This window comes from Aythya marila (genome assembly GCF_965140915.1).
Source record: "Aythya marila genome assembly, chromosome: 12".
Lineage (NCBI taxonomy): Eukaryota > Metazoa > Chordata > Aves > Anseriformes > Anatidae > Aythya > Aythya marila.
In genome coordinates this window covers 9,818,206-9,952,456 of record NC_139053.1, presented here as the reverse complement: position 1 = coordinate 9,952,456, position 134,251 = coordinate 9,818,206, and the positions used below count along the sequence as shown (strand labels likewise).

Below are 134,251 nucleotides of genomic sequence, written 5' to 3'. Positions count from 1 at the left end.
CTAGTGATGGAGTGCCCTGGAGCACAGCCTAAAGTTACCTTAATTCTAGTGTCAGTTCCATGAAAGTAGTGACAGTTCCAAGTTGATGGGTCCTCTTGGGTTTGTGATATGGTCAATTTTTCCTGGCCAAAAGGCAAGGCCTTTTGTCTTTCAAATATCTACTGTAGTTGATATAAAAAGCAGCTGAGTAGCTGGTTTTCTTTTAATTCTTTCTTCAATCAGTTATGGTCATATAATTCTTGAGATCTACAAGAGCTATACTGGTTTCTAATCTGCCTTGCAAACAAAGATTTTCTGGGAACTTTGCTGTGACATGCTTGTGAGGAACTTTTCTGTGAAGTGTCCTGATGGAACAGGTGGTTGCTCATTAAGACCAATTCTGTTGTGTCTACAGGGTTCCTTTCTGGAGATTTCTCATCACAGGAGCAGATCAGAACAGAGAACTGAAGATGTGGTGCACTGTGTCTTGGACGTGTCTGCAGACTGTCTGGTAGGTGTTTATATGCTCACTCCCCTGGAGGGTTGGATTTTCTTTGAGAAATTGTAACAAAGCTCTCAACTTCCAGCTATCCTTACTTTGCAGAGGTGACCTTAATCTCCAGTGGAGTCTACTCCAGCCTGAGTTAGAACCTCATCCTTTGCTGATCTTAGATGTTTGTTGGAAGCTATCAGGGCTGTGGTAGACTGTCAGGTTGGACTTCTGTAAGGCAGGGGAGGCTCATCCTTTTACGCACTCTCATTCATGTTACCAAGACCTATAATCTTCACTTTGGTCTGTAAAGCGTACATATAGCTATAGCACTAGGAGAGGAATTCCAAATTGCACTCACTGAGTGATTTCTTCTGTAAAAATACTAGATACCAATCTAGGATCTCTTCCTACTATTACTCTTTCTGATTTAAATATTGAGAAGCCACTATGTCAACAGAGCTTAAGCAGTTCTATGAGGCTTATTTGCTGAGCTATATAGGTCCAGAAGTTCAAATTATATCGTAGTCCATCCTTTCACTCAGCTTGCACTGTTCTTTGATTTTACTTTTTTGCTGGTAGATTGTGGCATCTATGATCACATGTACATGTAGAGCCCCTTCTGAATTGGCATCTTAAAATGAGAAGAACGTGGCGTACAGCTGAGTGCTGCTTTTTCTGTTCCACACTGCAGAAGTCCAAAGCCTATTTTGGTTTGGTGGATTTTTGTTCTTAAATCTGTAGCGTTGGCTCGTACCCTCCTATGACTGTGGCATATGTTAGGTAATGACAAACTGTCACTTTTCATATAAACGTTCAGAATCCATAACTTGATTCTATTCTGTGATCTCCTTTGCTGGTCTTGTGATGTCAGCACTGATTTCTGGCAATTTTCCTTTTGTTTTAGTGGGTGGTGATTGTGCTGTAAATTCATTAAGGTGCATTTTAACTAATTCAAAGGAATTGTTGTGGTTGTGCTAATATAACTTACTTTCTGTACCTCCTCCCATCTTGTTTGTGGATCTAGCTTTTCTCCTGACATCTTCAGCTCCATGAGTGTTCTTCCCAGCCTGAAAGTCTGCCTGGACCTCTCCGCTGAGTATCTGATACTGAGTGATGTGCAGAGAAAAGTAGGTGGCTCATTTTTTGCTGGCTGTGTGGGTATCAGTGACAGAAAAAGAAACATTTTTTGTGACTGGTTCTGCTGCCTATATCTAGGCTTTGCATGTTAATAACTAAAAATGCACAGAGGTTGGCCTCGGCTATTTCAGTATAAAATGACAGATGGTGACAATTCAGCTGATTAATCCTGAGGAGCCTTAAGGATTATTTCTCACTCCAAAGTAAACTTATTTGAAGGAACCTATGTCTGGCACAGCAGGACTGAGTTCCTGATCAACACTAACTCACATAGCAGTGTGGTCCCCTGGGATGTCCTCTTTCAGATTGAAATGTCTCAGACCTTATTCCTTGTGTTTTTCCTGTGCTTTCAAATCTTTTTCAGGTCCTAATGCTGTGCTCTGAAAGCCCTGTGATTTACCATTTCTGATTGTTCCAGGTCTTGTATGTGATGGAGCTGATGCAGAACCAAGAGGAAGGCAAAGCTTACTTCAGCTCCATCTCAGAGTTCCTCCTCACCCACCCAGTCCTGAGCTTTGGCATCCAGGCAGTGAGCCGCTGCCGGTTAAGGCACACTGAAGTGCTCCCAGCAGAAGAGGAAAATGACAACTTGAGTGTCGGTAGGTGACAAAGAGAATTTGTCTGCTGTCTGATCAGGTTGTCTTTCTTGACTGATTCTGGCTTTCTCGTGAGAGGCTTGTTGGTTCTTCTGGGCAACCTGATCTAGTGGACAGCATGATCTTTAAGGTCCCTTCCAACCCAAGCCATTCTGTGATTCTTTTACTCTCTAGGAAATGCATCTGAGCAGCTAGAGCACTTCAGAATAGCACGGTGGGGTGGGTTACAAGGGACCAAGTCCGTGGAGAGTTGTCCCATGCAAGCATTCCTTGATTGCTGCATCTCTTTGCTGTTACCTTGTTCCTGACCACCTACCTTTTTGTTATTAAAATGTTGTTATTAAAATTTTTAAAGATGCTTTGAAAAACATCAGCATATTAGCATGTTAGAAAGGTTCCTGGACTATCAGAACAGCCCTGTGATATGCCTGTTCTACATAATTAAGAGTTAATTCATGGTGTTGATACTAGAAGCATACTGCTCTGAAACACAGAAAGAAAAATGACTGATATGTTTAGCAAGTCAGGAGCAGAAGTGGATGAAGCTTCATGTCCCTGATTGGTGTTTAGATGATTAGGGTAATTTGCATAGGAATGCTTAATTTAGTCTCTTTTGGGGGAGTTTTCCTTTCTAATTGGACTCTTTCTTTCGTAGCAGTGAGAGTGATACAGATCGTGGCTGAATGTTTTCAGTGCTATCTAATGGGAGGTTTTTGCAAGGCTACAGTTATTCAAGCCAGGAAGGATGGGTCATGCTCTAGTGTGAACTTCTGTATGATATAAGCTAGTGTGTCTGTTAAAATATAGCCAACCAATCATGTCAACAGGTAGTTTCAGACCTCAGCTTCCCCCACTCTGCCTTGTGAAGTATACTCTTGCCTTCCATGGGGCTTATTTGATTTTATTAGAGGGAATTTGATTGCTCTCACTTTGGAAAGTAAAAAGAGTGCAGGATACACTTAACAGGGTGAATTTACCTCTGAAGTGGGGAAGTGATGAAGCTGTGTTGTGCTGGTTCTCTGCTGTGTCCTCTGCTCTGATGGCTTTTATAGTAGTTTGTTGTTTCTGTCCAACTTCATGTTTTACTTTTTGTCTTATTTTCAGAAGGTGCTCAGGGAGCAGGGGCTGTTGAGTCAGCGGCAGGCGTGCTGATAAAACTCTTCTGTGTGCACACTAAGTGAGTATGCCTGGCAGCTACCATGGGCAGTGGTCCTTATCCTACACTGACCTGCAGGAGCTAAGCTGCTGTTAGCTTACCAATTTCTTTTGCTCATAAGAAAAGCTGCTTGGACCCCTAGGAACTTCTAGTGTATTCCATATGTCCTTACCAAGAAGGGGCCCAGCATGATGCCGTGGCAAACTAGTATTTTTGTTGCCATGAGTACACAGTGATTTGAGAGTTCTGCTGGTGTGTAAGTCCTGGGAAGCACCTCTCACGTGCTCTGAGTGCCAGAACTGGGTGATAGAGCTGAATGGGGATCAGCTTCTGCTTCTTTCATCACAGGTTGAAAACACTAATGCATATTCCAAGGGAGTCAGTTCCCTTAAGAGTTTTCTAACCTTTAGACTTCTCTCGGTGATTTCTAAACTAATCAGAGGTGCTTCCTTTGTTTTCTTATTTTTCAGGGCCCTACAGGATGTGCAGATTAGATTCCAGCCTCTCCATAGTCCTGATATGGGTACATCTGTGCCTTCCCATGGCTCTCATGAAGAATTTGGTGAGTGTTTTTGTTTGGTCAATCTTCAGTATTGCTGAGTTTTTAAAAGTTGTGATTTCTTGGCAGAAGGGTGGGGAGGCAGGAGAAGTGGGTTGGTAGGCTTATGGCAGCTCTGGGTGTCTCTCCATAATAGAGTGTCATGGTATAAAAGGTTCTCAGGATGGACCACTTGGTTAGAGCCCAGGGAGAGTACGGAGCATAGGGATACGTTAGGGTAGGAGTGCTAACACTTTGTGTACACTTGGGTTCACCTACCTAGGTGGTCTGGTTCCAGAAACACAACGTTTGTCTCTTGTCAGGCAAAAGAAATCACAGTGACGCTGGAGCTTTGGGGTAGGAGACAGGGCTGTGTGTGGCGTGCTCTGGTGAATGGTTCATTCACCATTCTGGGATGTGGCCGTTAAAACTGGCACTGTGTTCAGAGGAGAAAGGAGGGTTGGACCTCTCATTATCGAAGACCAATAACATCCACTCTTTAGCATACAAAGAGTAAGCAGAACAGAGGTTTGCCTTAACAAAGCCGTAGCTTTGATTAGTATGTTGCAAGGTTGTTCCTCGTTCCTTTAGAATCTGGAATCTGGTATGGCTGGCAGTGACAGAAGTTCATACCTTGTGGAATTAAAACTTTACCTTTTGGGGAAGTTCCTGTAAATTGATTTCTGTTTCTCTCTTGGAAGCCTTTCCAGACCACATAGCCGATCTAGGCACAGAAGGGCTGGGATCTGAAAAAGGATCTGTTCATGGCTCTCAACCAGACTTGCGACGTATTGCTGACCTGCCTGTACCAGCAGACTTCCTTGCTCTCTCAAATGATGCCAAACCAAAGTTGATGACTCCAGATGCATTCATGACACCGAGTGCATCTCTTCAACAGGTAACCAGAGGAGAGTGCTGATGGTGGTGGTGCAAGGGATAAGTGTGGATTTTGGTGCTTTTGGGAACTTTCTCTGGGCAGGTGGGCTAGAGGTAGGCAGATAGGCTAAACTGACTCACTGCTCTGCTTTTAATCCAACTGCATAAGGACATGTTGGCATGTCTAAATTGCTTAGTTGGTCTATACTTGTGTCGCCAGTGCTGTATTGAGGTGCAGAACTGCTGGTGTAGCTGTGTTGTGTAGAAATGTGTGTGCTAGATAACTATCTGTGCTGGGAGACTGCTCTTACTGGTTTACACACATTGTTTGGGGTTGGGAGATAGCTACAATGGCAGAAAACCCTGTCAGCCTGTGCTATGCCTGCACATCCTGTCTGACAGGATCCCCTGAGAATGCACATCTAAAATGATCAGGTAGGTAAATGTTTTGCATGAGATCTGCAACTTGGTAGTCTGGTAGCTCAGTGAGTTTTTTGAACCTGACACAGCAGACACATGATTGTCATCACAGTTTGTGTGTGTACTGGAGGAGCTTTTGTGAAGATGGGCAGCATGTAGAAACGTGCAGAAATTGAGTTTTGTCTTTTTTGTCTTTTCTGCCTTTGCCAAAGACTTGTCAAAGAGTTCTTCTGGAGACAGTGATCTCAGGTTGAGTACTGTTGCTGTGTTATTCTGTTACATTTTACCCCTGTATATTTTCTTGTAGATCACCGTATCTCCAGGCAGCAGCGTCAGTTCCCTGACTGCAGTCACAGCCATGAGTAGCACTTCTGTCACTGATGCCTCTATGTCCAGGTAAATAGAGCATGTATTAAATAATACAATTCCAATACTATTCTTCAGTGTGGGGCAGAACTGTGGTGCATCCTGTAGGAGAGGAGATTGTTACCGGAGTTAGAAACTGGTCCAAGTCCTGAAGTCCCTGTATGGACAACTGTTTGCATCTCTGATGCAGCGTGGAGCATGCCTGTTGTTTTTCCAGGGTGCCAACAACAGTGTTTCATTTGTGCCTCACAGGGGTTCTCTTATTGCATCTCAGTGTTGTTGCTTTACATGCTTCTCCCAAAGGGCTGTCATTGTTTACAGGTAAGAGAACACTGCAGCCACTGAGGAGCAGGGAGATAATTGAGACTGTTAGGAAAATTTTACTAGCATTGAGGTGGCTTGGGCTGCATAACAGTGAAAAACTTCACTTCTCGGGGCTGGAAAATGGACAAGGATGTAGTGCACTGTTTCTCCCTGAACTCTGTACAGCATGAATTGAAGATGTAACAGGTCCCTTCTATCATAAACCCCTCAAAATCAATTGTATGGTGGCTGGGAGATGCATTTGCTACTTGGTAGGCAATATCTGACCATGGTGGAAAGGAGAAGGGCTTGGAGAACACTTGTGAATTTGGAGTTGGGTTCTTCCATTGACCTGTGGATCCAGTCTCTTCCCCTTGAGCATTTGATACGGACCTGTATGGTTAAGTTGGCCTGCTTGATTTGCTTGTGTCTATTTTCTGCAGGCCATCAGAAGACTTGACTGTGAGCCCCAAGATGCAGCTGGACACCAGCCTCACGCTGAGCAGCAGTAGCAGCAGTCTCCAGACCAGTCCTAGGAGCCATTCAGTTCTTATCCCGGGCCTCCCTGACAAGCTAACACCAAAGGCACCTGTTCCAGTAAGGCTCCAAATACTGATCCTTCTTTCTCCGTGGGCCTGTACAAGCTGAAATTAGACTTACTTGGATATTAACAGGGCCAACATCTGCCATTTGGAAAACACAGCTGCTGACACAGACCTGCAGACAGGTTTACCAGTATTAATGGCACTTGACCTCAGTGTCAGCATGTCTCTGAAAACTAGAAACAGTTCTAGCTTGTGCTGTCGCTATCACCATGGTTAGAAATGGTCAGCCTTTGTGTTCAGAGACAGTGCTACCTGGAAAGGCTTCTTCCTCCTTGTTGGTCTTACAGGTGTGAAGTAATCTTTTCATATTCCTAAATTTTTCTTTCCAAGTGTGATGTAAAACAAATTAAGACAAACTTAAAATTGAAATATGTTTTCAGTCCTGGAGACATTCACTGTGTGAGAAAAATCTCAAATTTTCTTCAGATGGAATCTCCTGTGAAGCTATTTTATTCACAAATTGCAATGGCAGGTGTCCTGCCAATTAGGAGCGCGTTATAGCAAACAAATCATAACCTTTTAGTCCCTATTACCTGCCACCTGATCACCTCCCCTGTTTCCTCATTGACAGAGTACTACAGGTTCACAAGCCACTCAACGCTCCTCTATACCATATATGTACAATTTTACTTTTTTTTTAACCTTTTAATTTCTCCCTTTTCCTTTTTCTTCCTTTCTTATGTCTTGAGAACTTGTGATCTTTGTTTTACTGTTCTCACCCTGCTCATCCTGTTTTTCCTCGAGCTTCCACCTTATTTTGGAGCAGTGAGGCCTTCTACTGTCCACTTACCTGCTTAGCATTTCTCCTTATTATGACTGTACAACTACCTTGGAATACAGAAAATTAGTTCTCTACTGCAAAAAACACAACTTAGTTTCTCACAAGTGTTAAAACTAATTTCTTCCAGAGAGTAGGTTCTGGAGCAGGGCAGGGAGGTAGAGCTGGTCTTGCATTTCTGTTTGAAAGTGTGTTCGAACTAGCGTTGACATTAAACATGTTGTTAGTCCAGCTGAGAAGCAGTTAAATTCCTGGCTCTATTTCTGTATTCACCTCCATGCAAGTCAAGGAGAATGATGGTTGGAGAAAGGTTATGTGCTGAAGGGTCAGTGAATATTTCTGTGCCTTTAGCTGATAGACGTGGAAGAAATGAGACTGCAGGGCAAAAGCAGCACATTACAAGTATTGGAGTCCTTCTCCGTGTGCTGACCAAAGGGGGGGCACAGGGGTCATGTGAAGAAAAGATACAGCTGGCTTTTTCCAGAGCTGGTTGACAGTGGCTGGTTTAAGAAACTGGTGAGTCTTGGGGTGTCTCCACATTACCCTGAAGGTTTTTGTTTAATTTTTTTTAATTCAGGTCACACCAGGAAATTCTTCTCTAGCACTGGAACTGCAGGAAGTGGAGCCCTTGGTGGTGCCCCAGGCTTCTCCCACCCGTGAGCGTTCGCCAGATGTCATTTCCTCTGCTTCCACAGCCATGTCCCAAGATATCCCAGAGATTGCTTCCGAGACCTTGCAACGCAGCTTCGCAGCTGCTCCATCTGGGCTCCCTGCGGAGGTGCTGGAGCCCAACCATCATGCAGACAGTATGGCATCTGCTGCCTCAGCCTTACATTTGCTGTCTCCGAGGAACCGGCACAATTCTGAGCATAGCCACCACTCCTTGGACATGCCTCCAGTGGAGGTAGACAGACTGAATGCTCCGTCGTTACTGGAGACTGCTTTAACTCAGGAAAATGCATGTTCTGACAGCGTTGTGGGTCAGCCATGGCCAGCAGCTCCTGACATAACCAGAGAAACTAGGAACAGCATGGCAGACAGGTAATCACTTGGGTGTCTTACTTAGGGCAATTTCTTCACACTTCACAAGTTGCTGCCTTGGTGAAAAGCTCTTTACACTGTGATTAAACTAGAACAGTTTTCATCCCTCCTTTTCCTTAAAGGATCAGATGAGTCAGCCTTCCTGTGTATATGCTGCTCCTGAATTTCCTAGGTCAGCTCTAACAGTTTGTGCTCTCTTACACACCTTTCAGAATGAAGGATCTCTTAAGGTGAAGTCTGCTTTACTGGCCTTCGTGTTCACCTCAGAAGAGACTTGAGCAGGGCTTTTTTTTTGTATCTTACCTCTAGAAATAAAACTGGTTCAAGCTAAATTCACCTCAGGGTGATCTCCCTGCATGTCCTTATTGAAAGGAATCAAATAGCACATAATTGACAGGTGGATTTATAGGTTAATTGTATTCCTCCTCTATGATTGGCTTTGTGCAGCCAGCGTTATAAATAAAGTACTTATAAAAGTGAGGAAATGAATTACAATGCCTGTGTGGAACAGGCACGTAGAATGGGGCAAAATCACCTCTGCTCGCTGGAAGCAAACCATTATGCTGGGAGCACTGCTAGAATTCACTGCAAAATTAGTGTCCCCATCTTCTAGTTGGACTGGAATAGCAAGATGCATCTAGCACCTCCAGAGTCTCTCTAGGCTAAGACTGTGTGTGCCATGAGAGCCTTGTCACCAAGAGAAAGCCCTCACAGCTGAGGATGCTGTTTTAGGAAACAGTCTCGATTCTGGTGGCTGTGCGGAAGTCACTGAGGCTCTCTCTCCATGCAGTGTTTTTGCTTTTGCTCATAATTTGAAGTTCAGAAAGTAATTCTGTGGGAGTTTACAACTCTGCTTAGTCCCACTTTGTCTTGAATTGTCTTGAATTTGTCTTTGTATTCTTCAGGGTTTCTCATATAAGAATATCAGATTGGTATCTTTGGTTCTGAGATATTCCACTTGTGCATGAATTTGATTTTTTTTGACATTGTAGCTCAGTTAAACCACCAGCATATGTTAAGTAACAAGCGCTCACTTCTATATAAAGATCCTGCATGATCAATTCAAATAGGCCTGCTTTGTGGCTTAAGAGTGTGTGCAGTTTATGTTCAAAGCAGTGGATTATCTACCTCTCTTGCATGGGTATTTGTTGGGACATTATGTTAATAGTTAGTGCCCGAAGCATAGCTGGGCTGCTTTGTCCTCTTACAGCCTCCTGAAAGACATGTGGAGAAATTCAGTACCTTTAAACAACACTTGCTGCTCTCAGGATCTGTGCAGATAGGTTTGCTTTGGTTTTATTGTTGTTGGGTTTGGGTTTTTACTTCTTCTATCAGGATTTCCCATGAGAAGTGGGGTGAGCAAACAACCAAGCTGAAAGAGACTTTAATGATGGGACTTCCTTTTTTTTTTTTTTTTTTTTTTTTTTTTTTATTCTTTAGCCCAAGGGATGAAGTTGAAGAAAAGCACAAGAGCTCTTCCTATCATCGACACAGCTACCACCTGCTGCAGCATGACAGCCAGGATGCTAGTGCAGAACAAAGGTACAAGAGTGCTCAGCCCCCTCTCTCGCCCTGCATGGACTCAGTTCAGGCTGCATTCGTGCTTCTGTCCCCAGCAGGCCTTCACGTGTGGGGTGAATGTCTTTGCTTTGTCTCCTGACTTACTGTGTGTATGCAGTCCAGCTTCTGTAATGTTCTGGTGACTTCAATTGATCACAATTGGCCTCCAGACACTGTCCAATTTACTGTCTGTAGGGGAGGGTTTGGCTGTGCTTCCCCTAAAAGCATGGTCGAATTTTGTTTAATTACTAGTGTAACCTTACTAAGGGAGCAGTTTGTAAATCCTGTGCCTTAGATAAGGTAGCAAAGTTATCGTAGGAGTCAGTTTCTTCTTTCTGACATCTTTTCTCCCTCATGAGCCACCCTAAAGCTCCGTGGGCAAGTCCTCTGTGCCTGGTGAGCTCAGACCTGTTTGACATCTGAGGGTTCATTCATAATCTATGCTTTAATTCAGAGTCTGTATTGGATGGCTGGTCAGCAGCTGAAAGACTCCAAGGTACTGAGGTTCATGCAATTCCTGGGCTCGTTCTGATTCTCCTCGGTTCCTGCAATACTTGCTGCCTTAACCGCGCTCTCTCTGTAAAACTCCAAGGTTATGCTGTGCTTGGGTTCCCTGCTGGGCCAGTGGATGCATCCTAGGGTTTACGTGCTAGTGTGTGTATGCAGCAAGAACAGACACCCCTTGCCATACTGCCCGAACCACAGCGGTCTGTAATGCAGAGACCCTGCAGGTCCTGTCACGCAGCACTCATGCTCAGCCTTGGCAGACCCAGATGGAAATGGAGCAGCCCCTGCTGAGCTCTGTAGAGGTCTCTGTGTTAAAGATCGAGGTGGGAGGCATCCTCAGCTGGGTGACTCTGGACGTGTGTGGATGCAGAGCAGAGTGCGAGCTCCTCTCCTTCTAGTGAAGGCTGATGGTGTCCAGTACTGCAAGTGACGTCCTCTCCCCTGCTGTTCCTTCATAGTGACCATGATGATGAAGTTGCAAGTTTGGCTTCTACGTCAGGTGGATTTGGTGCAAAAGCGTCCACGCAGAGGCTGCCTGTGAAGGACTGGAAAGCCAAGGCATCCCCTCGGGCTTCCCCAAAGCTAAAGCGGAAGGGCAAGAAAGATGACGGGTACGCTGGGCTTGCCAGGATCCGAGGGGCTGTGGGACCAGCTGTGCAGGACGTGACAGAGCTAATAGCAGCAGGGCTAGGGTCTGAGGCTGGGCTCTGGCCGAGTGTTCCCAGCCCTCATCCTGTTTTGCAAACAGGAGCGACCCCACAGAAAGTGTTGCAAGCTACTCAGACATGGGCTGTGTGTTACTTCGAGGTGTGGGAGGAGGTTGTGCCCTGCCTTCCCAACTGGGACCCAAAATCCAAAGTGTAGCCTGGGCTTCAGAAGAATTTGTGGGGAGGTAAATTACACATTGGGTGGGGGACACGGGATCCATTTGCCAGTTTCATTGAAGGCTTCATTGGAACTATGATGCTGAGTGTAGCTTAATAAGACCTCGATTTCTGGTTGGCTTTTGAACACTGGCACAGTGCCTGTGTTCAGCCATACCTATCCTTTGTTACCTGCTTGCTGCTTTTGTGTGTTTCTAAACGTGCCCGTATGAATGTCTTGCAAGGGGAAATTGATGAGTGGAAAGAGCTGCCCATGGCAAATTAGGCCAACCTGTCTGCATTAACGTGAGGAAAGTAGCACAGCTTCCCTGAGGAGCTTTTTCCTCTTCTTGTGTTCCCATGGCTCCATGATTTGGATCTCTAGCTGTGCACGTTACAAAGAAGATGGCTTGTGGTGTTAAATTTCTGGCTGTGGTCCTTTACTGTGACACCCAGAAGTTCTTAGCCTCAGAAATGCCTTTCATTTTTCCAGCCTTAGTCCTTTTAAAGTTGCTGAATGGATGCTGTCTGGGAAATACAAATGTGTACTTTCCTTCTAGTAGCGTTTGTTCATAATTTGTGCCTTTGGAATTGTACAACGTTAGTGGATTCGTTCAATGTTTTTCTTTGTTGTGCTGTATATACTGGAATGTATCACTGCTTTCTCCACCTTCAGAGCTGGAATCTTTCTAGATGATTTGAAACTCATTAATTCTGTATTTAACAAGTGGGTACTAGTGGGTTTTCTTCCTTTGCTAAATATCAGGAGACCTTCAAAGGCTCTTTGGCAAAGCCTTCCCTGGCTTTGAATTTGGACAAGACTGAGAAATCAGTGTGTATTGTTCTTTGAACAGTTCTCATTAAGCCTTGGCTCAAATCTGTTGTGTGCTGAAAGCAGCCGTGTGAAGGGACCAGTCTGTAAGGATGTTAAGGGCCTGGAAATAGTGGAAATGTTGGAGTCACAGTGCTGTGGGGACTGGGACTTCCTTACCTTCCTGTTGCTCTCATATTATACTAGGCAAAACAGAAGCATGAGCTGGGTATAAAACCTAAAGCAACCTGTGAAGTGGGGGATCTGTTTTGGCAGAAGGCATAATCAGAGCAGTTAATTGACATAATTGAATTACCGCTTTTCTCTTTGACTCCAGGGATGTGAACCAGTCACCAAGATCATCTAACAACCAGGTGAGTCAGAGTGCTCCTGCCATCCCTTCCAAGGGCCTGTGCTTCAATTCTGTTCGCTGTCATGCTGAAGGCCTGTGCCATGGGCCCCCTGCACTTCGGCTTGGCATTGTTCTGGTCTGTGACTTGTGCAGCAGAGAAGGAGCTGCTTAATGTTGTCCATGCTTCCTTTTCACTTCTGCGTGTTGATTTGCATTTCAGTGTTCTCACAAGCCCTGTTCCATCCAAAATTTTACCAGTCCTTTCCTCCTCCCTGTTGAGACAACTTGCATGCATTGGCAGCAGGATAGTGTTCCCAGCAAACTGAGGATCACAGTGGGACTGGCTTGTTGGAGTTACTTTTCCCTGTTGGTAGCACTTTTGTGTCTGTTAGAAAATGCGCCCAGCACAGATGTGTTCACTTTTTAAACTGCCCTTATATGTGTGTGTTTTCTATAGACTTTTTGAGCAGCTGAAGAGACAATTATAGATGTGTGCTTCTCTGGTTGCTTGATTATTCACAAATAAGTGAGAGAGCTGAAAGAGTGCTCTAGGAAAACTCCTTCTTATTCTACTTATTGCACAGCTCTTTCATAAGCATTTGAGGTCCTTATTCAGAGACCTAAGCCCACTCTCTCCATACCTGGCCGAAAGTGAATAGGGTGTGCCTTCTGATTTCCTTTTAAGTGCCAAAACTTTGAAGGGAGTCTTGATTCTAAACAGTTCAGGATATTTAAAGCAAACATTTGTGAATTCCACGTGGACACTTCACATACCTTGCTTTATCAATTTATTTATTGAGATTAAATTCTTAGAAATAGGCATTTAAGCTGGCCCAATTTCTGCTTTGTGTGTAGTGCTTCAGGCTCCAGCACAGGGCTCAACTCAGTACCTACCAGAATGCTTGACCTCTGATCATGTTAGAAACGAGTGCTTGTCCTCTCCACATACAGGTGACACCGGAGTTCCAGGATGAGCTGATGTGTATATTGAGGAGCCAACAGCGGGAGCTCTCTGAGCTGCGTCAGAACCAGATGGAGCTGCTGCAGAGACTCACCGATCACCTTGATGCCATTCAGAGCTCCCTCATGGGCCATGTGGAGAGGGTGATTGACTCTCAGCAGGAGCAGGAGCGTATCCTTGTTTGCAAATGGTGCATGGGAATTAGGGAGTGGAAGGCTGCAAGGCAGACAAGAAACATGAGGGAAGCTGAGGAAGTTCAACAGTCTTCTTCGTAGCAGGGGCCATAGATGTCATAAAAGGCCTGGATGCCATATAACTATTTCAGTTCCTCTCACTCCCTTTTCAAGGGAGAGAAATTCAGAAGTAGAATGGAGAAGAACTGCTACTTCCTCTACGCCCCTAACCTATGATGGCCACAAGTGCTGCAATGCTGGTCTAGTTTTACATACAAGTCAGTGGGACTATTGCCATATGCAAGTGCCCATCCTTCTAGGATGGAAGTGTTGAGGATAGGGAGATCTGCTGTTTGTGATCCTTAACGTGCTTGCTCGTTAGAGAGAAGACTGGACCGAGCACTGACGGAAGGACAGCAGCGCAATGGGCAGCTCCAGGAGCATCTGTCTCAGCAGCTCTCTCAGTCCCTTTCCACTGCTGTGTGTAACCGTCTGGAGAGGACCGTTCGTGAGGAGATGAAGAAGACAGTACCCCAGTGTGAGTTTTGCTGCCTGGGCTCTAAAGGTGGATCTGTGATCCCACCCAGAAGGGGTGGAGGGCATGTTGTATGCTCCATGAAGTAGGAGTTAGGTTACAGGAAGACTAGACATTGCTCTGTGAGCTGCTGTGGGCCCCACTGTAGTCTGAGAAGAGTTGTGGGGTAGAAGGATATGAGGCTCCCAGAGGGGGGAATACCTTTCCAAAATGCATGGTCTGATCTTCCATTATAATTCACAAAGCTTTCGGAATCTACTCTGTGGAGGAAGGCAAAAGAGGCTAATAGGTTTGTAAATGTTGTGATTTAACGGAAGCAAACTTCAGCTTGTCTTTGCCTTTCCTTGACACATCATCATTTTTGTCAATATTTGTAGTTTGTAGAAATGCGGGTTGGAAAGTCTTCTGCAGTCTTTAGTATCCTCTGTTCTGCTTGAAGTAGGATTACCCACTGCCCTAAATCAGGTCCGCTGCGACTTTGGATGAGTCCTGAAAGCCTTCAGGGTTGGAGATTTCACAGCTGCTCTGGTGACTTGAGCCACACCACCTTCCTGGCAAAATGTTTCTCCTACTGTACAGCCTTAGCTTCCCAAGTCAGAGCTTGTGACTGTTGCCAGTACCTGGGTCATCTGGCACCTCCAGGAATAGATTGACTTCATTTTCTTTTTCAGGTTTTGAAGAGTGACACTAGGCTTAAAGCTGTGACTTTGACATGTTTTTGTTCTGACTAGGCATTTCCAAGAGCATAGACCCTGTTGCTAGCCAGCTGAGCAACACTATTGCCACCAAGCTCACGGCTGTTGAAGGGACACTGAAGGAGAGCATCACCAAGCTAGTGAAATCAAAGGTAAGGAGAACCAGACCGTAGGTATTCCCAGGGACACTGAGTTGTGAGCTGCCTGGGTAGTGACTCCTCATACCTCTTCCACTCACCTATATCTCCAGGTGGGTCTGAGGTCAGTTTAGCTGCCCGTGTTCATAGCTCTCTTCTGGTCTCATCAAGAGAGCAAGCTCTTTGTGTGCTCCCCTGCCTGCTTTGCCTCGTTAGACCTTTCTTTTGTTTACTGAGTTGTTCATCTTCTATTAAAGCAGAGGCTCTCACAGAAGCAGATTGTTATAGGGCCACCTCAGTTAGCCAAGTGGTCCAAGTTTGACTTGCTCTTTTGCTCTTTACACTTTACACCATTTCTACATTATTTAGGGAGCAGCAGCTTGTTAGCTATGTTGGTGGGCGATGGTGGGAGGGGAGGAAGGAGGGGAAGAGAAAAAGAGCCATACCTGACTGCACCAACCCTCCCTTGCTCTCAAGCTGAACTACAGGGAAATGGTGATGTCCCTGGGTGGTCCAGTAGATGCTCTGCCTGCCATACTCGTGGTGGAGCTTAGAGGAAGGAGTTCAGCTGCCCAGGGAATTCACACTTCTACTGACAGTGGACTGCTCTTGTCTGGTGTGGGTGTGTTGCAGGAACATACAATGTTTGTTCGCATCTTTATTCTGCAGCAGGCTGTTGTTAATTTCCTGCAACCTCTTCTGTGTGTGCTTGTAAGAACCTTACAGATAGCATTGTGAGGGCAACGGCTGATACCCTGCAGGGGACAATCCAGTCGGCCTACAGGGAAGCGTTCCAGAGCGTGGTGTTGCCAGCCTTTGAGAAGAGCTGCCAGTCCATGTTCCAGCAGATCAATGATACCTTCAAGCAGGGCACCCAGGAATGTGAGTAGTCCTTGTTTCTAAGTTTTCTCTACACAGCATGTTCATGTTAGAGACTGACAAGTTGACTTACGGCTTTTAGAGTTTCAGCGGTAACTGTTTAACCTCTTAGTCCATCTGTGTGGTCTGAAAGCATTTCCCTTCCACTCTTGGGAAATGGAAACATAATTGAGGAGATTTTTATAGGTGGTGCTACAAGAACAGAGATTTACATCTGGTCTTTGTAACCCATGTAGCAAAACACTTGGTCTCATTGTGTGAATCTGTGACTTCATCTCTTGAGTAGTAAAGCCCAGCTGTAGAATTACTCCCACCCTAAAACCCAACTACAGAATTACCCCATCCTGCCATAAGGAAGATGATGTGTGTAGAAGGCAACACTCCTATGTAATCTCAGATGGGTAGTAGACATCTAGAGAAGGATACAAGGATGACCAGAGGCTAAATAGTGGCTGAACGATGTAGTCATGGTCAGCCTGGAAAAAAGGAAACTAAACATTTCAGTAAGGAAAGGTGTGCGCTGATGCACTGGAGAACATTTTTCTTGTGTTTAAGTTTGGAATCCAGTTCACTGGACTTCTGGGAGGCCAGACAGGTATTGTTCTGCAGGGCTCTTCTCTGAGTGCCAGCATAAGCAACTTCTGTTGTCCCTAAATCTGTAGAGTATCTCCAGCTATTGTTTATTTTGCACCCTTTGTTTTCCTTACAAGTCTCCCACAAGTACATAGAGCTTTTTTTGCCCTCTTCATCAGTCCGATTTACAAAATAGTTAAAAATACGGCTTTTTGATCTCTACAAACATCAATTTTTGTCAGAAATGTTTCTCTTCTTTCTCTTATTAACTTAATTGGCATTGAACTCCATCAGTATTGTAGATTACAACTCATATTGTGTATGAAATACCTGCATCCCCACCTTTATCTTGCTATGAATAAACAGTGCCTGTAAAGGTCTATTGCAAGAGGATTCTCAGCTTTATTGCTGTGTCATGAAATCCTGTGTGATGCAGAGGATGGAAGCAGGGTTTCTATCTTAGCATAGCACAGCCCAAAACAAGGCTTGGGCACTTTCCCTTCTCCCACACTTGTACACTGGCTCAGTTACTGGTTCTGCTGGAGAATGTGTGGAGCCTGGCAGAAGGATCTTGGCCCTGACCATCTCTACAGTGCTGATGGGCAAAACGTCTTCCTCTTTGGTTGTTGCAGACATCCAGCAGCTTGAGACTCACATGAAGAACAAGAAGGCGCGAGAACAGGAGGCCCGGGACCCGTTGCTGAATCAGCTTCGACAGCTCATCAGCACCTTCCAGAGCACCACCGAGCAGCTGGCTTCCACTGTCACAGCCAGCATACACGCTGAGGTGCAGCATCAGCTGCATATTATCGTGGGCAAGTAAGTTGGCAGCTGGGCTTGTTGAAAGGGATGTTGCTGAGAGGCACGGGTGCATAACGAAACCTCTTCCTGCTTCATTGTGGAAACAAGCCCTTTGACACCGGTGCTGTAGGGCTGCTTGTTAGATCTGTGCCCAGTAGGACAAAGCACGTGGGCTGGTGTAACTGTTTCCCTGTAAGCACTAAACAAAGACAACAGAATATTTCAAACAACCAGCTGTACCTCTGCTGCGTGTGGGAGCTTGGGGCCTCCTTTTCACAGTGTCCCATGTACATGTTGGAGGACAGAAAGACCTATGGCAGCCCAAAAGCACACTCGCCTCAGACTAGCCTTTCTGTTCTAAAATGTTTTTTGGGTCTTTTGAAGGCTTCTCCTCCTTACTCTGTTTCTTGAGGCATACCAAAAGTTTTGCAGGCTACTCTGTCCTCCCAGCTGTTCTGCAGCAATTCCTCTTGGCTACCCTGGTTTCAAGATGTGATCTTGGCAGTGCGTGCCTTCAGCATTTGCAAACCATGAAGCTGGTGGCAGGTTGGCAGCATTAAGACTGGCTTGGCTGGTGGTCACCTGCAGGGCAGAATGCCCCCATCTATTTTAAGCTATCGGAGCATATGTCTGAGTACACAGGGGTCGTCAGGGGAGAGCAAATGGGAGCAAATGTGCCAGGAAGGATACCAGACTGAATTACAGTCTTGCTGCATGTGCTGTGCTTGCTCCCAGGGAAGCCCTGCTAGTCTGCCTGCAGTAGTGCAGGTCTGATGCTTTTGTACCCTTTGTAAGAGGAATCCCACTCCTGGGGGAGCACTGCATGTAAGAGATTGATGTAGAAAGCTGAGCCCTTTCACAGATGTACCTAGAGCTTAGTCACCTTGCTTGTAGGCCAGATATACAGTATTTTAGATCTTTGATACAACGGAAATTAATTCCCTGGGACGTTGCTTTTCCACACAGAATCCCAGCATCTTCAGTATGCACCCTGGGATGTTGTGTTGTTGCCACAGTGCTTCCTTGTGCAGTACGTTTCTGATGCCTGTGCCTCAGAACAATTTGTATCAACCCTTTGGGAGCAAGCAAGCAAGCCTGTGCTTTCTCACTGCCACAAGCTTTGCACAACATAGTCCCTCAGCTCTTCATTTTCAGATAAACTTCTGTTTTCTTTTAGCCTGCAGGAGTCTATTTTGGCCCAAGTGCAGAGAGTCATTAAAGGAGAAGTGAGCCTGGCTATGAAGGAGCAGCAAGCAGCAGTGACCTCAAGCATTGTCCAGGCAATGCGCTCAGCAGCAGGGACTCCGATCCCCTCTACTCACTTGGACTTCCAGTCTCAGCAAACTCACATCCTGCAGCTTCTCCAGCAGGGGCACCTCAACCAAGCCTTCCAGCAGGTACTACTTCCTTGTAGTGAGCAGCACTGCTTGTTGGGAGGGCAAAGTGAGGGGAAAAATGGCTTCTTGAGGTGGAGACACAACTCCACAAAACTCAGAGCTGGCTGAAAGGACCTGTGGCTGCAGACTGCTGAAGGGGTGCAGTTGCAGTCGCACAGGCCAGGCCAGAGCTGTGCCTGCACCATGATTTGATGGCAATTAAGTTCCTTCCTTACCCTGTCAGGCCAGCATCAGTGCTGCAGTAAGCCAGATGACTGCCATCAGCACTGGCACGTAGTGCACCCCTGAAGAGCAACAGCTTCGTAAGCCTCTCCGGGCAGATCTGCCAGCTGGGGCCTGACCTTGTCTTTGCCTTTGACTGTCTAGGCAGATCCATTTGAGCTGCTGCAGACACCTCCACTGCGAATAGCAGCAATGCTGTTTTGGTGAGCTGCAAATGTGGCCCTGTTCCCTGCTGCTAACTGACCTGCTCCCCTGTGTCTGGTTGTGGACCAGCAGTCCTCTCTGTTCAGCTTAGAACAGACACAGGGGTCCTCTGAGTGTAGACGAAACCTAAACAGGGTCCTGTTGGCACACACTGTGGGGTTTGCAGAGAGCTCTGCTCCCACAGGAGGCTGGCAGTCATTGAGCTGCCCCAAGGCAGATGGCTGTCCCATGTGCTATCCTGCGTTTTTCACTTGCCTCTTGTTTCCTCTGCATCTCAAGCTGTATCTTCCTTGCAGGCTCTAACAGCAGCTGATCTCAATCTGGTCCTGTATGTTTGTGAGACAGTGGATACTCAGCAAGTATTTGGACAGCACCCATGCCCGCTGTCCCAGCCTGTGCTGCTCTCTCTCATTCAGCAGCTCTCCTCGGATTTGGGTACTCGTACGGAACTGAAGCTGAAGTGAGTACGATCAGGGCACTGGGTTTGAACCTATGCAGGTGTATTCCTGGCTCTGGCTTTAAACTCACTGTGTGTAAGTGGAAGGTGGTGCTTCCACAAAGGCTGGAACTTCTGTGGCCTGTTACAAGCAAGTGAACAACCCATAATGACTTGGAAAAAGATACAGGCATTGCAACAGAAAGCTTTGCTGCTCAGAGGTAGTCATAGAAGGGGTACTTAGCTGTAGGTGCTGTTAGCTCCAAGTATTGGAGTCTGTAAATATTGTTTGCTCTCTGTGTAGTGATCACCTTTAACCAAGGAAACATTCCCATGTGGGTAAAAGGGGAGGGGAAGCGCTGTGCTCCCTAGATAGCTCGATATCCAGAGCCACTTTGCTCTGCCTGCAGTTCTTAACCCAGCACTGGACTTTGTGTAGGCAGCTTCTCATCGTGACTGCTGGAGAGGTTCAGTGGGAGGTGGCAGCAGGAGCTACTGGAAGTAATGTCTGTTAGATGTACTAAGCAAAGCTTGTGTGACAAAGTAGTGACTGTGCTGATACTTGCCACGAACATTTTTAGATTGTGAGTCAAAACCCTATTAGCTGCCCTGAAAAATGAATTTGTTAAGGTACCTGCAGGTTTTGACCATGGCTTGCATGGAAATTACCTTAAATTGAGTTCTTATCTGAAGTGAACACTAAGCATAGAGGCTCAAGCCAGAAAAGATGAAAAAGAGCTTTAAATTACAGAAGAGCTCATAAGCAGAGTTACAGTTGCTGCTAAGTTCAGGCAGATCTGCTGGTGAATACCTTTTGCGGTGACCACACTGGCTTACTCTCAGGCTGTGATGTGAAAGTTGTGATGTGAAAGTTTTGATGTCCTGTCTGAACTTTTGAATGGCTTGTTGGTAAAATTCGTGATTTTTTTTTTTCTCCCACATGTTGTGGGATAGACAAAGTTATATTAGAAGAAGACCTTAAATATATCCCTGTGTGGAATAAGCCTCAGTGCTGAGGGTTTTTACTGTATAACAAATGACTAAGTCTGCTTATGCTAAAAAGCTTAATCAAAAAAAATGTATACTGAGCTCTGACCAGGTATGGCCTGTGGCCAAGTGCCACCTACAGCACTGCAGTGAGACGTAGCTTGCTGTTACGCCTGCTTGGTTGAGGCAGCCAGGTTGTGTAGTATGTACTGCAGCCTTGAAATACTGGCTGCTTGTGCACGTTGAAGAATGGATAGCTGGGCTCTGCCAAAAGTCAGAACTGTTTTATTTTTTGATGGCTGAACTTACGGCACCGAGTATTGTTCTGTGGGGGGAGCACAATTGTGCGTCTGCAGTGCTAAAGTGAATGGAATTGGACTGGGATCTCGTGTTGAGTTTGGTTCTAACCCTGGTCTCTCTCCTTCAGTTACCTGGAGGAAGCGGTGATGCACCTGGACCACAGCGACCCCATCACCCGAGACCACATGGGGTCAGTCATGAACCAGGTGCGGCAGAAGCTCTTACAGTTCCTGCAGGTGGAACCCCACAACACGCTGAGCAAGCCTGCCCGCCGCCTCATGATCATGCTTCAGGGCCTGGTCACTCCTGGCATGACCTAGGAGAACCTGGCTGTCTCGTGGGCTGCTCTGGGGAAGCCCACCCAGCAGATCCAGTAGTTACTAACCACGTACGGCTTGTGTTAAGAGCTCTTGCCAGGAAATCTATCAACATGTGTGTGATGTCTCTAAGGCGAACGCCATCTGTGTATAGTCCCAGATAGTCACTGAACGCTCACTTGGCTTATTTTCCTAAATAGCCTCTTTTTGAGACATTTAAGTCTCTTCTTCACCTGCCCATCCATCCCTGAGGCCTGGCTGGCCTTCCAAGTTGCATCCAGCAGAAGCCAATGGATTTCTTACCCCTTCGGTTTGGAGTCTGCTGCTGTCAGCAGAGAAGGGAGGTGTGTGCTGAGCCCGGAGTGATGGGCTCCCTGTTGGCAAGAAACCAATATTTGTGTCTTAGTCAAGGACTCAAAACCCTCCTGGGGAGGATGTGTGGAGGGGTAGCAGCTGAGCAGGAACAGGAACGAATTGGTGGTGGGGGGATAACAGCAGGCTGCGAGCCCAGGGCCATTGGTTCTGCTGTGTGGGAGCATGTCCACGATTCGGCTGTTAGTTGGGATTTACACCAGGATTTTTCTTTTTACCTAAGTTTCGATTTTTTTTTTTTTTTTTTTTTGGAAATAACATTACGAACGATTCAATAAACAACTTTTTGAGAAGAAAAAGCACAAAACGACCCTCTCCTTCTCCTCCTGGGCTGTGCCTGGCTCTTAAAAAAAAAAAAAAAAAAAAGCTCGGGGCGGGCCGGGGGGGCGGGCTCGGGGCGGGCCGGGGGCGGTCGCGGCGGGGCCGGGGCTCTCGGGGCTGCGGAGCGCGGCGCACACGGGGCGGCGGCGGCGGCTCCGCACCATGGGCTGCTGGCGGCTGCTGCCCGTCGTGTGCCCGCTGCTCCTGCAGCTCCTGCACCTCGGTGAGTGCCCCGGCACGGCGAGGGGGGCGAGGGGATGCGGGACGAGACGGGGCGGTTGGGCTGGGCACGGCTCCCGGGGGCTCTCCAGGTGCCGGCATCTCCGAGCCGGTTCCCCCCGCGGAGCCCAGGCTCCGTTCCCCGAGGGGGTCCCTGCCCCGAAGCAGAGGGGGGCCGCGGGTTGCCGGGCCCGGGGTGGGTTTTGTAGGGTTTTTGTGAAACGATTCAGGTCCTCCCCAGGAGCAGGGCGGCTGTGTCGGTGCTCGGCAGCAACCCCGGACTTTGACCCCGGGCTCCCCGCGGGTGCCGCTCGCCTCCCCCGGCGCTGGATGCGCTTTGTCCGGGGGGGTTTCTCCTGCCCGCACCTCTCGCCTTGCCCATCCTCGTGGGCACGGACTCGCTTGGACTCGAGCTTGCTGAAAGCAGATTTACGGATCCCACTCGCCCTGCTGATGCCGGTGATGCCTGCGACCTGCGTGGCCGATACCGACCTGTGACTTGTCCCAGCGGCGTGGCCGTGGTGTTCTCAGCACAGAGCTGCTCGGTGGGACAGGCTGATGGTGTAGGCTTGCCCTCTCTGCTCTCGGCCGCAGCGGCGTGGGTCAGGGCTGGATTCCAGGCACAGGATGCTGGCAGTGTGTCACAGCTTCCTGGAGACTTCCTCGGAGAATGGGCGATTTTCAGCTGCCTCCTTTCCCGGGAGGAGCTGTCTGCCTTTGACAGGACCAACCTCACCACTTCAGCCACCCTCAGCTCTCAGAGCTCCCGGCAGCACTGCGCACGGCATTTCCAACAACCTTGCGACTCTGGTGACGTGGCCAAGCATTCCTGTGTCCTCATCCATCCCAAGCAGCCTTCTTGGGGATCCCCACGGTGCCACCGGCCTCTTTGGAGCCTCTGTTTGTCTGTCCCAGCACAGCTCTCCCGTATCAGCCTGGCTGGGAGCAGGAGCGAGCTGGTCCCAGCCAAAGGGGGTGGGATGGAGATGGAGCAGCCCCTCCCTGCGAGCTGTGACCCCAGCTCCGTGTCCGTCCCGATGGGACATCCCGACTTGGGGCTGAACCTGCAAACGCTCCTGGGGACACGGAGCGGGGACATGGGTTGAGCCGCGTGGGTTGGGGCAGTGACTGGGGTCTGCCCTGGCCCCAAAACCTCCGTGCCCCTCTCAGCCCCTGCTTCGTGGGGTCCCTGCAGTGGGAAGGAGAAGAGGAGGTGTTGGACACCCCCAGCTCTGTGGTAGCAGGTCTGGGACACCTGGGGCTCGTCCTTTGTGGGGCACAGCAGGGAACAGCAGCTTCCCGGGGTGAAGCCTGCACTTGTGCCTCTTCCATCTTTTCCTTCTCTTTTCCTTCTCTTCTTGCTGTTAGAGCAGGGGCCTCAGCTTGCTCAGCCAGTTGAGCCTTTGCTTTTGTTTTCTGTGTTGTACTCACAAATTAATCTTTGCTGTTGGGGGATAAAAGGGCTGGACAGATGGCTCTGGAGAGATCCTGGGAGGCCCGATGCGAAGAGAGCTGTTGTGTGGCTTTTCTGCTGCGGCTAATGGCAGCATTGCTTGTGGGATCCGCAAGGGATCCGTGTGCCACGGACCAGGAGCGAGGGTTCAGCAGGGTGTTTTAATTGCGAGGGCTCCAGAGGAACTCGCTCCTGCTCCCTGTGTGGGTGTGAACCCCACTCCATGGGGCCTCTCAACGACAGCTGCATTTTCCCTTTTAAACCTGACGTTTTAATTACTTCATTGCCTCTTTGCTTGCACCAGCAGCGGGCTGAGAAGGATGAACTTTTTGCCATCCTCTTCTTTCTCCTTGGTCCTGCAGCTCTGAGTACCGCAAGGAAGCTTCTTTTGTGGAGGGCCAGGCCAGGAGGTCCTGTTGCAGCCTCCAGCCTCCTCAGCCCCTTTTCCTCTGCGGGATTTGTGGTTTTAATGCACCCGAACCATTTGCCCCTGCAGCATCCCAGGCTGTGGGACCCCAGGCCATCCCCACACTGCCCTGGAGCGCCCCCGGACAGAGCTGCCGCCCCTGTCCTGCCCCCACGGTCACGGGGAGATGACGCTGGTGGGATGCAGGAGGGGACCGGCCCCTCGCCGTATTTCGGAGCCCACTGCCACTGCTGCCTGCTGGGTGTGGGGGGGGGCTCAGCTCCGTCTCTCCTGTCCCCCTGCAGCCGCCACCCAGGAGCCCGTCAGCATGGCGGGGAAGTGTGACACCATCTACAAGGGCTTCGCCGGCTGCCTCATCAGCCTGGGGGACAGCATGGCCCAGAGCGTCCGGCAGCAGCAGCAGCAGGAGGAGGAGGGCACCCAGGAGGCGCAGGAGCTGGACACCATCTGCAAGTGAGTGGCCCTAACCCCGTCCCCATCCCCGTCCCCGTCCCTTGGCCTGGTATGCACGGGAGCTGCTGGGGGGTCGCTGGCTCCGGTCCCCTCCCCACGCCTGTCCCTGTCCCCCAGGTCCTGGGACGATTTCCACGCCTGCGCCAGCGGGGTGCTGTCGAGCTGCCCCGAGGAGGCGGCCGCCATCTGGGAGTCTCTGCGCCAGGAGTCCCGCAAGATCCAGTTCCAGGGGAACCTGCAGGAGCTCTGCAGCGCCCGGGGGCGCCTGGCCAGCGCCCGGGGCTCGCCGCCCGCCGAGACCAACCAGGCCACGCTGCGGGGCTCGGCCACCCTGTGCCGCCCCGGCCTCCTGCCCCTGCTGGCCCCGGTGCTGCTGCTGGCCCGGCTCTAGCCCTGCACCCGCTGCCGGGGAACCTGGCGATGCCCTGCAGCCCCCACCAGGCCTCGCTCGCAGGGCAAGGCCCTCTCTCTCTCTCTCTCCCGGAGCCCTTCAGATGGATTTATATTTATATTTATATTAAAAGATGCTTTTACATTTCTCCCGTCTTTCTGCTGTGCCCTTCCAGAGCCCCGTTGGTCTCAGGGTGGCTTTGTGCTGTCCCCTTGGCTGTGCTGGGACCCCACGAGACCCCGATGGCCTCAGCACAGGGCACACCCAGGTGGCACGAGGGATTCCCACTGCCCTGCTGTCCCCCGGAGGGACGTTAAGGGCTTTGCTGGGATTTTGGCTTCCCAGCGGAACCAGGCTGTCGTGTAATTCATCTGGCTTCTTGCTTGCGGGAGCCCGAATGCTCGGCCAAGCTTTGGGCTGGGGTGCCACCAAGGTGCCCCTGTGCCCCAGCCCACACCAGCAGCATCATGCAGTTTGCTGCAGATATTCCCATTTTCCATCTTTTATTCTAGTCCTGCTATGTTTGGTCCTATTAATCATCATGATCGATGACTAATGATCATGAAGGAAATGGGGGATTGTAGGGAAAAGAGTTTTTTTTTTTTTTAATTTATTTTTATTTATTTATTTTTTTAATAAGCTTATAAAGGTGAAAAACCTGGGAGCTGACCCCCTATCCAGGTCCCAGGTGGGACTTGCTGAAATCAGGCCAAGGTGATGCGCTGCCGTGCAACTTGGCCGTGTCAGCCCTGGCCGCACGGCTTGCTCTGTGCTGTTGTTCCCATCCCTGCTGCTGTTACGCTGCAAAATTCGGTTTCTCTTCTAGAAAACCCAAGGTGGCAAAGCAGCTCCCAGCCTGGTGAGGCAACCTCCCTGCTCCCAAGGGAATGTGCAGCTCCCCCCACCTGAAGGGACGCTGAAATCCCAAAGGGGCCTGCCCCTGCAGCACAGACAACTGCCCGCAGCGCCAGCCTCTGGGTCTGGCCGTAGCAGTGGCACGTGAGAAACCATCCTTTGGCCACCAGGGTCCTCTGGCTGGCATGAGTGCCACGGCCTAATGCAAAACATCCTAGCCTCTGTGTTTTTTTTTTTCTTTTTCGCCACATTTTGTAGCACTGTGTTTTGTCTATGGGACTGCAAAGGCTCCCGCAATCAGCCTTGGTGTTGTCCTGGAAGCTTTTGCACCCTGGCCTGTATCTGAACATCTCCCTGAGGCGTTCAGCTCTTGCTGTCCTTACCGAGCCAGGGAAAACGCTGTCCCGATTCACTGCAGAAGCTGGAAAACCTCTTCCTGCTGGGCCTGCTGTCTTGGCAGAGGTTTGTTGCAGCAGTGGTAGACCCAGCCTTGGTCATCGCTGGCAGCTGTCAGTGGAGCATCTGCTGGGTTTAAAGCTTTTTTGGGGATAGAGCCGGTGTTTCCAGTTAACACGGGCCTGGCATAACCTGCTATTTAATTCATTAGCCAGCCTGGAGCTGGCTGAGGGGGCGCAAAGCGCCGCACGGCGAGGATGCTGAGCCTGGGGGCAGAATGCTGCCCCAGCCCTCCTCGCACGGCAGCTGCCGCTCCTCGTGTTTAACGCTGGCGCCGGGGGGATAATCTGCCTATTCTTCCATTTCCAATTTCTGACAATCCTGTGTTTAAGGCTGAATTAGTGCCGGATCGCTGCAGGATGGCTAAGAGGATAAACGCTGGCCGGGAGGGTGCCCGCTGCCCCAGCAGCACCTCCGAAGGGGTGGCTGGAGGTGGCCAGGGGCCGGAGGGCCAGCGGGTGATGCTCGCCCGCGCTGCTGCTGCTGTGGTGCCCCTGCCATGCAGCAAGACGCCCAGCCCCGGCCACACCAGGAGCTGGTGGGTGGGTGCCTGGGAGCCCTTCTGCACATGGAAACTCATCCCGTACCTCAGACTGTGTCACTGCCTGTGTCTCGCACCTTAAATATGTCACCACATGTGTTCCCTGCACCAGGCCATGAACCAGACGCGGTCCATACCCTTGAATATGTGTCCTGCTCCCTGGGATGTGTCATGACCACGTGTGCCTCGCACACCAAAATGTCGCCACGCATCCTGCAGGCTCTGAGGCATGAGTGTGGAGGACTTCATCCTGCCCTGGGAGCAACACAAACGTCCCAGCAGAGCCACATTTACCAACTCTTTTGCCTTTCTCTGCTCTCTAGCTTTGGAGGAGGGTCGTGGCACAAGGCAGTGTCTGTCCCCAGGTTGGGTTCAGGGGGTTGTGGCAAAGGCAGACATCAGTCCTGTTGCAGGGAGGGACACAGCCTCCTTCCTGCCCCTTTCCTGCACCCAGCAGCTGGCTCACTGCACGCTGGCCTGCCTCTTGCTGTCCTTAAAGCAACTGCACAAGCTGAGACCGCGCTGGTAAGGTTTATTCCAGGCTGGTTCTGGGGAAAGCTCTGCTTAGGCATTAAAAAAAAATACATTAATTTTTTTCCCTGAAAGGATTTTCTCCCTAAAATGCAGCCAGAGGAGTAACTGACTCCTCCAGCAGAGCTCACGTGGTGTGGCTGGCTGGTCCCCAGCACCATGTCCCCATCCACTCCGTCCTGCCAGTTATTTTTTCCTTTAAATCCCAAAGCCAGCTCAAAGGTTTCCCCACAGGTGGGTGCTCACAGCGGCGCCACAGCCACTGCTGCTCACCGGTGGGGCTGGACGGGCGCCTTTGAGCACCCAGCACGTCGCGAAAACCCATCGCTTGGGTTATGAAACTCCAGCGACCTACTTTACACTCCCCGCTTTTGTTCTTAATTCCCAGATATGGCTGCTCTCCAGATTTTGCCCATCAAGGCAAATTAATTGGAGTAGATCCTAATTTGCTCTCTGCTATTCTTTGGGCAGAAGATTAAATGCTCGGCAGACATTATCTCCCTCTCTCTTTTCTAAGAGACAAACCTGAATTATTAAAAAAAAAAAAAGGGGATAAGGGAAGGCAGAGTTAGGTTGAGTTGATGCACAAATTCACTTTTTGTAATCGCAGAAGGGACTGGAGAGGCTCCCACATCCCTGGGCAGCTGGAACCAGATGGTGACACTATTCTGGGCAGCCGTGTGACCACGACAGTGCACGTGGCACGGTGACACGAGGGCCAATGTCCTGGCCATGCTGCTCACTGCCTCCACCACACTGTGGTTTGATCTTCCTTTCCTTCACCCAAGGAAATTCCTGCTGGTGAAGGTGAGGGCTGCAAGGAGACGGTGTGACACCTTCTCCCATGCTTTGACGCTTCCCAAGTGCTCTCCATACTCCAGCCGGGCTCAGGGCTGACGGAGAGCAGAGGACACTGTGTCACAGGGCTGGCCTCTGTCCGAGGCCGTGTGGGGATTTCTGCCCAGCCAAATGTCGAACTTTCCATAGGAACACAAAACGGCAACCCCAATCCCCGTGGATCGACTGCAGCGGGAACAGCTGAACCAGAGTCACCTCTGCAGCAGGGCCACGCTCGGCCCCCAGCCTGGCACCCCCTCTGCGCTCGGCTTTGGGGCTTTATTTCTCCACAGAGGCATATGGGAAGTTGGATTTCCTTTTCTAAGCAGATTTAATTGAACATCCTCCTGCTCCGACCTCTGCTCGGCCTTGCTGGGACAACCTTGAGATCCCTAACATGCGGGTTTGGGAACAAGCTGTCACCTGGCTTCATGTCCATTGAGGCTGAGCCCAGTGCACTCCCCTGGTGGTCTTTGCATGGCAAAGAAGGACCTCGCCATGAGCCCTGCACCCTTCATTTTGTCCCTCCGCAGCCTGAGGAGTGGAAGAGGCATGCTGGTTCCCGGGAGGGAGCAGCCAGGCTACTAGAGGGCCACCTCTGCTCCTGCTGCTTTGCAGAGATCCCTGCAGCCTATTTTGTGATTCTGTTTTATTTGTAGGGTTTTCTGAAGAGGCAGGCAAGGAGGAGCAGGGTGAAGCTTGCCAAAGTGGTGCACCCAGATCTTGTTGGGGTGAGAGGCTACAGAGTCCCTCCGGCACTTGGAGCCCCAGCTGCATTTACCATGGGCATGAAACTTTGCTGGCTGTAGCTGGAGAAATGGCTCTGGATTGAATAACAGCTGTCGTGGCTAAATTGTCCTCTGAGAGTCTTCATCTATTAGGAAGAACTTCTTTACTGAAAGGGTTGTGAGGCATTGGGATGGGCTGCCCAGGGAAGTGGTGGAGTCACCATCCCTGGAGGTCTTTAAAAGACGTTTAGATGTAGAGCTCAGTGATATGGGTTAGAGGAGGTCTGTTTACAGTGTTGTAACCAATTTATCCCTGGACGGATGTTCTCCGTAACCAGTCTTCTCCTTGGCTTCTGCTGCAAGCTGTGGGTCCTTCCTGGCCTTGTCCCTGGGTAGTTTTCGGGGCAGGCATGCTGGCTTGTGGATGTCTGGTGCAACGTTCTCTTGGCTCTGGCGGGCCTCCATGGCATAAATAATACAAGAAAGAGATGCTCCGATTGGAGTTCTCAGAAATCTGAGGTTCTGGCATAGGATTTCAATACGTGTTGGCTCTCTGCACTGACAATTAGCAGCAGCGACGGAGAGCTACAACTGCCTGGACTGACGTTCTCATGAGCCAGCCGTGAGGATAACAGACAACACAGAGCCCTGAGGGAACGCAATGCTCGGCAAGGTTATCGCTGCCAGGGCTGCTCTGAGGGCAGGACACACAGCGCCCCTGAGGAGCTGCCTAAAATGGTGGGGGGCACGAAGAGGGGCTGCTTGAAAGGCAAGTGTGCAGTGCTGGCATACAGGGCACGGGCTGGCCGTGCCACGGGGCTGCTTGGTGCAACAACACAGGGCGTGGAGACCCCACAACCACCACAGCGGGAGTCCCAAACCCCTCACAGAGCCCTCACAGGGGCAGCCATGCCTCGCCCTCACCCCCCGGGCTCCCCCCCCCCACACAACGCCGCCACCTCCCGGAGGCCGCCGGCAGGGGGCGCTGCAGGCACCACCCCCCTCTCCCTCCCCTCCCAGCCACGGGCGTGCGCGGCGCGCGGCGCTGACGTCGGGAGGCGGTGGCCGGGCCGGGGCCGAGCGGCCTGAGGTGAGTGCGGGGCCCGCAGCGGGACCCCGCGGGGTGGGGAGGGGGCCGCGCACCGGGACCCCCGCTCCGTGCCCGGCCCCCGGGGCTCCGCCGGCGGCCTGAGGGGCTCCGGGAGGGAGCCTCGGTTGCTCGGGACGTCCCCCCGCAGCCCCCCGGGGTTCCCCGGTCGCTGCCTGCCCGCCCTCCGCCGGGTGTCGGGGGTTGGCGCACGGTGTTTGGCTCCGCTCGGTAGCGCTGTGTGAGGCGTGACCCGGGGGTGGTGTAAATATTAAATATATTCGTGGTGGCAGGACGCTAATCCGAGTAAACAGCCAGCCGTCGGTGAATCCAAGTCTTAATTAAGCGTTCTGTGAAGTTAATTGCGCTGTGGTGCAGCCGTGCTCGTGTCTGCCCTTGGTACAGCCCATAGGTTCCACAAAAAGTTGCCGTGTTCACGTCGGATTTTAAAAATAAAATCCTAACTAAACCCGTATCTCCTTTACAGACTGAATGTGGAGCCTGAGCTTCTTCCTGAGGCCCTGCTAAAACACCTCCTGCCCCACGCGCAGCCCTCCTGTTGTTGGTGCTGAGTGGTTCCTCGGGGAGGTGGTGGATGAGTGAAGACACACTTGGTGCTGGTAAGCTGCACCCTCACATCTCGAGGCACACAGCTCTGCTATAGTCCTCTGCAAATGCTGAGGCACCACGCTGAGCCAAAGAGTAGGAACTTTTAAAACTGCTCAGCTAATTGCCAGAATGCATGCAGGCAGTTTCTCCACCTCCAGACTGTTTTAATCAGGACCTAAAGTAAAGACTTGCTGGAGCGCAGCTGATTTGGCTCTGTTGGAATACAGTGTGGGGAGCAGGACCTCTCTTTGCTCCAATCTGGAACAGCTGGTGGCAATTCCACTTCCTTATCACAGCTAGATGCAGCTCGGTAGGGAAGCATAGAAGTGCAGCTTGGTCTCTGAAGATGCAAAAGAAAGCAAAACTGAGTCAGGACGCTTCCTAATGTCAGAGCCCACCTGATTTCTTAGGGCCTGGAGAATGAAGCTAAAAGCTTGCTCTGGTTAAACAAGATCTGTTTTTTTTTTTTTTTTTTTTTTTTCTTTTTTTCTTTTTCTCCTCCAAGAGGTGCAGTAAATTAATTGGTAAAATGCATCTTAAAAGCAGCCTGCCTCTGTCTCCATATTCCTTGCCTTCTGCGCAGTTTCATTGATCCCTGAGAGCAAAGTAGTGAAAGATTCAAAACACCAGTACGACTTACAATATAAAGAAAATGTTCAGAGGGTTTGTTGAATGAACAAGCTGCTGAGATTGTGGAGCTCCTAATGAGAAATTTCAGAACTAAAAGATTTGGGACGTTGGGTGTCTTACAAAGTTTATCAGATTGAACAAAGCTAAGGAAAGCACTCAGCTCGTTCCCTGACCTTTGTTCAGCAGCTGGGGCTGGATGAGGTGACCTGCGGAGGTCTCTTCCAATCTCAGCTGTTCTGTGATTCAGTGCTCAGCTGGGAGACAGCTTTAGGAAAACTGTGCTTAATGAAAAAGGGGAGCTATGGAATTGCCATGGACATCTGTTCTGACCAGGACTGTTTTTTTATAGCCACCATCATGTGGTGAAAGTGGCAAAGCATTGTGCGTGCTCTGTAGTGAAGTGTGGTGTAAATTCCCAGCTCTTAGTTCGTGGTAGCATGGCTCTGTTGAGACACGAACCGCTTGCATTTTTTCTTGTTTGAAACTTGACTGCCTTGATTCCTGTTTATCTGTGGTGTTTTTCTTGTCCTTTTTGTAAGGTTCGGATGTGGGAGTTGCTGCAGATGTGGTTGCTGCTGATGCTGCCCTGGGAAAATGCCTTGACAGGGAATTAACACCCTTCAGTGATGGGCTGTGGGACAAGCAAGGTTCTTCCCGAGCCCCCCAAAGATGTGCAGCTAGACCTGGTTAAAAAAATAGAACCTTACACAGGCCACAATGACATATACAAGCACTTCATCAAAGATGACTGTGGGGCTGTCATCAAAGCTGGCTCTCCCTCGCCTCCGCGTCACGCTAACCCGTATCCCGGTACCCACCTGCCTCCCCACGTGGACCAGCCCGAACCCCGCAAGAACAAAGTGGCTAAATACCGTGCCAAATTTGACCCCAGAGTGACGGCCAAGTATGACATTAAAGCCCTGATTGGAAGAGGAAGTTTTAGCCGCGTTGTACGGGTGGAGCACAAGGCTACCAAGCAGCCCTACGCCATCAAGATGATCGAGACCAAATACCGGGAGGGGAGGGAGGTGTGCGAGTCGGAGCTCAGCGTGCTGCGGCGGGTGCGGCACACCAACATAATCCAGCTGATAGAGGTGTTTGAGACCCAGGACCGCGTTTACATGGTGATGGAGCTGGCGACTGGGGGAGAACTGTTCGACCGGATCATTGCCAAAGGCTCCTTCACGGAGAGGGATGCCACGCGTGTGCTGCAGATGGTGCTGGACGGCGTGAGGTACCTGCATACACTGGGTATCACCCACCGGGACTTGAAGCCCGAGAATCTGCTCTACTACCATCCCGGGACGGATTCCAAAATCATGATTACGGACTTTGGACTGGCAAGCGCTCGGAAGAAGGGCGATGACTGCCTGATGAAAACCACCTGCGGGACCCCGGAGTACATTGCTCCGGAGATCCTGGTCAGGAAGCCGTACACTAACTCGGTGGACATGTGGGCGCTGGGCGTGATCTCCTACATCCTCCTGAGCGGCACCATGCCCTTTGAAGATGACAACCGCACCCGCTTGTACCGGCAGATCCTGAAAGGAAAATACAGTTACTCGGGCGAGGTGAGTGGGGCAGGGTTTAAGGTGAGGGGAAGTTGACCAAGAAGCTCTCTGTACGTGAGTCTGTGTGATTTCCAGGAGCTGGCTGGTTTGTGCAGGGCGGTAATGTGAGCAGCGTGAAAAATTTGTGATTCTGGCCTTTAAAATCCCTTTATGCTTTCTCTCTGCTTTCCAAAAGCGCTCCCATTGCAGCACAGCGAGCTTCTTGAGGAAAAGCGTTTCTAAAGAAAAGAGATCAGTTCCTGCAGAACAGAACTGAAGGGACTGACAGAACTTGTTGGTTTCTAGTTGGGATGCTATCGAAACTCATGCCAGGCTGAGTTTTTGAAATGTGCTATGTACGTACCTGGTTGGATTTCAGATGCAGCTCCAAGTGTAGTCTGAAAAATACCTATGCTGAAAGATGAGGCTATGGCAGATGAAGGGACATGTGCTCTTTAGGTCCTGAGGCATGAACCTCATGCCTTCAGTGGAATAACTGTCCAAAAATTTGCTTCTTCCCTCGTGGGACCTTTTTTAATCTGATTTTTGCTGTAGCCTAGAGGAGGGTAACTGCTGATCTTTGAGACAGGGAGATTATTCATGTTGTTCAGTGTATTGAGCACCAAGGCCTTGTGTTGTGGCATAGAAGGGTCTCTGGTTGTTCACATCTTCCCACAGGGTTTCTGATACTGTTTGTTTGGGCTCCTCTAAGCACCTGGCTAATGAGGTAGAGAGCAGCGTGCGGTCTCCCCGAGAGATTTCCCAAGTGTCAGTAGCTGATGTGGGGCTGGGTGGTGTACAGGTAACTGGGTGTTACTGTCTAATCTCTCCAGCCCTCAGTGCGTGTGCTTGTGGATGTGGAATTCTGTCACTCGGGTAGTTTTTCACTTGCTCTTTTTACCTTTCTGCAGAACTTTTGACTAAGTTTATCATGATAATAGTAAGGAGAAGCCCAAGAGAGGTAATCTCACAGACAAGGACATAGGCAAAGCAGAGACATTTAATGCCTTCTTTGCCTCTGTCTTCAATGCTGATGATGGGCTTCAGGACCCCGGGTTTCCTGAGCTGGAGGACTGTGATGGTAGGAATAATAAACTCCCAGCCAACCCTGAAGGTGTGTGGGATTTGCTGCTCCACCTGGATCCCTACAAGTCCATGGGTCTGGATGGGATTCATCCCAGGGTGCCTAGAGAGCTGGCGGAGGTCATTATGGGACCTCTCGATTATTTTTCAATGGTCTTGGGAATCTGGAGAGGTCCCTGTTGACTGGAAGCTGGCAAATGTACCAATTTTCAAGAAGGGAAGAAAGAAGAACCTGGTAACTACAGGCCTGTCAGTCTCATGTCAGTGCCTGGTAAAATTAGGGAGAAGATTATCCTGGGAGTTACTGAGACACAGCTGGGGGACAGTGCAGTCACAGGTCACAGCCAGCATGGGTTCATGAGGGGTAGGTCCTGTTTGACTAACTTGATTTCCTTTTATGATAAGATCACCCATCTCTTTGATTAAGGAAAACCAACTGATGTGATCTTTTTGGATTTCGGTAAAGTTTTTGAGACAGTTTCCCATAGGATCCTACTGGACCAAATGCCCAGCATACAGCTAAACAAAAACATCATCCGATGGGTGAGCAATTGGCTGACGGGTAGGGCTCAAAGGATTGAGGTAAATGGGGCCACATCAGGCTGGAGTCACAGAAGCAAGGGACAGGATAGTCTTGACCTGCAATAAATTGTGCTGCTGATACCGGTTGTTGAGGTTAAAAACAGAACTGAGACATGATGCAAGACCGAGTAAGTTTATCCACAACAAACATCAACCAATTTATCACGTGGTCCCTTAAAGTGGTCCCGTGGGGAAAAAAGGCAATCTGAATAGTCCATGAACGATGGTGAGCTCTGAAGGTGCTGCTTGGTCTTCAGAAGAAATGATTCTGGTTAAATGCTTCCAAACATTATCTTGTTTCTAGTATTCAAAAGCCAACTAATACTGGATTTAGTGTTACTACTGCACGTGTCCCTGCTGTGCCATCTGCATTGTGCACCTGCTTGTGGGTGTTGGTGTGTGTGGCTCCTGCTGGGAAAAATGCAGAACTGGAAGACCTACAGGAAGGGCAGCATGAGTAAATAAAAGTATTCCCTTTGAAGAATGAGTGAACAGAGTAGGGCTCTTCATCCAAAAAAGTGCTTGAGGGGGGTGTGTGTGTCCCCTGGGGTAACTTCATTTGATGTCCTCTAGTCCTTGTGCCAGAGCTGAATCCTTTTTTAGAGTATTTGACTTCCTTGTGTCTAGGGCCGCTGGATTCGTGTAGGTTGCAGAAGCGAAGGCAGCGCAGTGAACAAGCACTAACCAGGCTGTGTGCATCTTGAAACTGCCAGTGCACAAGCCTGAAGCATTTTACTCCTTATCCCTCCATAAACGACAGTTTACAAGGCTGTTGTGGAGGCTGTGTGTGATGTGGATGGTTGTTTTGGGAAGCTTTTAGACGTTTTACTGCTTTGGAGTAAGGTATGTGTCAGCCAACAGCCTGTATCATTTGCCCAGATGCTTTCTGCTCTCCGAGCGCCAGGGAAAATGGATGCTTTAATTTACTGCTGTAATTAAGCCTGTGCCCCTGAATTGCAGACAGGTTTGACTGTAGCTGCACGTTGGCAGGAGATGCACTAACAGGCTGCCCAGTTTACGCGTAAATTCTACGTGGAAACAAAGTGAGCCAGAGATGTAGAGGTGGCTGGCATCTTTCCTGCACCTTGCCAGCTTTCTTAGTCATTTTCTGGGCTTTTAAATGCTTCCAAATGTCTGACGTTCACAGAAAATTGGTCTTTTTTTGTGTCCCACTGGAAGAAGTGGGAAGATGTCAGAAGTGGGCCCGCTGATACATTTGTCAGATTAATGGAAACAGCAGGAGCCGCGAGTTCTGGTTTATTTGGAACAAGGCTGGGCAGAACGCTTGGCTGTGTTGCAGAAGCATCTTGGATAGATTCAGAAGGAGAGGTTTCACGGAAACAACTGTTGTTTTTTTTCTTTTTTCTTTCTGTAATACAAACTTTGAAGATGTGAAATGGAAAAGGAAGCTTCAAAAGAAGCTGCAAAGCAATGTGCGGGGAGCTGACAGCCTGAGCTGTGCGGCTCAGACAAGTTTCGGTAGCAAAGGACTTGGGAGAGGGAGCTGAATTCCCGAGGGTGCTGCTGCAGTCACGCTGCAACGGTGGCAGGAGCCTGAGAATCGGCCCCAAGTCCCATTTCTTAAAGATCTGGCCTTAAAACCTGGCCAGGACAAAGCTGTATTGAGAGAGGAATAAAAGCCACCGCGCATGCTGACCTGAGAAGTAGCTCCATTTTCTGGAAAAACAAGCGAGCTCGTGTCCAGCTAATGTAGCTGCTTTGGCTGGGACCTACTTAGCACCGCTCTCCTGTTCCTGGAGCGTGAGCTGTGTTTCAAGAGGCTGTTAGCAGATCAATAGCAGAGGTCTCCCATAATAGCTTATTCAGGTAGCGCTGACATCACTGCCCTGATTATCTCCTGCGTCTCCTGTGCTTTCTGAACTGCTCGGTGTAATGGGCAGGGTGAGGATGAAGAACAGCTGCCTTTGTAACGTGGCGTGCTTTTCTGGGCATCTCTGAGCAAGAGTTACGTGCCTTGAAGTAGTCTGCTACAACATCATTTTCTTTCCCTTGTTTTATTAGAGCTCACTAAAAAAAAATTGGCGATATTTTAATTGAAGCTGTGAGGATAAAAGAAATTTCTGGGGATCTTTCTGTAGTTTAAAGTTGTCTGAGAAATGAAGCTGGGATTCCATTCACAGTTTCCTTTTGAATTGGAGAGGGTGGAAATGAACATCAGACCATCATTACCCTGCTAAGACAGACTCGTTCTGATTCTGGTTCAAAGCTTTTCCTTCTATTGAATACCGATATTTTTATGTTGCTTAACACACCTGGGAAATTTGCTGGAAGAAGTGGAATATAACGTGTTACGGGAAACCAAGCCAGAGTCTGACTGTTCTGGTTTTGGTGTCTGATCTTGGCAGGTCACTTCTCCTCCTCTGTTTTTCTATTGATAAAACAGGATCAGCTTTTTGCAGTTGTTCACTGCTGGTGGGTGCTGGTGCAGGAACATCTCTTAATGAACAACTCCCTGGAGAGGAGAAGCACAAACCTGAAACACGTGGTCAGTGTGTCATGGTGAAGGAAAACTGGAGTTAGAGGGATCTGTGTCCTTCTGCCCAAAAGTGATCGGGGCCAAGCTTGCTAATGAAGCAGCACGGTTGCTGATGGAGCAGAGTTCATTCAGGCAGTAAAAACGAGGGCTGTGCGCCTCCCGGGTGCAGGTGCTGCAGACCTCAGTAGTTGGCCTGAGTTCAACGAGCACCTGGATGAATTCGTGGAAGACAAATCAATGGAGAGATGCGCATTAAAAAAATGCACGTATAAAGAGGTCACTAAGACACAAATTTCTGAGGCTTGAAGGTTTGGAGGTAGGTGGTGTTTAATTGCAGCACGGTGTTTGTTTTCTTCAGCCAGCTGCAGAGGGAGGGCTGAGGTTGGAGACACCAGACTGCAGTAGTTAATGTTTGATCTGTGCTCTTGCATTCTTAACTTTCGGTTTTAGTAGAGCTGCTGGTCATTCCTTCTCTCAGCCTGAAGCTTTGTCCTCTCCCAAGAGCTGCTGAGCTCGGAGGTGTTCTGTGCAGTGTGCTGGGGCGCTCAGTCATCCTGCCTGACGTGAGCAGGGCAGGTACCGTGCATTTTGTAGGGTCTGGGCTCATGGTTTACAGGCAGTGCTGCTTCTACCACGCTTCAGAATCAGATCAGTCCTGAGTCCCGCCAACTCCCACGGGCTAATTTAACTTGTATGATACTCCTTTGGTAAGGCTAGAGATGTAAAACGTAAGGAGGGAAAACATTTCCTGTTAAATAGAAATGTTCCTGAACCCTTTAATTATGACCCAGTGCTATAGTTCCTCTTATGTGGGTGAAAAAGCAGGCAGTGTATACAGGCTGATTGGTGATGAAAAGCGTTTTGCGGATGACAGAGTTGGTTCAACTTCCCTTTCTCCTGCAGAACTGTTTTTATTTTTTTATTTTTTTTCCTTGGGAGAAATGAGTCTGTATTGACATTATGCATCTATAAAGGAAAATGTGGTGTGAATTGTGTGCTGCCTGTGACTCTTGCCCCTCTCTGTTTGGTGACTCATTCGGATCTGAAGTAGGAACACAAAACCCATCTCGTTCTGCCTGCCTGGCTTGCCCCCTGCTGCCCTCGCTGTGATTTCTCCTTTCTTTGACAGCTTCCCTCGCTGCATATTTTTGCTGTTTAGGTTTTTGTTTATTTTCCCTGTGCCCTCAGCAGGCTGGGTCAGCTCTAAGATGCAGTCTTCCAAAACTATCCCTGCTGCTTCCAGTGCTGGGTGTGAAAGGGCTCTAGGAATTTTAGGGACAGCTGCCGAAGCCCCGTGTTTAAGCAGCTCTTTCTGCTCCCATGAGTGTGTGGTGCCTGTCCTTTTTGGGGTTGTTTTTTGGAAAAGTGAACTCTTCGGAGAGTTGCCTTTACTTTCTGCAGTCAAGGCTGAGCAGTTTTTGTTGATCATCGTCGTACGTCAGCAGTTACATCATGCTGATGGTATTTTAGGTAAAAGGACCACAGAACTGAGGATGATTTTTTACCAGCAAAATGGTTTTTAACAAGAGGAGGGGCTGTAGCGTAGCTTGCACTTGTCATTAAGGCTGAGGTGGTGTAGCCATGACTTCTTGTGGTCAAAATACCCGAGTTACAGTTGGTTTCTTAGGGGACATCCTTCCTCTGACTGTCCCTAACGTCCTTTGGTGGCAATCTGTTTGATAAAGCATGCTGTTTTTTCTCTGCTGTCACTGCTGTTCATGACAAATGCCTCCCCCTCTGCATTGGAGAGACTCTTTGGACATCAGTATTCAAATAAGTGATGCCTTCAAATTAGTGCCCTGGAGCTGTGAATGGCTCAGACAGCAGGTGAGCTCCTCCTTTACCATCCTTGAGGCTCCTGTGTATGTCTGAGCCCTCTGTAAGCACCGAGGGGCAGCTGGACGCCCTCAGGTGCTCGTTCAGGGTCTGCCTGGTTGTTGAAGCTGGGATTGAGTTCTTGGTGTCTTGAGTTGGTTCGTGTTTTAACAACGTTTTGCGTGCCAGTGAAATTATTCTTGATTTTTCTTGATTCAAGAAAGATTCTTCTGAAAGATTCTTCTGAATCTTTCTTGATTCAGAATAATTAAAGCTACATAGGATCAAATTCTCAACTCCTGGAGTGTTAAACTCTCCTGATGAATGGAAGCCACCCATTCACATTGATACGTCTTTTTTGAGAGTCTTGAAAGCAGCCTGCTGACGTCTTCCCCCTCCATCTGCTGCTGATGGCTTGTGAGTCATAGTGATGGCATGGGTTTAAATCGCTGTGCTCTGCAGGTAGGAAATGCTTCCCCGGCTTCCAGCTTGCTCTGCCTGGTCTGTGTGTTGGTGGGCAGTCTTGGAGAGCTGCTGGACCTGGAAGTTACAATAATCTGAGGCTACAAATGATTTGGAGAGGAGAAAGCTCAGACTCTTACAGAAAAATGTGGTGCTCGTCTTCCCGCTATGTTGCAGTACGCAAAATCTGGGAAGATCTCTGTTCCACAGGAGATTCGTAACTTGGTAGTGGTGACGTGGGTTCGTGGAGGTGATGTGTATTGATTCTGGATTGAACCATGAAAGCGTATTTGTCATCAGGAGACAGTACCCACCAGTACCCGCCTCATTTGGGTGATTCTGTTGTACTGCTTGCTGTTGCCTTCAAGCTGGTTGTTCTTGTAGGTCTGAGTATTTAAGGCTTGCTCATTCTTCATGTTGGAAACCAGCCTTTTCTGTCTACCTACCCAGCAGACCCTCTGGCCAGGTTCTTGTTTTGAGTCTGAACCTTTTGCAGCATCCCTTTCTTCTGAGTTGCCAGGCCTGTTCTTGCTCTATTCTCACACGTTTAGAACTCCATTGCATGTTTGTAAGTCTTTTCCTTGTCTGTATCCACACACTTTTTTCCACTTTTTTTTCTTCTCTTTATCTGGGTTACCTTCACTTTCCAGCTAGGCTCCTTTGCACCCTAGTTTCACCCGGTCTGTGGCTGCTTGTTTGGTAGCGAGGACCATCATGCTGAAAGGGCAGGCTGTGGTCTGTTGGTCTGTCCCTGAACTGCCTGGCAGCTTCCTAGGAAAATAAATGAGGGTGCAGTCTTGTTGGTATACATGAGCTTCAGGTATTTGTAACACAGGCAAGTAAAGTAACTAAAATGCACATAAAATCATTGCATACTTACAGGATTTCTATGTTACAGTGATGTCACTGCAAAAGTTTCCTGCCCCAGTTTTGTGTGAAACGTGCTTTTCCTTGCAGCCAGTCAGAATTTACCTGCTTGCAGCTTGGCAGTCGCTGCTTGCCCTTTCACTGAGCATCCGAGATCCCTGGTGTGCTGTCATCCTCTGGAACTGCCCCGACGGTTCTGGCAGATGCAGCCAGATCCCAGCCTGCTTTTCCAGCCATCTGAGGTCATTCTGCCCTCCTGTGTATCAGCAGCTCCTCCAAATCCTGCACAAAAGCAACAGAGGCACATACAAAAAATGTTAATAGTACCAAGATATGCAGCACAAATATCTTAGGAGCAGAACCAAATGCTAGATTTATTGTGCAGAATTTTTATGTGCGTAGCATTTCATTTTTCTGTTCAAGAGCATTCAGCATCTTAATGATCATCTGCCCTTGATGGAGTCAAAAGTGCCCAGTTAAATGCAGGCACCGAGTAAACTCTGCAGGTGTTGCTATGGATGGAAGAATGCAGTGTATTGCACAATACCCACGTTACCTTAGCAAAAGATGAGTGGAAGAATGTGGTGTCCCTGTAATAACTAACTCGGTTCACCTAAGTGAAGGCAAGAAGTGCTCTCTCCCAGAATAGTTTCCCGTGTCTGCAGCTGACATCAGAAACAGCGAGCGTGAAGAGCGCTGGCAGTGCATTAGCAAACAGAGCCTGTGCTGATAGCATCTACCTGACAGATAGCAAGGTAAGAACAAAAAGCCATTTCAACGCAGCTGATGACTTCGATGCAACACCAAGTGTGTTGGGAAATCTGTGGAGTACTTCCAAAGTATTCTTGTAACTGACTGCGCTCTGGAGGCTGGTTAAAAGATGGTGGAGGTCTTGTAAACCCCCCAAATCCCTAGAGGCACATGATGGAGGAGTCAGCTAACAGTCTTGTCAACTTTTAAGATTCATGTCCTGCATTTATTGAGCTTTCTGAGAGCATGGGGGTAGAGCTTGAATGCAGGCTTTTTCTGGCACAGTCTAGAGCTGGTTGCAGTTATCACCTGTCCCTCTCCAGAGGAACAGACCAGTATTTGTTTTATGAGGACGACGGCTGGATTTTTCTAACAAGTGACAAACTGGCAGAAAGCCTCAGTGGCAGAGATCCATAACAAAAAAACAAAAAACAAAAAACAACAAAAAAAAAAACCAACAAAACCCTTTATTTTGCATACTTGTATTTTAATGCAGAAACTAATTTCCTGTGGGAGAAGATAAAATTATAGTTGTATATCATGGAAAACATCTCTCCACAATCTTTGTTGCCTTGTGCGAGAGTTCAGCCAGGACAGGATAAACATCCTTAAATCCGGGGTGTGGCTATTTAAAGAACGGTAAATTTTGCATTAATGCTGCAGAACGTGTGACCTCTGACTGTCTGGCTACCAGGCCTGCAACTGCACGTGCATTTTTGCACTTCTGGTCACTTAGATCTGAGTTACTTACATGCACCTGTGCAATTAAAAAGGAATTTAGCCTTTTTGATAATAAAATGCAAAACTGCTTTAGAAATAGTAAGGTTAAAAAAAAAAAGTTTCACAACATCAGCTTTATTTTCTATTTTATGCTTTGTTTGCCCCACAAGTTTCTCCAAGTTCTTTTCCTGTGAATCATAACTGCAGCTTTGATTCCCATTTTAAAGCTTAGTGTAACGCATTTCATGCTAAGTAAATGGGTTACAGGGTACCAGCTGCCTAACGGGGGAGAGCTCCCCCTGCTGAGAATCTTCCTTGTCTATCTCCTGCCCAAGAGGAGCAGTAGGACAGCCTGGCTTCACCGAGTTTGGACAGGTATGCCGGAAAACATTCAAGGTAAACCTTAAATTTCCAGGAACGGAGAAGCACCACTGCCCTCTGTTGTTCCCACTGGCACTCTGTCATGCCTCTCCAAGAGGCTAGGAAAGCCAGTGTCAGCCTCCCATTTATTGAAGACTTACCTTTGCACGTTATCCTGTGCTGCCCTTCCCTCTACGAGGAGCTCTTTGCAAAGCCAATTCACCCCTCTGTGTGTTCTCCCTTGGCTCAGTGCCTGGGACATTTGGGGTGCAGTGGGGTGGCTCATGGGGACCCCAGCTGGTGGCAGCGACTGAGGCATCGCCCTCCCCAGCTATGCCAGCAGTCTTTAAACCCACGAGAAGCTCATGCAAGGCACAGTTGTCATCTGCTGTCCTCTGCTATTCCTGCCAGAAGAGGGGATATTTTTAAACCAGCAGGGTGGCCAGTTTTTCACTCTTCTCCCTGGAAATGGAGAGCTGTTCCCAAGCTGTTGAAATGTAGCATAACAAGGAAAACAGGCACAGGGCACGCTTGTAGTACTCATTTACATGATCATATGAGTCTCTCGGGCCATGTTTTAGCTTCCTCAGGGGTTAAAAAGCTTTTTTCTTGTATCAGCTGCAGTATCTCATCTCCCAGGAGCCTCGTCAGACAGTGAAAGTGCTCGACAATAGTCCTGCAGAAATGCATGCATTTTTCTAAAAACTATGGATTTTTTCCCTTGTAAGGAAGATTTGTTTTTTATAAGTCTCTTTTATAAGTCTTTTGCTTGGAAAAAAGAAGAAAATATCAATTTACAGAGGAATGTGCTTTTGCATTTAATATAGCTGTGAGACCATGGTGATTTTTAAGTAGAGCGACAGGAGTGGTGGCGAGATGCAGTCGGATGGCTCTGTTGAAAAGGGCACTATGCTCTGCTTTGAAGAGCTGAAACACTTGAACAGGATGAAAGTGTGCCTCTCCTAGCCTGGCACAAAACACCAAGGCCAGCCACACAAATGTACTTCTCGTAGCTTCTGCTCTTTCTTTTCTTCTAATGCACCTGCTGGGTGGGTGGGAGTACAGGTGCATTTGTGTTGCTCCATACATATCTGAAGTGTTTGTCCAGATCTCTTCAACTGCAGGAGCAGATATCTTAGGCTCTCCAAAATGTTACCAGCTCAATTAAAACCTGGAAAATCCTTCAGCCTCCTGCCCAGCATACGTCAGTGACCATATTCCTGCACAACTTTAGCACGCTGTATTGGAAAACACTTTATTTGCAGGTAAAGAAACACCTCCACTAAAAGGGCATTGTGCAGGCTTATAACCAATGTATGCATTAAAAAAATAAATAAATCAATTTCCCTTCTTGTTGGCTGCTTGTTGAGGTTTTGAAGTTTGTCTCCTCTGATGGAATTGGTGTGTCACAGGGAACTTCATAAAAAAAATAATTCTTATTGCCTTTTTACTATGTACTTCAGCATATGTTGCAACTCTTCTCCCTAAAAAGAACTCCAAAAAGGCAGGGGAAGCAAGGAGGGGAGTGCTCCATCCTGCATTTCCATACGGCTGGTCTGTGACACCCCGTTAAGATTTCATGTTTCATAGCTGTGTGTGGCATCAGGCTGGTGAATTTTCTGCATCGGAGGCAGGTGAGTTGGCCGGGCTTGCCGTTAGTCGCAGCAGTTCAGTGTGGTTTTATTTCTGCATTTCTGGGCACTGTAAAATCCTGTTAATGGCGGTATAGTATTTCTGGGGAATTAGGGATGTAGGGATAAAGGGACATTGGTAGGGTAGAAAAAGAATATTAAGCTGCCTCTGTGGAATACAAACTATTAACAGAAAGGATTTAAACTGTCAAGTGCCGCCAGTGGTCTTGTGTGACTCCTTTACAGGACCCTGAGAATGGACTGGGCAGTTCCTTTTGTCACTGGGTCTTTTTTCCTTTGATTTCATTCCTTTGCTTTCTTACTGTGGCTCAGATGTGTCATTTCTCCAAAACCTTCGTAGAGATGCATCTTAAGTGACAAGATGTGCTGCTGCGTGCCTGTTTGCTCAGGACCAAAATTCAGCGAGTGAGAGCCGCTGTTAATCCTGCAGGGGAAAGAGCTGCATCGGTGAGAAGCTCCTTACCCCGTGGGGACTGACTGCACCGGGCTGCCTGCTGCTGCCTCCTCCAGTGGGGTCGAGAAGTTGTTTCCTATGAAATGGTAGGAGGGAGAGCAACTGCTTCCTGCAGCTCTGCGGGCTTCTCCCTGTGCTGGGAGAAGCGGTGTGGAGGTCAGCCTGTGTAGGGCTCGAGCTAGGTGCCAGCCCTCGAGCAGGGTGCCAGCACTTGGTCTGCCACTGCTGTGGCACACCCAAGAGCTTCTAGCAAGCTGTAGGGCAAGGGGATAGAGATAATTTCTTGAGCTGCTGCAGCTGGGCTTGCCAGCCCTGGTCTGCCGAAGACCTGGGGGTGCTGTGGGCTCCAGAAGATCCAGAAGAGCTTGTAGAGCAGTGTGCCCCCAGAGGCAGAGGGAGCCCTGACTGTGTCTGTAAAATGCTTGTAAAGGTTTTCCAGGTAGTTGCTATTAATGGTTTGCACTCTGGAGGGGAAAAGCTACAGCATCTCCTCACTGAACCCCGCAGTCTGAGGCTTCAAAGGGCTGGGGTTTGGTAGACGATCCAGCTGCCGTCCCTGCTCCTGCAGTTTAAAAGCTAATTTTAATCAAAACGGGGCTGCAAAGAAGGGCTGTCAGCACACAACTTGTTGCAAATCACCTTGTGGCCTGCAGCTGACCCTACCTTAGAGAGACCAGTTGCTCCTGATATATTTGGAGCAATCTGATGCCGAATGATGTCTCAAACTTGCCGTGACCAGGTGGGACTTCTGCAGCAGGAGCCACGCGCTCTACTCAGGGTGAGACAAAGGAAGGCTTGGGTGGCATGGGTAGGAAGTCAAGACTTTGACTTCAGGCAGGTCAAAGAGATCTGCAGAGATCTTCTTCAGCTGCTAAAACTGTTTTGGGGAGCGCATGTTGGTACCAAGTTGGAGTTTCTTGTTTTTTCTTGGCATCCTCTGTATGTAATCCCTGAAATCCCGTAATCTGACAAGATTGCAACCGAAGCTTTCAGGCTGGTAGACACCAGGGAACTGAGTTGTTTTGAGCTGGAGAGGGTGGCTCAGGCCAACAGCAGCATGTCTGGGGAAAAAAACAAAAACAACTTGGGTGGTTTGGAGCATGAGCTTCAAGGCTTGCTCCGGTCTCTTCTCCACTCTCACCAGCCCGCTGATTTGCCCTCCTGCTGCCCCGGGAGTGCAGAGATGGAAATGCCGGGCATGTTTTCCAGTTCATTTGTTACTTAAGTGGATGCTTTTATGGATTTTCCTGAACACTGAGCTTTTACTAATGCACCAGATTAGTGTTGATTGGTGAGATGGGAGCCTCGCAGACCAGCCTCAGAGGTAGGGCGCTCGGAGACGCCCGCTGTCCCCGCGGTGCCGGCGGATCCTGGCCGCGTGTCCGCAGCTCGTCAGCTGCCATCAGCACGGAACGCACCCAGCATTGCAGGAGCTCGCAGTAATTAACTGAAGAGTTCGATTTCCTGGGCAAGGAAAGGTGGAACTGAGCTGTCTGAGAAGGCAGGGCTTTGCGTGCTTCCTACCAGTGATCCTGCTCTGTCTGAAGGATAATTTTGTAGGGATTAGTGTAGACTGATCACTTGGAGTCAGTGGCATGTAGCTCGGACACACGGAAGGCTTCTCACTGAAGACTCAGAAGCATTCATACACTGTTAAATCATGATGATAGAAAGGTCTGGAATTAGTTTTACCACTTTCTGTTCTTTCTGTTTTTTCTCCATCTTTTTCATTTGCTTTTAACTTTATGAGCTCTTGGAGTTCTTCACAGAATTGTCTCGGTTGGAAGAGACCTCCAAGATCACCCAGTCCAACCTCTGACCTAACACTGACCAGTCCTCCACTAAACCACATCACTGAGCTCTACATCTAAACGTCTTTTAAAGATCTTCAGGGGTGGTGACTCAACCACTTCCCTGGGCAACCCGTCCAATGCTGAACAACTCAGTGCTGGTCTTTTTGCTTGAGAGGCTGCTTTTGAAAAGCTAAGAAACGAGCTTGGCTCTTGGATGAGAACGTAAAACTTCATGGAACATTCATCGTCCAAAAGTGGTAGAAGTTTCCATACCTCCATCGTTCGGCACAGGGACTTGGCAAGGATGGATCTGGCATTCGGATTTTTTTTAGTTGTTTGGTGAAATTGTTCAATACTCTGTAAAACAAAAACAAAAAACACTGTTTGGAAATGCATTGTAGCCCTTGATAGGCTTTCAAAGCAAGACGAGCAATATTCTATGTGTGCTGAATGTGTGCCAGGCACGTGCAGCTCCAGAGCAGTCGTGTGGGTAAGCCATAGGAGTAAGCGCACTAATTACTTGAGCTGAGATGGTGAATTAACCCTGTTTTGGGGTGAGGCAGAGGCAGGATTGAAGTGTTTCTTGTATTCTGGCAGCTGGGAACCCCCTCCTCGCCCATCTCTTCTGTGCTGATGGATTGGGGTTGCTGTGAGAAAGGGGTTCTGGTGCTGGGAAAAGCTGGGCTTCTCTGCTGCCTGCTACAAATCGTGTCCTCGACTGCCCTTAGTGCTGAGCAATGTCTGTATTTCCCAAACCTGTCCATTAAAATCCATGCTGATGAGCCACCGCTATTTAAAGTGGGGTATGTAGGGAGTGCAGTCCTTTAGGATACTGCCTAAGGTCCCATGGTGTGTGGGGCTTCTTCCCAGCTGAGGGAGGAGCGGGTGTGTTCCTTGTATTTGCAGCTGGCCATTGCATTGGAGGGGCTGCAGAGTGCACTCAATTCCAGAGGGCAATAGCAGATGTGAATTTCTTAAAAATAAGAGCAAGCTAGTGCCCCGAAATAAGTGGAGGACAGAAGATTGGAGGTGTAGACTTCTCCAAAAAGGATGTGAGAACAGATCGCAAGCTGTTAAGGTGAGACAGCAGTGTCAAAGTGGTAGGAAAAGACAGACCCTGGGGTGTCTGCAGAGAAAAGCTGTGTGTGGTGTGGCCCTGCTGCATGCCAGGCTGAAGCTCTGACACCTCAGGGCAGCGTACTTCAAAGCAAAAAGCCTCAGGCCAAGGGGAGGGACTTTACAGAAGATGAACAAAAACAATTGGGCATCAGAAAACCACAGTCTCTGGAAAATTGGGAGGTTGCTGGCTGTTTGGCCTAGAGACGGTGATGCGATAGCGGTTTGCAAACATGCACAGGGTGCCTCAGAGAGGAAAAGGAATAATCTCTTTTCCAGATTATGGTAACCAAGAGCCTTAAACTGTATTTAGAAAGGTTCATGGTAGGCATTTTAAAACACTTTACTGCCATCTCATCTTAAATAAATAAAAAATCACCAGGAGGGTTGCTGAAGCTGTCTTGAACAAGGAATTAGGCAGCAGTGATGCATCTGCTCCTTCCTGAGACAGGCTCAGAAGGGGACAGAAACTTCTTGCTGCAGGAAAGGCAGTTAAATTTCAGTCTAAATTTATCCACAATTGATTAGCATGCGTGGTTTTTTTTTTTTTTTTTTTTTTCTGGACTGCTTGTGGCACACTTGACCCTGTTAAATGTGTGGGATGGAGCCTGGGCTGTGTGGTGCATCTATGGAAGGTGCAGATGGGACAGGGAGATGTGTACGGGGCACAGATGCCCTGGAGTCACAGAAACCTTGGTTTCGAGGGGTCTGGACACTTCATGGATTTTGTGAGGCTTTTCCTGAGCCAATCCTACAGTTTAATCCAGAGGGACGCTGCTGGAGTTCTGCCCTTGTGCCTGCCTCTGCCCTGACCTTAGGTCGTGCTGGTTTGTAGTGCACCCATGTCATCATCGTCTGATTTGCTCAAGGTCTCAAACAGCAAGATACCCAGGAGGGACTGTGTTTTCAGCTTCCTCCTGGCCTGTGATCAGACACAGGGTTATTGATTGCTTGGGGATTCAGTCCTTCCACCTTCCGAGTCCAGCTCCGTTGACCCTGACCTTTCTCCATGCAAAACTCCTCAGCCACCGTGGTGGTTAAAGAGTCCTCCGTGTGCAGCTGCGACTTGGTGGCCTTAAGAGCTGGATTTGGAGTGATGCTGCCTAAAACGTGGCATCAACCCATCTGAACGGCAGTGATCTCCTAGGCAAAGCAGCCGCGTTACAGTTGGAGCCGTCCCTGGCTGCAGGGAAGAGCTTTGTGCTTATTGTTTTTGTAGCCGCTGTAATTCTGCGTGATTGTAGCTGCGCACTCCGGGCTTGTATGGGGGAAATGGGCTGGTTGTTTCCATGTGAAAAGCTGGGTTATGGAAGTTCACAGCACCAGATGGCTGCGCATCCTTATAATGCTGTGGATTATTAAAGGGTCGTTGTTTTTTCCTCTTTCATCCTTCCTTTATTCCTCTTCCCCACATCAACAAATTAATGCAGAATGCTCGGGATATTGTCCTGGCCATACATTAACGCATCACATCTTCTTGTAGGAAACCTTTTGTTTAGCACAGGGCACCTCACGGCTGATATCCCCAGCCTGCTCCTTCAGAGTTGATGCTTCCAGTTCCTACCGTTGTGCAGGTACCTCCTAAATCACACAAAGCAGCTGTGTTAACACGAATGCTCCAAAACCTGCCCGCCTCTGGGTCGTGGCATTGCGTCCTTGCCAGCACCCTGTGGCTGCCTGCTCCTCAGCTCTTGCAGCTGCTGTGCCCGCCACACCATGTGTGTTAGGTTGGGTCGCTTTTGAGAGCGAAGCCATTGTGTTTGTGTGCCTGATACCTGGGGTGATCTGTGCTCAGACTTTACCTTGCTGTTAATGGTTTTTAATAGCCCAAATGTTGGCAAGGGGACTGCAACCACAGACTGAGAGCACCTGTAGGGATGCTGGCAGGGTTCCCAGCAGTGCTGTGGCCATGTGTGATCCACAGGAAAGTCCCAGCACCCACACTGGGTCTTCATCAGGATGAGCCTTTCGTAGCCTGCAGGCAGCTATCCACCTGAACAAACTCCTGAGGAGTCAACATCTCTGCCTGCCTGGGGCTTGTCTCTGCAACGTGCTGAAGCGTTGCATCCGCACGGCCTCTCCTTGCAGGGCTGCCGGTGTGTCTGGGGACGATGCGCGGCTGAAATCCAGAGACATCTTAATTCTGATTTAAAAAAAAGTGTATCAGAAGCATATTTGCCACATCCCTTAAGCTAAAAATAAATAAAAAGCCAGCATAAAGCAATCTTTGTGTTAGCTTGCTCCTGGTGCAGGGGGATGCTCGGAAGCAGTGTGCTCTCCCTCACAGGCAGACCAAATGCAGGGGCTGCTCCGGTGCCTGGAGCCAGTCCGAGTTGGGCTCTGCTGGCGTGGGTACTGCTCTGCCTGCACCGCTGTGGCTTCCACCCCCTCCTGGAGAAGACTCATGTTGGTAATGCAGGTCAGTGTCTAATTTCAGGTGCACAAGCAGCGTGTACGGCGCACACTGGGTTCGCGCTCCCTTTATGTGGAAGAGGAAGAGGTGGGCTGGCTGCTGGAACCCCAGGACAAAGCGTGCTTGTTCTGCGGTGCCAGCACGGGCTGCACTTCAATAGCTTTTGTGTGGATGTGAATAACAAGCAGGGGTGTTGAGGGGATTTAATCACGGAGGGCCCGGCACTACGTGCGTACACCTCGCCTGAGTGACACTCATGCGAGGATCTCTTGCTTTTCCTCCTCCTCATCCAGGCACAGAGCATGAATTGAATGAAACACAGCACACTTGAGAGCTCTTTAAGGCATTGTGAATGAGGCTGCTTTCCCCGGGTTTGTTATCTGGCCGGGCTGAAGCTGCAGATCGGAGCTGTGCCCCCTGTTTTACGCAGCACCCAAGTTTGGATATTTTTGTAGTAAATGTTGGTGCGGGCGGGGAGCAGCAGCTGTCATCCCCGAGGGGTAAAAGCTGCAGCTCTCCACAGCAGGGGTTTCTACTGTTGTTAAAGCTGTGAGACTGTGGTGGTGCCTTCATCAGTGTCGTTAAAGCTGTAAGAGACTGGCAGTGACTTCGTGAGTGTCTGAAGTGCTGCTGATTTGGGACTCTGTGCCGTTCACTCAGGCTGATGTAGCTGCCTCTGCAGCCACCTGCTGAGTCGTATCGAGGAATGGTGGCTGAAACCCCAGCAAAAAAATGTGTCGAAGTTCCCTGATTTGTCTCACTTTGGCTGCACAAACATCTCTGCTGGCACAACGGAGGGTGCAGCAACAAGACAGGAATGAGAAATAGAAGCATCTGGTGGTAAAGCACGCTGTCAGCTCCTGATTTGGGGGCTGTATCTGCACGTCAACCACTCTTACAGTATGTGCTTATTAATTACTCTACTTGAGTTGGCTTTCTCTTCCCTTTCTGCTGCTTTGCTGAGGGCTTTCCCTTGGCACGGGCCCTTAGTGCAGAGGATTTCCAAACCAGGCCTCGCACAAGTTGCTGCGGCTTGCAGGCCGTGTGCTGCCTCGGCACCCGACCCCCAGCCCTTCCTTTGGCTTCTTTAGGGCCCAACTGGGCCCATGGTGTCCAGCTCTCACCCCACACTTCCCTGTGTGGTTCAGGATGGCCTCGGCATCGCTGTTACATGCTTTGTGCTCACCTCCTGTGGGATGGAGCATCGGGGTATGGAGCGTTGGGTTATCAGCAATGAGGGCCCAGCAGCAGGGCAGCCTGTCTGACACACGGGGTGTACCCAGCCCAGCATGTCAGGGCAGCCTCGTTCCTGGCAATCTGTCTTGTAAAACTTGAAAGTAGCCATCTGTCTTCTTTAGGTGAGCCTGGTGGGAATCTGTGTGCTGCTGGAGGCCTTCTCTCTCCCTGGTGCTTTGAGGCTGGTGCAGCACTTGGTCAGACCCTTCTGTGCATCGGGCACGCAGCGATTCTGAGTGAACTGGAGTGATCTCCTGGAGCTGTGATAACATGCTTTGTGCCTCGTCTTTTAGTTAAAGACCAGCTAGCAAAGAGATTCAGGGCCGTTGTGGTTCTGTGTCCCTTGCCTTCCCCATAATGCTGTCCTGAGAGTCACTTGTGCTGAACACAGCGTGCGGCTGGCTTTGGAAACGGGAGCTGTGCGTTTCTTCCTGCAGCGTATACCTAAGACGAAAAGCAAAGCTTGGAAATGGGATACCTTTTTTTTTTTTTTTTTTTTTTATTCTATTCTTGTATCAGCTCAAGACTAACCAGAAGATCCCTCTGCTCCTTTTGTGTCTCTAGGGAAAATGTCAAGGAGCTTGAGTGCGCGCTTAGGGGTTTGTGTGCCGAGTGCTGCACCCGCGGAGCTGAGGAGAGCTCTCGGGCTGCCAAAGAGGAGTTGCCATTAGCAAGGAGAGCACTTTCGGTGGGCTCGAGCAGGTCACCTGTAAGAAATGTCTGTCTGAAGCCTGCCTGGCTGCCATCTCAGGCTTCATTCACTGCTCCAGCAGGCAGAGAAAGTGCAACAGGGCTTTGAAATCCAACAAGGCTTTGAAATCTGGGCGTTTATTAGAGGGAACCGATGTCATCCTGTGGCACACAGTACTGGAGGGGTGCAAGGGGGCAGGCGCTCCGAGCAGAGGGGAATTTTACCAATAACTCTAGCTCTTAGATATGGGGTGTCCATAAGCATGCTTGCAGTGTGTCTTCCTTCCCGTCCTCCTGGGAGGCTTCGTACCTCTTGGGCTTGGTTGTTGAATAGGAAAACCTGGCACAAAAGGCAGAAGGGAGCAAAGGTTGACTACACTTGGTCCTCTGACATGAGGGCTAGTAGCTTCTGGTGTTAAACCACGGCGTAGTCTGCATCCAGGGTTTGTCTCAATAGAAGTGACAGCTGTGGGATGGCTGCTGCACCAGGTAATCCAGACGGAGCACCTCAGTGCAGTTGCTTGAAGAGCTGCTCACCTGCCACAGACTGCTGCTGGCAAGGAGCAGAGTGGGAATCTGCCCTGTCACTTCACTTCTGCCTCAGAAGAAGTGCACCCATGTCCTTTGTGTTTCCCAAGCTCTCAACCTTCCTCAGCTTTTACGCAGACGTCTGCTGCTGCCTTTCAGTATTAATCTGCCAGATTCCTGCGGTTTTGCTAAGTTAAAACTGTTGTTTTGCCAGCTGGTGCAAGGTTTCTGGAAAGTGGGTACATTTTCCCCAGGGTCTGGGGCTGGAAATTGCTAAATTCATTCTACTTAGTGCTTCAGTAGAATGTAGTCTTACCTATTTTTAAACAAAAGGCTTCAGTGAAATAAAAGCGAGGACGTGCACGGTGCAGCAAATGAAACCTCCAGTTGCATAAACAGATCAATAAACTGATTTGTGTTTGCTGACCAGAAGAAAAATCTAATTGCAAGTACTCCATATTCAACATTTGTGGTGAAACTAGAATAATTGGAATAATGAGAAATCCAATTTGCTTCTGCTTGGACTTTATTCTTCTTTAGGCTTCATTTAACTGGACTGGTGCAATGCAAAGGCTGGTTATTGCATTCACAGTGTCTGGGTCTTGAGTCAGGCTGATAAGCTCTTTATGGAGTGCTTCAAATTCTAAATTACCAAGTTTGCCATCTTTTAATGTGACTTGAAATGATTGGAGTATTGTTCCCAGGGGCTAGAGGCTCGTTTCCCTGACCAGAATCTCCTGCTCCATGTTGGGCAGCCACCGGATTGCTGACAGCTGAATGCATCTGAGCAGCAAAATAACTCTCAGGCTGCTGCAGCTTCCAGATCAGTGCAGTTGCTAACATCTAGAGCAGGAAATAACGCTTTCCTGGATGTCCTGAAGATATATTTTGGAGAAAAGTATCTTTGTTTGTCAGCCCTCAAGTATTTATTCGCTTGAGTGCATCTCTTAAATCTCTATGTGCTTAAGTAAAAGATGGAGATCCTGAAATTATTGTATCTCTATGGTATAAACGATATTCAGAAAAGTAAAAGATTTTAGATAGATGTGAAGAAATTCCCCAGGAAAAACAATAAGGCTGGAGTCAGCGACTCCTGAATTTGTTTTCTCTATTTGAGTGGGACAAAAAAGCTGTTTCAAGATATCTAAGCCATCTCAATTGCTGGTAACAATAATGTAAGATGGTACTAAAGAGTGGAAAAAAATTGAGATAAAAATCACCATTGCAAACAAAGTAGAACCATCAACAGCATTTAATATCACTTAAGGTTTAAGTGGGTAAAGTGTCTAGACATGTAAGCTTAGATCGCTTGTTAGCATGCTGCGTTGTTTGGAGACTGGAAAACCAGCCCAGAAGGGAACAGAGCTGTGGGAGCTGCATCTGCTGGGAAGAAGAAAAGCGAGAAGTGATGGGAGGTCAGTGGGTTGCAGGCACATAATGATAAACCTCTGATTTTAACTGTAGGAATAACTCATAGCTTAAATGAGTTTAAAAATACAGAAAACGGTTCTTAAAATGGTTTTTGAAGGCAAACCTGGGAAAAGTGGAGGCAAAACCTCTTCCTGCTGGGTTTCAAGGAACTCCACCAGTCCATGGAAGAAGGAACCCAAGCAGACTGGGAGGTTCCTCGGATCTGCAATGGAGATCTGGAGTTTGGAGGGCAGGTGGTATGTTGTATGTTGACTCTGACTCACCAATTTACATCCAGCACAACCCTGGATCACCTTTCCTTATGCCAGTAAAGATTTACAATGAAAGATAACCCGTGAGTTGATTCCCTTGGCTGTTTATTTAGCAGAGGAAGCTTCTAATCCAAAAGTCTGGCAGGAGAGGTATGGGCTTGCTGCGTGGTTTATGCACGTCAGAGGCAGGTTTGGCTTTTTGGTTCTATTGTTACCAGCAGAATGAAGGCTGTGCTCTTTAAAACGTACATGGATCTGCAAAGCAGCCTGGTATGTTCGGTTGCAACTCTTATTGTTGTGCTGTTTTCTCCATTTGAAAGGTTTTTTGCTGTTTTATATATTCTCTTTACAATCTAACCCTTTAGTCTCTGATCAAAGATTGTCCACATTCTATTAATCAAGTGCCTGCTTTTACTTAGCTGATGAAATGCATCTTGACAATAAATGGTAAGAAAAAAAGTTATTCAGTGGCAGGCCATGACAAACTAATTATATTTGAAAACAGCAGACAGAAAAGCTTGAATTTTAAGGCATTTTGTTAACTTACTTCTTGAAACGTAGATGGGAGTGCATTTTGTATGTGGCTTGAAAACACAAAAGTGGTGCCTAATCCATGAGAGAGTGCTGTGCTTCCTTCCAGAACACGATGGCTCTAATGATTAGAAGTATTTTCAATTTTTATCCTGAGTATGCTCAAGAACACTTACAGTTTTTTGTTCATGCACCAGTATTTCCTTTCTATCAAGTAGTTCCTATCATTTTCTCCCTCTTCTCTTGTAGAGTTAGAGACAGTGATCGTATATCCCCTTTGACCACTTTAGCTAAGGTAAGTAAGCCAGACTGCTTCAGGCTCTTGTAAAACAGACTTTCTGTGCCCTGATGGTCCGAGCAGCCTGCTCGTAGCAAGAGTTTGAGCTCGTCTTTGCTGATGGGACAGGGCTGGCTGCAGGTAGGCGGCAGCACTGTGGCTCCGAGTCCTGCCTCTCGGCCTCAAAGCATCCCATGGATTTGGCTCTCTTGCCACTGGCTTCTAGCTTTTTTGAAAGAGAAAATTGCTTTTGGTAAATTGCAAACCTCAAAAAAATCAGGACATACCTTTCTGCTTTTTGTGAACCTTTTGTAGAAGAAAAAGGCATTATATCTGACTTCGCAGATGGTGGACCCTGAATTTTAAAATAGCCACGTTCTTTTCTTCCTCACCAAAAGAGGAACGAAAGACACGGAATAGCAGCCTGCTTTGTTCACCTCTGTGCTGTTCTCAGTTACACGTGTGTGGCTGTGGATGACGTTAATGTGATGTGTCCCGAGCTTTGGTGCATGAACTGCATGGTGTTTTAATGCTGCTCAGGCTGTGGTCTCTGTGCACGTATCGGTGGTTGCAGGAAGGGTGAGAGCCACGCAGCAGCAAGCAATTGCAGAAACCTGTTGTTTCCTGGGTCCCTTGGATGCTTGTATTTTATGCTAGCCAGGCTGCCCACCTCCACCCGCTGCTTCGGTGGGTTTTGCTGTGGCTTTCTTCCCCTCTTTGTCCACAGCTCATCCTCATGGAAACATTCTCCTCTCTCACATTGATGCTGATGCAGTCTTCTGTGAGAAACGAAACCGTTCCAGCATGCATAGCTGTGTGCTTAAGGTTTTAATCAATTATTTTCTGGCTTGGTTTTGGTTCTTTAAAACCGGTATTTTGTCAAAAGAAATTCCTTCCTGTTTTGTTGCTGTGCATTCCTAAGGATTCCTTACATCTACCTACACCCATTGGATTCAGAACTTGGTACTTGCGACCTGAGCGTGCTCTGTTACGAGATGTTTGGGAAAAGGGAGGGATCTAGATGGTTTGGGGAGGGAATTGGTTCGGGAAAACAGAGGAATAAAAGGGATAAAAAGGGCTGGTTGCTTACAAGCAGGTAGCAGGTTGGTGTGCTGGTCATGCCCCATGCTGATCCGAGTGCCTGGATGTGTGTGTCCACATGCTCGTCTAGCTGGGCTCAGTGCTTGGCCCTGGGGCATGGAGCTGAAGCAGCTTCATCCCTGTTGAGTTGCTGGATTCCCTCTCCCCTCGCAGGCTCTTGAAGTAATTGTCATCTTCTCCTTGGCTAGGTACTGTTGGTTGCGACTTGGAAGATTAGAGGATGAAAGAGCAAGGGGAAGAAGCAGAATGCCCTGAAGCGCCTTTTGGGGCTGGGAGGAATGAACGAATGACTCAGCAGAGCTGTGCCAGGATGTTTCGTGCTAATTACCTCTTTTGTGTTTCAGCCCTGGCCCAGCGTGTCCAACCTGGCCAAGGATTTCATCGATCGCCTGCTCACGGTGGACCCCAGCGACAGGATGACCGCCCTCCAGGCCCTGAAGCACCCCTGGGTGGTCAGCATGGCAGCCTCCTCCTCCATGAAGAACCTGCACCGCTCCATCTCCCAAAACCTTCTCAAGAGGGCATCGTCCCGCTGCCAGAGCACCAAATCCGCGCAGTCCACGCGCTCCAGCCGCTCCACCAAGTCCAACAAGTCGCGGCGGGTTCGGGAACGGGAGCTGCGAGAGCTCAACCTGCGCTACCAGCAGCAATACACCGGCTGAGCACTGGGCTGGGACCTGCCAGAAAGTCTTTCCAGAAGTCTTCCCTGCAGTGTAGGCGTGCGGCACCCTTTGCTGCACGCGCACTTGGGGAGGAACGTCCAGGTTCCTCCCTCCCCTCCTTCAGGTGTCCCCCCGCGTGGAGGAAAAGGAACCTTGTGGTGGCCATCGCGCCCTGCTGGGCGAGCAGTGCCACGGGGTCTCATGCAGGAAACGGAGCAGCTCTTGCGGGCTTGGAGCTCAGAGCCTCGAGGAACAGACAAATTAAGGAGCTGCAAAGGAGGAGAAGAGCTCTTTCTGTCGCCCAGGAGCTTGGTTGTTCATAGTTATTTATTGATGCCAGAGCGGTTCAGTTTCTCTCACTTGCATATGAAAGAAAAAAAAAATCACTTTAAGTGCACACCTGTGTGCACATACACGTGTATATATTTAAAATGTTATATATACACTTATTCTGAGCTGGTTTAGTCAGACTGTGGTGCCTTTTCAGTCAAGCTGCCATGAGTCACACGCGGCTAGCACCGGGCTGGCTCTGACTCACAACGTGCTGCCCACCAGCTCCCCATCCCGACGCAGCGCCGAGGAGATGCCAGACAGCTTTCCGTGACGGTGGTGGAGCTGGGAGGCTTCCCCAAGGGGCTGTCGGCGGCGTGGTGACGCGGAGGGTTTGCTCACACCACGCGGAGCTGCTGTGCAAACCGGCACCAGACCGGGGTGCTGCGACCTCGGGGCTGCAATCCAGCTCCGGTTATCCTGACTGCGTGGGTGCTCCTGAGCGAGGGCGCGGAGAGGAGGATCGTCCTGCAGGAACTTGGTGGTCCAAAAAGATGTCCTTGGCGAGGCAGCTTTTTGGGGGGGCTCCTCGCTGTCTGCCTCGAATCGTCCTCCAGCAGTTCTGTTGGGGCACAGGGCTTTTGAGGTGGTATAAATGCTCTGTACGGGGTGGTAGGTAGGGGAGGCGAAAGGACTCTGCGCTGCTGGGGCAGATGTTTTGTGTGTCCTTGGAGAGACAAACGCAAGAGCAAGGGCAGTTGTAGTGGTGGGGGTTTCCCTGCCTTCAGCAGGACTGGTGCCCACTTTGTGAGGTTTCTTCTTGTTGCCATGACTTGGCCCTCTCACTGTTACCAACCACGTCACTTCAGCACACCAAAGCTTTGGTTCCCTGTCCCCTGATGTTGCCATCACTTCACTGGGACAGCAAAATGCTGTTGGGAGCTGGCGAAGTGGCCACAAATGGCTCTATAGGATCAGGGTAGGGGCTTCACTCTGCAAAGCCCAGTCCTGGAGTGACAGCAGCAAGAGACATCGCAGAGAAGCCGTGGAGCCATTAGGTGTGACCTAAATCCACCAGGGAAAAGCTGCCCTTTGGCGTTTCCTCTGCTGGCTGGGTGATGGGGGCACCTTGTGAAGGACCTCTCAGGGGAAGGTGGGTGCTGTAGGGCTGAGCTTCGTGCAATCCTGCTGAGATGTTTTCCCTCCTAGTCAGTGCAAGGCACGTTTGGGGTAGGTTTGGCCTCTTGCGATAGCAGAGGCCAGGTCTGAGTGAAGGCAAATGCTGGTTTTTGGAGCTTTTCTTACAAAGCCCTGCAGTTTTACTGTGCATCTCGTAGGTGCTTAGCCTGGACAGACTGAATCGCCCAGCTCTGGAGCGTGGTTTTCCCTCTCGGACTGACATCTGTGCCACCGTGTTGTAGTGTCAGCAGGGCTGTGAAAGTTCCAGCACATCCGTGAGGAGCTCTGACCCTGCAAGCAGCAAAGCAGCACGGCTTCAGCGGGGAAAAAAAGCGATTTAGGGGTGTGCTTTCCACCCCAAAGCTAGGAGGGGCCGAAACCACTTTGAACACAGCTTGCTGTTCCTAAGCTTGTGATGAGAAATGTGATGGAGGAAACCCAAGGACAGCGGGGTCGTGCATGCACTTGCAGCAGGGGTGAATCCTAAATCCTTTGCGTGGGTTTGCACATTATTGAAAGCTCTGGGTCCCTTGCAGGCTGTCCTTTCCTGAGTGGCCATCCTCCCGCATCACGTGCAGTCTTTCTCCCGTCAACATTAGCTGGTACTGCGGAATTACTGGGTGTTGTTCTTCAGTTCTGTGACCTACAGGGAAAAAAAAAAGATTTCTTCAGATCCTTCTACCTTTTGTTGTGTTTTTTTTTCCTGTTTCAACACAAGGAGCTATAAATCAGACACGATTTCTGACAAAACAGGCAGCTTGCCACGTTCTGCTTCGTTAACAGTTCAGTGCCCCTCAGGTTACTGCCAGCAGCTCTTCAAAAGCAACGAGGACTCTAAGGCAGGTAGTAACTGGAAATTGGTCGTACCCTGTGGGTTAAGAGATGGCCAGATGCTCCCTGAGGGTTTCTGGTTTTGAGCCATTACTTGTAAGAGTCTTCTGCATGCTTTGAGCATCACACACGATCTCTGTGATCTTTGTCCTCTTAGGTGCTTTCATGGCCCTCCCCAGATCATCTCGGCGTGTTTCTCCTTAAAGTAGGTATTGTGCCTATGCCAGGAAGTCAAACTGATGGACTGAGCCAAGACCTGCAGCCTGAGACCCTTTCCTTTAACCACTAGACCATCGAAATGCCCAGATGAGTGGGTTTGGAGGTCAGGATGATCTGACCAAGCTTGCTTCTCTTCCTTCACAAAGCAGAGCAAGAATCTTCCCGTCTCTGGCAGCTTTTGCTTTATTTCTCTGTTCAGCAACTGATCTCTCACCAGGAAGAGTTGGGAGTGATGTCAGCTGTGGGTGTGTGCTGTGACCTGGCAGAAGGGGGGATCCTTCGCAGTGCTGGGTGGCTGCAGCTCCATCCAAGCATCCCGTGGTGTCCTCAGTGACCTTTGTGTTCTCACTTTGTCTGGAAGGCTGTGACGGTGCAAACGCTGCATTGCAAGGTCCAGCTCCAGAACAATTCCTCGGTGCTTTTACCCTTGCAGTTGTGGCACATTTTTCAGCTGGGTCTGATGGCGGGGGGACAGGCTACGTGCTGTAATTCTGAGCACTCGGTTCAGGTGCCTTCAGCCTGTCCTCTGAGAAGCTCTTCACTGTGAATTTTCTTGATCGTATGCCTTCATATATATTCCACAGGGGTGTCTCAGCTCTTGGTTTATCTTACATCTCAGGAGTTTACCCTTTTTGGAAGTGCCTTGCTTGAGGATGTTAGAAGTTAAATCTGACGTTTTGTTTTTCTGCTCATATGTTTGGTGTTTTTTTTTTGTTGTTGTTGTTTCCTTCTTCATCTCTTAATGGTGGTTCTTAATTTGGCTCGTGGTGTTTTGAATTAGCCAGGAGAATGCAGGTAACAAATACGTGTCCCAGGCTATTGCTGAGTTTCAGTGGAAGAGCCGTTAGCTGGGTGCAGATCTCAGCAGACAGCACTTAGGTTTCCTGTACTCTGCTCGCAGAATGAAACGAAGCTGGAATGACACCTAGTGGCAAACTGCAGCCTGTCCTTGTCCGGATGCAGTCCCTTCCAGTTGCATCCCTGTTTTGGGGAGAGATGCTGGGTTTTGGGGCTCTGATCACGCCTGCAGCCCGAGGTGTTGAGCTGCCCTCTCGGCGTGGTGCTGCTCCCAAGCCTCGTACCTGTTGATGCTGGGGCTAGAAGCAGTGAGTTTGGGACTTTCTTGGGTCACGAGACAACAATGAGAAGCTCTGGGTGTTGCATCCCAGCCTATTTTCTTTCAGGGAAAAGCAGTTTTAAGGAGCAAAGGGGTTTCTGCGTGTTTGTCTTTAGGAACTTAGCACTGCTGTATAAAGGAATCCCATCGCTGTGTCCTGGGGGTTTGCCTGCTCTCCTGGGGGCAATAGTCAGAGCTTCAAAGAATGCTGCCTGGTGGTTCCTCAGTAACCTGATGGTTCCTTGATATTTTGAAGGGCTATTGGAAACCAATGGGAAAAGGTCTTCCAGAAACAACGTTAGGTAGTCTACAGGCTGTTAAGCTTTGCATCCAGATTTGAGCACATAATGTATTTTTCTACCTGTTTTGCTAAAAAGCACTTACTTGTCCAGCTGTGATTACTTCTCACCCTTCTCAGGCTTCTAACAACTCACACACGAGCCTGGTGGCAGTAGAAACCCTCACTCCTTCAGCCCAGCAGCAGTCTGTGCCATTTAACATTGGGATTGCAATAGCGTCCAGATTTTTCTGCCAGTTCCTGGACTCTGTTCTTGGAAATGCACAAAAGTGTGTGAAGGACAGCCTAACAGCCTCGTGGTGGGTGTAGGGCTCTGACCTGCTGGCCCGTGTAGTGGTGTGGAGGCTGGCTGCAGTACAGGGCCTGCGTTACACACTTGTTCTGGGAACGAGAAACCTCAGACTCTCCACTTCGTTGGCATTTGGATATTTTCTTCCTTTCGTTCATGTTCTGCTCTGGTAACTCACGTTTTCTCACACCCTGCTCTATTTCTCAGTCCTGCTTTCTGGCAGAACCACGGCGTCTGCCTGAGGGGTCGATAACACTCAGCTCATGGACATCAGTTGTGGTCAGCTCCACTGCGGGGCTGTGGCTCTGGATTTGGCTCTGCAGTAGCCACGGTGAGCCCTGAAGCGATGTGACAGCAGACACACAGTGCCTTGGGGGTGGGAGAACGCTCCCTGTGAGGACCCTGTTGCCCAGGGTCGGCGCTGCCCTTCACCTCGGGTGAGATTATTGCAGTTGTTCTCCAGGCTGCTTGCTGCCACCCTGCTGCAGGCTCACGGTGGGCATCGAGGTGCCGTTCTTTGGGGTGCCCCCTTCCCTCTGCCCACTGCTTCTTGGAGCTCTCTGCAGTGGCTCTCAGTGCCTGCTCTCATCCCTCGCCCTTCCAAAAGGGCACCCCGTACCCAGCCCCGGGTCCCTGCACCACTCTCGGGAGGTTTTTGGTGCTTTTTGTGACCGCTCGGTCTCGTCTTCCAGCCTGGATCAGCAATGCAGCTCTCAGGTGCTCCAGAGGCAGGTGTGTGCGTGTCAGGTGCGCGTTACTGAGTGCTGAATTTGCCAAAACAAAATAAAATGTGAAGCAGCAGGGATGCCCCGTGGTAGCGGCGTCACGGAGCGCGGAGCCTTCCACCCTCGGCACCTCTTCGGTGGAGGGGGCTGCTGCCTGCCCGGCGACGTGGTTTTCTCCTCCTGCTGTCCTCCCCTGCGGTAATACTGTAGGTCCCTCGTGTGTGACAGACGAGCTCCTCGCTGCTGTCATGACGACCTTGCACTGTGTTTCTGTTGAATGTGGGACAAACCCTGGCCCAAACTAGAAATGAGCACCTACCGCGAGCGCACGCCGATGCTGTGAGTTTTCCTGTTGCCTCTCGCTACGGAAAGACACCTCCCGGGAAGCCCTCTGGCCTGGGGGTGGGGGAGGCCTTCCGCTGCTTGCTGTTATTTTTGGGTTGCCGAATTTCCTGTGCTGGCTTGGAATGGCTGGGAAGCACGGCGGTCATGTCCTGTCCGTCCCCGGCGGGGCCGTGTGCCTGGAGGAGCCTCCAGTCCTGCGACTTGCCTCTGAGTCCTGCCCCCGTGCCGAGCACTGCCGCGGAGAGCGAGGTCTGAACCATTGTAATTAGTCTGTAACGTGATGAGTAGAGTGTACAGAATTATTTATTTTGTGTACTCTGTTAAACACGTAAATGTATTCTGTGTACCCCATCGCTCCCTTGTCCTTAATTCTGGCACACGCACGGTCCGGCGGCCAGAGGACGCTGCGCTCCGGGTGGGAACGGTGGCCAGCCAAGGCACCGAAGGCTGGGAGCTGCTCACCCCTTGGAAGAAAGGCACCAGCGTGCCCCAAAAACCTTCCCTGGCATCCTCCGTGTGGGTGCCAGGAGCTGTGTCCCAGGTGAGCCAGGCACTCAGCCTCACCACAGGAGTCGTGGTTTGGTTGCTGGATGGGTGCTTTTGGGTGCTTTTGGGTCCTTTGCTCACTTTTCTGGGGCTGCAAGGTGGCAGGCAGGGCCAGAGAAGTGCTCTGGCTTGCTCACAGCGACTGCTCACCTCTCCACTTTCACTCTTTTAAGGATCTGTAGGAAAAGGTGTAATGAGAGAGAAGCCTGTGCTGCTTCTGAGCCGCATCCTGCTGCAGGGGGGGTTCTTCAGGGCCCAGGGGCAGGGGTGGAGGTGACCTGAGCGCCCAGCAAAAACCTCACAGCCAGCACTTTCTCCTGCCTGTACAGTCCCTCTCTGCACCTCCGGCTGCCTTTGAAGTACTTTATAAGCCGGCTGAAGCCAACAGTGGGCTTGTTCCATGGGGCATTTGGGGGCAGTGGAGGTTTCATATCACGTTTGCATCACTGGTGAAGGAAAAAAAACACTGCTTATGTTGGGACGGCCTGATCCTGCTCCTCTCCCCTGTGCCCTGATGACCAGCTCCAGTTTGAGCTGCCAGGAGCCAGCCCTTAAGCCCCTGACTGGCTCGTGGCTTTTTTTTATTTAAGCGGAGATGACACAGGGTGCTGAAGAGAGCACCTGGGGAAAAGCGGCATCCCCCTGCCCTGACACCAGCCAGCCCCGTGCCCGATGCCTGGGTTGGGCCGTGGATGCCTCCAGGCTCGGCAGGTCCCAGCCGGGCACCAAGCTCTGGATTTAGGGAGAGGAGCCACGTTCTGCCCCCGTGCTCCTGGTCAGCACCACGAGAGGAAAGGAGCCGGAGACCACACGTGGAGTAAGCAAAGGGGGGCACTTTATTGCTCTGCAGCGCGGGGAGCCTGGCGTGGTGCTCAGCCCCTCGCTGGCAGGGCTGGAGGTGCCGGGAGGCTCTGCCCAGCTCTCCTTGCCGGAGCCTGGCACGGGGATCCCTTCGTCCCCAGCTCTACCCCTGCGCGACGATGTAATCGATCCAGTTTCGGAACTGGCTGACGCGGGTGTAGATGGCGGGCGTGCGGATGTTGCAGTTGCTGCTCCCCCAGGAGACGATGCCGATCAGGGTCCAGACGTTGCCGTTCTGGTACACGAGCGGGCCCCCGGAGTCACCCTGCGGAGAGAAAAGGCCCCCACCTCGCTGTGCCCCCATCCTGCTGCTGCTGCCAAGGTCCCGGGACCTCGCTCCGAACCCGTCCCAGCCACCCCGGATGCTCGATCTCAGGCTCCCCAGGCACCACAGCCCCCGAATCCTCACGGATCCAGCTCCTCACCTGGCAGGAGGAGGCGCCGACCCCCCCGGCGCACAGCATGGAGCTGGTGATGCTGCTGCCCCAGTACTGCATGCACTGGCTCTGGGAGACCAGGGGCAGGGTCACCTGCTGCAGGCGCACCGCCAAGGCGTTGGCTGGGGGGAAAAAAAAAAAGCAGCGTTAGCTTGTGCTGGGCAGCCACACGGCCCTGGGCTCCGGGAGCACACCGACATCGCTGTGTAAGGGCACAGACACCCAGGGAAGCTCCCTCTGGCAGGCCCAAGGTGCTGGTGCTGCCCTGCGATGCGTGTCGCTGCTCCTTGCAGCCGTACCCCCGGCACACTCATCTCCAGGTAGGTGCAAGCAGCCCAGAGCAAAGGCGAGCTCGTGCCCGTGGGTACCCCGCACACACCGGGCCCTTTGGGGGCTGTGTATGCCGTCTTCCTCCTGCTACAAGAGGCAGCTCAGCTTGGCAGGAGCCCCCCCCCGAAGCCCTGGGGTACATACAGTTGGTGTTGGTGCGTCCCCAGCCCGTGGTGACGCACTGCAGGTTGCTGGGCAGGGCCAGGTTGGCTGGGGCCAGGCAGACGGGGGCCACGCGAGCCCCCAGCTGGGCAGGCGAGGAGAGCTTCAGCAGGGTGATGTCGTTGTTGAGGTTGTAGGAGTCCCAGTTGGGGTGCGTGATGGCCTGCCAAGAGCCAGAATATCTCGTCCCAGCCCTCCGAGAGCCACCGCACCGTGGCACGGAGCCGTGGCCCCCTCCGCACCGCATCCACCCGACTCACCTTCGCCACAGTCTTCACCTGCACGGCCTCAGACCCGGAGTTGCGGTCATACTCCCCGAGGACGACAACGTGGGAGTAGGGGCTGCAAGAGGTGTGTGGTGGGGTCAGGGAGCCCTGTGGCAGCCAGCACCTGGCCCCAGGGCTCCGCAGCCCCGGGGACTGCGGGGGTGCCAAGGGGGCAGCTGGGGAGGGAGCCGTGGGCTGCTTGGTCCCTTTGGGGCTGCCCCACACATCCTGAGGCTGTGCCCGTCCCTCAGTTGTTCCCTGGCATGGGGCTGGGGCTGGTGGTGCCGGAGGGTATCGTTCCTCACTTGAATTCGCAGTGGGCAGCCGTGACCACCCAGTACTTGTTGATCAGGGAGCCGCCGCAGAAGTGGGATCCCGTACGGGTCTGGGGAGGAAAAGGGGGAGCAGAGCTGGGGCTGTGCCCGGGGCTGGGGACAGGCAGTGAGGTGCGGGTCCCCTCGGGTGCCTGCCCACGTCCTGACCCACGGGATGGGGACGAACCTGCAGGGACACCTGCCAGGGCCAGGAGCCAGGCACCGCATTCTGCCCGTTGATGATCCTCTCGTTGTACTGCACCGAGGGGCTGATCGAGGGCACCCCGCAGCCTGCGGAGGAGGCTCAGGGGCACGAAGGTGGCCGGGCACAGCACCCCGCTCAGGGTTTGTGCCCAGGGGGTGCACCCCTGCTCTGTGCTACTGTCCCCCAGGACCTGCTGGCACCTCGGGTGCTGTGCCCGGGGGAGCAGAGGGTGGCGCGGTGCCACCCCGCTGGGTGCGTGGCTGCGCTTACCTGAGACGGCGCTGGCCAGGGCCAGGCAGGCAACTGCCCAGAGAAATGCCATCCTGGGAGGACACGGCCGTGTCTCAGGGCCCACGGGCTTTATAGCAGCTGGGAGCCGCGTGGCTCGTGGCCAGGCAGGGCAAGGTCCCCGTCGTGCCTCGTCCCAGCTGCGGGCAGCGGTGCTGTGCCAGGCCTGTGCCTGCCGTGCCCCAAGTGGCCCTGGTGTCGACGGCTGCAGAAAGGCAGCAGGGCCACTGCTGGGATGAGCTGTGTGGTTTCTCGCTGATGCTACAGAGAGGGAGAGTGCTGTAGGGCCGTGATGGGGACATGTTTACTGCTTGGGCTATTTGCTGGCACACAGATGGGGCTGAGATGGGTGCTGGTGCCTGGGCTGTGGGAGATGGCCGCGTCCCCAGGCCTGTTGCAGATCTGCTTGGCACCAGGGCTGTTCCTCCGCGTGGCTGTGACACGTCCCTGGAAGGCGCACGTCCCAGCTGGACGTTCCCAGGGCCCAAGGCCACCCCTAGAGGTGTGTCCCTGTACAGGTGAGTGCATCCCAGAGCCAGCTGGGGGGAGCAGAAGCCTTCCCAGGCAGCCAGGAGCTGTGGACAGCACACGGTGAGCCCCTGGGAGGATGGCAAGGCTGACCCCACAACCCCTGTGCCACCCCCCAACAGCTGCCCAGCCCCTCTGACCCCAAACTCAAGGGGACTTCTGCCCCCTGAGCCTCCTCGTTACCATCCTGGGTGCAGGAAGGACGCAGCATCTGCATTGTCACCCACCTCCCCGGGTAATGCCTGCCTGAGTTCCCGCAGCTACCCCTGGGGCGATGCTGAGCACAGGGACAGTCTCTGCTCTGTGCCACCCCCGTGCCCCTGTCCTCTGGCGCGCAGTCAGGACGCCGGCAAGTGCGTGCAGAGCTCAAGTCTTTATTTCTGTATCAGTGCCGTGCATGGGCAGCAGGATCGGGCCCGCCACGAGGCAGCAAGTGCAGCAGGGTGTGGAGCTCATTTCTCCTGCCACCCACTGAGCGTGGGGCTGCGCACACACGAGACCCCTCCTCTATTGCCATGAGCCAGGATGAGCTGGCTGAGATGCTGCCCCCCATCCATGCGTGGCCCAGGCTGGTGGACAGGAGAGGAAGCCCCTACATGGCCAAAACCCTCTGCAAGCCTGGGCCTAGCGAGGCTGCGATTTGTCTCCGAGCTGGGGTGATCAAAGAATCAACGCCCAGGCTGCTCTGGCTGTCTGGATCCTCAGGGAAGCGCAGATATCTCTGCAGCCCCATGGAGGGTTGGCCTCACCACAGCTGCAGCCTCCTGTCCTTTGCTCTGCTGCTCTTCTTTCCCCTACAGGCAATGGGCTAAACCTGAGCAGGTCCCGATTGCTGCCTCCGCAGGCCAGCAGAGCTGTGGGTTGGTTTTTCTGCTGACCCACATCTCCTGGGTCTGCTTAGAGGGGCGACAGTTGGCTCAGCAAAGCAAGACCAGAGAAGGATGCTGCGTATCCAGCCTGTCCCCAACACAGGGCAAGGTGCAGCGCAAGGGGGATGCCACGTGGCATCTCCTTTCTCCCCACACAGCCTCGGAGCTGTCCCGCGTGGTCCAGGGGGGCAGCGGGGCCGTGGCAGGCAGCGGGCTGTGTCAGGCACACTTGCCCTTGCGAAGGCAGAAGGGCAGCTCGGGTGCAGGGACCAGGATGGTGCTGAAGATGGGCTGGTAGCTCTCGGGCAGGGCCTGGGGGTGCTGCGCCATCATTTCCAGCACCAGGTGTCGCAGCTCCTTGGAGACGTCGCCCCGGAGATCCAGCAAGGTGGAGATGTGCTCGTCGCTGGGCAGAGAGCAGGAGGTGAGCCGGGGTGCAGCACCTCCTCCTCTGCAGCCCTGCACAGCACCGCTGGGCCCCGCAGCGCTCGCATCCCCCAAACCTCCCATGATCCAGAGAAGCCGAGCTGAGGCTGCGGAGAGCTGGCACTTCAAGCCAGCCAAATCTTTAAAAAATCTTTAAATAGGCTTGAAAATAATCCCACAAACCTTGTAATTTTGGGGTTTGGCATTTCTTTTTTCGTTTTTTTTTTTTTTTTTTTTTTTTTGCCAATTCTGCCATTTCCAATTTGGTTTTGTGGTTGCCCACCCTTTTGGCAACTAATTATGGACAGGTGAATGCCACAGCAGAGCTGCTTTTCCCTTTATGTCTTTGCCCTTGGAAATTTGCTGGAATCCCTCAAATCTGGGGCATGGGAAAAGGAGACTTTCTGCGTGCTCTGCAGCCCAAATGTGGCTCCCCAGTGCAGTCCTGCCTACCCTGCCTCATGGGAGAGCAGAGCTGGGCTCCCTACCTGACGTCGGGGTACTTGGTGACGAAGCCCAGCACCTCCAGGCTGAGCAGAGCCGTGTCTTTCAGGCAGAGCAGCTCCCGCACGGCAAACACAACCTCGAGGTTCTGCTGGCTCCTGTCCAGGCCCTGAGAGGGAGAGGGGGATGTTGATGAGTTTCCAGCCAGTTTCTCCTCACACGTGCACCAAGGGTAACTGCCCCGGCTTTTTCCTAAGCCAGTGCACCCGTTGGAGGGGAACAGCTCGTAACTCGGCCTTGCTCTGGGCCGTGCAATGCCCCCTTCTCACAGCACCCTCCCAGCTCCCCAGCGCCTTCGGGCACCTCTCACCAGGCTACAGAAGAGCTCCCGGAGCTGCGTGGCGTCCTGCAGCAGGCGGTCACAGAACTGCCTCCGCTCCTCCTTGCTCTTGCACACCATCTTCTTCTGCATGAGCGCCCGCAGGTACTGGTTTGCAACCAGGAGCTCGCACTCTGTCAGCAGGAGCTGGGCAGCGGGACAGAAGGAAGCTGTTAGCTCTGGGGGTAAGGCATGAATTGCCCAGGAAAGGTAGAGGGGAAAGGGGCCAGGCACAACACCAAGCACTGAGGGCAGAAGGACGGCTGAATTTGGGGGAAACCCCGAACATCTCTGCACGATGGAGCCCCCGGGGCTGCTCTGGAGGATGTGGGCTCTCCAGCAAATCTTCAGTGACCGTGGCTCTGCATCTCCGCTCCCCTCCCACCACCCTGCTGCCTCTGGGCTGTGTCCTGGGCCCCAAGGATGGACACGGACACCTTCCACTAGACCCGCTTGCTCAAAACCCTACATCTTTGCCCTAGAGACAAGCAGCTGGTCAGAGGACGCACGAGAGAAGCCCTGCAGCAACGGTACCTTGAAGAGAGGTTTCTTGACACGGGAGAAGTCCTTCGCGTACTTGTCTATCACTTCGCACATGTTGCTGACCAGCTGGGCCCCAGAGAGCCACTTCCGTGAAGCCAGCTCCACACACAGGGGCTGAAAGAAGCACAGGAAAACATGAAATGCTTGCACCTTGCTGCTCTGGGAGCAGTTCCATCTGCAGGGTGGCACAGCATCCCATAGCACCTACCCTCCTGCTGCCTGGAAGCATGTCTGCTTTGCCTTGCCCCCAAGCCTATTTCTATAAGAGGGCCCTGCCAGCAAAAAAAAATAAAAATAATAATAGGAGTGATGTAGATTAGGAAATGGATGGAAATACGCCAGGACTGCCACTTTTGGGTCTGTTTGATGACCGCAGACCAGCATTTTGAGCTTCACCTGGGTCGTGGAGTTTCACAGGGCACTGCACCCAGGTAGCACCTGAGCTTTGGGGCAGCGAGCTGCTCCTCATGTGCTTGCTTTTGGCCTGTCCTTCTGCAACTTAATTTTTAATTTCTATTCCTTTCCACTTTCCCTGCTTAGACATGTTTTGTTTTCACTCAGGGCTTTGACCTCCTCCTCCTCCCCTGCTGTCCTTGTCAGCAGCATCCTCTTCCTGCCTGGAGGCACACATCTCTCTGTATCTGCTGGGGCCATGGCAATCTCCACACTGCCTGTGAGCGCTTCGTCCTTTAGTGGCTCTTTTGTTTCCATGGCATTCACCTTCCAGCCCTAAATACCCAGGCCATTATTTTTTCCAGATTTCGTCCAGACTCCAGGAAAGCTAAATTTGACTATACTGCCAGGAAATGACTCGGGCAGTCACAGATCTGCTTATCTCCTCTGCACGGACACTGCCTCTCTCCTGCTTGGTTTTGTGCCACGAAACAGCCACAAAAAGGAGTGCAAGGAAGCCCAGGTGGGCTGTGGCTCCCAGCCTCTGTCAGTTAGTGGTTTTGGGGCCGTCTGCCTCGGTGATACAGGGTGGTGCTGGCAGGCAAGAGCCGTCGTGTGAGCTGCTGGTGGTTTATCAAGGCCTGGGAGCCAGGCTGGCAGGGCTGTGTTTGCAGGATGATAGCCAGCTGGATGCAGCCTGCTGTTACGGAGCACGTGGCCCATATCCTGGGCAGGAGTAGGCAGTGCCGTGCTCTGGGGATGGCTCTGTTGCATCCCCGCCAGCCTCAGGGGCTGTGGACAAACGTACCTGCAGGTCGAGGAGCAGCTCCTCCAGCAGCAGCTGGCAGGCTTTTTTCTGTGTCCTGTCTAGGGCAGCCCGGAGGGACGCAGGGACTTCTCTGCAGGAGGAGTTGGGGTGCAGAGTGGGGACAGAGGAGCTAGAAGAGAGAGAGAAGGGAGGGGACGGGTAGCCTGGGATGTACAGTGGGGACACTGTGGAGCTGGGCAGGGGGATGGAGAACTTGTGGTTCCTTGCAGGCGGAGTGGTTGCTCCGAGAGGTGCTGAGGCTGGTGCCCGTTACCTGAGAGCCAGGACGTTGTTGAGCATGGCCAGGAGGTAGGGGACGTAGTGCTTGGGTATGGTGCGATCCTGCTGGTGCTCCTTCCCACGTTGCACGAGGGCTTCCCGCAGACTGCAACACAACGAGAGAGCCACGGTGGGCAGGCGCCTTGCCACAAACGCCTGGAGCAGGGGTGCTCCCGTGGCTCCTGGGGGTGCATGCGCTGCCCACAACCCTCCCAGCTCATTTGGCTCCTTCCAGTCCTGCCACTGTGAGGTAGGGTAGTGGATAGGGTAGCGGGACCCATCTTGGACCCCGTGGAAGAACGAGGCCTGGATCGGCACTGGGGGCCACGTGGCAGATCTCTGCCACCAGCCCGTGGTGCCGGGCTGTGGGGACGCAGGGTCTGCGAGGAGGGGAAGGGGGGTGAGGGGCTCCACTGACCGGCCCAGAAATGCCTCGAGCTCCTCCAAGGCCATGTTGTAGACCTTCTGCTGCAGAGAGTCGGTGATCGAGGAAGTTACCTCGATGTTACTGTTCAGCATCTGTGTGAGGAGAGGATGGTGGAGGCGAGTCAGTGGCTGCAGGCCACAGCCTCATTTTGGGGGGCTCTCAGCATGGCTGTGCCCCAGCTGCTGCATGTCTGCCCCTCAGTGGCAGCCCAAGAGAGGGAAAGGGAGAGCCTGAACACATCTCGGAGCTACAACGAGCACAACGTGGCCCTAGACAAGCCTGCAAGGGCACGAGGTGCCAACCCGCGGTGCTGGGGCCCCACCTCTATGACATGGACGGGCAGGTCTGACTGGAAGAAGCCCTGATGGTCCATCTCGGGTTCCTTTTCCCAGAACCACTCCTCGAACTCTGTCTTCAGGGTCCTCTGCATCCACTCGAGCACGCTAGCCTGTGGGAAGGACGCCCACCACCGTGGTGTCAGCTCCCTCTGGACCCCATGCACAGCCCAGGAGCAAGTCCTGAGCCTCATCCCCCAGGCTCAGGGACCCACGCTGCTGTCGGAGCAGATGCCCGTGAGGTGGCCATGGCTGGGCCCCTGCACGTGTTGCAGACGTGCCGACCTCTTCACTCACCTTGAGTTTCACCACGTATCTCCTCTCTGTCTGATCCACGAGCTCGGGGGAAATCAAGGGGCCCAGAGACGAAACATCCACTTCTGGGAGCAGGTCCGGGTGCCCCATCATCTCGGAGCTGGAGGGCAGAGGTGGGACGGGGCTGGCAAGACCTGCCTTTTCCAGCAGCTCCTACCTCTGCCCTCCCCAGGGCCAGGGACCGCGTGCTGGTGACAGCCCGGCTCCCTGCACCTCCCCAGCTTCTTGGCGTTGCCGCTGACCTGTGGTACACATGAAGCACCCACTTCAGGAGGTGGAAGAGCGCCTGCTTGTCCAGGTCTTCTCGGAGGATGTCCTGGAGGTGGCTGGCGAGGGCCTGGTGGTACGTGGCGGCGCAGAGGCTGAGGATGTTGTAGTGTGCCGGGACGCACTGGACCATCAGGTCCTTCACCACGCGCAGCTCGGACACGATGTCCCTCTGCAGTGCCTCCAGGTGCCTGGACAGCCCTGGGCCCTCAGCGTCCAGGCGGGGGGTGTGGAAGCGGGTTCCTGTGATGGTCTCCTGGAGGACGTGGTAAAACTTCTGCCTCCAGCCCTTTGGGCGGCCAGGGGGCAGGAAGGTGGCATCCAGGAGCAGCGTGTCGTCTATTTTCTCCTCCCTCTCGATGATCCGTATGGCGGTGACGAAGAGCACGGGGTCCTCCCGCACCAGCTGCAGGCTGCTGGCCACAATGCCCCACAGCTGCTTGGCCAGGCTCTCGTTGAGCTCCTGCAGGCCGCTGAAGTAGGACAGCACGGTTGCCTGGGCGCTGGAGAGCCCCCGGAGGTGCAGCTGGGAGAGGATGTCATCCCGGAGGTGCTCCATCATCATGATCTCCGCGTGGGCCTCCAGGAGGTGCTGCCCGCGGAGCAGCTGCAGCGTGTGGGAAAAAACCTCGTGGACTGTGGGAGAGGGAGGAGTGGTGCCAGGACTGAGTGCAGGGGGCAAAGGGGAGCTGGCGCTGAGACCATGGGCATGGGGTAACAGGGAGATCACGAGGGGAAGGGTCTGATCCAGCCCATCTCCATCCACGGAGCCTTTCCAAACCCGATCTGCAAAGCCTGAGCAACCTGCTCCAGCCTTGCCACCAGCCCTGTGCAGAGCCCAAGGAATACTCCCGAGTGCCTCCCACCCCAAACCCATGAGCACTGGGCCAGTGCCTTACCCGAGAAGAGCTGGGGCAGCACCTGGACCACCGAGGCCAGCTGCACGTGCTCTGCCATCAGCGCCCGCATCTGCTGGAGGTCCTGGAAGCGGTCGGCGCAGTCCAGCAGGGCCCAGCGCGCTGCCCCCAGCTCCTGGCACACGCTCTGCACCTCCTGGACCGCCGACCGCAGCTGCTCCAGCCCCGCGCTCACCCCCTCCAGGTAGGACTGGACGGTTGACTGGGGAGCAGAAGGGGACAGAGGGCAGTGGGGATGCTCTCAAAGGTTGGTGGACTCGCACACCGTTTGCCCCAGCCCTGCCAAGCCTCTCTTGCGTGCATTTCCCCAGCCCCGGAGGGTGAGAGCTGCCCCGATATCCCTCATGCCTTCCCGTCTCCCTCACCATGACCCCATCCCACCGGCTGCTCCAGCGCCAGGGACATCCCGCGTCACCCCTCTGAGGACACCGAGTCTCATTTTACTGAGCCTGTTCGCAGGGTTTGGGGCTGTCAGTGGCTACCGAGCACGAGGTGGGAGAAGGGAACCACTGCGGGGTTACCAGGGCAGCAGGGGGAGCGGTAACCAGATGTCTCCTTCCAGATTTAAAATACTCCTTTGCTTCTACAAAATATTGACAGGCCCCAGGATGCCCACCGGGCATATTAATGGCATGAAACACCTCAAATGGATTTCCATTTTTTTCCAGCTCTGCGGCAGCGCTGGGCCATCTTCACGCCCTGTTTGCCCAGTTAGCTTTTGGTTCCTGGTGCAAAGAAGCACTTTTATGCAGGATGCACTGAAATATATATGTATTTTTTTTCCGAGGGAGCTTAAAACAAGTTGCCTCTTGGGCAATTTTCCCCCTAAACAACTGCATTTCTCCCAGCGAGGGCCGACCAAAGGACGAGATTTGTCCAGAGGCAGAAAAAAAAAATGATTCAATGCAGAAGACCCTGGCTGGGATCCCTGCTCGGGGAGGTGGCGAAGCATCCGCCCGCTGGGACGTGACCGATACCCACCTTCAGCCGCGACTGGATGGAGCTGTTCCTCTGCGTCTCTCGGCTGCGGTAGTGCCCGAGCCCCTCCAGGTTTTCGGGGCGGTAAAACACCCCCGAAGCCCATTTCAGAGCAGCTCCCCTGGCCAACTTCTCCGCCTTTTCCACCTCCGGCCACTCTTCCTCTGGGGACGAAGCCAGGGGTTAAGGAGCACGACGAAGCCTCTCCTCGCGGGCAGGAAGGGCCCCCGGGGCCGGGAGCAGGAAACCGGCCGGCAGCGGATGTCCAAGCACACCCCGATGGGGGCAGCCGGACACCACGACAACGAGCGGGACCTCCCGGGATGGCCCCAGTGATCCCACAGCAGAACGGTGCCCGGAGTAGCTGCCACCCAGCCACCCAGCTCAGGACATCGCCCGGCTGGGGTGACCCCGCACGACAAGGACGGGTCACCCCAAGGCTTCCACCTCCCCAAGAAAGCACAAGGGACAAGGAAAAAGGGTCTGGGAGGTGGTGAATTAGGGATGCGTCCCTCCCGCCCGGTCACCCCGTTACCTCTGGGGCTCACGCCCTGCTCGTCCTCCGCCGACGTGCCCATGGCCGCTGCCAGCTCCAGGGCCGTGGGGCTGGGCTGCGCGCGGAGGAAGGCGGCGGCCGCTTCCTCAGCGCTCCCCGGGGGCTCGTCGGGATGTTTGGGGCCAGGCAGCGGGGTGGGGATGTGAGGGGGATTCGCAGCCCTCCCCGCAGCTGGGTGTCGTGGTTTGGGGGCGCCCAGGGTGGGGATGGGGTGACCCCAATGGGGATGGGGTGACCCCAGTGGGTACGGGGTGACCCCGGTGGGGATGGGGTGACTCCAGAAGATATGGGGTGAGCCCAGGAGGGTATGGGGTGAGCCCTATGGGTACTGGGTGTCACCGGCGTGGATGGGGTGAACCCAGTGGGGATGGGATGAACCCAGAAGATAAAGATGTGGGGTGTCCCCAGTAGGTATGGGGTGTCCCCAGTAGATACGGGGTGACCCCAGAAGATAAAGATATGGGATATCCCCAATAGGTATGGGGTGACCCCAGAAGATAAGGGGCGACCCCAGGAGATATAGGGTGACCCCAGAAGATAGGGGGTGACCCCAATGGCTATGGGGTGACCCCAGGAGATAGGGGCTGCCCCCAGCGGCTATGGGGTGACCCCAGCGGCTCGGGCGTGTCCCCGGTCGCTACGTGGTGCCCGCAGCGGGTCCGTGCTGCCCCCGTCCAGCCGCGCTCTCCGCTCCCCGGGCGGGACGCGGGGCGCTCCCCGTGCCGCCCTCCCCGGGGCGCGGCCGGGCCTGGTGGCCACGCCCCCTAAGGCCACGCCCCCTGTATAGACCACGCCCACCGCAGAGGCCACGCCCCTTGCCGCCGCTCCCCGCCCTTCCCGCGGGATCCCGGCCACTCCCCCACTGACCACGCCCCCTACTTCGCTGACCACGCCCCCTCCGCGCTGACCACGCCCCCATCTCCCCGCGCGCCGCCCGCCCCGGCGCGGAAGCTCCCGTCGTGCCTCGCGGCCCGGAAGCGGAAGCGCGGCGGGGCCGGGAGCCGGCGGCGGGCAGATGGCGGAGTGCGGGCCGCAGCCGCCCGGGGGTGGCGGCGGCGGCGGCGGAGGAGGCGGAGGAGGGGGCGGGAGCGGGCCGGGGGCGCCGAGCCGGCACGAGAAGAGCCTGGGGCTGCTGACCACCAAGTTCGTGTCGCTGCTGCAGGAGGCCAAGGACGGCGTGCTGGACCTCAAGCTGGTGCGGCCGGGGGGCGGCGGGGCGGGATGGGGGGGGGGGGGCGCTGCTGTGAGGGAGCTCCAGAGGGAAACCTACTGCGCTGGGTGTCCCGGCTGTGCTGCTGCTGGTGGTGTCCCCGCTGCCAGCTGAGCTCCTGGGGGTGCAGAGGCACCGCCCGGTACCGGCACCGACCCCTGGGGCAGGGCAGGGCAGCCCCGGGTGCTGAGGAGCTCGTCCCTTGTGTCCCTGTTTGCTGCCAGCACCGCGAAGCCTTCTCCAAGCAGAGCCTCTCGGCAAGGTGTTGGTTCTCTGACGGCCTCAGGTTTGGGTGGAAAAGAGCTTCTGAATGTCAGCTTTGCTGTCACACAGCTCTCTATGTTCCTCTTCCCATTCCCATCTCTTTTTATCCTGAAAGGGCGCTGCATCTTTTGGCTGCCAGTCCAGTGGCTTCCAGCCCTGCTTTGCTGCTGAGTTTTGCAGTGGTTTCCGCAGCCACCCTGAGCGGGACGGCTGGGATCCCATTTGTGATTAGTGGGGAAGTTGCTGATAAGAACAGGAGCAAAGGGGCAGTGGCTTCTCGTGGGTGTAATGGCATTGAGAACAAGGCTTTGTAGCTTGAGGTGCTGGGTTAAAAGAGGTGTTGAGATGGTGAGTAGAGAGCTTGGTCAGGAAGCATTCGGACGGGGAGGGAGGAGAGAAATGGGACCGAGAGGTTGGGGTTAAGTGTCCGACTTATTTTGCAGGCTGCAGATACCTTGGCTGTGCGACAGAAACGGCGGATCTACGATATCACCAATGTCCTGGAAGGCATTGGGTTGATTGAGAAGAAGTCAAAGAACAGCATCCAGTGGAAGTGAGTGACTGAGAAGGTCTAAATCGCTCACGGGTCCCTCCTAGGTCAAGGTCCAGTTTTCTGGGTACCTTTTTCCCATTCAGACGAGGCTGTTGTCCCAGTGGCATTGTCCACAATGGCTTGCTGGGAGCAAGGGGCCTGGACTTCCCCTGGCTGAACTGTGCTGATGGTGGCAGTGAGGAAAGCTGAAGCGTGTCTGGCATGTCGCCTGTACACCGGAGCTGTTATTCTGGTTCAGACTGGGTATTTTCTGTGTCTTGGGGTAGAAAAGATGCTTGCTATGGTGCTGGAGGTGGGGGAGAGCCCTGGCAGGCTGCGGGGTGTCGGAGCACCAACTGGTGCTGAGCTGGAAGGTGGTAGGGGATGTGGAGCGGGTACAGATGAGGCTTATCTGGCCGTGGCATAGGGTAGAGGTGGTGGGAAGGGAGGTGGCAGCCTCTTGGAGAGGCTGGGGCTGCTTTGGCTGCTCCATCAGCTGATCCATGTCCCTCCTTTTCCCTCCGCACAGAGGGGTGGGTCCTGGCTGCAACACGCGTGAAATAGCTCACAAACTGATTGAGCTGAAGGCAGACATAGAGGACCTGGAGCAGCGGGAGCAGGAGCTGGAGCAGCAGAAGATGTGGGTTCAGCAGAGCATCAAAAACGTCACAGAAGACGTGCAGAACAATCGATATCCTTTGGCCAGCTGCTTATTCCTCTGGGCTGGAAGGCAGTGCTGCTGGAGGACCTGCACTGAAAGGGTCAGGAGGCTCCTTTTGGGGGCGGGGGAGCTCTGCCCAGCCTGGGAGCAGCTTCCTCTACGGGGCACGCAGCGCTGTGGAGCAGCGGATGCCTTGTGCCCCTGTGGTTGTCACCTGGCTCTTTGAAGTTCCCTGGCACTGTAATGTTTGCAGGGAGAGAACTGCTTCTGTCTGAGCCACAGGTGCTACTGTTCTTGAGCGCGGAGCTGCTCTTGCAGCTTGTCTGAGGTTGTCAGCCCTGAGGCTCACAGACCTCGCCTTCAGAAGCGTGTGGCATGGGCAGCCCCCTGGCAATGGCATTTTCAGGAAGGAAACGCCAGGTGCCTTGCAGGAAGCAGCAGCCCTTCTCCTTAACCTTCAGAACGTTAGCGTATGTGACGCATGAAGATATCTGCAAGTGCTTCACAGGTGAGGAAACTGCTGCGTGGTAAAGATGTAATGCTGCATTCCTGTCTATCCCAGCTGCTTTCCTTCTTCTGAGGAAGAGGAGGCAGCAGATCTTAAATTAGGTCTGAGCATGGGCTGCCCATTAGCACGCAGGAGAATGTGGTGCAAGTTCTGATGCCATCCTTTGGCTTGGGAACCCCTGAGCTGCAGCTTTGTTGTCACCAGCAGATGTGAGGGGGCAGGAGGTTTCTTTGCACTCGTGTTTCAGGCAATGTCTGAGCCCTTCCTAAGGTAGTTTTTTGGCTGGGTGTGGGTGTGTGTGTGTTACGTTGTGAGCCTTTTATTTTCAGGGTTTGGGTAGACGGTACAAATCCTAGCTATAAGAAGAGTTTATGGTAGAAATCTGGGTGTAAGCAGGAAGAAAACATACAAAGAGCACCTCAGCTGCATCGTGCCTTCCACCAACAGGAAGGCAAAGAGCAGGGCAGAAGGGAACGTGCTGTGTGCTGTGACCTCACCCCACTGTATTGCCTTGCCAGAGCTGCAAGGTGCCCGTGTAAAAAGCCACATGTTCTGTCTCTGTGGGGCAAAAGTGAAGAAAACCCCACTGGATTCTGTTTCTTCTCTGCTAGCAGCTGTAATGCTATCTGTAGGACCCAGAAAATCCCCCGTGGCTGGCGTGCAATGTGGCAGCCAGCAGAATAAAACCATTCTCAGCTCTAGTGGCGTGGAGTCGGAGCTGCTTTCTGCTCCAGTGAGCGCCGTCCCTCTGACCCTGGGGCTGCTTATCCTGCCCTCCCCAGCCGTGCATCTTCTCACCCTCTTCTGATTCCTCACCTCTTCCAGGCTGCCTCCTTGCCCCAGGCTGCGTCAGTTCTTTTGTTTCTCATCTTTGCCTTTGTCGTGCTCCTGTTCACCAGAGTTCCTGCTAAGATCTCGCGCGCTTTGCTGTTTCTTCTGGCTTAAGTTAGCACCCCATGGGGGCAGGGATTGTGTTTTCAGTTTGACAGAGCTCGGGGCCAGATAGTTCGTGAGAGCCTGTAGGAGTTTACTGGAGACCAGCAGACAGACGATTGCTTGCTTGATTGAGTGTTTTGCATTTTGCTGCACCTGTTTTTCTAAACCAGTTTGCATCTGAAGTCAGACCGCACCGAAAAGCGCAGAGAAGATGAGATCTTACTCGGGGCAGATCTGAAATCCTTTGGAACAGAGGCTTGATCCGTGTTTTTCCGTTGGTTTGTTTTGGTGTGTGTCCAGATGTGCTGTAAGAATTTGCTTTACATAGGGCATCTGATTCCCCCTGCCAGCAAATGTCTGGGCCTTGGAGAAGTTCTTTGTCGGACCCCTTGTGTTCCTGAATGGTGGTAAAGGCTGAATTTTCTCTCCCTTTTCTTATTTAGGGCTATTAAACTCACTTTCTTCAAGTTAGCTAGGACTTGAAGATTTCCCTGCTTGGACTCTTGCCAAATAGGATTTGTTATCTGGGTTTTAAATAACAAAAACAAAACCTGAGGATGCATTAGCTCAGTGACTGGGAGATGTTATTTTCCCGTCTGTTGCTGCGATGTGTTGTGTGCTTGCAGAATCCAAAGGGAAATGGAAGCACGCTGTGCACCAATGGGTTTGTTTTGTGAAAATATTTGGGAATTAGCTATCAAGAGAGATAGAAACACAGTGCGTGTGTTGTAGAGGCTAACGGGTCTTAAACCTTGAGCTTGTATCTTTGTTATGCTTTTTAATATCTTTTAACGATACTTACTTGAAGTACAGATTTGTTGGAGGAATCCCATCTTCCTGACAAATCTCGTGGTGTTTTTAATCCCTCTCCTTTTGCTGATCTGACCTTTAATTGCCAGCCTGAAACTAAAGGCTGTGCTCTTCTGCTGTCTGCTCTCTCATCACTCTGGGTGATTAATATTCTGTATTAATTATCAAGTGAAGCTTAGTGCAGAATACCAGTGAAGTGTGAACTCAAACCACACAAAAGCTTGAACACTTAAAGCGAAAGCTTCTAACTGCTCAGTCTGAATGTCTCATGTTCCCAGCACGGGCTGTTCTCTCTCCACGTTTCTCTTGCTCAATGTAAGCCCAGAATGGAAGCTGCTGGGCTGGGATTGTTGTGTTATTAGGGGTGCTGATCTCAGGGAGCTGCAGAACTTGGTGATATGATACCGATCATATGACAGCGAGTGATCCCGTGGGTCAGCCTGGCCCTTGGCATCGCTGTGCAGGGTCCAGTACAGGCAACTTTGGCTGGTAGAGGCCAGGGAGTGTTGTTTTGGGGTGTTGGTACTCAAGCAAAATGTGCTGCTGTTAGCAGCCTGGCCCCTGGGCCTAGCTCCACGCTGTCTGCTGGCAGTGCAGCTCTTCGAGTTGCTGTTTTCTTCACGATTCAAATCAGAAAACTTGTGACAGCAGGATGAAGGGCCTTTCACTTAGGATTCAGACGCTCTTCAGAGGGAATTTAAGCCAGCCCCAGTGTTTCCTCAGGGGGAAAGAAAATTTAGCCCCGTTAAGGATACTGCTGAAACACTTGAATGTCTCTTTAGGGTTGCTTTGGGAGAAACTTCACAGGTCCTTTGTGCCCGTGGCAGTTGGCACATCTGTAGCTGTACGATGTGCTTACAATGTGGGTATAAATGGCAATTTTGGCAGCTTTGGGAAGTGCAGGAGATAAGGGGCTTTGAGGAGGGGCTCTTTGTCAGTGTGTGCTCCATCAGAACAGTTTGTGCCACCGAGTGCTGAGCAGTCTGTTCTCGCAGGTGACACCCTCCTTGCAATTCGAGCCCCGTCAGGCACGCGCTTGGAGGTTCCCATCCCTGAGGTGAGTGATAAATGCGTGGGGAGAGGGCACCTGTGGGGTGTGGGTGTGTTTTGGGGGGAGGTGCTGCTGGATTGACCAGGCTGGGAATTGGTTGTCCTGGTTTTGATGGAGCTGGAGGAACTGGCAACCCGAGGAAGGCTCCGGATATTAAATAATTGCCAGGAAGCTTTGTTTGGTGGTACGTGAGCTACTGCAGGAGCACCACGGGGAAGGGTAGTTCTGGGAGGGTCAGGAGAGAGCTGCTGAGATGGGAACTGCGCGTGGAGCTGTCCTGAGCTGCCTGGACTGCACGTCTTGCCAATGGGAAACTCCTGGTCTCTTTGAAAAGGGCTCTTAGCGTGTGTCTGTGTTGCACTTCTGGCTTTTCTCAGGGCCCAAACGGGCAAAAGAAATACCAGATCCATCTGAAGAGCACAAGCGGTCCGATCGACGTTCTCCTAGTAAACAAGGACGCGTGGAGCTCTCCTCCTGTCGTACTACCCGTCCCTCCCCCCGAAGACCTCATTCAGTGCCAGGCAGTTGCACCCTCGAAACCACAGATACCGCCGCTTGCCCACTTCCAGGAGGCTTCTGTTCCCAGCAGCACCCAGCCCTCGACGCCGACACCTTCCAGCACTCAGGATCACAGCCCTCCTGCGCAGAAAGCCCCGAGCACAGGTGAGAGGGGGTGGTTACAGCAGAAATTTGTAAAAGGGCCTGCTTGAGTCCCGGTTCCAACGTTTAGTTTGAAAAAAAAAAGGCTGTCAGAAACACAGGGTGAGTTAGGTTGTGGCTTTGTCCAGCCACATTTTGAAAGCCTCCGTTAATGGAGATCCCCGTCTCCGTTGTGAGCTCTTCCAGGACTGCAGCACCCACTCAGGGAATTGTTTATGGATACCTGGGTTTGTTTGGGCTGCAGCTCGTGCCTGTTGCACATATATCAGTTAATACCACGGAGAAGCTGTGCTCCATCATCTCTGTAACTGCTTATCAGGTGGCTGCAAGCTGCTATCAGATTGTTCTTAGACTTCTCTTTGCCTGACTAAGCCCAGCTCCTTCCAGCCTTCCTTGTAGGACACGTCCTGCACACCTGCCTGGATCATCTCCACGTCTTCTTGAAGTGGGAGATGGTCAAAGCTGGACACGGTGTTCCAAGCCCAGCCTCAGCCCCAAGGAGGAGGGCAGTAACTTCCCTTCCCCTGGGACTTGCTCATTATGTGGCTTGTGTTGGTCGTGTGGCAGTGCGCTCTCCCGCAGAGCTGCTGCAGAACCTGGGAATTTGTGCCGGGTGGAATCAAAAAACCTTCCTAAAGACGTTTAGATTCAGAGTTTAGTGGAGGACTGGTCAGTGTTAGGTCAGAGGTTGGACTGGGTGATCTTGGAGGTCTCTTCCAACCTAGACGATTCTCTGCAGCTCCCTGCACTCGATCAGCGTTGCAGGTGAGGGTTTGGTCTGTGCCGTAGCTGCTTGTTTGGGGGCTGGTCGCAGATGACGTTCTCGTGTGTCCGTGACTTTGCAGAAGGCAGCGTCTCGGTGGCGGAGCCCAAGAGCAGCGGTGACCTCGACCCCCTCAGCACCGTGCCCACGTCCAGCGGCCAGACGGCCGGGCTGGACACGCAGCCGCTGCAGTCCTCTGCCTCGCTGGACAGCAGCTCCGTCCTGCCCAGCCCCTCTACCTCCTTTGAGCCGATCAAGCCTGATCCCACAGGAAGTGAGTATGCGACGTGGCCCCGTTCCGTGCCTCGCTCCGAGAGAGTGCTGCATGGAGCGAGAGGGAAAAGCTGCTGAGCCCGGGGATAAGAGCTGAACCCCGGTCTGCTTTCACTGTCAGCCAGGCCCTGCAAGGGGTGAAGAGGGGTTTTCCTGTGAGGGTGCTGGGGAACCTTGTGAGGAGCTGACAATGTCATGTCTGTACCATGCCATTTCCTGTGACACTGGTACTAGGAAATCCACAAGGGACACTCACGTGATGTGCCTGTGCTGTTATGTGTTGGATTATTCCCTTTTAGCCCCTTCTGTAGTGCTAGGTCCAAGTTGTGAGACTGTGAAGCTATGGATATTTCATCTTTTGATAACTGTGCCTTTGTAACTTGTGGGATGTTATCCTTTATTAGGAGAGCTCTTGAATCTGTTTTCTCTTCTACCCAGAAATACTTTGTCTATCTTTAGTGATCTTGTAGTCCTAATGATCTTCCAGTATATATCTGGGGAGTTTCCTGATGTGCTTGGTGAGATGAAATGGACTCTAAACAAGGAATATTTTAGCTTTATGCCAGGAAAGAGCAGCAGCCCACAGACAGAAAAGCATTGACTGGATAAGGCACTGCTGTAATGCTTCTGAGCTTACTTTCATTGCAGGAACACTCAGGGTTCAAGTGTTACGTTTAGAAGAGGCAGTTTTGCCCAAATGTAGCTCATGTAGTTCTTTTCTCACACTCTGCTAGCATGTCTGAGAGAAGTGTGAGCAGTTTGTCTTCCATCTTGGAGCAGTCTTGACTGTGGAATTAGGCCTCTGGTGTGCGTAGAGCTTACCCTAGCCCAGAGAGGCTGTGCTGACTGTCTGGAGGCATGCCCTTACCCTACACGAGGCAAATCGAGGTGTTATACAGAAGCTGATGCAGGGTGAAGTTTGCATGCAGGCTATTACTCTAAAGCTGCTGACAGTGATAACACATCCATGTACTGGGGTTCCTACATATCTATTTAAAGTAGTTGAGCTTAAGTGTTTTGTTGCTGATCATTTCTGCAGATATATTTGGCGTGTGGTGTGAGAGCAGAATTTCTGGTTGGTATGGATGATTTGGGTGCATAAAGACAAAGTATGGTTGGACGGTAGGTGATCAAGTTGTAAAGCATTTCAGACACTTCATGTAATGATGCAAACCCTTTGATTTGTTGTATTTGCAGTGCTGGAGCTTCCCAAAGAGCTGTCAGAGATGTTTGATCCAACGAGAGGTATGTTCGGTATGTTCACTCCCTGATCACAGCCTTGTTCCGTGCCCATCCACCCACAGACATGGGGCAGTTTGTTTTATTTACACGCTTCTGGATTATTCTGGGGATGTGGTTTTGTAAGGTACTTGGGGTAGCTGGTGGCTGCTGGCCCTCTACTTGTGGAGGGTGCTCTTAAAATTACTGTTTTCTCTATGTAATTTTCTGTCTTCGTGTTGCCAGCAACCGTTGTTAAGAGTTTGCCCTACAGTGTGTAGATGAGGGCTTTCCAGGCACCGTGCCAGTGCTAATTTGTGCTCTGTCTCCCCGTGCTCCTTCTCCAACTTGTCTGCACCATCCAGAGCTACCAGATAAATCCCTGTTAGTCCTGTTCCAATTAGAGCCTACCTGGAGCTAATCCAAGCATATAATCTAGGGAAATAGTCTTCTTTCTTTGATGTATCCCTCAGTGCTTTTGGTAGGCTTTTTGGAGCAGGATGGGAGGGGATGCTGCTACTTGTGTCAGGTGTTCTGCCTCTGTCCAAGGAGAGTGGGTATCACTACCTCATGGTGGAACAGACTTTGGGCTAAGTAAGGGCAGGAGAGGTGCAAGAATTTGGTCTAGCATAAGCCTAAACTGGGAAAGTTTTTTTTTTGTTTGTTTTGTTTTTTAAATTTACACATTTAGATCCCAGTCTTTCCCTTTGCTGGCAAAATACTTCCTAGCCCTGCAGCCACGTGGAGCCGAGTGCACACAAGCACTTCGTGGTGGTGACAGGATATGTCACAACTGTTCCCTAAAGTCCCTAGTTCTCTGCTCTAGCGGATGCTTCATGAAAGAGCAGCTTTTGCTGTAAAAACCACGCAGTTCCAAATGCCATACATGTGCAACCGTCCGATCTGTGTGCTGGGAGCCCTGAGCCAGGCTCCACGGTCGGCCTGGAGGGCACCTTCCCTCCGTGCTTAGCCCAGCGCTTGGAGCACCCACAGTTGTAGGCAGTGGGTGAGGTCTTGGTAATGACTGAACACATCTGAAGAGTAAAACTGACACTGTGCAGCGTGAAACATAAACTGCTGCAGGGCCCCAGCGCACGTAGAAGGTACAGCTTAACCCAAACTGTGCTACGTGACTACATGAACACCATTAAAATTGAGAGGTTTGCTGTCTACATTAATGTATGTTGTTTTATGGAGTGTTCTTTACAGTTTGGAGTGGGAAAGGACAGGTCTAGGAGTGAAGGAAAGTGCAACACGGCATAGTCAGGTTTTAACCATGATGTGCTGTTGAATTGCCGGTGAAAGCTCTGCTCTGCAAAATGGAACTGGCAAGTGGTAAAGCTCAGCACTGGAAAAAATCAACACTTAAAAGCTCAGGGAAATGATCTTTGCAGTGTACTTTGCAGCCTCTTTCAAGTCGGTGTGATCATAATAATGGTGCTCTGTCACTGGCTGCTGCTTTCAGGCTATGCAGTTTAAGCTGCAAAAGCCTGCAACTTCTTCCTTAGTGTTTTGTATTTTGTATTGTACTTTCTCTGTGTGGTTTTCTGTCTCTTAAGTGGATGTTTAATAACTGCTGGCTTTATGCTTGTATCCTGGAAAAAAATAATTCAACACACACGTGCACATCCTGCTACATTATCAGCCCTGAAAAGATCTGAGAACGTAGGCTCTATTTAATTGCTGTTTTTGAAGCTGGTATCATTCCTGTCTAGTCACTTCCAATTGAAATACTCTCATCTCACAACACTGAATTAGGCAGGTAGGTTCCTGTCCTCTAGGAAACAGCCTGCTATGGGTAAGCATCGTGAAGATGGGCTCATCTGAGTTTCTTAGGTGAAAGCTCGCTTCAAGCGTGGGTAGTATCTCATCACCCTAGCTAGATTATTGAGTTAGATCTTCACTATTTAACTTGGCCAAGTGGGAAGGGGTTTCAGAAAGTTGTTTTCAAACACTTCTTTAAGTAAAGAGATTGACTTGCACACGCTTTATCTGGCTGCTTGTCTGTCTACCCCTCAAGTGCCTCGTGAACCTACCAGCCAAGACTAACAACACTGGAGGAAGGAATGACATTTCGGAGATAATTACTGCCCACACAAAACTATAAAAAACTTAGAGGGGAGAGCAGTTAATGACCCATTAGGGAAGGATATGCAGAGCTCAGATGTTATTCTGTTTGGCAGTGGGCAGCCAGCCAATCTACCAGTGCATATTGCTGGATTAGCCACAGCACAGCTGTGGAGCAAAGGGAGCAAATTAGGGGGAACAAAGGGGACAAATCTGGAGGAAACTGGAGAGACCGATTAGTTCTGCTGCTCCTGGAACAGCTCACTTCTTTTCCACTTTTTCCCCACTCTAGTAAAGTCAGCCCATAATTGACGACCATGAATGTATCAGGCTTTACCAGCTCGCTTTCAGATGTGTGTTGGAGAGTTTCCTTTGGAAGAGTTGAGGGACACCAGCTAGCGTGCCAATGCAGGGATAAAGTGTAGCCCATCATAAGAAAGCGACTGGCTTATGGCTGAGCTAAGCAGGCAGAAACCTCCCGCAGAATGTTTAGATGCTGCTTGAATTGCCTTGACGTGCAGTTTTCCCTTTGCCCATGCAGGAGGCCTGTGCTTTCCCCTCTCACTACCTGCACACGCTTTGCATCAGCAAAAAAAGGGGTAACAAGGGTGAGGACCAAGAGGCTGGGAAGGGTGGGAAACTACCCAGGCACAGACCAGGAAAGCAGTGTGTGTTGCTGACTGTGCTCGTCTCTTCCCTAGAATGTATGAACTCCGAGCTACTGGAAGAGCTGATGTCATCTGAAGGTGAGTCTCTGAGTTTCCCCCTCACAGCGTGGCCTTTTTGGGGGAGAAGACTAGTTTTGTGTGACTTTGTACAGCTGGCAGCTTTGTGAATGCAGGCTTGCCCTCATTTTTCTGGGCTCTGGGCATAGACTCTGTTCTCACTGTCCCTCCAGAACAGGAGCAGAAGAGCCCACTCAGTCTGTTCAGCATTGCAAGGCTTATTTGAAGCTCCCTGACAGATCTCAACGTGGGGTGGACACCCTGGGCCACGGGGCAGCCTCATGGCTTGGTGTCCGATGGCAACTGTGGGCTGGGTGTGGGTGTGCTGAGCTTTGTAACCAACTGTGGGCTTCTCTTTCCCAGTGTTTGCTCCCTTGCTTCGCCTCTCCCCTCCTCCTGGAGACCACGACTACATCTATAACCTGGACGAGAGTGAAGGCGTCTGTGACCTCTTTGATGTGCCTGTCCTTAACCTCTGACTTCTCAGTGTGGCTGCGAGCCTCGCAGAGACAGAACATTTTGTAACTTTGGAAAGTGTCTATTTTTGGATTCCTTTTGTGCTAGAGCTCAACGAGTGAGTGATTCAGAGATGTTCTCATATGGACTCAGAACCAAGAGATGTGGACTTGCAGGCCGGGAGCCTCCTTGTAGCTTCTTTCTCTTCCTGTGTTGCACATGCAAGGTCTTTGACTTAACTCGCCTCGCTGCACCTCTCTCTTCACCGGATCCTGGGCCTCAGTTTGAAGGGTCTGTGATTTGAGTGCTCCCAGCTCATCTGTAGAGTTTTGCCCATGTGCCTCTCCGAGCTTCCTCAAATCTGCATGCCTTGGTTTTCCTGCACTCCTAGAGGCACTTTGCACCTCCTAGGTACCAGCTGCTACACGGAGCCCTAATATTGTGTGGTCATTTCACAAGTCTGGATGTAATTAGCTAGACTTTCAGTGTGAGTGGTTCAGGTTGGGGTGGTTATATTTTGAATGACGAGGAAAAAAAAAAAAGGCACCAAAGTGTCCACTTCTTCCAGCGACTCCAGACCAAGCTAGTATGTTTTACAAGAAAAAGCACTTTTTTTTTCCCAGCTGTTCCTCTTAGTAGGACCCAGGAGTTGAGCTGAGAGTTTCCCTGCTTTTGCATCACTAGGAATCCTGGTTCTCTCGTGGTGTGTGTTCACCAGTCTGCTGATGCACAAGCCCAGGGGGTCCAGCTCCTCGTACAGCAGCTGTGCTGTTTCTGCAGGGCTGAAGAAGGTGTGCCAGTATTAATATTGTTGTTTTTTTCTTAAGAGATGCTTGAAAGGATAAGACTGCTCCAGCTGGTGCCTTTAAGGTACTCCAACTACATCAGACCCTGCTCATATTAGCATATAATTGTTCTCCAACCATTGCACTTGAGCCTTCAACTGTCTAAAATGCGACCAAGCAGTAACAATTCAGTAGTACTCTGCTGTGGCAAGATACAGAGGTGTCATCAAAATCGTGTTTTGTTCTCCCCCCGCCTTTTTTTCCCCTCTTAGCATCTGTTCAGGATCAGGCTTTCTGTATATTTGAATTTGCTCCCCTAGTGTCCGTATCCATGCTCCCAGTTCCTGATCCTGTGGCAGGTTGCTGCCCAGTGTGTTGCTTTCTCTGCATCATTTGTTCCATGAGGTTCTCTTAATTATTTTCTTAACAGAAGGTCTGCTGTTGAGTTTGGTTTTTTTTTCTGATCAATCTTTGACCCTGTGCATTTTTTTTATTGGTAAAAACCCTTCATGGATTTGTATTGTATTTTGCAAGCCCCCGATGTTTTTTTGGTCAGATCGTGTGATTTGATTGTCGTCAGTTTTGCACATCTTCCTGCCAACGCAGCGGTAGCAGCTGTCGTGCCTTTCCTGCTCAGCCAACTGCCGAAGAGGAGGCCGGGCCAGGAAGCGTGGCTGGGCATTGCAGAGAGAGCTTGCAGCCATCTGCACGACCAGTCAGTGTTTGACTTCTGCTTAGCTGCTCACCACGTGTGAACCACAAAAAAAAAAAAAGCTGGAGCACGAGCAATAAGGGATGTAAATGGGATGTCTTCAATCCTCGGAGCCTGCAGAGGTGAGAAGTGTATGCTTGGGACCTCTCTTCCCGAGGTGGCTCCTCGTGCCATTATGTTCTTTGTGGGACTCCTCCAGAAGCTGTTCACTTCTGCAGCGTGGGAAGCTCGTGGTGTGAAGCACCAGCATCCTCTAGGAGAAACGTGAAGAATTCAGTAGGAGCAGACAACATTGGACACTTTTTCTAGTTTCTAGATGGCAGTGGGCAGCTACTACTGGTGAGACGGAGACCGGGTGGGTGGTGAACTTTGCGTCCGCATGCAGCAGTTCCTCAGCCTTCCCTCCTTTGCATGGAAGCTACCCGAAAACTGTTGGTCCTGCTCGCGCGTTCGCTTGGCGCCGCGGCTTGTGCGTAGCTAGAGCTCCCGTCAGCGCGCTGCCCGACCTTCGCTCTCCCTCCCAGTGTTCATGTTTGCCGTCGGTTAGACAATGTTTGGAAGAAAAAAAAAAAAAAGAAAAAAGAAAAAAAAGAGATGTAGAGAAGATTTACAGTAACAGATTGAACTTTGATTCATATATAAAGATTATTTTTATACTACTTTTTTTTTTTTTCTGAAAGGAAAGAAATTTGCCTGTAATATTTGTACAGTTGTTCTCTGAGTGAATAAACGACCCCTTTCCAGAGCCTCCGGCTGTTCCCCGTGTCTCCAGGCCCTTCCCGTGCTGGGTTTGCCATGACCCCTGCCCTCCCTGCCTCCGCTCGGGGGCAGCCCCAGCCCGGGCCCCCCACCCACCGGGGCCCCATCCCCGTTCCCCTCGGGCCTCCCGGGCCCTCCCAGGGGCGGGGAGGCGGTGGCGACCCGGAACTGCGGCGGGGAGCCGGGGCGGGCCGTGCTTTGCCGGGGCGGCTGCGGGAGCCATGCCGCCGCCCAAGGACGTGGTGAAGATCGCCATCCAGATGGTGGGCGCCATCCCCCAGCTCATCGAGCTCCAGCAGGTACCTCCCGGACCCCCCTCAGCAGAGCCCCTTGGCTCCGCAGCCGCCCTCTCACTGCCGTCCTCTTCTCCCCTTCCCTCACCCGCAGACCAAGCCTCTGGCCTCCGTGCTCAAGGACGTCTGCGACGCGTGAGTATCGCGACATGGGGACCGTGGTGGCCCACCGGGTCGTGACAGGCGGTGTCCGGTGTCCCGCCGGGCGGTGGTGGCCGGGACCATCCTGGCTCCACGCCTGGCTGCGTGTCCTCGCAGGTGGAGCCTGCCCAACGCGGAGCACTACGCCCTGCAGTACGCCGACGGGCGCCAGACCTACATCACCGAGTCGGTGAGCGGCCACCTGCCCGCCCGGACACCGGCCCCGGTGACCCCGCACGCCCCCCTCACTGCTTCCCTTTCTCCTCGCAGAACCGCGGGGAGATTAAGAACGGGAGCATCCTGCGGCTGACCACCTCCCCGGTACATCCCCTGTCTCCTTCTCCGAAAGCTGGGGTCGGCGCTCTGCTCCCCGCCGCGGGGCGATGCGGCCCTCCGAGCCCCCTGCCGCTGCCTCCCTCGGCGACTCCTGGCTAATGACAGCTCCTCCCGGTGCCTCAGACCCAGCAGAAATAACGTGGGGAGCGCTGTCTCAGCCTTCATTCTCCCTCAGTAGGGCTTGGGGGAGCGTGAAGAGAACCAAATAGCCTTGAGAAGCGCTGTGGATGCACGGGCAGATTCATCAAGTGTCCTTAGTGTGGTGCCGGCCTGACTTCCTCAGCTCCTGCTGGTTTCTGCTCTGATCGCTCTGTCTCAGTCCTCTCCTTGCTGGGGCTGCTCTAGCCTGAGCCTCCTTCCAAAACTTTACACTTACGTTCCTCCAGCCTCTGCCTCCGAGTTTCTTGCTGCCTTTTGACGAGCCCCGGTGGCTTGATTCTTTCCTTCCTGGTAGGACCAAGAAGCAGAGAGGTTGTACAACGGGATCCGGAGCAACAACGTGGACGTGAAGACTGACTCATTGAAGAAGCTTGCAAGCCTCTCCCAGGATGTTACCTTTGCTCAGGAGTTCATCAACAGGAATGGCTTGAAACTAATCTTCTGCATTGTGGAGGAAGGGAACGAGTGAGTATCAGGAGGGGAATTTCCTTGCAGTTCTTGACTTGTCTTCTCCCTTGCTAATGCTGTATGAGCTCCAAGCTGGGCTTCGCTCGTGTTCCTGGCTTCTTGCTCCTTTTGGCTGCTCTCTCCAAAGGCCCCGTGCTGCAGCACGGAGGGCAGCACTGGCAGCAGCGTGCCTGGCTCTGCAGGTTTGTTCCCTGCAGGGACGTGGCTTTCTCCCTGCGCTCTGGGAGCCAGGCGAAGGTCCCCTGCCTGCGGGCCTGACCCCCTTGTGAATGTGTTCAGACTTGAACCTCCCATCCCTTCTCTGGCTTCGTGATCTGCAGCACTACCAGTTTTGCTACCAGGAGACCTCCTGCTGCTGCTGGTTCCTGCTGCCCCATCTGCCACCCGCAAATAATCCCTCTGCCCTGAGGTTTTTAGCTGGAAGAGGTCTGTGGGCAGCTTGAGAAAAACCTGACTGCCAAACTAGTGCCTCCCTGACTCGATCCTCTCACAATGTGGTGGTGCATCTCATCTGGAAGTGGAACCTAAAATCACACAGCAAAGTGCACGTTTCTTGAAAGCACGGGGTGGGATTTGGGGTGGTTTGGGTTTACTAAGGATTGTGTGCACGATTGTTGTACTGTGGTAACGCAGCTTTCCAGAAACTGTACAACTTCCCCTGCCTTGACTTCCTGGGATGACCAAGTGAGAGTCTCATTTCTTACCCTACATTCTCACTTTCTGTTCTTTTCATTCTCGTGCTCACTTGCCTACGTTTCTGCTTGTTCCTGATGTGCCCACCAATGTGCAACTCCCACCTTCCCGTGGGGGCTGGGGGTACCTGGCCCCATCCTCACCGAGTTCGCTGTTCTGTTCCTGCAGTTCAGGGGAGATCCTGGCTCACACCCTGAAGGCCTTCATGGAGCTGATGGAGCATGATTTCGTTTCCTGGGAGACTCTCAGTGCAGCCTTCATCAAAAAGGTAAACAGCTCGTTCTGCAGACTCCGTAACTGTGCCTTTGGGATGCCTCATTGCCCTCGTTACCTAGGCTCGGCTTGCCTTTGATTGCTGTTTGTGTGTGTTGTAGATAGTGAGTTACGTCAACATGAATGCGATGGACGCCTCTGTGCAGCAGCTCTCCTTGTCAATCCTGGAGAACATGGTACCTAGCAGTCGCCTCCTCTTTGACCTAGTCAAAAAAGAAGTGACGGTGGATCGTCTTCTCACCCACCTGCAGGTGTAAGTGGTTGCCAGAGCACTGGTCTCCTGCACCCGAAAGCCAGGGGGAGTGTGGCACTGAGGGGATTTTTCGGGGTCTTGCTGATTACCCTTAGCACTACATTGTACTGTCCCTTTATAAATGTTCTGGGGGTGGCCAGCCTCTGTCCTTGTTGCCCCAGTGCTGCAGGAGGCTTGGACTGTTCTGGAAACTGTCCCGTGTCCAGGTTGGATTCATTCACGGACCCATTCATTGCCTGCTTTGTTCAGATGTTTTTGTTCTTTAGCTGAACTGCCTTTCTTCTGGCGTTGGCTCTTCCATCCCTCTCCCCAGTGTGTTTATGAACAGTAGTACAGCTGAGGCAGGTTCTGCGTTCCCTCTTCCTTATACCTCTGCATGTCTTCAGTTTTGAGCTTTTCATTCCAGAAAACGGGAAGCCTTGTGTCCAGGACTCCTGCTGGCCTCCCAGGCCTGCTGCTTGCCCTGGGCTTCCACCCCACCTACTCCTGTGGCTCCAAAATGTTGTCCCCTTCCCTTGTCCCAGAGGTCCATGCACCTGCAGCTTCTCCTTCGTGTCTAGGCTCTCCTTGCTCAGTGCTCCCAGAGCTGCCTGGGGAGCTGCACCCAGGGATGTGCCCAGAGCAGCATCAATTCCACGTGCGGGTGCTGCAGGGGGTGTCTTGCCCCTGGCCCCACTGTCAGCAGCTGCTCCCTCGTGGCTCTGGCTTCTTTTGGGGTGCAGCAGAGAAGGGGGCAGAGGACTGTGCCGGTCACCACAGCTGGTGACTTTCCTCACCCTCCTTCCTCAGGACGAATGCCCAGCTGCAGCTGAAGGCGATGGCCCTGCTGATTGCGCTGCTGCTGGCCGCGACCGACAGCGAGAGGAGGGTAAGGGGCTGCGGGATGGGGGGCACCGGGAACCCGAACACCGGTGCCCCCATCACTGGGGCCCTGTGCCAAGGGCCCTCTGCTCTCTCACACCCTGTGGAGCGATGCTGGGGGATGTGAGATGTCAGATGGCAGGAACCAGCACCAGTGCAGGCGTTCCCTCCCCTGCGATGGGAGGTTTGGGCAGCTGGGTCCTCTGCTGTAGCGTTTGCCTTCTCTGGGATGCTGTGAGGAGGTCCCAGAGGTGTTTAAATCTCCCCCCTAGGACATGATGGAGTACCTGAGGGAGAAGAACATCAGGCAGTTCATCCACAAGGTGAGGAGCACTGCTCGCCCAAGGGTCTGCTCTGTGCTTCCTCCTGGCCTTACCCCCAGCCTCTACACCCTTGTGTGTGCCCCCCGCAGCACCCAGCCCCATGGGGAGCTGCCCATTTCCTAAAGCCCCTTCCAGCAGCAGAGCCTGCCGGGCTTTGGCTCTTGGTCCCTCGGTCTGGAGGGACTGGGAGCAGCGCCCTGGAGGACCCTGCTCACTCGCAGTCTCCTGTAGAACATCATCCACAGCCCGGAGCCGCTGGGGGACGAGATGGCCCACTACCTGTACGTGCTGCAGTCCGTCAGCCTCAACCTTTACGACCGCCGCATGAGGACCTCCATGGATCCCTACTCGCAGGTGGGGCAGCGCTCTCCTTGCCAGTCCGACCCCGCTTCCTCCTGCGGGAGCAGAGGCGGGCGAGGCTTTGCCTTTGGGGTGTGTTCCTTTCCCGGCGTGTTGGCTTTCGTTCTCGGTTTCAAACCCAGGGGAACCTGCCTGCGCGGTTCCCGCTGGCATCCCTCCCCTCTGCTGTCCCCCCCAGGAGCAGCGGGAGCTCCTCCAGTCGCTGCGCCAAGCCGCCTTCGAGTCGGAGAGCGAGGCGCCCACCAGCAACTTCAGCACCGAGCGCCGGCGGTCCCTGTGCGCCAAGGAGTTCCGCAAGCTGGGCTTCACGGTGCGGCCGCCCTCTGTCCCCTCCCCGGCCACGTGCCAGTTCCACTTCCCAGCTTCAGCAGGACTTGCAGCTTCTCCCCTGGGCCTCCTGTCCTTCTTGGTCCTGCCGTGTGGTGCTTCCCTTTTGCCACCCCTGCGCTGCTCAACAGCAAGTGCTGTGGAGCTGCCGTGCCCCGCCGGGACTGTTATCAGTGCTCTTTGCTTTTCCTGCAGCCCCTGTTTGGAAGGGCAAGCCCCTGGACTGCATCGGGGTGACTCTGCCGCTCGGAGAAGAAAGCAGCAGCTGCTAAGTTGCATCCTTTTGTGTCTTTCCAGAACAACAGCAACCCAGCAGAGGACCTCCGCCGTGCCCCGCCGGGGCTCCTCGCCCTCGACAACATGCTCTATTTCTCCAAGCACACCCCCAACGCCTACAGCCGGGTGCGTGCTCTCTCCTGGCAAATTCCCCAGCAGGGAGGTGCTGGTAGATCTCCGGCTTCTTTTCCTTTCTTCTTAGTGACCTGTCCTTGGCCAGGATACCCCTTTTGAGCTTGGATCCTACTGTTGCCCCGTTTTAATTTCTGAGTCCTTTCTGTGGGTAGGAGCAGCGATTTGAGGCTGCTGGTACCTTGTTGAAGGGTCCCTGAAGTGGTTTGCTTACAGCTGGGTTTCCAGGCCTTGTTCAAGTCTGAGCAGACGAGGGTGATTTGAGGGAAAAAAAGCAGTCAGTGGGTGCAGTGTTAGCCACACTCGGACCTGCTTTGCCTGCAATCAACTCCTGCCTTCAGCTGAGGCAGGGGAAGGAGGATGCTGGGGCTGGCTCCTGTGGAGAACGAGCTGCTGCTGTTAGGAACAGCTCAGCTCTGGTGGGAACAGCTCAACTAGGAGGTTCAGGAGGATGGTGGGGAGCTGGAGCCTCGCTGTGGGGACAGCACTCTGGTTTTGTGGCGTGTGTAACGTGAGGTATCAACCCTCTCCTCAGTTCGTCCTCGAGAACAGCAGCCGTGAAGACAAACATGAATGCCCCTTCGCTCGGAGCAGCATCCAGCTCACCCTGATCCTCTGCGAGATCCTGCACATCGGAGAGCCGTGTACGTGCCCAGCCCGTCCCCCTCCCTGCCCTGCTGCCTCCCAGTGGGGACACAAGGCAGGGGGCTGCGTGCGTGCCTGTCCAGCGGGGCCCCCAGGCTCCGCCGTGGCCGACAGCAGGGAAGGGGAGGTAGGGCTAGGAAATGCCCAGGTTCTCCTGGATGCTGAAATTCTCTGGCAAAAGTCGGGAGTCTGGCATCATCTGTCCTTCTCACCGCAGGCTCGGAGACGGCTCAGGCCTTTTACCCTATGTTCTTCGGGCAGGATCATTTCTTTGAAGAGCTCTTCTGCATCTGCATCCAGCTGGTGAACAAGACCTGGAAGGAGATGCGCGCTACCCAGGAGGACTTTGATAAGGTGACGGGAAAATGCTGGAGCCTTGAACGAGGGCTGGGGACAACGGGGCGTGCACATATTTCAGGGGCTCTGGGGGAGTGTCACCAGACTGGGGATGATGTCCTGTGCCCCCAGGTGCTGCAGGTGGTGCGGGAACAGATCACCAGGACCCTGTCCCTCAAGCCCACCTCCCTGGAGCTTTTCAAGACCAGAGTGAACGCACTGAACTACAGCGAGATCCTCAAGCTGCGGCAGACGGAGCGGCTGCACCAGGAGGAGACGCTGGCGGTGCCCGTGCTGTGAGTGGGGCTGTGGGCAGGGCGCTGGCGATGTGGTGGGGCTGGGGGTGCCCTCGGAGGGACTGTGGGGTCAACGAGTGCCTACTGAAGGGTCCGTGCTCCTCTTCTTCTGGCTCTTGCCCCAGGGAGTTGCGCGAGAGGCTGAAGCCGGAGCTCCTGGAGCTGATCCGACAGCAGCGCCTGCTGCGGCTCTGCGAGGGCACCCTCTTCCGCAAGATCAGCAGCCGCCGCAGGCAGGGTGAGCGCCAGCCCCGGCCTGCTCCTGGGCAAGGGATGGGCACAGAGGTTTACAAAGTGCCCCCTTCCCTGCCAAAGGAGAGGTCACAATTAACTGCGGGCACCTCAATTAACCGCGGCGCTGAGCAAAGTGCTAATTGAGGGGGCAGCGCCATCCCTCCTGGGGAGTGGGAACTCTGGGGGCTGAGCGATTCCCTGCGGGCTTTCTGCTGCAGATAAGCTGTGGTACTGCCGCCTGTCACCCAACCACAAGGTGCTGCACTACGGGGACGTGGAGGAAGGGGTGCAGTCGCCCCCCATCGAGAGCCTGACGGAGAAAAGTAGGTGGCGAGGAGAAAGAGAGGGAAGGGGAGTGGTGAGGAGGGGAGCCCTCTGCCCACCTCCCTTGTTATGTGCTCGGGGGGCTGGGGAAAACCTCAGTGGGGCTGGCTGGCTTGTGAAAGGGCACTGTGGAGCAGCTCAGGCTCTCTCACATTGGCAACTGCTGAGAGACACCTAGCCTGGGCTCTGCGGGGCTCAGAGCAGTGGGGACAGCCCGTGGTGTGGGGCAGGATGCCTCCTGCTCGTGGCAGTGGTTCTGTGGGTGAGGAAGCAGGAGAGCGGGCACTCACAGCTCCTCTGCTTGTCCCAGTTCCCGTGGCAGACATGAAGGCGCTGCTTATCGGCAAGGAGTGTCCACACACGAAGGAGAAGAGCTCTGGGAAGCAGAACAAGGTCAGCACCTCCACCCCTACCTGACAGGCTTTTGATGTGGCTTGAGATTGGAGACCTGCTGGGTCTTCCAGGCTGCAGAGGAGACTGGGAGGCAGCTCCTGCTGTGAACCCCACCAGGCTGTAAAGAAACCAGCTGAGAACCCACCTAACCTCTCTTCTTTCCCCATAGGATGTCCTGGAACTCGCCTTCTCCATCGTGTATGATGTGGAGGAATACTGCCTGAACTTCGTTGCCCCCACACGGTACGAGGTGAGCTGCAGGGGCCACGGGATGGCACGTCCTTGCCAAGGGAGTCTTAGCAGCGCAGAGGAGAGAAGGGGCTGAGGCTGGACAGGCAGTTGCTGGCTTGATCCTGGAATTGGACACTAAAGGGTGACTTGTGATGCTGGGAGGGGAAGTGCCTGCTCCCACCCTTCCTACATAGCCCAGAGGAGCTGGGCTTCCCTGGCCTCCAGCCAGCCTGCTGGGCTAGCACCAAAGGGACAGTAACCTCTTTGTGCGTGCGTGGCCGTGGTCCTGCAGGAATGCGAGGACTGCAGCTCTCTGGCTGGCTGCGAGATAAGGGGATGAACAAAGCCCCAGTCTGGCTGGGAAGGTCGGATGGGGAGCTCCCAGGGGCTGTGGCTGGCAAGCGTAGCGTTGAGGGACACGCTGAGAAGCCAGCTGGTCCCACACTGACCACAGGCAGGAGCTGGTGGCCTCCCCAGCACAGCAGGGAGCTCGGCTGGGGTGAGGAGGGAGAGGATGGTGCTGCTGAAGGCTTCACGGACCAAGCTGCCCTGAGCCCGTGTGAAGGAAGGGCGAGAGCATGGCAGGGAAGGAGGTGCTCCAGGCCCTTGGGGTGGGTCAGGTTGGTGGAGGTGGGGGTTTTCCAGCTGCCCAGAGCTTCTCCTGAGCTCCTGTGCTTCCCCAGTTTTGCCTCTGGACGGACGGGCTGAACGTGCTCCTGGGCAAGGAGATGACAAGCGAGCGCATGCAGACAGACCTCGACGTCCTGCTGTCGATGGAACTCAAACTGCGGCTCCTGGACATTGAGAACATCAGCATCCCCGACACCCCTCCTCCTGTCCCAAAGCCCCCCAGCAACCTAAACTTCTGCTATGACTTCAGCCATGCAGAACAGTGAGTTTCTGCATCCCCCCTGTGCCCGATCTCCCTGCCCCTTTTTTTCTCTGCGGGCTGCCCCATTCAGCTCTGCGGTGGTTGGAGCTAGAATCGTTTTGTCGCCTGCCAACAGCAAAACCCTTCCTCCAGGCTCTGTCCCCCATTCCTGCCCCAAAGGGATGAGCCAAGGTGCTTGGGTGTGTGCTGCCTGTCCCCCTCCTGCGCTGGAGGCTGTGAGGAAGCAGGGCAGCCTGTCCCCCTTCCACACCTGCACCTTGCCCAGCCAGAACTCACCAGCATCCCCGAGCAAACTGTTGGTAGAGGGAAGGGGCAGGTCTGCTCTGCTCCCCTGCCACAGGTGGGCGAGATGAAATGCTTCCTAGACAGCTGGTGCTGCCCCCACACCCACCCTTTGCTGTGGTCAGATTTGGGCAGAGAGGGCAAGGGCAGCAGGAGGAGTGAAGGTGCAGGCACTGCAGCTGGGGGGTCATCACTACAGCGGTACGGCTGCTTGGGGCAGAGGCTCCATCCTGGCTTAAAAATGGGTTAGAAAATGCCCACTGCTCGGTCTGATGAGCAGCCAGCACTCGCCAGCAGGGTCAGGTTTGCTGATGGACAGGCCAGGCACTTATGCACTGAAAGATTTCTTTTCTGCTCTCTTCCCTCTCCTTGCTGCGAGCGCTCCCAGTCCCGGGCAGGGCGGTGGGATGCTCCCAGAGGTTGTTTAGGGTACGAGTCCCCTCTCCCCAGCACAATTTCAGACGAGCACAGGCTCGCTGCCCCAGTGCCTGACCCCAGTCTGTGCTAACCTTGGTGCCTTCCCCCACCCCGGTGGATACTTGCACACTTCAGCCATGCTGCTGCACTACTGCAATACGACAAGCTACCTCCTCCGTGGCCCCAAAAAGCCTCCCGCCCCGGTGCCCTGCACCTCCTCGTGCCTACAGCTTCTCCGATGGGTGTTGTAGTGACAAGGGTGTAGCCTGTGACTGTCTAAGCACTGTAACTGCACGCTGCTGGGGTGGCCAGGGCTCTTGACTCCCCCATCTCCTGCAGATTTGGACAATAAACACTTGTGGAGAACTCAGTGCCGTGTTGTTTTTGAAGGGTTGGGGAATACAGGGGACGTGACCGGGACAGCACACGCTGCCCTGCTGCTCATACACCCCAGAGGGGACCCACACAAAGCAGCTGTTGAAGAAGAGCGCCTTGGGTGGCTCCTAGGACATGGGGTGTAGAAGACACGAGGCCATCCTGGAATCCACCACACGGTGCTTTAGGAACTCTGTAGGGTGTCTGGCAGGAAGATTTTGCTCCTGCTGCTGAGGAGAGGAGCAAGCAAGGAGCTGAATCACCTCAGAGCAAGGTGGCAATGGGGCTGTAGCTAACCCTCCCTAGGCTGGAAACGGCCCTAGGAGCAGTGCAGGTTGCTCTGAAGGCCACACTCCCGGCCTCCATGAGGAGGAGCCGAGGAGCTGAGGCGGGGACCGAGGCCCTGCCCCGTCCCTCCCCGTCCCTCCCCGGCGGCGCAGCGCGGAGCCATGGCGGTGAGCGGCGGGGCCGGGCTGAGGTGGGGGGGGGGGGGAGGTGAAAGCGGGGAAACGGGGTCCGGGCGAGGCCGCTGAGCGCCTCTCTCGGCTCCGCAGCCCAAGGGCAAGGCGGGCACCAAGGGCAAGAAGCAGATCTTGGAGGAGAACCGGCAGACGCTGCGCTTCTACCTCCGCATCATCCTGGGCGCCTCGGTGAGTGAGCGCGGCCGGGGCCGGGCTAGGGCCCAACGCCGGGCTGGGGCTGGGGCTGGGGCTGGGGCTGGGGCTGACGCCGCCATCGCTCTCCCCTCAGGCCGTGTACGCCGTGGTCAACCTCGTCATCTTCTACCCCGCCGCCTCCGCATGGACCTGGGTGAGCATCGGGCACTCGGGGCCCTGCTTGGGGCCCTAACGCTGCTCCTCCTTGTCCCCCGTCACCCCCAGCGGTGCCCGACCGCCTCTTTGCTCCTTGCAGCTCGCCTTCGTCTTCAGCTGCGTGGTGTACGGCACCAGCTACCGCTCCATGAACTCCATGGCCAAGCCGTCTTTCGCAGACGATGGCAGCCTCGCCGACGGGGGGATTGACCTGAATATGGAGCAGGGGATGGCAGAGTGAGTGTCCGCGCCGCGCCGTGCAGGTGAGCAGGAGCTGCTGCCTGAGCGCGCTCGCAGGGCGCCGGGTGGGGAGCCGGCAGCCTCCAGCCTTTCTTCCCCAAAATGAGCCCGATCTCGGCCTCGTTAGCTGAGAGCTCGGCCCGGTCAGGAGCCGCCACGTGGGCTTGGAACCGCAGCCGTCCGTCCGTCCGTCCGTCCTTAGGGCCTTGCCTCAGTGCCGAGGTGCGCAGGTAGGAGATCCCACAGGAGATCCCACAGGAGATCCCACAGGAGATCCCACAGGAGATCCAGCTCAGCTGGAGCAGCCTAAATCTTCCTTCAGGAAGAGGCAGCGCTGACTCCGTGCCCACTTCTTGCAGCACGCGGTGAAAGTTTATTTTTTATAAACCACCGCTGCAGGTGGTGCCTGACAGGGCAGAAGGGCGCGTGCTGCCAGGTACCCCGTCCTGGCTGCAAACTGCTGGTGTCTTGATCTGTTCTAATTCGGTTGTTTCTGTACTAAAAAAACAGCCCAGCATCTTAACTCCTTGCACCACCTTGGCCCTTTTGCCTTCTGTACTTGTGCTTTACCTACATCTTTCTCCAGACACTGCAGAGTGCCTGTTCAGTGTTAGGGGTGACACAACTCCCTTTCCCTTGATTAAGGAACACGCAACAGTAATTCTTGCAAAGCGGTGTTGAATAAAATAAGGAGGTAACACTACAGAAACAGTAGAAATATTTTCTAGATTTCTGTGTTTTCCAACAGTGAGCCCCAAGCTAGTTTTAGAACATTGTAAGGCAATTTTGGACTCTCCAGCTTTAGCTCCCTGTCCTCCCTGCCCTCAGCTTCCATCTGTAGGTTCTGTCTTTTTTGGGGTACTTCAGTGCGTATTCAGCGAGGTGTCTGGGGTTCTTGGCCCCTTCCCTCCAATGTCCTTGGGGTTGGTATGATTTTAGGTTTACGACTGTCTTTCACTTGCTGTTGGAGTTGTGAAGAAAGGCAGTGGGGCTCTGTGTCCGGTGGTGGAATTGTAATCCAACCTAGGCAGGGGAGAGAGAGGTAGAGGAGGAGGCAGGCAGGCAGTTTGGGGTGGATTAGCTGTGCAGGTGTTGGACTGGGGAGCAGGACTGCAGGCTGAGCATTGCTGGTTTGTGTTGTCCTCTCAGCAGTGATCAGGTCTCTTGCTTGCTTCAGCTTCTTACCTGATGTCAAGGTGTAATAGTCCTGCCCAGGGAAGCAGCTTGTTTTCATGTCAAGCAACCTCTTGCTGGAAGGGCCACGTTTTGCTTTTTTTTTTTAAACAGAAGTCTCATTTCTCCAGCCAGCAGATGAATAGGGACATTATTAGCAGGCAGACTGACTTATGCAGCACAGAACTAGTTCTCTCTGCACATGATGAACTCCCATCTGCTGTAGTTTTGCTTCTTCACTAGTGAATTTTCTACATGCAGCCACAGTGACACAAATGTCCAGTGTAGGAGACTCCATCACAGGGATAATGCAGACAGAAAAAGAGGGAATTATTTCTAGGACAACTTGCAAGATGGTTGCTTTACACTGTGTTCATGTCTTAGTAACTTCTTGCTTGTCAGCTGAGTGTTTTTATCCTGTTTTACACTTGCCATTTCTTTTGGCTCTCTTGAGTAATTCTAAAAGCACAAAATATAAAAATAAAGCACAGAGTAATGGTGCAGGGAGTTGCAGGTGTCTTGGAGAGCTGGGTTCAGCGTGGGAGGTCTCCCTGCATGACCTCTGGTGATGCACTGAATTTCTGAACCTCAGTATCCCATCATAGCACTGTTGATAGTAGATTCTGCAGTGTCTTGGGTGCTTGGTGTCCCATCGTAATCTAACTGATGAATACCTAACGTCACTTTGTTTTGCACTGTGCTGCCCAGCACGAGACAAGCTAATTCATTACTACTGCACTTGCTGTTGTTTTCTTGACTCCATTCTTGGATGTGACTCGAGTGCTTCTTAATCCAGCAGATTATCACAGAATCACAGACTGGTTGAGGCTGTCGAAGGGACCTCTGGAGATGATCTGGCCCAGCCCCTCATCCAGCAGGGTCCTCCAGAGCAGGGTGCCCAGGACTGTGTCCAGGCACCTTTTGAATACCTCCAGTGATGACTCCACAACTTCTCTGTGCCAGTGCTCCGTCACCCACACAGCACAGAAGTGCTTCCTGATGTTCAGAGGGAACCTCCTGTGCTCCAGCTTGTGCCCACTGCCTCTTGTCCTGTCCCCTGCCTGGCTCTGTCTTCTCTGCACCCTCCCTTCAGGTATTTAAGTACACCGATGAGATCCCCCTGAGCCTTCTCAGCAGTGCCCTCCTCACTCCCTTTTCCCTCTCCGTTGGGATTGAGACCACCACCTGGGCTCCCATGCCCTTAACCACTGCCTCCAGAGCTCACACGTGGGATGTTGGATCCCTGCACAGCATCCTGAATCCAGCCCAGCAGGCAGCAAGCCCCCCTGCTTGATAGGTCAGGTCTCCAGGTGGGTGCCTCTGTCCTCTGCAGCAGGTGCTTGCCTGTGCAGCATCCCCCTTGATGATGACTGATTCTTCCTGGTGGTCTTGTGTGGTTTCGGGTGAGGTGCACCCGTTTGTTTGCTTGTAGGGACATCCGGCTCCTCTTCAGTTTTGGGTAAGCCCTTAGGTGGGGCAGGAGCTTTCCTGGTGGCGCCAGAAGTTACCAGCTTCCATCCTTCCCCTTCTCCAGAGGTTGTGCTGACCTCTGGACACTGCCTGCTTCTCTGCTGCAGCTGTGGTCTGAGGCTCTTCAAGCTGTGACACAGACAAGATCCCATCCATCTTCTTCTGGTGAATTCTCATTCGATCAATTCCCATCTCTTCTTCTCTGGTGGTGCACAGCCTGCTCGCTTCTCATAGATCTTCATTTGGTGGCACACCTCCTTCAGGACAGGGGGTCCTTGCAGGGCCATCTCCTGGCATCAGAGGCAGGCTCAAGGCACTCCCTGCAGCCCAGGACCTGGAGGGCTGCGTCCACCACCCACAGCTCTGTGGTGGAAGCGTCCACCCTCGCAGGGAGCTGCTCCAGTAGTGTTTTTTACCTGCTCCAAGAGTGTTTTTTTCATCCTGACACGCTGCTGAACCTCGGCTCCCCCAGAGGGTGGTGGTGGAGCAATGAGCAGCTTGTTCCTGTCCGTCACCGCTCTCAGCGCTGCCTTGGGCTGGTGGGGCTGGAACCGAGGGGCTCACGTTTTGCTTTTCTTCCCTCAGGCACCTCAAGGATGTGATCCTGCTGACAGCTATGGTCCAAGTGCTGAGCTGCTTCTCACTCTACGTGTGGTACTTCTGGCTCTTGGTAAGCCCTGCAGTTGTTCTTGTTGCTCTCAGTTGTCATCAGAACTGAGGACGTTATTTATCCATTCAATTTCAAAGTGTCCTGTTTCAGGCTGAAACTGCTGATAGTTATTTTTATTTTCATCAAACATTGTAAAAGTACGAGGGAAAGAAATCCTGATCCCTCTGGCTGAACTTTGTAGTAAATTGTGCAAAACCTGACCTTGGCCTTTCTCTCTGGTCCTGTGAAACAGCAACAGGAAGCATGAGGCAGATTAAAGCCCTCATTGTGCACAGAGCTATTTTCTCTGCCTTTCTGTGACTGTGACAAACAGGCTGTGTTTCTTGTTTGGTTTTCTCAGTCATTCTCCATCACTGACTGAGGCTGGGAACTGCTGCACCCCATGCCATTTGGTAGATTAAACTCTGCAGATTAAACTATGATTAAACTCCCCCTTAACATACTAGGTGCTTTCTACTGCTGGACCATTTCTCATGTGCCTCCAGCTAAAACTGCTTTTGCAAAAGGCTAAAAAAATCTTCAAGCAATTAGAGCAACTGTGGTGGTGTTTTTTTTTTTTTTGGTTTTCTTTTTTTTTTTTTTTTCTGAGTGTATCTCATGAGGATGCATAACGCAGTCTTGGGATAATAGAAAGTTACCTGCTTTCCTTACTCCCAAGTTTCCTTCTAGCTGGCTCTGGCAGGGGGCAGCCTAGGCCCTGACTACCCCGGACACCATATGGGTCATGTTTTTTCATTCAGAGAAATGTGTTTTTGCTTCCAAAGGAGGGAGAAGCAGAACATCTGGGAAGCTGGCTCTTTTTGGGTAATTCAAAACTGATGCTGGGATTTCCATACATGAAGTCTGAGTGCTGTGATCCCAGAGACGTATGCAAGGTCCTAAATCATATGAAATCAGGCCACATCTTTTGGGTGCTTGCCGCTGCCTTTGATGTCAGTGCATCTGACCCAGCCTGTAGATATTTTCCAGCTCCTTCAGCTTCCCCTGTAGGACCAGTCAGCCTGAGCTGCCTCCGCAGTGCCTGAGTTTGCTGCCACGTGTGTTTTGCAGGCTCCGGGGCGTGCTCTCTACCTCCTGTGGGTGAACATCCTGGGGCCCTGGTTTACAGCCGAGTCTTCGGCCGCCAGTCAGGAACCAAACGAGAAGAAGCAGCGCCGACAAGAACGCCGCCAGATGAAGCGCTTTTAGCCCAGGCCGGGGAGATGGATTAACGCTGTCTCTCATCTCCATGCTGTTATTTCATCAGGGATGCGACAGAAACCAATCCGAAACCATCACAGTACCTATGTTGCCCTCTGTCACTGCTGCCATTCCACGATGAAGGCTGCAAGAGACTTCCCTTGGTTGGTTTCTTAGTGCCAGTCGAGGCCTTGCTCCTTGTGATGACAAGGCGGAGGGTTGTGCTGGGATGTGTAAATACCTTTCTAAAGCAGTGCTGTATCGCGTTTGAGGGTGGGGATTGCAATGCTGGAGGAAATATTATATTAAAGAGCAGAGTCTAATTGGCCATGCTGGTCGTGTGTTCATGCAGGGGTGCTCACAGAGGGGAGAGGTTAAAAATGCCAGCATATTCTTGGAGGCCAGTACCCCGAGAATATGGAACCAAATATCTGGAAGCAAAATCCCTCCAGCTCAGTTTTCTCATCCCTTCCCACACCTGCTCCGTGCTGTCCTGCCTGCTGCAGTATCAGCAGCCTGCAGAGGGGCCTCAGCTGCCCTGGGAGACTGGGAGTGTCCAGAGCAGCTGGAGTGCTGTGAACTGAGCTTGCAGCCAAACTTGGAGCTCTTGGGTTTGAGCCTGGGCTCTCTGGAGAGATTGGCCTGTGCTACCTTTAGGGGAGCTCAGTGGGATGAAAAGCTCCAGCTAACAAACGCAAAAAAACAAATCCTTTTAAAAAATCCTTTTTCTTTTTTTTTTTCTTGCCTTAAAAACTCCCATGGATGGCTTAGCTGGGGTGCTGTGACTGTAGCAGAGATCCCACATTAGAAACCACGTACGGCTCTGGGCAACACCTGCTGTTGCCTGCTTTGATTTACTCGTGCTGTCCCTGCTCATTAGGGGGTTTTACACCCTGGTGACCCCTTCCTGCTCCTGACGCACCCGCTCAGAAACATGCAGCTTTGCCCATGTGAGCAAGCTGTGTTAGCAGGGGTGCCAGCCAGGCTTTCACACTCGCGATCCGTAACATTTTGCCAACACGTAGTTTCCATTACATGTTTTTTTATTACACCTTTTTTTTCATAACATCAAGCCAGCTCCCCGCCCCGAGTCCTCCAGTGCCTTGATGCCAGGCAGAGTGGCTGGATTTGGGGTGCGCAATAATGACTTTATATGGGTCTGCATGGGCTGCTGGGACAGGGCAGATACCTAGGAGCAGGGAGAGCAGAGGTTATTTGAGGGAATTAATTAAAGTATCTCCTGCTGCCAGGGAGGGCATGAGGGGAGCTGGGAACATCCCCTGGCACCCCGAGGACCCTCCCATGCTCTCCCCATTGCAACCAGCCCAGCACAGCCTCCTGCTGCGGGACTGGTGCAGCTCCCAGGCTCTGCCCTGGCTCTCTCCAAACCCTTGTCTCCCCAAAACCACACAGAGCGGCACGGCGCTCCCCAAAATGCACGGAGCCGGGCGGGGGGAGGACAATCAACAACAACCACACTGACCATCTTGTCTGCGCTACCCCGCGCAGCAGTACATGCACGTTGGCCTCCCGGATGGAAGCCCAAGCTGTGCTGTCTCCTCCAGGCAAGGACTGGCTCGACAGCCCCAATAAATACCAAATAAATAGGGCCAGCAGCAGCAGCCAGGTGTTGGCAGGCTGCGCTGAGACACGCGGGGTGCCCGGTGCTGCTCAGTCGGGCAGCAGCTCCTCCAGCTCCTGCTCGTTCAGCTGGTTGGTGGTGACGATGTGGTCGAGCTGTTTCATGTACCGCTCCAGGTCCTGCATGAAGTGGGGGATGCGGGCCTTCTCCAGCACCCCAAATTTCTTCAGGCGGTTCACATCTTCGTAGGAGACCTGATGGGAAGAAAGGAGAGGGCAGGTCAGCAGGTGCCAATGAAAGGTTTCTGTCCCCCTGTGACCTTTCTGCCTGTCCAGCTGGGGCATCCTGCCTCATCCTGCCCCATCCTGCCCAAATCCCCCTCCAGCCTGTGGGGAGGCACCAGGTGAGAGGAATTACAAGGACGAGTTTGTGGTTTTGGTCTCTTCGTTGTTATTCTAGGGACAAGTAATGATGCTGAGCTTCTATGCACTAGCATATTTAATAAACCAACAACAACAACAAATATTTAAAATAAAATGTAATGCCTTTGAGATCCCAACCCCCCACCAGTGTCTCAGTGTGGGTACACAAAATCCGTCACTGGTTGCAATTGCAGAAAAGCCAGCTATGGTGTCCAGCAGCCTATCTGATGTTTCTGTGGGTTTCCTTAAATCAGAAAAGCTATACTCTCCAGGATGCACACTCTGAGCAGAGGGAAGAGACCCATGGAAGGTTCCCAGAGCAGCTTAACCCAGTGGATGAATCTCCAGCCTCTCCCCAAAGGTGTCCCATGGAGGAGGACAGATTGTCCCAGCCGTCCTTGGGTCTTTACAGCTCCCACAGCCTTTCTGTGTTAGCTGGAGACCCTTAAGTGCACAGAAATACAAAGAGCTGAATGCCTTCCAGCCAAGGTTGAAGCTCATTTCTGTTGTATGGAGGGAAGCTGAGACCACATCTGAAACAGTCTCATCCTATTCCCCCAAGAAAAACCCATATTTGCTCCCCCCAGGACAGCAGTCCTGGCTGCCCCAAACCAGAAAGCCCCTTCCTGGTGTGGTGCTCGAGCTGCTGCCCCGGGCTGTCACCTTTCCAAGGGCAGCCAGCAAAGGGAAGTCGATGGTCTGCCGATGTCGCAGGATGCGGAGAATCCCGTCCAGGTACACCTGGTCCTTACTGAAGCAGCCTGGAAAGAAGGAAGTGTGATCAGGAGCTTGCCCCAGGGTAAGCCTTATCCTCCTGGGTGTGACGGAAGGAAAGGCCCAAGGGATGAGCAGAGCCAGCACTGGGGACTCGTGCTGAGAAGCCTCCACCTTGGGAAAGAAGGGAAGGCAGTAGAGCCTCTCACAGGGACACTCACCATTCCTTGAGATTATATATATATATATATATATTTTAATGCAAGGATCTAAATACACCCCCTAAAAAATGCTCTCTTTCTCCTGTGGCTCCCTGGGAGCTTGTACAAGCTGCTCTGCCCAGACCTACTGAACTGGGATGATCTCTCAGGTCTCCCCAGGCTGCCCCATTCATCCCTGCCTGACTCTGAGCAGCTGGAGAGGTGATGGGGCTGTCCTGTGTGCAAAACTGCCACAAAGATAAGTGTAAACCCATGTGAAAGCAGAGCTAGGGATGAGAGGGGAGCAGAGCCACCGCTTTAAAGGACGTTCTGTCTGTGAGCCTGGTTATGGTAAAGCTGCCCAGCACCAAAACACGCTTGTTTAAATGAATAATAATAATAAAAAACTTCCAAAAATGGAAGGCTTCATGCTCCCCGAGCTCTACCTGGCTGCGAGGTGTCGGTCTGGCCTCGCTTGGCCCGCACGCAGTATTCCCACCGCACGCCGGCGTCCTGGACATACTGCTCCAGGTCCTGGAACAGGGCGGAGAAGGAGAGGCGGCTGGCCCGCTCGATGGTGTAGTAGAGCAGGGCCGCACGCCAGAGGAAGGGCTGCTTGCGGAACAGGACGCTGTGCAGGCTGGCCAAGCCTTCCTCCGTGGGGTTGGCGGGCTTCAGGCTGTACTGCTTGCGGCCCTCCGAGCTGTGCCAGGGCTGGCGGGTGTTGTTCACCCCGCGAATGTAGTGGGTGCCTGGGTGGGGGGAGGACAAGAGCGAGCATCGTCAGCCAGGGACAACTTGGTGACCAAAAGCTTAACCCCATCGTGTTCATCCTGCCTGCTTCTCCCAGCCCCAAGGCCGTGATGCTGATGGCCATCAGGGGATGCTCTGCCTCCCCCCTGCTCACGGTCCCCGCCGCTGCCCCGGCCCCGCTGACCTATCTCGTGGCGCAGCATGCCCTCCAGCCAGTACTGCCGGGCTCCGGCCAGGTTGATGGCCAGCGTCGGGCGGCTGTCCTCCACCATCATCACGGCCTGGGACAGGAGGTCATCGGTGAGCTGCACCACCACCTGCGCGGGAGGGAGAAGGAGGCAAGAGGCTGTTAGCAAGCCTCCCCGACACGTAGCCCGGGGACTGCTGGAAGATGGTTTGGGTCATGCTTCAAAGTGTCCAGAGAAAACATGCTAAAACTGTTCCGGTCCAGAAAGGAGGTAGGTCAAAACTTTAGGTACCGGCGGGCTCTCTGGACTTGATGGGAAACGGGCAACCTCTCTAGGTGACCCTGATTGAGCAGGGGGCTGCACCAAGTAACTCCCAGAGGTCCCTTTCCAACCATCCTGTGATTTAGTGACTGTGAAATGCTTGCCCTAACCAATCTTGGCAATACTCCTGTACCCTGGGAAAGCCACGGCCGCTTCCTGGGCAGGGAGAGAGGGGACACACATGGTGGGAGGAACAGCTGATCCCCCTGCAAAGAGATGTAGCAGGACGGGCCTGGACCCCAACATGAAATAGCTCCTCTAGCCTTACTACAGCCACGGACTCTGAGCAGGCTGTGCTGGAGCTGGCTGCCCTGGCCAGCACGTCTCCAGCACCCCTCCTGCTGCAGGCAGCTCCCTGCAGGCTGCAGGACCAAGGGCCACATGCAGCTTTCCATCTTCACCCACCACCTCCCACGGGTAAAGCAATGCCCAGCCAGTCCCCAACCAAAAGCTGGCTAACCTCCCTAAACCCCCTCTTTGCCCTTTTTTTTTGTTGAGCATGATGTTGTACAGCACAGAGTATCTCTTTGCTTAGTCCCAAGTCCCCTCCCAGCATCTCCTGCACCCCCAATTAACTCACCGGGGGGGCAGATGGCTGCAGTACCAGGAGCCTTCTAGGAGACCCCTCGTGACACCGGGATTTACCTCCCTCCATCAGCAGCAGCTGTGGAGACTGGTGCAGTTTGTGGCCCAGTTAACCCTTAGCATTTTACTTGTGATAAACTGCCCAAAATCAGGCAAGCAGTGTGTCCTGAAGCCTCTCTCTCCTTACCCCCTGCTAGCCCAGACCGGGCCTGCAAGCCACAGGAGTGGGAGAAGCATGTTTTCCAGTACAATGCAATGTGAAACAAAGCACAACGAGCACCACCTTTGCCACTTTGCCCCAACAGAGCCATTAGAGCCATTTAATTGCCCCCTTTCTTTCAGCGCTACACGCACAGCAATGGGAACTTCTCACAGGGCCTTAACTGCTTTGTTGTGGGTCCAAACTCTACAGCACCCACCAAAAATATCCCACAAGGGAACCTGGCTCCATTTTCACACCTTCATCTCCTTTATATTCTCCCTTTTAAGGCTTTGAGAGAAGAGTAACAAGGACAGATCCATCCAACATACCCGCAGCACGAGCTGCCAGCCACACACATGGTAGTCAGGCTTCCTACCTGGGCACTTGCCAGCTGCAATCCTCAGCAGGAATGGTAAATATACAGAAAGAAATGGCTATTTTGGGAAACCTGGACATTGTGCATGACGGAACCAAGACAGCTGCTCACATCCAACATCAGTGCTCTCAGACCCATTCAGGAGTGGGATCCTGCATTGCTCAGTGAGAGGAAGAACCAAACCCCATTCAGCCAAGCATACAGGACTCACGGGCACATACTACAGGCACATACCATTTGCATCTCAAAAATCCATCTGCCACACACATATGAACTCTAAAATCACTTATTTCATGGTTGAAACTTTTCAGGATGAAAAGCAGAAACCTGTCAACATCACACTCCTGAGCAAGAATTGCCTCTCAGCTTCTCGTCTTTCACTGCCAAACTGCTAGCATAGCCCAAACTGATGCACACATGTACTACTATACTACAGTTCTTACTTCTTTTTTTTTTTTTAAAGAAAGAGAGCAGACTGAATCAGTTTGTTTTAAACCCAGATTTATTATTGTGTAAAGCTGTTCATTAAAGCCAGAAGTGCTTCATAACAGAGCAGAACCTACTACTGTGTGAATTAACAGCATAAAAGACATACCACAATTAACTGGATTAAAATATACAACTACAGAAGACACAGAGAAAAGACTTGCAAATTTACTTTTAACGTAGGAGCATCCTTGAGCTTTATTTCTGTTCCAGTAAACAAATCAAAATAAATAGAAGTTGCACTTCTGCTGCTCTTGGTACCTGACCTGGTACCTTGGTGAGCTGGGTCCTGCAGATTTTAGGAGATGCAGCTGAAAACCAGAGGCAGCTTCACTGTAAGCAGAAATAAGGAGGCACATATGAGCCACACTTTGGTATTATTTTAACCAATTCCCATCTTTTATGTCGGCTTGGTGTGACAGGAATGCAACCAAGACATCCTGCGTTGCAATCCCAAATACAGCTAGCTGAAATCCTGGAACCTGGGAGGGGAAGAGACAAGGGGCAGAGCTTAAAGTAAACGGAATGCATTTCATTGTCACAGCACTCTTCCTGCTCCCTCGAAGTCATTGCTGTGTTCTTCAGCACAGAAATGGTGCCTGAACTCCTCTCAGAGTCCCGTGTCCCCCAGGCTTTGCTGTTTGACCTACAGCTTCTACGAGGAGCACAGGACGATGTGTTGTGTCAGCTTGTGGGTTTCAACTACAAGAAAACCAGCTAGTACACAATGCTCAGCTGGCTGGGACAGGCCAGGCAAGGTCCACATCTTGCTGTCTTGTCACTCTTAATTGCCCCTACAGGGAAAAAGAACACAAGGGGGTTGGAATTTGGGTACTAGAAAATCCTGGGTAGATACAGAAAAAAAAACATATTTTCCCCGAGGGTAAATGCTCTCTCTTACGTCTGCTTTCCCCCAGTCTATTTAAAATAATAATAAAAATAAGTCACTGAATTCTGTGCTTTTCTTCATTTTCCAATTGTCCATCCTTGATCACACAACACCAAACTCCACAAGGACAACAACATGTATTCAGTGGTTTTCCAGGGCTCCTCTAAGCTCTGCACCAGTGGGAGCTGCTTCACTGGGATTATCCCAGCTGGTGATTTCTGGGAGGTGGCTGCTGCTCACTTGGCATCCCCTGAGCAGTTCAAGTTTCAATAGTTCAAAAGCTAACTGTGAAAACAACTCTGTAACAGATTCCATGCAAATGACAGCAATATTGCATAAACCTGGGAGTCTAACAACACCGATCAAGTTACAGAGGTCAATGCTCCGTGCAGATCATCGCCGCCATTGTGACAACACCCAGCTCTCCCTTCCTGCCTGCACTGGCACCGAAGAAAACCAGCCAGGCTTCATGATAACCTGAGCTGTCCATGGACAATATTGGGGAATGCCATGCTGAAGAATGTAACTCTTCTTTCATCCACAGCACAGGTTGCTCCTTACTTGACAGGAGTGAATTTGCTGGAAATTCACACTTTTTTCTCCCACTCCTGAGGTTTCTAAACCTGCATTCATGTCGATGCAGCTCTGATGGTGGGAAGAAGTTGTTCTGAGTGCCAGGGTGATGCTCAGTGGTGATGATGAACCTGCACGCCAGCCGAGGAGCAGGGAGTGCTCCTGCTTGAGCACTGCCCTCACCGAACAGTGGGGTGTCCCCATGGATGTCCAGCAAGGTTTTACCACTGCTGCAGTCTGGGTGGGCTGCCAGGGCTGAGCTGGGCCAGGGGGGTCCCTCTTCAGACAAGGGGAAAATGCTTTGTGTGTAGGCCCAAGGTATCACCAGGCCCTGATGGCACAGGCCTTCAGTGCTGCAGCCACAGCCCTGATGATCTGCTGACACAGTGCACGCATTCAACAAGGGCCTTGGCAAAAAAGGACTAAGTCTAGCCACACTGCAAGGCAAGCACTGCCCATCAATCTTCGGTATCGTGTCTGATAAACAGGAGGCAGATGGAGCAGTTCAAAGCCATCTGTTTTCCTTCCCTCTTCCTATCTGACACCCACCAAGGTGAGCAAGGAGAACAGAACCAACTGCTGGAAAATAAAAGATGGCTGAGAATGTGATGCTCTATGCAGAAACCAGGTCTAGATGCCTAGTGACACAAGCACTTTTGGGGTAAGCTGGTAAGAATTAAAAGGAAGAAGAAAGCACTCCCTCAGCACAATGTGCATCAAGGAAAACTCCAAGCAAGAACATCCCTGAATCTTTAGAGGAAGAATTCAAGTCAAAAGCAGCAGTTGTGACTTTTTATTTTTCTTCTCTCATGGTCAAGAAAAGGTAAAAACAACACAGAACAGCAACACTGAACCCAACTGTATGAAAAAGAAACTATTAGTCTCAGTACGAGAGCTAGATGACATCAAGTGAAGTGATTAGGAAGCAGATTCCCTGCTGGGGGAGGTTACAACAGTTCAAAATTGGTCAGACGAATGGAAGGGGTTTTGCACACACCAACACCTGACTCAGGAAGACACCGGTCTGCAGTGGTTGAAGACCACATGACATTCAGGGGAAAAGGGATGAAGGTCTCCTAAGCAGGAGGTAAGAGAAAACAGAGTCGGGCAGAGGAACAAAACCACTGAAGGAAGAAAGCAGACTGCTGTGAGGGCTGGGAAAGAGGATCAGTGACCACCTGGAGGACGAGGAGCCCTGCAGCCAAGGGGACAGCTGCACGTTACAGTTCACATGTGAGAACCAACATGGTCTCATGGATGCATGCAGAGTGGTTAGGACACACCACAATTTGAAGACAGGCAAAAATTTGCCATGTAATTCCTTGTTCATCCTTTTTAGGAAAGCCCGATGACTTTTTAGAGACATTGAATAATAAAGTCAGGTCTGCAGAGAAATTGCACTGGACAGCCCATATCCATGATGGGCAGCATCACTCTCCTTATTTCAGGACCCCCATTTTGCCTAGGCACAGGTACTGTGAGAACAGGAGATTACAGCTGCAGCCAAAGTCTTATTCCTGGGGCAGAAGGGCCAGCTCTCCAGATCTGTGATTTCTCTCATTTTGACCAGTAGTCACAGCTCAGGCCTGAATTCCAAGCACAATCTCCAGCACATCCTTGTGGGCCACGAAGCTGTCTGCGCAGTTTGTGGGTGTAACAACAGAGAAAAGAGCTTGTCCCCCAAAATTGTGGGAGGAAGCAGAGGATGCTGATGGAGCCAAAGCCTCTCACCAGCTCTGCAGCACAGACAGCAGTGTGTCTCTGCTCAGTGCTGGCAGGTTGGGGTGGGATGGGGCAGGGCGAGCACTGCTGGCAGGCCCTGGGGATGTGCTAGCCAGCAGCACTAAAACGAAGGACATTTCACAGTGGCGTGGACGACTGCGTAATACTTACCAACAGAGCCAAAGGTTACTTTGGTGCGAACTGGGAGCAGCTGGGACATCCATGACAACTGTAAGGAGGCCTCCGAGCTCCGGCAGCATCACCTCAGCCCTGAGGCAGAACACAACCACAACAGCTTCAGAACCTGCAGCTTGGACCCCGCCACAGAAACTCTCGAATACGCAAAGTTAATTGTGGTGCAAATACTTACCCATAAACATGCTCCCTGGCGTGCTGGAAACTGGTCTCCTGCCTTCATCACAGCTCAGCCCATCCCTCTGCACCTCGAGTGCCAGGGATGGGCGCGGGGGTGCGAGGGGAGCGCTCTGCACTGACACCACCCTGGCAGCTAACGCCACCGGCCCTGCCTTTCGCAGGCTGCTCAGATCGATGGAGCGCCGGAGCGAGGTGCACCTCCTTTCCTACTGCACACCCAAACAACCATTCTCCTTGCCAGTTTTGGAAAGACTCCTCTAGATGTTGCGCAAGGGTTTGTCCTGGGGCTTCACTTGGGTCAGGCAGCTCTATTTTAGCATCCCCCCGAGGGCTGTTTGCTTGCTAATTAGCTGGGAAGAGAAGCAGCATAAGTTTCGACTTCGTGTTTCTGGTTGATGCAGGGGTTGGAGCTGAAGGTCTGGAGTTGCGCTGCAGCCAGGCCAGGCAGAGGAAGCAGCAGCCATGCTTGCACACCCACAGCCCCTCGCGAACACTTTGGCCCCACCACACACAAGCTTTTGATGGCATTTTCCTCAGCTGCAGGCCAACAGCCCAAGCTGCGTGCCCAGCTCCCAAACACGCAGCACCTCATGGTTTTGGGGCTGTCCCCCGTGCTGAGGAAGCCTCTGCAGCACAGAGAAAAGCTCCTAGGCCAGTTTGACAAGTCGCAGCAGCATGGCATAGCCCGGTTCTGTGCTCTTCCACGTCTGATGGGGTTGGAACTGGATGAACTTTAAGGTCCCTTCCAAACCAAGCTGTTCTGATTCTTTGACTGGGGAGGCACCGCAGGGCTGAGACCTGTACCAGGAAAACCCATACTGAGCCCTGCGTGGTGGCGGTGCCTCCTGCATCCTGCCAGAGCGATGCTCTACAGCCAAGGCGACGGGGAAACCGCAGGGTGCTCGCAGCTCACACAGCCCCCGGCAGCTGGGTGACCTGTGGGGCCCCACAAGCAGAGTTTCTTTTTTCTTTTAAAAAAGAAACTCATTATGATTAGTGTGCAACATGAAACTGGAAACAGAAAAGCAAACAGCGCTACAGAGCAGACAGGGTGCAGCACACAGAAGTCAGGCAATACAGACACAGGCAGCAGGGAGGGGATGGAGGTAGATGGCTCTGTGAAACCGCTCTGTGCCTCGACAGGGTGTGAAATCATCAGCGATGCGGCAGTGACAGGAGTTCCAGCACGTTTTTGTCCCACAACACTCGCTGTGCAGGAACAGGTGAAACACTTCCCTCTTCCCTTCCCCAGGGAAATCCAGCACGATTTGTAGTGACTGGTAATGCACAAACCAATGCTTGAATGGTTTTACAAGTGCTTATCAGAAGTTTCAGAATAAATGGGCCATGTACCTTGCACTCCAATGTGCAAACATAATAATTGAACTCTTAGCTTCCCTGAACAAAGGGAAAATTATACAGGGCTGGCAGAAAGTCAGTCACAACGCTAATATTTAAGAAAAGATGTTTTGCTGCCCAGATGGAGCAATTTGTTTTAGATTAACAGAGAGGAACGTAATAGCTAAATTTAATCAATTAATAAAATTAAGAGAGAGAACATAAGCAGGTGTTTATAAGTTAAGATTTGAGAACAAAGTATGATTCTTTTTTCTTTTTGTAAAGGCACATTGTTGGCTGACAGGTAATCCCTGGGGGGCAAGGAAACTGCAGAAGTGAAAGGTGTAATGACTTCAGTTCTGTTTGTTTGTTTTGTCATTTGGGTTTTCAATACAAAACAAACAAAACCCCAAAGCTAAACAAACAAAACCAACCCCCAAACCACTGCCTGGTACCAACCTAGCATGTACAGAGAACAGAGGCTGAGGAGGACATTGGTACCACGTCCACATCCCAGGGACACCTCCGGGGACCTCCGAGCAAGCCAGGCGGAGCTGGAGGAGGAACTTCACCTGAACCCTGCACTGCTGCCAAGAGGAGAGGGCGAGGAAGCCTCCTACACCAGCTAGCACTCGGGCATGCTGACTGTGCCTCCTTGTGTCCTACAGCCAAAGGCAACTCTGCAAGCAAAAAGCAAAGCGAGGCCCAGAAATACCTCTCACCACTTGGCCCTGCAGCCATGGAAGTGTTTTGCACACATCTTGCAGGCAGGAAGAGGAGAAAGCCCCTTAAACGAAGCTACAGGGCATCCCTCCTCCCCGTGCATGTCCAGCTGCCAGGAAACACTCTTGGAAGAGAAAAATCCTTAAGCTCCTCACCCTGCTTTATAATCCCTGTGAGCTCGGTGTTAAAGGAGAGCAGGTTTCCAACCATGCAACTGTGACAGCAGCATCAGGAGTACAAGGAGCAGAGACCACTGGATGAGATGAACGTACACAGGTACATTTTGTTTTTAGCTTTTCACCAAGACTTTGAGATGAGGGAGAAAGGGACAGTGCCCCTGGCAGAGCAGGAACCAAGAGGTAAACAAGATGAAAGGAAGGAACTTGTCTTTTCACTGCTTATTTAAGTGCCTGACATTTTTGGCTTAGTTTCTCGCAATTCCACTGTTACAGAGCAGCAGGGGTTTTGTTTTCTTTGGAAGGGGGCAGGTTATTTGGCTAACTTCAGGAAGCCAGCTGAAAATCCCTCCTGCCTCACCAGACCTAGGTTTGCGCCCAGCGGGCACTGTCAGAAAGCAGCACAGCATGTGCAGCAAGGAGCAGCAAGAGGTGCTGAACTTTCCACCCTCCTTCCCACGCAGCTGAATCACCCCCAGTAATACCTCAGCGAGGTATTTGCCACTCTGAAAGCCTCAACTTGGAGTTTCAAAGCGCCATAACCCAGCCCATCCCAGAGAACAGCAGGAAATCTCTCCCCCATCACTGCTTTTGAACATGTGAATGAACCCAGCTGTCGGAGATTTCTGCCATACCACTGCTAACAGAAATAGGTTATTCTTCCCAACAGTAATTGATGCCTTATGGAGGCAGCAAAATACTCCCCACCCTGTGTGCCTGGCCATGTAGCCAAGCAGCAGCTCTGCTATCTCTCAAGCATAAAAGGGAGATATTTCTGGAATGAGAAATCAAGGGAAACTGGGGGGAGGAGGAGGGACACAACTAGCACCTGCTCCCCAACTCCAGGATGCCAGGAGCCAAGCCAGAGATGGAAGGAAGCCACAGTTCAGAGTAGAAAAGCAGAGCAATTTACTGCAAGGTGGAAGAGAAAGGTAGACCTGCTCCCCTTCGCTCCTTCCTGCTCCAAACCCTGCTCTTCCTCGAGGCCAGGTTCAGGAGCACGCAGCCCAACTGCTGCTGCAGCCCACTCTGCTGCTCCACTCTGTTCAGGCAGCCTGACACTGAGAGCTGCTGCCTCTCCCAGCTTTCCAAAAGCTGCACAAAACACCCGGCCCTCAGCTTGCATCAGGCGATGGCCAGGCTAAAAAAAAATCCTGTAGTTGTACCACATTTGCCCAACCCACCTCCAGAGACTTATGCAGTGGTGGCCTTTGCTGGGAGCCCTAAATAGCCTGAAGAAGCTACTCCGAATGAGTCCAGCATCTCCAGAAGCGACACAGCAACGCAGAGGACTGCAGAAAACCTTCGTGAAATCTTTTTGCAAACAAAATTGCCACCAAGTTTGTTTACTGCATACTGCACTACAAACTCAGGTCTCAGATACTACTTTAACTCCTGCCCCGAGACACGGGTTTCCCAAGCTTCTCTCCCCCAGTGAGTAGGTTTCTCCTCTGTACCCAAAACACCTCTTAATTGGACTGTTATCAGAATCAATGCTTTGCTGAACAAAAGCACTGGTGAAAAATAAAATATTTTGCACATTTATTTTACAAATGATAAAAAACAAGGACGATGATTACCTCTCCCACGCAGCCTTCCTTCTGCATGTACTTTCGGATAACAGACCAGATCTGGCATTTGCTCAGTAGTCTCCCACCAGTGGCAACTTCAAAGCTCTCGTAGGTCCCATACTTCTCCAGGACAGCATGGATGATCCTAATCGCCTGTCACACACACATACAAACAAGATATCAGTCAAAACATCCTCTCTGCTCTCAAGTACCTTTTCCACAGCACCAGAACTCCCAGGTGTAACCAAATGCAGCTGAAGAAATCCCTGAGAATTCAAACAACTGCAAAGTGTCAAGAGCCAGTGAGGTGAGATATTTTTGTGCTACCTAACAGAAGAGTAAGACTAGAACATCTCGAGGGTAGGCAAGTACCAGGACAGATCGATATGTGACACTGCCAGCATGGCCCGCAGCACATTCTGTCTGTGTTTTATTGTTTCAGAAATCCTCACAAGTGTCTATTTTGGGAATCGGGCAAAGCAGAACTGAAACAGCCTTACTGTATGCAGCACGCCGCTTCTAGATGTTAAAGCCATGATTACTTTAATCTTTTCTGCTTTCGCTTCCTCTTTGAAACTTTAGTGTTTGCAAATTTATTAACTTGCTTATTAGTTGCTTATTGCAACACTGGGCTGAATTCAGGAACTCACAGCATGGAAGGCACCTGATAGAGCACAGCTCCTGGCACAAGATATCTTCTGGCCTGGCATATAAGTAGCAAGTATGAAAACAGGACGGGCTCATGACTGGAGTTGCAGAAGAGTGAGCTGTAAGAAGTACGAATCTTTGTTGCCCTCTGCTATATCAGGGCAACAAAATTAGTATAAATCAGCTGCAGAGTTTTTAAAAAGGAGGTGGGGAAGTTAAAATCACTGCAGCAGCTCAGGCTGTTTGCTCTTCACCAGCTACCACATCTGCTTTGCAGAACTTCTGTAGAAATGACAATTTCGACAAAGCACTCAGGACACAAAAGGGTCAGGACCGCAAATGCAAACTGTCAGCAGAGGAGCACGCCGTGTAGCAAAGCCTCCACAAGGAGCATTTCTCTTGGCTGCAATGCTGCTTCCTCTTCTTCAGGCAGGGTCTCAACACAACCAATCTACTGCAAGAACAGCATCTTAATAAGAGCAGCATCTGCTATTTTATTAGCATTAACATTCATGTGCCATCTATACAAACATTTATTAGTCTGTTTCTTCCCCCGAAAGTGAGTTTGCATTGTCCAATTTCAAGCAATGACTCTCTCTAGCCTATTAACACATATTTCACTTACTACAAGAGGGATGAGTTAAGCTGATCACTGGTATTTTACAGTGATTTTACATGGATTGTGGTGCTAGCATTCAGTGCACCTGGGCTGACGGCATGAACAGCCAGGTTGGAGACCAGGAGGATGTGTGGCTTCCACAGAGAATTAAAAGCACGGTTTTGTACTAACCAATGAAGGGGCACTCACACCTGGATCAGACCTCAGATCTGCGTTACCCAGGGCCTCTTCTCATATGCACTCGAGTCAGGGAGCGGAGGAAGCTGCAAGGAGCCTCCTGAACCCAGGTGCAGAGTGTCCTTTCTCCCATCTCACCCTGATGGTTGGTAAAGCCACTGGTTGCAGCCCTGCAGGAGCTTTCATCCCCTCTCTTGCTATTCCCTCCCCTGCTCCTAAGGACACCCAGGGCTTTGACACAGATGCTTACTGCCCACACAAGCACTCACACCACCTAGAACAGCCACAGCAATGCTCTGGAAGATGGGCTCTGTGACTGCCCTTCTCTCCCACAACAGAAATTCCAGGTTTTCCTTTGCTGAACAATGTCCCCTAAGCAGCTAAATTTCATTCTCAGTTCACTTATTCTGTCTTTCCAGGAGCAGCTTTTGTTTGTTTAAAATGTTCCACTTCTGTGATTTTCTTCTTGAATTCCCCGCTCTTTTCTTTCTATATTGCTATCTCTGCTGAAGATGGGGGACGACAGCTCACTACGGCATGCCATGGCTCCAGGAGCCCTGGTGCTCCACAACCTTCGCTCCCTACCTGAACATCACTTGCTTCTAGCATCTAACATTTAACCCCTGGCATTTGCCACTTTCAGGAGCTCAGTGACCACGACCTTCTCTGCAAGCACTTTCGCTGCTGCTCAGCCCCATCCCGAGCCATGAGATGGGCACTGAGCTGCACTCAGGGCCTGAAGACCAAAAGCACAAGGCAAAGAGGAACTGGGCACAGATGGTGCACAAAGAGCACGTTCCGCGCCGACTTTCAGACAGGTCACAGACAGCAGAATTCCTAAGACACCACATTTGCTTGTCTGAGAAGCTGCTGAGCACCACGTCAGCCCTTCCTGCCCAGACAGTGTCCTGGCTGCCTCTCGGGGCAGGAGCTTGTCACCAGCTCAGCCCACAAGCACGCTCACCACCACGTGTCGGGGGGCAGCAGGCACTCAGGTGGGGTCCAAGCCCTGCCTCGATGCTGTTCTCAATCCTTCGACAAACTGGGTTGCCAACACACAGACTTCTTGCTCTCTAGGAGGACCCTTCTGATTTATTCAATTTCTATGAAAAACAAACAAGCAAAAACCACACCCAAGCAAACAGAAAGCCCACAATGCCTGTGCAGAGCAGCCGATTCAGCAGAACTGGAGGGGTCATTAATTTCAAAAGATGAAAAGTAAGAACAGGGAGCTGATTTTGGTTTGCACAGAGATGTTAACTTAGGAAAAAAAAAAAAAAAAAAAAAAACCAACTAATTTAAGCTCCATGACTAATGCAGGTTGTTAAAAGACATTTGTTAGCTGCCTAGAAAAAAAGTCTCCCAAAATAAAAGGACTGAAAGGAGGCGACTGCAGGGTATTAGCAAAGGACCACTGACACCATTGCTGCCAGAGTCCCATTCATCTCCTCTTTAACTAAGCACTCACCTCCACAAGGCTTTCCCATCCAAATCACAGAATTTAAATGTTTCTCAACATGACTGGTGCGTGCTGTGCCTTTTCCAGAAGGCAGAAAAGCCTCCGTTCTCCCAAGACACATCACACAGACATCAGAGAACTTGTAGAGATAGGGAGAAATATTTAACACTAATATCTCTTGCAATGAGTGCAAGAACCAGGATGAGAACATTCACACCATTTATGAAGACTTTCATTCAAAGTAATGCACAGAGACAAATACATTCAATTATTCATATTGTAAGTCAACTGCACTAGAAGAGGGGAAGTAGCTCTGAACAATTCCATTTACTGCATTAATCAGAGAATAAAAAACAACAAAACAAAACAAAACAAAAAACACCACTTAAATGCAGGAAGGAACAAAAGAAATCACTGAAAAGCCAGCAAGGGGTCATTACAGGAATCAGACTGCCTCCCCCGAAATAAACACTGCTGGCACCAGTGTCACTGGGGCAGAGGTGCAGCAGAAACAGCACAGGAGATGGCTCACTGCTTAGAAAGTTGTCTACTGAAAGGGACTGAGCAGCCCAGATAACATCCAACTAGAGATGCAGAAGCACGAGGTGATATGATTGCTGTGCACCAAAATGCAAACAAGTAGTCTCTTCTCATCTCTGCAATACAAGAACAAGTAAGTGGTCAAAAGCCAAGAAAGTAAGCAGTCAAGAAGCTGCTCTTCGAAACACTGCAGGAAAACTCCCAACTAAGTGGTGCAAAGAAGCAGCTCTTGTGTCCCAGTCTGATGGTTACTTATGACAGTTTTTTCCTCTGTCTCTGAAGCAACTAAGATGGTCATCACTGCAAACAAGCCTTTCCTATACCAGCGTGATATCCCGGCCCATACCAAGATGGGTCTCTAAAGGCTCCACATGGCCTCAACAAAGAGTGAGTACAACCTTTAACGTGCATGAGTTCGAGCACAGTGCATCCCCGTTTGCTGTGTGCACTGCTTACTTGAACAAAAGTCTTTCAGCTGTATGGATGCAGCAAGTTTAAAGCCCTCAAAACATGGCCTGCCTGCAGCTGCTCCTCACAGCGAGCCCCTGCTGTCCTGTCCAGCTCTGCCTCCTTTGCCCACGTCAGCCTGACAGCGCCTGGGCAAGGGCTGGGGCTTGTTTACAAACAGCATCGTGAAAGCCGCTTCCTTCTTGCCTCCTGCCCGTTCCCTCTGGCTCAGATGACTGGGTGCTCTGCTTGCTGTCATCCATGCGTAATTATTATCTATGGCGGAGAACAAGCCAGGAATATTTCAGTAGCTTATATCCAACCTAAGCAGTTCAGAATAAAACACAGACTGCCATAAAGAGTGCCCTCAGCCACCAGTTACGTGTTACGGGTGCTGTGCAGGACAACCTTGAGGTTTTCCAGGAAACAAACCAGCCACAGCCACCAGGACACACAGGCTGGGGGCTGCTTCAAAGGCAAGCCAACCTCGTGCTGCAGCTCCTCGCCCCTTATTTCTAACCCAAGAGTGCCAGGGTTCCCTCACAGAGCACCAGCTCCGAACCACGGCTGCACACCTGCAGGCAGCGTGAGGCTCAGAGCGTGGACCAGCCCCAGGAGGGGCCATCCCCCAGGTATTGTTGGTAAGGTATTGGTGTAAGTGGAGTATTTAACTAAGGGAGAGCTTAGATGGGGATGGGGCAGCCACAACTTCTCCGGGCAACCCGTTCCAGTGCCTCACAGCAATAATTTCTTCCAAATGTCTACTCTAAACCTACCCTCTTTTCATGTAAAGCTGTTACTCCGTGTCCTGTCACCACACACCCATGACACAGAGTCCCTCCCCAGCTCTTCTGCACCTCCCTTTAGGGTCTGGTAGGCTGTTGTGGGGTCTCCCTGGAGCCTTCTCTTCTCCATGCTGAACACCCCCAGCTCTCCCAGCATCTCCCCACAGGAGAGGTGCCGCTGCCTCCTGCCCATCCCCGTGGCCTCCTCGGGATGCACTCCAACAGCTCCACGTCCTGGTGCCGGGGGTCCTGGAGCTGAAGGTGGGCTCTCAGGTCACCAACACCTCAACCCTTGGATTCCTCCCCGCATGGCCTTCCTCTCGGGGCTGGAGGAAGAGGAGGAGCGCACAGCCCTTGGTGTAACCCAGCACACCCGGGGCTGCCACCGAGCGCACCGGAGCCCCCCGGGCGATGCTCCCACCGCCCAAACGGAGGCGCCGGCCTCATAAAACGGGGAAAGCTCAGGGGGAGAGCCCCCAACTCAAGGCTCCCCGTGCACCGAGCCGGCAGTCCGGGCTCACCTGGGCCACGAAGCGGTCGGAGGCGGCGCGGTACTTATCCAGCACGGCTTCGGGCACCGGCTCGGCGTACTCGAACTGCGGGTCGTAGGCGAAGCGGGCCCGGAAAAACCTCTCCCGTTCGGCCTCCACGTTGAGCGGCCGCAGGGCTACGAGCAGGCAGGGGCTCCTCCGTCCCCCCCCGCCTCCCCCGCCGCCCTCCTCGCCCCGCGGCCGCCCGATGTGGGGCAGCGAAGCGGCGGAGCGCATCCTGCCCCCGCTCCCGGTGCAAGCGCCGCCGCCTCGCCGCATCCCGGCGCCGCTCTCCGACAGCCTCCGGCTCCCCCTCGGGTACCGGGGCGAGCCTCCCGCTGCCTGTCGAGGCGGTGGGGACGGGCAGGAGGAGCACGGCCGGGAACCATCGCGCTCCGGCAGCTCGCCCAGCACGGCGCGGCCCTGCCCGGCCGCCGCCGCCGCCCCCGGGTCCAGCACCATCTCCTCCAGCTCGGCGGCACCGGAGGCTGCAGGAGCGGAGCAGCCGCGATCGGAGCCGCTCGGCCAGCCCCCGAGGCACCGCCCAGCCCCCGCTGGAAGGAACGGGGACGGCCCCGGGAGGGGGCAGGCAGGAAGATGGCGGCTGCCGGTGCCCCCCCCTCCACCCCCGGTACCGGAGCGGAGCCGCCTCCGTGCCCCTCGCTGCGACCCGCTTGGTTTTCCTCCGGCGGTGGAAGCCGCTAGGGAAGCGAAGCTGCCCGAGGATGGCAGATTTTGGGGACAAAGGTGTGCCCGGTTGGACCGGGTGGCTTTGCTGAATGCTGTGTCTCCCCAGGGTGCTGTCAGGAAATGGGGATTTCACAGCATCTCATGGGTCCGGAGGGTCCTGCAAGGACCACCGAGACCACCTCTGGGCCACCTGAGAGCCAGCCCGTGTGCCCGAGAGCATTGTCCAAACACTTCTTGACAAGCCTGGGCTGTGGCTGCTTCCCTGGGGAGCTCATCCCAGCCCCCAGCCACACTCCCGGGGAAGAACTTTACCCCAGGAGCCCTCCTGAACCTCCCCAGATGCAGCTTTGAGCCATTCCCTTGCATCCATCACTGCTCACCACGCTTTCAGCTACACGATGCTTATCAGTCACGCTAGAGGCGAGCTGCAAAACACCACGCAAAGGAGGCTGACGGTGTAGAAGCCAGGTATATTTATTATTTGGTAGATCTGCTGATTCTAAGCTGGTCTCATGCTGGGGGCCCAGCTCGTTGCCTGCACGCTGGAGGCTGGCGGGGGCTCTCCTGCGAGCTGTGCCCGTCCTCCTGCCCGTGCCCACCCCGGTGGTGGCTGCCCCGGCACCGCGAGCCCACCCGTGCTACACAGCTGCTCACGGACCCCAGCAAGGCACCGTCCTGCGTGGACAGAGGCTACGGTACCATGGTCTGAAGTGTCTAAAGATAGCTTGCTAGCGATGAGGGCTTGCGCACACAGCAGAATCCACGAGTGTGATGTTAATGAGCTGGCAGCGCGGTTAATTATCCATCCGCTAGTGGGAAGTGACAAGCCTCTGAAGTGTAATTAATCACCATTCCCAAAACAAAAAAAAAAAAACACAACACAATCAGAGTGGAAGTGGGTGCCAGCCCATCCACCCGAGCCGTTGGTCTTGCTCCTTCTCATAGATACCCAACTCCGAGTCTTTTGCCCCCCTGCACGCCAGCTTCTGGTGGATACCAGCATGGAGGGAAGCTGGCCACCATCTCCTTCAGTTCTTCCCTCTCCTCCCTGCCTCCAGGCTGGATTTCAGAGCACCCGTCTGCCCCAGCTCCCCGTGCTCCTTGGTGCCAGCCCCGACCTGCGAGCTCCCCAGCAGTATTTCATTGATGGAGCTCAGTGTCAGGTTGCTGAAGACCATGTTGAGGTGATTGATGCCTCGCAGCTCCTGGATATGGACTTTCTGCTTCTGCTGGTTGCGCCACCGCTTGCACAGCTCTGAGCTGCGCCTGCTGACTGTGTCATCCCCGTCCCCATAAATCATGTCCACGGGGTCCTCGTAAGGGAAGTGCTCATCGTATATGTAAGTCTCCACGGTGGGATAGCCAGTGCCATAGAGGCAATACGTGTCCACACCAGGAGGGGGTAAGCCCTTCAGCAAGTCCTTCATGTCCTCCCACATGTACCAGCCATCCTCCAAGTTGACATCGGTGAAGAACTGCTTGTAGTCCCGGTAGGTGTAATTGTAGGAGGGTGTGGAGATGAAAATGTGGTCCTCGGGCCAGGCCAGGCTTGTTGGGAACATCCAGGGGCTGGTGGTGGTCATGCGCTGCTCTTCGCGCAGCTTGATGTTGGACATCAGCGGGATGCCCTGATTATCACCTGCGGGACATAGGGACTCGTCAGAAACAGGGAGAAGGGGGCTGATAGCAGGTGACCAACCTGCATTGTCTCCTGCAGACCTGGGTATTTTTGGTGTGTCTGGAGTCCTAAAACCATGCAACGATCTTAGATGACCTTAAAAAATAGTCTCTGGACTGTGTAACAACAAAGAATGATGCAAGGGGTCAGATGTTAAAATTTTCAAGCACATGATTTTAAATAAATTCCTTGCATTTTGGAGTCTCAGCTTGTGACTTGTAGATATTTGGGCTGTCAGCATTAGGCAATTGATTGTGGCTTTCTAGACTGAAAAGAGGCTAAAGAGGAACTGGGTGAAGGGAGTTTAAAGCCTGAAAAAAAGCTTGTGGGGGATGGGCTCTGATATATGGGGAGATGCCAGCAAGTGGCACAGGACAGTGCGAGGGTCCCTTCAGTGGCCTCCGTGGCCTCTGCTACAGAAGGGTTGTAGAGCTTGGAGCAAAGGTCCATCTGCCTCACAGCCCTGCTCCATTGGAGGCAGTGTGGATGTCTGGGGAGGCAGCGAGAAGAAGGCGAGCTCCCCAGCCTGCTTCCCTGGCCCCACAGTTTGTGTCTGAAGCATTTTCTTGCCGAGGATGGGCAGTTCTGGTTTCAAGGAACATCCCTAGCCTTCAGCTGTTTGTCCCCCAACTCTTCCACCAGCGTCTGGTCCCTGCTCACTGCCACCCTTCCATTTCTGCAGGAGAGAAAGAAAACAAAGAAGTCTCTGCACACTAGAAATCACTCACCAGATGCCAGGACACGCAGGGGCTTCACAGACCCTCCCCAGGGGGCACCCAGGGAGATGAAGCCCCCGATATACTGCTCTTTCCAGGCTTGTCTCTGCTGTAGCAAGAAGTAGAGGACGTTGAGGTTGCCCATGCTGTGCGCGATGAGGAAGACACGCTGCTGGTACTCGTCGTGCATCTCCTCTATCAGCGCCTTCAGGTTTTGGAAGTATTCAGGTTGCTCCTCTGTGGGCGAGAGAGGCACCAGCTCTTGGGCAGCTCAGGGCTGACCCCAAGAGCCCCAGCTGGAGAGAAGTGTGGGCACAGACAGCAGAAATGCCACCAGGCAGATTGACATTAGAGTGCTGCTAGTGGCCAAGTGCTCACTGACACAGAAAGACAGCCCTGTTCAGGGGTTCCTTCATGCTGAAGCACCCCACTACTTCTATCAGCATGCTGGCCTGCTCACCGAGAGCCATCCTGTCTCCCTCCCCGCATGCATGACCTGGTCACAGCCCTAAACTTACGGGGCCCGACCCTCCAGTCATAGGGGGCTGCCCGAACCGTCTGGTCCCTCACGTAGCCGTTGTTCACCAGGTTCTGCACCAGGGTGTGCAGGTAACCTGCGGAGAGAGAACAGGTGGGAATTAGGTCTGCAGTCTTCTCCTGTTATCCTTTTGCCACCCCGATCCTATTGACAGCCAGAATTCCCTCTGATAAGCTCGATTGTTCCGGTCAGAGATAGTGGCCCTGTGCGTCCCGGAGGCATGACGTGCTGGGGTCAAGGCACTCGGGGTGAGAAGGGAACGTGTCCCTGGGGTCAGCGTCCCTCACTCCTGGGTGCCCTCTGCTGAAGGGTGTTTGGGAGCCCTGGACATCCCGTGCCTCTCCATGAAGCTGGCTCCTCTCACCTGCCAGTTTGCTCTGGTCCAGGTATTCCACAGAATAGGTCTTGCCGAAGCCAGGTACGCGGATGTGCACCCCAGGGGCGTTGGACATTTTCCGGGAGGTTCGGTTGTACACCACCCTGCAGGGACAGGAGAGAAGGTAGGAGCAGGGCCACGTCCATGGGGGACAGGGTAGAGATCACCAGGTGGCAGCTTGGCCCCAGGGGGCTGTTCCCAAGTCTTGTGCAGATGGGGACATGGACTGGTGCTGAGACAGTGTCCCCGTGTCACTTTGGGCTCCTGCATTAGGGCAGGAAGCTCCGTGGAGCAGGCTGCGATGTCTCTCTGGCCTTGCTGCTATGGGCAGGGTGGCAGCGTCTCTAGGAGGTGCTGAGGACAGTCTGGATGGCACGAACACATGGTGGGGATGTGGAAAAGGGGAAGGCGTTTGGAAAGCACCGGTGAGAGCTGCGTTCAGAATGCACAGTCCAGGCAGGACGGTGCTCCCGTGTTCCCATGTGTGTGCTGGGTCAAGGCCAGAGAGGGAGGAGAGGGGAGGGAGATCCCTGGTAGGTCATTTCCCTGGGGACCTCCTGGGATGGGGGTGAGCGGTACCTGGTGTTATCGATCCAGCAGTCAACTCCCACTGGCAGGAATGTGTTGAGGTTGAGCCAGATGGTGAAATAGTCCTCAGTTTTGCGGTAGCACATCCAGTTCACCACATCTGGTTTGTCCAGCTTGGCTTCCAGCTGGTTCCCAAGCCACCCGGGCACTGGAGGCACCACAGAAAGAGACCAGGGCCAGCTAGACCCCATCTCTGTGGGGCTGCCTGGCCCCGTGCTTCCCTAGCCTCCATCCTCCCCTGGGGCTGCCTGGCTGGGGACACCCAGGGACCTGCTGTTGGATGCTGTTGGAGGCAGCACCCACGGAAAACAGCCTGCCCAGGGCCTGGTCCCTGCCAAGCACAACACATCTGAGGGCACTTGGAGATGCGGGGTGAGCACAAAAGTGGTGGCAGCGTGCTAAAAGCACATCCCTGGGGACCACTGAGCTGCCTCCCTCCATCATGCGTGCTCTGCCCTGCGACACCCAGCCGAGAGCTGCCACCAGCACCCAGCACCCACCCAAGCACGTGGAGATACACCAGCACGAAGCAGCCTGGTGCATCTGCCCCTGTGTGGCTGCCTTTCCATGCTCCTCTCCTCCAGAGAAGCTCCTCTGCTCCTATCCTCCAGAGGGATAGAGCTGGAGCTGCTTGGGGCTGCCCAGCCCCACCGTGTCCCCTGCCCTACAAATCACACCCATCGGTTTGCCCAGGGCAGCAGAGGCCCTGGGGAGGTGTCCAGGGTGAAAGTTGTCCCAGTGCTGATGCCCAAGGCCCACACACTGATTTCCTGAACTTTAAACCCTCCATGTAGGCTGAGCAAGGTCCCTGAAATGATTCGGAACCGTTCCCTGTGGGAATTCAGTGCAAATATCACACAGGGTAAACACAACCCCGTTTTAACCAAGTTCACTGCCTGCCACATGTGACCTGGGCTCTGCCTCTGGGACCTGCGCTGTGGTTCCCTGGCAGGGACAGGGGACGCTCGCTATGGAGACTGCTCCCGGCCACCATGCAGGATCCGAGACCTGCCCCAAAGCACTGGACAAGGATGAGAAGTGAAGGGACCACAGGGGACAGTGGCTGCCAGGCTGGTGGGATGGGAGCACTGGGTGCTGAGTGAACTCGACAGCCCTAGCAGGACCCCAACTGTGTCAAGGACACGGGTTTGGGAGAGCCACAGCAGTGTCCCTGCAGCGGGGTGCAAGGGCAGCTTGGTCCAGAGATGCTCCAGCCTCATCCCACCCGCCATAGCCACAGCTTCACGGCATGGCAGAGCATTCCCTGGGATGCAGGGACATCCAAAAGCCTCATCCCATGCAAGGGGGGAATGGGATCTGCTGGTTGCCTTGCTCAACCTGCTTCATGGCTCCCTCACCCCCGTGGAGGCTCCCTTTGGATATGGGGAAGGTCTAATCCTGCCTTTACAGGAGGGTGAGGATCAGCACATCCTTCCCCGTACACAAGTGGATGCTGGTGGAGAGCCCAGGCATGGGATGGGGAGGGGGCAGAGGGCTGCTGGACCTGCCCAGGGGGCAAGCAGAGCGGGTGGCAGCTCCTGAGGCAGGAGGTCACCCCCAGTCCCATGGGGCAGCCCCATAGGGGACTGCCCCCTCAAGGGTGCTGGGGGCACCCCAACCCCCTTCCCCCAGGGCAGCCAGAAGCCCCGGTGTGCGTAGTCCTGAGCTCTGCCTCGCCTCGGAGAGGACATTAGGTAATTATTAAGGGAGCTCCTGTGGGGGCGGAGGGGTTATCGTGGGTCCCAAGGGCACTGGGGGTTTCTGGCCCTTGGGTTTCAGCCCAGGGGGATGGGCTGCATGCCCATGGTGTCCCGACCACCCCGGCACCGTGGCCTGGGCACAGCACGGGGGTGAGCTTGGTGCTGGGGGTGCAGGGCAGAGCCAGGAACCCCTGCTGGGGTGGGGAGAAAGGGAGGTCCTGTGGGGGCTTGAACTGGGGCTGCATGGGGGTCTGAGCAAGCTGCAGCCAGGTGAAAGGGTGTTGGAGATGCTCTTCTTGCTGCAGGCCATCCTGAGAAGAGGGGACGGTGCCACGCCACCCCCTGCCCTACGTGGTGACAGCCACTGGGGCCACCTGGCTGCAGGCACTGTCCCTCCGACCATGCTGTGCCAGGGGCTGGGGGCACGGCCACCCCTGCCAGGCTGCGGTGATCAGTGCGGGCTGCCCTGGTGCAAGCAGAACTCCATGGGCATGGGTGTTCAAAGGGTCATCCACCAGATGTTCTGCTTTTTCTCTTCTCTTTTTAAAAGGGAAACTCCGTTTGATTAAAAAAGAAAAAGAGAGAGAGAAAAAAATAACCCTTCTGCTCAGAACAGTGGCAAAAGCCCATGCCAAGTCCCCGGAGACGGCGCAGGGGGCACAGGAAGGCTGGCCACAGCCATGCACCACCAGGAGCTGTTTGCAAACAGCCCTGGCCAGGCAGCAGGACTGGTGCTCCATCCCCACGTCCCTAGGTGATGCCCCAACCTCTCCTTTTGCCTCTCCGTGCACCTCTGGTATTGCCATCGCCCCAGCAGGGTGGTCTGGTGTGAGGCGGACACCCCCCTGCAGCATTAGGGGATGGAGCAACCATCACTGGGGAGCAGCAAAAAGCATGGGGCAGACATCAGGGGAGCCAGGGGTGGTAGATCCCATCCTGCTGGAACAGCACTGGGGAGCCGCAGCTCCCTGAGCCCTCCCCGAGCAGAGCAAGCCCTGACCCCCCCCTCGGCCATGCTGGGGTCTCTGATAAGATGGGCAGAGACTGCAAAGTGCCCCGGCCTCACCGCCAGCACCCTGGCAGGTGGGCTGATGTGACCTTACCGAGCACCACGGGCGGCGTGCTGTTGGTCGGGGGTGCCTCTGGGGTGGAGGTGGGTGGGAAGAGGACATTGAAGAGCCAGAACTGGGACGCGGGCTGCGGGAGCAGCAGCAGCAGCGTCAGCAGCGCAAACCCAGCGCCCGTCCTCCCCATGGCCAGCTTGGCTGGGCTTCCCTCCGGACGTCGCCAAGCAAACAGCCTTTTATATTTTACGCAGGTCCAGGCAGAGGCGCTGGGGCCGCAGGGGAGGGGAGAGCAGCAAGGGGCTGGCCGTGATGGGGAGGAGGGACGGGGAGGGACGAAGGCCCAGCCTCGCAGACATGCCATGGACTCTCTGCATGCCCGGAGCCCTGCCCGCGGGTGTGAGCAGACCTGGTGGCTCAACCCATGGCCTCATGGTGCCCGAGCTGTGTGCGGGGACGGTGACTGCCACGTGCCTCCAGAGGGTGACTCTGGGCTGGGGCCATGCCAGGGCAGCCCCCCTGTGCACCAAGATCTCTGCAAAACCATTGCTGCGACTCGGAGTCGAACCGAGGTCGCTGCGGCCACAGCGCAGAGCACTGACCGCTGGGCGAGCACAGTGGCGCGGCACAGGCCTTGCCTTGGGTCGTGCTCCCCCCTGCCTCCCTCAGAGGCCCCATGGCTGCCCTCGGGCATCCCACGGTGCTGGGACAAGGGGTAGAGCTGGAGGAGGCCACGCTGGGCCTTCACGGCGTGTCCCGGGACAGGAGCAGGGAGAGGGGCTCTGGGGGCAGCCTGGTGGGAGCAGCGAGTCCCCACCTCATCCCCTTGGTGGCACAGGGACACGGGGGGCTCACGGGGCTGTTCTGAGCATCACCCAAAATCCCAAACATGAGCCTGGATAGCTCAGTTGGGAGAGCATCAGACTTTTAATCTGAGGGTCCAGGGTTCAAGCCCCTGTTCAGGCGAAAGCTTTATCCTTTAGGCGTGAGCAAGGGGAGCCCGAGGGCTGGGGTGGCTGCAGCCTGCCCCAGGCACCCTCTCCTGCCTCTTTTCCCTCATGCACATCCTCAGAGGAAAAGCCCACCAAGCACTGGGAGGGCTTCAAGGACTCTGCTCAGGTCTCTGTGGTGAGGCTGCCAGAGAAGGGGAACAGACACCTTCCACTTGGAGCTGGAGGTTGGGTTGAGGAGGTTCCTGCTGCCCCCTGGCTCCATCTTTGCAGCCATACGAGACCACCCTCACCCAAAAACTCAGCTCCAGCACCCTGAGCCTGAGGCTCTGCATTGGACTGGTTGAAAAGCAGAGCCAAAACAAAGAGGCACTTTCCCCCCCGCCTCATCTCTCTGAGAGTGCTGTTTTTGATGGAGCCCCTGCTTTTTGGGTGAGGGGTGGGTGGGCAGTAAGTGCTCATGAGAAACAGGATTAGGACAGCAGAAGAGAAACCAGCTCCTGAGATGTCCCAAAGTCTACTTTGACAGTGGGGCTCTGGCTGTGAAGAAGGTTCTGCAGGATGGACAGGGAGCTTGGTGGATGTATGGAGTGCTGCGATGCCCACAGGACACCAGAACAGTTCCTCCAGCTGCCTGTAGATGCTCTCCACAGAACCTGTTCTCATCCCAACCCTGTCCAGGACCAGGCTGAGCAGAGTGTGTAAAAATCTGAAGGGTCTACAAAGGGTTTGGCCCCTTGAAGAACCCCACAGAGGTCAGGTTGGAGTTGGGGGGCTCAGGGGTGACCTGCTGCCCCACCCCAGGGTTAGGGGATGGAGAACGATTGGGGGTACCCATGGGGCTGAGGTCCTGAGGCCCAAGGTGAGAGCAGGGAGGTCAAGCTGAGTGGCTGTGGGGCTGGTGTCTGGACATCTGCTCGGACTGTCCCTACCCACAGAGCTCTCAGACCATGGAGCCATTTCCCCTGGGACCATCTCATCTGTCTGCACTGTCCTCAGCCACTGGGACTTTCCCTAATTATTGTATGTTATTGGACTTTCCTTCTGGGATGTCCTCATTCCTCAGTCTGTCCCCTCCTGAGGTGGCTTCATCCCTGGGTACCACCTTCTGCATCGGGACTGTCATCCTACAGTGGCCTTGTCCATTAAATTATCCCATGCATTGGCACAATCCATGGATGTGAGACTGGACATTGTCTTCACCTCCTTCTTCTCCTTTCTCCACTTTTCTCAGTCCTTCCTGCTCACCTTCTCCTGCTCCCTCACCTCTCAGACAGTGAGGTGCTGGAGCACTTTGCCACAGGGTTGCCCAGCACCCCAAACCCATTTAAGCAAAACAGAGCCCTCCTTCACATCAAGGCAATAAGTATTTGTGTGAGAGCAGAGGCTGCAGTGACACACAGGGCCACCTGAACTGCACTGCACACGTGCATATCAATCTCAGATTATTTTGGCAAGATATAAACTCTTTAAGAGAAAGCTGTGTAATACTGGATGAAAAACATCCCGTTGGGGATTTTGACATTTTTGCATGAGGATTTTTTTCAACGTGAACATACATCAGTTATCCAAGTTCAGTGTGTTATTCTTCAGATAAGCTTAATGGCCTTATCTCCAAACCCGGCTTTCTGGGAAAAAAAAGATAAATTAAAGGATGAAGACATCTTGTATTTCCATTCTGTGTCTCAGCTGTGTAAAAGTAGAACAGGTGCTTCTGGTGCTAAAAGACAACTTCTGTAGATTATTTTTATTCTCTTCCTTCTGCATTATATTTAGAAAGGAAAATGCTTTAGGAACTTTGTATGAGTAAAGAAATATGTATATGCAATAAAAGAGTATATGAAGATTGGAGGAGTGTGCAAATAGTTCCCTACAAACTGCAAATCCTAAAGGTAAATGAGCAATGAATTTTGCCTTCTGTTTCTATTTCTAGCTCCTTCACTTCCACAGTTTGCTCTCAAAAAAGGAGAAAGGACCTGGGCACCTGCCAAGGAGCATCACCAGTGCCCAGGGCTCCTCGGCAGCAACTCCCCTGCCCAAAAGGAGGACACAGCTGCTGCCCTGAGCCCACCGTGGCCATCCATCCCCTCCCACAGCTGCAGCACGGCTACCTGGTGGAACCATTTCCTCATTTGTTACTCCTAGCTCTGTTTGCTTTCTAAAGTGAATAAAGTATGAATTAAAACAAAACAAAACAGTCTGCAAATAGTCTCCCCTTCTGATGCACAAGTGGCTCCTTCGCCAGCTGAGCCCCGAGTGACTTTCCCAGGGGGACCTATCTTGCTCAGCTACTTCTAATTTCTTTTCCGAAAGCTGCTGTCCGAATTGAGTTCTGCACAGCTGACAGAAGGGGGCACTAAGACAAAGGGAACTCCATGTTTCGATGGCCTGAAGGCTGCTAAAGACTCGAGGCAGTGGTTTAAAACACTTTCTCCAACTGAAGACCTCCTGGTGCACCACAGGGATCTCCACGTGCCTTTCGGTGCCCCTGACCCCTCCGCTTGCCAGAGCTGCAGCGTGTCAGGATCATTCCTCAGCATGGAGTGGGTTTCACCTCTGCCATGAAGTTCTGCATCATCTGAGGTGCTGCAGCCAAAACCCCGTTCCCCAGGGAGTGCTGGCGGTGGGGCTCTCCTCACCTTGATCTTCCTTCTCCAGGCTGTCTGTGGGATGGGGTGCTGCCGTCCCCCTTCCTCCTCAGGATGGCAATGAGGCTGCAAAATGTACTGCCAAGCCCAGACAACACCGGAGTGGGCTCAGGGCTCTGCGGCAGGGACAAACATGGGATCCAGGAGTCTCTGAAGCAGTATTTGCTGTGCATGTGTGCAGCCAAAGCCCCCTCCGGTAGCCTCTCATTCAGAAACGGCTGCCAGACCTTTCTCTCTCCCCAGCTCTTCTGTGCTCCCCGAAGCAGCAGGGTCCTTCCTCTGCCCTCCAGACCTTTTCCAAGACCACCTGTACCTTGGCCTCTTCTCTCTGGCCTCCTTTGGACCCTTTTCCAATGGACAGCCATCCTCCAGGAGCACATCCCCATTCTCTCCCTTTCCTGCTGGGTTAACATCCAACAGAAGAGTTCTGTGAAAGAACTGGCAGAATAAGCTGCCTGTGAGTCTGAGAAGTGCTAGCATAGGATCTTGGCCTGACAATTAAACCTGTGAGCAAGAAGCGTCCTTGTAAAGCACAGCCAGCTTCTTTGAAGTGGAAAGGGTACTGAAAAAATGGAGATATCCTGAGATAGCCTTGTCAGGTGCAAGAACAAAGCACTACTGATCAACTGGAGAGGCAAGAAAATGGTCTGGGAAAGGGAAAACCATCCTGAGAAAGTAGAAATTGGCAACTGCTATTGGCTGTTCCAGCTGGAATAACAGAAAAACAGACAGGAGACACTGGTGTTCACAGACACATTGCTAAAAGCAGGAGGAAAGCTCCGCCTGTTTTTCCTAAAGGCAAGAAAGGTCAAGGTGCTTTACAACAAGCTCTAGTGGCTGCCTTTGAATCTTGTAGTCATGTTAAAAGTAAATACTTTGAGAAATTGAAACTAACCACAGACCTCTGGCTTTACGACAGCTAGACAAAGTGTACATGGCCAGTCTCCAAGAGTGAGACCATTGAAAAGCTACAGGCACCAAGAACTGATAATGAGGATGATGATTCTGATTTTGGCAACAGACCTTCTGCCCCCATCTCATCACCTGAACCTAAGCCTGATTAAACAGCCTCCTTGTACGCTGTTATGAAAGGGTACTGCTGGAGACAGAGGTGCTCCCCCACCACCCCAGGTCTCAATGACCACAGTGGCATTTGATGCGGAATAGCTATGGCAGATGTCCTTCTCCTCCCTGGGCTGCTCCTGTTGGGTTTTCCACGTGGACACTGACACTGGCTGTCCAAGATGTCCTTTATGGACAAAATGACGTACCCCAGGGCATGGTGTCTGTGTTTAGCAACAGCAGGAGGGAAAACAAAACTCTTGCCAAATCAGTGCCTGGGGGACCAAAGAGCCGAGCCTCAGTTACGTGGTGGAGCCCATGGAGCACCATAAGGGCTCAAGAGCTGCAGAATTGGGCAGCCTTAATGGGAATCACCCCTGAAATGCCAGTCTCTTAAAAGGAAAGGTGAGTCAGGCTGTTTCAAATGCCACAGGGAGGTCAGAATAATAAGAATAAAGAAGAAAATGCTTGAAAATCCCTCTTCTGCTTCTCTAGTCCAACTATTGGGAAACTAATAGAGGAACTTGTCCTCTGACCCAGGGAAATCTGACAACCAGTCTCAAGTGACCAGAATTTTGGAATTGATATTAGCAAAAAATAAGTGAAGCAAGGGGCTAATGTGTGTGTGTCTGGACAGTCTTGATGCTGTGCAAGCACCACTCGGCAAACAGCCAAAACAGTGGTGTGTTATCAATGACATTTTATCCATGAATCTAAAACATACACTTTACAGGCTGTTTTAAAGAAAACAAACTCCAGTTATCCACTTTAGTCTTATCCATATGTATGTGCCATCCAGGGCAGCTCTAGGTGCTGAAAGGACAAATGGAAGAAGAAGTTGAAATTCATGGTATCGGTCTGGTGCTCAGGTTTATTTTTGTTTATTCCAGACTGTGGACTCAACCCAGAGAAGCTCTTTTCTGCCATCACAAGACTTTTGCCCATCCTATTTCCACCAGGAGATGCTTTTAGGTGGAGAATTCTCCGAGATAGCATGTGCCCTGCTGGATGTGGCCCAGACATTCATTGAGCGTGGAGGAGATTGTTTACTCCTGCCTGCTTCATGCTGAAATCTAAGTCTGCTCTGTTACTGTGGAGCTATGCCATCTCGCTCTTCCAAATCCAGCCACCTTAGTTGCTGGATCCTCCTGTGCTGCTCCCTCTGCTACTGGTTGTGTGAGATTGCACATTTCCTCATAAAAGCTGTAGTTTCTTCTGTTTTAATATGCCAGATGCTCTTGCTATTTCTCCTCTTGGCTGGCAAATCTAGATTTGTAGTAGCAGCTAGGGTAAGTGGTCTTGCCCTTGTCTCAGGGATGACATCCCCAGGTGTTCAGATGAGTGATGACATGGTATTTCACACCCAGAGTTCCTAGATTCTTTATTGCCTTCTTGCTTCCTCATTTTGAAAGGAATTCCAGAAATACTTCTGGTGTGCTAAGCTGCCCTCTAATTTGTCATGAGCACACAGTTCTGTTGCAGACAATTGTAGGCTGTGAGGCTTCTTGTATGATTTCTGTGGCAGTTCTTGCAAGCCATGGCCTGTTCTGTTGCCTCCAGTAGTTGCTCATGCACTGCGTTATCACCACTTAAGCAAGCTCTGTCCCACTGATTCCCATTTCAGTCAAGAAAGTTTTTCTTGGCACTGCTTTCCTAGAGCAAATGGTGCAGGAAATTACTGTTAAACATTAATCCAGTGGGTACAATAAGG

General features: G+C 52.5%; 10 protein-coding genes across 13 annotated transcripts in view; 6 read left to right on the top strand and 4 right to left on the bottom strand.

The window, feature by feature from the left end:
- The window catches only part of EDC4 (enhancer of mRNA decapping 4), a 32,916-nt gene extending 11,245 nt beyond the window's left edge, over window positions 1–21,671 (top strand). The window contains exons 10-29 of one of the 2 annotated variants that reach the window (XM_082769856.1): window positions 395–490; window positions 1,497–1,599; window positions 2,028–2,208; window positions 3,310–3,382; window positions 3,832–3,923; window positions 4,601–4,797; window positions 5,503–5,591; window positions 6,308–6,461; window positions 7,825–8,288; window positions 9,729–9,830; window positions 10,814–10,966; window positions 12,367–12,403; window positions 13,333–13,513; window positions 13,898–14,053; window positions 14,782–14,897; window positions 15,599–15,764; window positions 16,967–17,153; window positions 18,313–18,532; window positions 19,255–19,418; window positions 20,809–21,671. In XM_082769856.1, coding sequence (XP_082625982.1) covers window positions 395–490; window positions 1,497–1,599; window positions 2,028–2,208; window positions 3,310–3,382; window positions 3,832–3,923; window positions 4,601–4,797; window positions 5,503–5,591; window positions 6,308–6,461; window positions 7,825–8,288; window positions 9,729–9,830; window positions 10,814–10,966; window positions 12,367–12,403; window positions 13,333–13,513; window positions 13,898–14,053; window positions 14,782–14,897; window positions 15,599–15,764; window positions 16,967–17,153; window positions 18,313–18,532; window positions 19,255–19,418; window positions 20,809–21,001 — 3,124 coding nt within the window. In that variant the 3' untranslated portion in view covers window positions 21,002–21,671. The remainder of the gene's footprint in view (window positions 1–394; window positions 491–1,496; window positions 1,600–2,027; window positions 2,209–3,309; window positions 3,383–3,831; window positions 3,924–4,600; window positions 4,798–5,502; window positions 5,592–6,307; window positions 6,462–7,824; window positions 8,289–9,728; window positions 9,831–10,813; window positions 10,967–12,366; window positions 12,404–13,332; window positions 13,514–13,897; window positions 14,054–14,781; window positions 14,898–15,598; window positions 15,765–16,966; window positions 17,154–18,312; window positions 18,533–19,254; window positions 19,419–20,808) is intronic. The other variant, XM_082769857.1, reaches the window with a different exon arrangement.
- Window positions 21,672–21,800: 129 nt separating this feature from the next.
- Window positions 21,801–24,726, top strand: NRN1L (neuritin 1 like). The gene is made up of 3 exons (XM_082769896.1): window positions 21,801–21,914; window positions 24,075–24,243; window positions 24,361–24,726. Exons 1-3 carry the CDS (start codon window positions 21,854–21,856, stop codon window positions 24,632–24,634), a joined length of 504 nt encoding a protein of 167 aa, XP_082626022.1. The 5' UTR covers window positions 21,801–21,853; the 3' UTR covers window positions 24,635–24,726.
- A 5,428-nt stretch (window positions 24,727–30,154) lies between these two features.
- On the top strand, window positions 30,155–57,856 carry PSKH1 (protein serine kinase H1). The gene is made up of 3 exons (XM_082769885.1): window positions 30,155–30,289; window positions 31,448–32,479; window positions 55,412–57,856. The coding sequence occupies exons 2-3, from the start codon at window positions 31,535–31,537 to the stop codon at window positions 55,727–55,729; spliced, it is 1,263 nt and encodes a 420-aa protein (XP_082626011.1). The 5' UTR covers window positions 30,155–30,289; window positions 31,448–31,534; the 3' UTR covers window positions 55,730–57,856.
- Window positions 57,857–62,361: 4,505 nt separating this feature from the next.
- CTRL (chymotrypsin like) lies at window positions 62,362–64,521 on the bottom strand. The gene is made up of 7 exons (XM_082769887.1): window positions 64,394–64,521; window positions 64,106–64,209; window positions 63,910–63,989; window positions 63,599–63,680; window positions 63,321–63,501; window positions 62,835–62,968; window positions 62,362–62,674 (listed from the first exon to the last, which is right to left on the bottom strand). The coding sequence occupies exons 1-7, from the start codon at window positions 64,443–64,445 to the stop codon at window positions 62,513–62,515; spliced, it is 795 nt and encodes a 264-aa protein (XP_082626013.1). The 5' UTR covers window positions 64,446–64,521; the 3' UTR covers window positions 62,362–62,512.
- Window positions 64,522–65,303: 782 nt separating this feature from the next.
- On the bottom strand, window positions 65,304–73,619 carry EXOC3L1 (exocyst complex component 3 like 1). 2 transcript variants are annotated; one of them, XM_082769868.1, is made up of 13 exons: window positions 72,855–73,619; window positions 72,323–72,483; window positions 71,324–71,543; window positions 70,400–71,060; window positions 70,140–70,257; window positions 69,830–69,955; window positions 69,499–69,599; window positions 69,076–69,186; window positions 68,802–68,931; window positions 67,592–67,714; window positions 67,049–67,204; window positions 66,723–66,847; window positions 65,304–66,214 (listed from the first exon to the last, which is right to left on the bottom strand). In XM_082769868.1, exons 1-13 carry the CDS (start codon window positions 72,895–72,897, stop codon window positions 66,028–66,030), a joined length of 2,262 nt encoding a protein of 753 aa, XP_082625994.1. In that variant the 5' UTR covers window positions 72,898–73,619; the 3' UTR covers window positions 65,304–66,027. The 2 variants fall into 2 exon arrangements, with proteins under 2 accessions (XP_082625994.1, XP_082625995.1); XM_082769869.1 differs by lacking the exon at window positions 71,324–71,543 and having other exon boundaries at window positions 72,855–73,617.
- A 253-nt stretch (window positions 73,620–73,872) lies between these two features.
- On the top strand, window positions 73,873–87,247 carry E2F4 (E2F transcription factor 4). 2 transcript variants are annotated; one of them, XM_082769894.1, is made up of 10 exons: window positions 73,873–74,070; window positions 74,793–74,902; window positions 75,411–75,572; window positions 76,007–76,050; window positions 78,792–78,853; window positions 79,225–79,510; window positions 80,353–80,544; window positions 81,741–81,788; window positions 84,530–84,574; window positions 84,917–87,247. In XM_082769894.1, exons 1-10 carry the CDS (start codon window positions 73,891–73,893, stop codon window positions 85,030–85,032), a joined length of 1,245 nt encoding a protein of 414 aa, XP_082626020.1. In that variant the 5' UTR covers window positions 73,873–73,890; the 3' UTR covers window positions 85,033–87,247. The 2 variants fall into 2 exon arrangements, with proteins under 2 accessions (XP_082626020.1, XP_082626019.1); XM_082769893.1 differs by having other exon boundaries at window positions 81,741–81,797.
- Window positions 87,248–87,378: 131 nt separating this feature from the next.
- On the top strand, window positions 87,379–96,574 carry ELMO3 (engulfment and cell motility 3). The gene is made up of 20 exons (XM_082769874.1): window positions 87,379–87,564; window positions 87,653–87,693; window positions 87,817–87,889; window positions 87,970–88,020; window positions 88,490–88,659; window positions 89,524–89,623; window positions 89,730–89,881; window positions 90,671–90,749; window positions 91,015–91,065; window positions 91,297–91,419; window positions 91,604–91,735; window positions 92,050–92,154; window positions 92,696–92,804; window positions 93,023–93,159; window positions 93,274–93,437; window positions 93,563–93,675; window positions 93,890–93,994; window positions 94,306–94,388; window positions 94,558–94,638; window positions 95,303–96,574. Exons 1-20 carry the CDS (start codon window positions 87,487–87,489, stop codon window positions 95,513–95,515), a joined length of 2,160 nt encoding a protein of 719 aa, XP_082626000.1. The 5' UTR covers window positions 87,379–87,486; the 3' UTR covers window positions 95,516–96,574.
- Window positions 96,575–97,010: 436 nt separating this feature from the next.
- Window positions 97,011–102,451, top strand: TMEM208 (transmembrane protein 208). The gene is made up of 6 exons (XM_082769895.1): window positions 97,011–97,040; window positions 97,140–97,235; window positions 97,336–97,395; window positions 97,498–97,634; window positions 100,866–100,950; window positions 102,001–102,451. Exons 1-6 carry the CDS (start codon window positions 97,035–97,037, stop codon window positions 102,136–102,138), a joined length of 522 nt encoding a protein of 173 aa, XP_082626021.1. The 5' UTR covers window positions 97,011–97,034; the 3' UTR covers window positions 102,139–102,451.
- A 750-nt stretch (window positions 102,452–103,201) lies between these two features.
- On the bottom strand, window positions 103,202–121,102 carry MATCAP1 (microtubule associated tyrosine carboxypeptidase 1). The gene is made up of 6 exons (XM_082769882.1): window positions 120,522–121,102; window positions 115,335–115,478; window positions 105,985–106,117; window positions 105,494–105,799; window positions 104,797–104,894; window positions 103,202–103,965 (listed from the first exon to the last, which is right to left on the bottom strand). Exons 1-6 carry the CDS (start codon window positions 120,990–120,992, stop codon window positions 103,801–103,803), a joined length of 1,317 nt encoding a protein of 438 aa, XP_082626008.1. The 5' UTR covers window positions 120,993–121,102; the 3' UTR covers window positions 103,202–103,800.
- Window positions 121,103–121,682: 580 nt separating this feature from the next.
- On the bottom strand, window positions 121,683–128,125 carry LCAT (lecithin-cholesterol acyltransferase). Its single transcript, XM_082769881.1, has 6 exons — window positions 127,920–128,125; window positions 125,108–125,264; window positions 124,517–124,632; window positions 124,133–124,228; window positions 123,627–123,851; window positions 121,683–122,859 (listed from the first exon to the last, which is right to left on the bottom strand). The coding sequence occupies exons 1-6, from the start codon at window positions 128,068–128,070 to the stop codon at window positions 122,249–122,251; spliced, it is 1,356 nt and encodes a 451-aa protein (XP_082626007.1). The 5' UTR covers window positions 128,071–128,125; the 3' UTR covers window positions 121,683–122,248.
- Window positions 128,126–134,251: the final 6,126 nt, after the last annotated feature.

Coding starts and splice junctions, on each gene's coding strand:
- LCAT (XM_082769881.1), bottom strand. CDS start 128,070: ATGGGGAGGACGGGCGCTGGGTTTGCGCTGCTGACGCTGCTGCTGCTG. Junction 124,633..125,107: donor TGCTGGATCGATAACACCAG/GTACCGCTCACC, acceptor CTGTCCCTGCAG/GGTGGTGTACAACCGAACCT. Junction 122,860..123,626: donor CCTGCGTGTCCTGGCATCTG/GTGAGTGATTTC, acceptor TATGTCCCGCAG/GTGATAATCAGGGCATCCCG.
- PSKH1 (XM_082769885.1), top strand. CDS start 31,535: ATGGGCTGTGGGACAAGCAAGGTTCTTCCCGAGCCCCCCAAAGATGTG. Junction 32,480..55,411: donor AATACAGTTACTCGGGCGAG/GTGAGTGGGGCA, acceptor TTTGTGTTTCAG/CCCTGGCCCAGCGTGTCCAA.
- NRN1L (XM_082769896.1), top strand. CDS start 21,854: ATGGGCTGCTGGCGGCTGCTGCCCGTCGTGTGCCCGCTGCTCCTGCAG. Junction 21,915..24,074: donor CCTGCAGCTCCTGCACCTCG/GTGAGTGCCCCG, acceptor GTCCCCCTGCAG/CCGCCACCCAGGAGCCCGTC. Junction 24,244..24,360: donor GAGCTGGACACCATCTGCAA/GTGAGTGGCCCT, acceptor CCTGTCCCCCAG/GTCCTGGGACGATTTCCACG.
- E2F4 (XM_082769893.1), top strand. CDS start 73,891: ATGGCGGAGTGCGGGCCGCAGCCGCCCGGGGGTGGCGGCGGCGGCGGC. Junction 79,511..80,352: donor GCAGAAAGCCCCGAGCACAG/GTGAGAGGGGGT, acceptor GTGACTTTGCAG/AAGGCAGCGTCTCGGTGGCG. Junction 81,798..84,529: donor TCCAACGAGAGGTATGTTCG/GTATGTTCACTC, acceptor TCTCTTCCCTAG/AATGTATGAACTCCGAGCTA.
- MATCAP1 (XM_082769882.1), bottom strand. CDS start 120,992: ATGGTGCTGGACCCGGGGGCGGCGGCGGCGGCCGGGCAGGGCCGCGCC. Junction 105,800..105,984: donor CATGCTGCGCCACGAGATAG/GTCAGCGGGGCC, acceptor CCCCCCACCCAG/GCACCCACTACATTCGCGGG. Junction 103,966..104,796: donor TGCTGGCTGCCCTTGGAAAG/GTGACAGCCCGG, acceptor TCTTCCCATCAG/GTCTCCTACGAAGATGTGAA.
- CTRL (XM_082769887.1), bottom strand. CDS start 64,445: ATGGCATTTCTCTGGGCAGTTGCCTGCCTGGCCCTGGCCAGCGCCGTC. Junction 64,210..64,393: donor CCTGGCCAGCGCCGTCTCAG/GTAAGCGCAGCC, acceptor CCTCCTCCGCAG/GCTGCGGGGTGCCCTCGATC. Junction 63,990..64,105: donor CCTGGCAGGTGTCCCTGCAG/GTTCGTCCCCAT, acceptor TTTCCTCCCCAG/ACCCGTACGGGATCCCACTT.
- ELMO3 (XM_082769874.1), top strand. CDS start 87,487: ATGCCGCCGCCCAAGGACGTGGTGAAGATCGCCATCCAGATGGTGGGC. Junction 87,694..87,816: donor CTCAAGGACGTCTGCGACGC/GTGAGTATCGCG, acceptor GTGTCCTCGCAG/GTGGAGCCTGCCCAACGCGG. Junction 89,624..89,729: donor GTGCAGCCTTCATCAAAAAG/GTAAACAGCTCG, acceptor TGTGTGTTGTAG/ATAGTGAGTTACGTCAACAT.
- TMEM208 (XM_082769895.1), top strand. Junction 97,396..97,497: donor CCGCCTCCGCATGGACCTGG/GTGAGCATCGGG, acceptor TGCTCCTTGCAG/CTCGCCTTCGTCTTCAGCTG. Junction 97,635..100,865: donor ATGGAGCAGGGGATGGCAGA/GTGAGTGTCCGC, acceptor TTCTTCCCTCAG/GCACCTCAAGGATGTGATCC.
- EXOC3L1 (XM_082769868.1), bottom strand. CDS start 72,897: ATGGGCACGTCGGCGGAGGACGAGCAGGGCGTGAGCCCCAGAG. Junction 67,715..68,801: donor AGCTGCTCCTCGACCTGCAG/GTACGTTTGTCC, acceptor TGCTTCTTTCAG/CCCCTGTGTGTGGAGCTGGC. Junction 66,848..67,048: donor GGGAGCTCTTCTGTAGCCTG/GTGAGAGGTGCC, acceptor TCTCCCTCTCAG/GGCCTGGACAGGAGCCAGCA.